The sequence below is a fragment of the Drosophila obscura genome, unplaced genomic scaffold, assembly GCF_018151105.1.
Source record: "Drosophila obscura isolate BZ-5 IFL unplaced genomic scaffold, ASM1815110v1 contig_9, whole genome shotgun sequence".
NCBI classification, from domain to species: Eukaryota; Metazoa; Arthropoda; class Insecta; order Diptera; family Drosophilidae; genus Drosophila; species Drosophila obscura.
The window spans coordinates 3,970,749-4,110,996 of NW_024542883.1; the positions used below are offsets into that span (position 1 = coordinate 3,970,749).

The window sequence follows — 140,248 nt, forward strand, 5'->3', positions numbered from 1 at the left end:
AGATAGACAGCATCGTTTGTGCATCAATTTTACATGAGCAGTCTGCCCGCCCTGATCCCTCCGTCCTGCGCTGGGGCCGGTCTTCGGGTCGGTCCATGTCCGGACACTGCCAACGACCAACGACCAACGACCAACGTCCAACGAGTTGACGCAAATCGAAAATGCCAAATGTTCGCTCGGTTTGTTGCTCCTCCCCGACTTGCGGTATCATTATTTCACTTTTCCGTTGCCATTCCCGTTGCTGCTGTCTTTTATCTGGTTTTGCTGTTTGCCTGTCAACGGCCACAGAGACAACAGCAACAATATCAGAAAAGCCGCATACTGGGAGCGTATAATTTGTGTCCCCTTGGTATGATTTTTGGCTCTGGGTATTCGGCGTTTCGTTTTTGCACCCGCTACACGTTGTTGCCAAGGGTATACAAGAACTGTATTGGAGTAGGTGGAGGTATACCAGTAAAAATAGTATCCCAAAATAATATCCCATCCAATAGGGTATATCCGATGGTATATCGATAGCTATCAACAGCTATTAAGAGCTGTGTTCCATGCTCAGTCCCCGAAACCTGACATGAGACTTCTAGGATTATTACGAAAAAATGTACAGGTAACTAATGTGACAATACAAAAATAAAAAAAAATAAAAGCAGCGAACAAAACATATTCATTATTTATAAATGAATCATCGTGGCGGGTATCCTATAGTCGGAACACTCGATTATAGACATCTTACTTGCTTCTATTTATTCTGGTTGGGTTCTCGGGTTCGTTCGCTCTATTTTAATAAGCCTTCAGGTGCAGCGGCAAATGAGCCATGAATTATTTGCCTCTCACATAAATAATTGTAATTTCGGGTTTCTTTTCGTTTAAAAATAAACCCAAGTTTTTGGCTCGAACTATGTGGTGAAAAATCAAGCATCAGCAGCCCTTGAACGCTTATGTAAGTGGACCTTGGAAAGGTTAAAAGTGCCTGGGATTGGTACTAGATGTTAGGTAAAGCCTCTGAAAAGGAGTAAAGAAAATGTTTTGCTTTGGGCTCTTTTGCAAAGCTCAGTGTTTTTTGGGATGAGCAACCTCCCAGTGTGTATTCTAATGGAGTTAATCCGAGACCCTTATCACCAATCCTGTTATTCGCGTTTCCCCCTCTATTCTCGTTCATATGTATATTCCTACTTTGCATCATCCTCATCAGCATCGTAACATCTTCGTTCCCTTAAACCGCCAATGGCTGAGATAAATCATGGAAAACCAATTCCCTATTTCGTGGAATGGTAAGAGGACTCTCAGCTTTAAGCCCAGCGCCGAAGCCACTCCGAATCCTGCCAAAGAATTAGGGTAATCGCTGCTCGGGGTATCACTATGGCCCCTCCCGTGCCCACCTCCATCTTCCCAGTGACCTGACAGAATGTCTGACAGTTCTAACCCGATTCTGTGTGCTCTGATTTGGACGACCTTATCGACTAAAAGTTTGTCCTTCCTTCCCTTCGGTTGACATTTTCAGCAGGAATATTTTTGTTTTGTTCTTTCCGTTTCAGCTGCTGGCAGACCTGAAGAAAAAACCACAGAAAATGCAGAGCAAGGGAACTGGCTGAGGCGGCTTCTTATACACGCAGAGAAAACTTAGTTGGGCAAAGAGTGTGAAAGGTGTTTTAATCTCCCTCCTCTCTCTGGGTAACTCGAGGTAAACCGTGTGTCATCTCAACCTCATCTTACCCTAACTATGTATTATCCCTTTTTACTCAGTTACATCTAAGCAACATGCGATTGGATACCATCCTTGGTGTTCAGTTTTCAATCAAATATCATCCGTCGGCGTCTATTTAATTTCTTCCCTATATTTTCTTTCAGTGTCGATTCAATTTTATCAGTCGTTAGGCCAACGCTTTCGCTTTTTTAGGTTCTTCTCTTTGAACATTTTTGTTGGTGCTTTTGCTTTTGTTTTGTAGTAAAAAGTAACAGAAATCTGACAACATTTTTCTGCGTTTTGTGTTTTGTTTTCAGAAGCGTTGAATAAAAAGAAAATAAATAAAAATAAGACACACTCACATACACAGCCATACACAGATACATACGAATACATATGTACTTGCGTATTAATATAAATAAAGAAAAGACAAAAGTAAAAGAGCCGCAGCGACGCAACCGCTCCGTCCTCCCTCTCCAGAATAGATTTCCAGTTCTCTGTCCCACCCTTACCCCCATTCACTTTTCCCGCCTGTTTGTCTGGCCAGTCTTCTGCGCTGCTCTGGCTCTCTGTCGGCGTTGGTGCTCTGGCCTTTATTGTTTTCTGTTTTCCACGACCACCAGCCTCTCCACACCCGTCTGGCTACCTTCTTTTTTATGAATGAATCTGAATTTCGCCAGCGGCATTCGATAAAAGGAAAAAAGAAAAGCAAACATAAAAATCAAAAACAAATAGAAAAGCAACAACAGCCCCAAGAAGAAGACAGAAATGAAGACGCGTGAAATGTGAAAATGGAAAATCATTTATACGCAAAAAACACAACGAGAGTGAAAGAGAGAGCGAGTCCGGGTGACCGAGAAAAAGAAACATTAACACGTCAAATCGCCCGCGCGACTTGACGCCCCCAACCCTCCCACCAGTGGTGTCCTTTCTCATAGTTTTCGTCTAGCAACCTTTTCCAAATGGCAGGACAGGAGTTTCCCAGAGAGGGAAATAAGAGTTGGAAGTGGCAAGAGGAGAAACATTATACCACCTATGACAACAGTTTCCAACTTCTAAACCACAAAATATGTCTAAGGGAACTAACAGCTTTTCGGGGACAGCATCTGGTATGCCTCTTGACATTTAATTGATTGTTTAAAAACTTAATCTTATCTCGTACATAGCTTGGTACATGAAGTGTTCGATACATTATATGACTTCTATCTCCTCTCATTATCTGTAACTGTCTGTAACGGGGAGTAGCTTTTTTTTAACGCTAAGACACAGTTGCTAGTTATATTAAGTTTTTCTATATTGCTGATCGCAGATGGCCGTTACCTTGTTTGTAAGTAGGCTATAGTTTCCTAGAGGTAGTGCATAGGGTTTGAAGAGAAAATGATTACAACTCAACTTAGTTCACTCAACTCACGATTGGTGGTACTTCGAGCCAGATTCATTATTGATGTGGTGAATGGAAGTCACATCCACACTACATATATTTCTGATGACCTTTTTACGAGTACTCCCACACTAAACATGGTTAAATATATGGTTGAACTCTTTCCAAATTATTATTCAGAGTTCTTTGCACTAACTACTATCTATGTACATATGTATGTATATATACTCATACTACTTCTAACTAGTTCGAAGTTGAGGTTCGAGGTTCGAGGTTGAGAACGAACGTGTTCGAACGTATTTTTCGGCAGAGAAGCTTTTTTCGCTCAATTTCAATTTCAGTCGTTGCTCATACGCAACGTTGGCCGAGTGAAAAGTGGAAAATACAGCTTTTTCCCGTTTTCCATTGGCGGCTTGAGTTTCGTCATTTGTTGTTGCTTTCGGGGCGCGTGTGCTTGGAAAATATGGTGCGTGGTTTCAAAAATAGTGAAGAAAAATATAAACGATTGCCTGCAAACAAAAAATAAAAAAAATGTAAATAATCTTTCAGAGAGTATCTTGAAGGAGTGATTGTGCTATTTGTTGAGTATTAAATACATTAAACAACACTAAAACCTAGAACAAACATATCGCTATCGCTGAAGAGATCCCAAACATTTAGGAGTCTGGTTTGTGTCCGCACTCAAGCGCTTTAATGGCCCAGCCGAGAAAATATTTACAATTTTTCAACGTAAGCATTTCGAATGTTTTGTGTATTGAGATCTGTATATTCTGTAAGCTATGTAAAAACAATATGTTGAAGTTCATAAATTGTTGGTCCATTTATTGTCTGCATTTTGATTTGTTTGTGGAACATTTCGACATGTTAACAATCGTTTTGCTTGGGACCTGAGAAATGTGTTGGAGGAAATTGGAATTTAGAATATTTGTCATGATAAGTTTCCACTTATCTCATGGCACCAAAGGCCGTTCCGTTATCAATATCAGTAAAGCATAATTTAACTTATCTAACTGCAGCTGACTTTTAGTGAAGCCGTGCGTAAGGCCACCGTTTGGCATTACTTCGAAGTTAAAATAAATATTACCTTTTCGAGCACTTTTCAGTTGCTGGCAGCAGGAACAAGTCCGCTTTTGTTTTGTCCAACAATTTTTCAGAGGGGTCAATTCATTTCATTGTAGCTTCTGTCTTTTAGCTATGTTTAATATTTCCGAAAGATTGCATCCGATACTTTGTCGACTAAAGCTGGGAGATTGCATTGACGCAGAGCCGTACTACGGGTAATTATGTATATACATACATATATGTATGTGTGAGTAGTTTTCCTCCTACTAAAATAAATTTGGTAAAAAAAATTGTTAGAAGTTCAATTGCCGTATAAAAAAACAAACAAAGGAAGAGTAAATATTTAAACACACAGATAAAATAAAAAAAGACAGGGATGATAAGTTACTAAAAGAAAGTTTCTTTCATACATTTTATTATTGCTTCTTTGCTAAACACAAGTCTTCCATATGAAGTTTATAGACAGAGAGAGCTGCAGAAGGTCTGGAATGGATAAATTACGAATCAACCAATACGGTTGCGTAACATGCAATTCGCATTGCAAAATGCTTCTATTATTTTGCATTTCTCATAAATACTCGTAGCTTTGAATAATTGAAAAAAAACTTCAATCTTATGGAAATTTTCGGACAATTGGGGATTATGTAAGATAACCTTTCTGAAACCTTTTATCCAGTCCGTGCCCTCCGATTGCCATACATAAACAATTACTTAGATTTTCAGCAGAAATTATTCGCTTATCCGTACACATAAACGAGTATGTATGTATATACATTTTACATACCTCGAGAACATTCAGGGTTCAATTGAGCTTGGACCCACCTCACAAATCCCCACTCATTCCCGGATTCCACTTCGCATTTGGACTGCCAGATCTCGATTCCATTTGTCAATCGCTTTCAATTACATTTAATTTACGCTCAATGATTTGCAGGCATTTTCCATTCGGTCAACTAAGACCTGCCCCTCATGCTGCGGCTTTCCTGCGGTTTTCCCTCACTTTTTCGTGGTCCCTTCTTCGGCTGCTTGTTTGTTTTCTCCTGAGCTCCTGAGTTTTGGCCACTGTTTAAAGTTTTCTTGCTGCTTTCGCTTCAGTCCCGTCCCAGTTATATGGGCTAATTAAAGCCAAACGTCGCATTAAATTTTGCTGTGCCATAAAAGCGGAAAGAGCAGAGGAGCCACCATTTTTTATTTATTTAGTTTAAAGTTCAGGCAAGGCATAAAAATGTCTGTTGATGATGACAAGCACACTTGAAAGAGATTTATGGCCCCGATTCATTGCTGGACTAAAGAAGACGTCTCGCAAATGAACTTTGATTGAGTGAGGGGACGCAATAGGTGGGAGGAGGTATTATGTCCTCTCAGGATGCCGAATAATTGGCCGCTGCACGTGTTCAACTGTCTTTTCTGTGTATCTTTTCTGTACTTTTCCTGTACTCTTCCCCGCCGCTTTCCTCTCTTCTCATCTGCTTCCGATTCTCATCTGCAAATGGCACTAATGTCAGCCTGATGAGTATTAATTGAGTACAGACGCACACAGGGACAGGCATAGGCACACTCCCTCGCACCCACACCTACCCACGGATCTACAGCTTTGGGGGCTATAAATCTAACCGGCACCCCCACAGAAACACATGGCTAAGTCCCCGCCGATGTCACCCTCGCCGAAACAGACTCACACTTGGAAACGGACACACACACAGCCATAGACACAGACGCAGGCACGGCATGCGGCAAGCGGAATACGGCTGGTCCCATGCCGAAAACTTGTGCCTGTCGTCTTTTGAATGCACTGTGAAAAGTGAGGGGACAGATTAGAGGTACAATTCGCGATTATTCACATTTTTGGGGTGAGAGTTAGGTGCATTGAGACCACATGGATATTTTCCGCCGCACAGTGGGACGTCAGCCGAACAGAGGAGGCAAAAGTCAGTGAGAAATTTGGATAATATGGAAATAGTACGCTACTAATGGAGAATTTTCAAGACCATTCAATAATCCAAACTACCTACATACTCGTATAAGAGCATTCAGAGATAATAAGTGTGTAAAATTGTATTCAACTTTTATTCACACTTAAAAATAAACTATGAAACGTATGATTCTGATTTGGGTACACTTTATTAAGTCTCTTCATGGTTATAAATACTCAATCGATAATCAATACTCCAGATTGATTTAAGTGACGTAACACCGAAAAACGGCCAAAATAGGGCTGTCCATGCAAACAGGTGTACACATCCTTAGGCTGAGTCAATTAAATCGCTTTTGAAAACAAACCCCACCGCATCGCAGAATGAGCTTCTAAATTAAGGTAAAGGAATATTAATAACACATATTTTAAATAAATATAGGGTATATTCAAGAATGTATTAAAGTCAAGTTGAAAATTAATTCAAAAATTTGAATGCATCCATATATGTATAGTATTTTATCCATTAGACACGTGAGATCCCATTTGCCATTAATATTCCAATTTTTGTTTATTCAAACGTTCTTTGTTGATCCACAAAAATAAAAAGGTATCATTTTACATATGCAAATATGCAGAAGCTATTGTAAAGCTTCTAGACATCGTAGCACCATGGCCGATTATCCCACTGTGCGCCGTTTACCTGATTACTTGCTCCACTCGTACCATCCTATCGCTACTAGGCCAGATACATCTGGTACCCTATAAATCGTCCTGGATCAATCACCCACAATAATACCTCTAAAGTTGCTTACTGCCTTCAATCTGATGCCTACATAAAGTTCCGCTGTAATTCAAGATAAAGATAGTGTACAGATTAAGCAGCCCGAAACTATACAAAGCTGTTCGGGCAAAAGAACTACACGAGATGAAGTAACAAGATTGCGCTAACATTTGATAAGTGTTTCCTTTTCGCCTCCTTTTGATCGGGGCTCTAATTTACAACAACTGCGAGTGAAAAGCAGAAAAAAAGAGCTGACTCTGAGTAACATCCGTGAGGTTATAGTTGCCATTTTGGTGAGTTGCTAGCCCAGCTTTGGCAGTCAGAAACCAAAATGAATTTGAGCTGCAAATTGAAGTGGATGCAAACTTTGACAAGAACATGAAAAAGAAGCCCTTTTATCCATCGGCTTGCTTTGGTTTCATTTCAATTTTCCGAGAATTTCTCCCCATGCATTCCCCTGCCTTAGGGCCTGACGTCTGATGGTTTCGTGACTTGTGTTGACCATGTGAGCTCTTTGTGTGCCTCCGCGGGAGGTGCGCAGTGTATGGGGGGTTGCCCGTCCTGTTCCTCCATCAGACACGGGGCCTGGGGCAATCCCCAGATCCCACCCTCCCTCAATATCACTTGGGTCTAGACAATTATTGCAACCGAGACGCACCTACACATAGGCCCCCTGGCTTTGTTATCGCCATGTGCCCTGCTCGCACATGTGTCTCGAATATTAGTGGCAGTAACTGTGTTTAAACAGTTGGCGTCAAAATTATAATTAAAACGTGCATCAAAGTCATACACGGCCGCACAGCATGTCACAATTTGTTGTTGCTGCGGCCTCTACCACGCCTATTGTTGTTACTGCTTACAAAACATTTTTGATTTATCGGCAAAGTCAGCTATCATCCATGCCTCTGCCTCTGCCTCCGCCCCTGTCCCTGGCTGCTAAGGGGCAGGGCACTTGACGGCGCGTCCTTGTAACTTAATTGAATTTTTATTGCCAAGTTTGCATAATGTGAGCCGTATCGGGTCCGGAGAGTGTTTGGGGAAAGGCATCTACGCGGGCATCCTCCGTTATTGCTGCTCGTCGGTCTGATGCGGCGTATACGTAATCAACGAGAATTGCGCATACGCAGCGTCAGCTCAAAAAATAAACCCATTAAGCGGCGATAAGTAACTGCAGCAGAATTGCACCGCAAATGCAGTGGCAGGCACAGGGGTGCCATGGAAGGAACAGTCGCCGCCTGACAGGGCACATAATAATCGGCTAACGAACGAACTAACTCTTTCTATTTCTGCTGCAGCTAAAGTCCTGCAGTCCTGATTTTGCGATAAGCCTAGGCACGGCTCTGTGGTTTTATTTTCTGTGGTCGCCCCTTCTGCACTCATGCAGCCGGGTGTCATGGTGGTCGAGGGGTGATTTGGGCGGCAATGACATGTGTGCTTGGTGACATTTGTGTGGGAATGAGAAGGCTTAGGTGATCGATAATTAATTATCCCTCTCTAAATTTAGCCAAACTAAGCCAAATAACAAAGCGGTCAATTAATATCGCTCCTTAAGAGGTATTTTGAGTATTTTGTTCACCTTTAAAATGTTTCCTAGGTTTTCTGGGCTTTATATTTGCATAAAAAATTTTTTGATTGAGTAAAATCCAATATGATATTTAGAATTGCTTATTTCTTTCCCTATTTTTATGCTTAAATAATGCTACACACCATTAAGTTCCGGGAGGAGGAGTTCAAGACCAAGCTTAAGCTACTCAAGCGGCTCTGCATGTGCTTCAGTCAGTCAGTCAGTCGGTGGGTCAGTCTGTCCGTCAGTTAGCTAATCTATCAGTCAGTTTGGTATATGTCAGCTGCCCTGTCGCTCAGTGGCCCCCCGAGTGCCCTTTGCTAAAAAGTTGCATGCGTCAAGCTGATTTTTCATTCATTGCAGCTTGGGGCATTCTGTTTTTGCTGTTTTTGCTTTTTTTTGCTGTTGTCGCTGCCTTCCCTCTTGACTTGTGACGCGGACACGCGAACGGGTTCAGCGGGCGGCTGCAGGCACCCACGGACGCTCTTCCACTCCACCCTCAGCCATGTGTCAAAGTTCATTAGGAATTGTATCTGTGCAATATGTATAAATTCAAATATATTTCGTTTCACTTTGCCCTAGCTGCTCCGATTTTCGCCTCTGTGATATTTGAGATTGAAAATAAAACAAGACACAAAATATAAATTGAATTTCCTGAACATAAAATGCAATTCTGCACTGAAAGGGATCAGAGGTCTGCCTCAATGACAGAGATTACTGTACGAGTATTGTGTTGTATTGTGATTTGATTTATGGGTGCTCCTCTTTGTTTTTTTTGTTCAGACCAACGTTATATTCTATTTTCCAATTGAGAGATTTATGGCCAGGGGGCCAATGCTTGTTATTTGTCTGTTGGAATATGTAATGGCTGCACGGATGGCCGTTTGAACTATTACCGATGCGATAGGTGATTGGTTTCCTGCCTCCAGGTATGATGGATTGCAGTAGAGTTAAGATTGCCGTTCAGATTTCTATGCTTCGGTTCAGAGTGAATTGACAAATATTATTGGTAATTAAGTAATGCTTGAGCAATCATTTTTGACCAACGTCGAAAGCAAGTCAAAGATTTAACTTTGAGACTTTTCTTCAGAGTCTACCATATAGTAAGTATTTGTGTATTCGTATAGAAATGGGGTTAACTTTAAAGGTGAATGGATTAATATCAATAATATCAGTTTTTTCCAGTGCACCACATTTAAAGGGGCAGTCAAATCAGAGACAATTTCATTCAAATTACCCCCTCCACAAATCAAAATCTGCAACGATAATATTTCAATTGCAATTATCATGTTCGATTACCGTCATATTATCGCTGATAGCTGACGCGATTTTCTAAAAATACGTCCCATTGCCTCATAAATATATTATCGTCACCAGAAAATGTATTACATTTCCAGCGTTAGAGCCAAAAAGTGTCTAGATTAGAGGCCTTCTCATGGTACTACGTAGACATTGTGAAACGGCACTGAAAATCAAGATAAGCTTGGCAGTCGGCCACCGGGTCAATCAGTAATCACTGAGGGAGATTGATTTGGAAACATATTTTCAGTCACATTAGCAGTTTGTGCCTCTCTGGCGGTCTATTGGGTATATGAAGCTGGCGTTAACCTCCATCCCAATGTCTAGCCAGTCAGCTGACCCGTCTTTACCTCTACGCCTATCCCTATCCCTATCCCCACTGCCCTTGGCACAGAGTGTGCTCCACTCCCCGTTTTTAGCTGTGCGTGAAGGCACTGAGGCGTGCGTGCGCCTTTCCACCTGAGTGATGAAAGCATTTAGGCAGACCAGACTCCTTCAATTCCCTCTGCCGGCCAGGCCCCTGCTGTGCCACCCTTTCCCCTGCCTCCAGTTGATTCGGCAAAGGACCACTTATACGGCACGCAGAGGAAGCTCCGACATCGACATTGGCATCCTTTGGGCCCCTCACCTCAGGAGTACTTAACCAGAGACAGTCAGAGCGATGCCTGTTATTCGTACTGTCCGGTAGCAACTGGTTGATACCTCGTAGGTTCTTTTAAAATTATTTCATTGAGTTTCCATCAGCTATAATGTGTCCTTTGAATATGTTGGCATTTAAATTCAAACGAGTGAGCCATTTCCGTTGCGTGGTAGTTTATCCCCAAAGCTATTTGCTATGAAGACTTAGTTGTGCTTGGCTGGAGCTCAAGAGCTCTAGCTCTCTTGGACTTTACAAATTGGCTTATCTCTCTTTGGCCCTTTTGAGGGGTAGTTACATTCCCACTCCGAGTCATACTATGTGCATTCTACATCCCGTGGATCGGGTATTTTTTGCCGCTGAATGGGGAAACCATGCTAAACTTTAACCAGAATCCCAGCGTCGGTAGAGCATTGACACACGTCAGAATTTTGCCTTGTGGCTGGGTTGCAGGGCAGGGGTTGCCCCTTTTCTCCTGCCCTGCCCTTGCCACGAATCGTGGCGCTGGGTGGCTGACTATTTATAGACTTGGCAGAGTGTCCGTGTGTACCATGTTGCCACGTACACCCATGTCCCTTCTTCCTTCATCCATCCTGTCCGCCTCTGTCCGCCTCTGTCCGCCTCTGTCCGCCTCTGTCCGTGCCTCTGCCCCAGACATTTGACTGAGTTGCTAGTTGAAGCGAGAGTTGTCTCCATGACACACACACACAAACACACAACACATATCGTGTACATGCAGTACTGTTCTGTACTGTACCCACAGATATGTTTATACATATATATGTACATTGTGCATATGTACATGTATGTATACAAACTACACGACTATGAGTCGATGTTTGTATGCATGTTTATGGCGCAAACTATTTGCCTGTTTATTTATTGATGCGTCCATTTGTTATTGTTGCCTTAGGGGCGTGAAAGGGGGAAGGAGAAAGCAGGGGATGAGGAAATGCGGAAAAATTTGATTTTCCATTTCTTTTAATTTTTGCAAAAGAATATTTAAACGTGGCATCTAGATGCCCCCTAATTGGCTCTGCCCTTTGTGTGTTCCTCCCGGCTTTGAGCCCGCAAAGTGGATTAGACGGGAGCTTCGTTTCACTTTCTCATTTATTTTCTTTATCTTTTGCTTCTGCTAACCCTGATGACCCCGGGTTGTCCTTTTCGGCTGCAATGTTCGTCCAGGCGTTGTCCTGTTATTTTTAAATTACGGCGGCTGCCAAAAATGTTTGTCGTTTCTCCGATGATTAAGAGCCCTGCAATGACTCTCGTAAAGTATTTCGTCTTAGTGATGCCCGAAATCAGGGAGTATCCCTAAATGACCCCCAAGTGGACACACCCCCACCCACTTTCCAGAGTGGTCAGTTTCTTGAGTAGATAATACAATTTAGCTGAACCTCTCTGGGGGAACCCAGCTCTCGAGTGGCCCCATGGCTTCGTTCCACCCCATTTTGGCAAGCTGGCGACTTCCAGCTATTTCCACAAAATGTTTTACATATTTGCGATTTTTGCATCCTCCGTCTCTGTGTATGCAGCAAAATTATTTCATATGGTTCGGGCGGGGAGGGGGCTCTTGGCATAAAATGTAAATTTTCCTGTGGTACGTGGCTTAAATTGCTATCACAATTTCAGAATAACTCGCAAATGCCAGAAACCAAAAGGATCAGAAATGCTGTTTGGGCTTAGGAACGGAATTCTGTATGCTGGAAATATCATACTATGTACATACTCGCAGATGTGTCAATATAAGCGGGCATCTCGTGACTATGAAGATTTCCCACTGGATTCCCATGGGAATCATTTACATAAGAGAGATTTAATATCCAAATAAGAATTGTAAAACGAATGTACATCCAAGTGGGAATATATACATATATACACTCATTTATCGTAAGGCATATATTATAAGAGATATTGAGTGGATAACACACAAATTTAAGCGCAATATTTTGGGAATCGGAAGGATGATTGTGATATTTCCTATAGGAAGAGAAAATGTGATCTCCCCTATTTTTTAAATATAAGTACAACTGGCCCTCGCTGCACAGCCCTACACGGTTATAAATTTTCTCCCTTCCCCCTTTTAACACGCTCCAAACCTCGTTATTACACGATTGCGAAATAGAGAAATTAATTTTTTTTTGTCAATTATGAGTTAGTGTCTGGATGGAAATCCTACATTTGAGCTGAACTTTTTTTCGACTGTGAACCAAAAAAATGTTTCGGAGCCTTCAAAAGTGTTAAGAAATTATGGTTTTTTAAATTTTATTTTAATTTTTAGAATCTGCTATTTTATAATGATTTTCGTACATAGCTTATCTGTTCGAGTCAGTATATAAATTTGGAACTTATGATTTGTAGAATTTTAAAATTTTTTTTACATTCGATTGCATCTGATTATACTCCAATGTAGATTCTAATCTGACAGGGCGGAGGGGCTCAGCGCGCTGGGGGTGGGGGAAGCAACTGAAAATTAATTTATTTATTCTGGCTATAATAATGATCCGATCTGATTCAGACAGACGGACGGACAGACAGGCATGGCTATATCGACTCGGCTATTGATGCTGTTTCCTTCTCTGCGATACACACATCCACTTTTACCACAAATCTAATATCTAATATACCCCTTAACTCTTTTTGAGAGCGGGTATAAAAACAGCAAAAAATATAGTTTGGAACGTTGCTGGCCCAACGGCCAAAATGGGATCAAAGCAAACGAAACGGACTTGTAATTTTTATTATACCGATCAATACCTTTTGATTCGCTCATGAAAATGCGACTTAAGTTTAAGAGAGAGGAAAAAATACTTTAATCTCACAAAGAAGCTTTAAAAGCCACTAAACAATCTAAAATTAATGCTTTTTTTGATAGCCCGCAATAGCCAGTTAGTTCTTTTAGTCCATCCACAATCTACATACCTCTGTCAAGAGTCCTTTTCCGAATATCCAGAAACATGCAGAAACCAACAAATCAATAAACCATTACATACAGTTTCTTCCCAGTCGCCAACCAAACAGTCCATTTCCTTGACGCGTTGGTTGCTTTTTGTCAACTCATCTCATTCTCCGGGGTTAGCTCGTCGTTACTTATTGCTTGGTATAATCGCGTTTGCTGCAGCGCAGTGCAGCGTATCGGGGAATTCCCCTTCACGTTTTTGTGAATGCCATCAGCTGTCGGATCATTCACCTCGATTCCCGATTCTCGCACGCAGCCCCCACACTATTCTTACCACCACCCAATGCCTCCCCAGCGTCAAATAATATTTTTGCAGAGCCGCAGGAGAACTAAGGAACTACGGCAGTGTTAAGTGAGTGACAGGCAATAAAAATTGGAGGCGACACTTGGCCCGACCACTTCCGGCCCGGCTCGGCCAGACCGGAATTGTTCCTGGGCAGAGAGGGGCTGGGAGTGGGACAGTGGAATTTGAGGGGCCCAGGGCTATGCAAATAATTTAATTAATATTTTATTTCAGACTGCATCCCGTTCTGCGTCCACAGCCAACCGACCCCAGTGCACTCGTCAGAAGCGGAAGAAAATTGGATTTTTATTTACATTTTTGCACTTACTTGAACCCGCCTGAGGACGGGACGAGGCAGGGCAGCGATTCTGAATGGGAATGGGCATTGAATTGAGAAGAAATGCCCAATAAAAATAAATGCGAGCGTAAATTAAATCTGAGCAGTCGTGCATGTGTAATCTTTATACATATAGAACTCGTCTGTGGATAGGCAGATGCGCTAACGTTGGCTTGCAGTCAAAAATCAAGAAATCACATGAAAAAAGTTGACTCGGAATCAACTTACGCCTGTAAACAGTAAACAAATCACCAAAAACACACACACACACAAACACAATTTGCAGAATACAGGCATACGAATATATATTACAGGAGGAGGGAAATAGAAGAACGCATACATATGTACATACATACTCGCATATAGACAGTTCAGACAGTTAGTTGGTCATAAATCGATGGGGATTATGTGCGCTAATAAAATTTAAAGACTCTAGGAAGGAGAATATATGTACATAGCGAATGAATGAGGAAGCGTTCGAAAGTTTTTGACGATTACGCATACGCCGCGTATGCAGCAGGCAATCATTGCGTGGTGTAGAGCGAGCAGAGATTATGATTAATGTATGCTGAAACGAGTCTTTACTCACCGTGGAACTTATCATGGTAATGAGCGATTGCATTTACCATGAGAAATTCATATTCTAAGAATGCAGCGTCAATAACCTCAAATTGATTCGAAATGAGTTGCGGCCCAGTAACTGCTTGAATCGTATATTGGCCTTTAAATAAGCTGTGAGTGGCACTCAAGCATAGTTGGCGTTCCTGCTCGCCATCCAATATGTGCCAATGATCAATCAATCATGGCTGTCGTCGCATCGAAAAATTGGGCTTGGTTTATCGATATTTTGCCAATAAAGATGATTTTGGAGACTCTATTAAACCATTTGTATGTCTAGCAAATCACTCTATGCTACCTCGTGGCTATGCCCACCAAATAATTAATATTATTTCTAAAGCCACCAATTGGAGGAGCCTTTCCGAATTTAGCAGTCAATTTGTTAACTTAGTTTGAACTAGAATTATTTAATTCCTTGATTGTGACATGATCAGACATCTCTAAATTGAATTTATTAAAGGCCCTCCTTGTACACCATGTACAAGCACCGCCCCATCTTGGTAGTGTATTAGATTATCGTTGATGGAAAAAGTTTCCTCTTAGCCGCAGTCAGCCATAATTAAATTTGACTTCATTATCTCGCCAGCGACTCTGGAATAACTCTTTTTCACAGTTGGCTCTTTATCATGCGAGCGAGTATGAGTACCAGCAACAGCACCCGTCTGTCTTGATGTGTTCCCAGAAGTCATGTGTGTATCTGTCTGTTGACACTTCGGGCCCCAAGGTCAGAGTCGAAAAAATAATCATAAAAAACCCGCAGAGAGAAACATAAAAAGAAAAGCCGAGCAAATTGCTGTGACAGTAGATTGCAATAAATAATAAATTATAGGGTTAATGCGAGCAATGAGCGCGAAGAGCGTCGAGCATTCATCAGAAGAACGAGGACATACATACGCACTCGTATATCCTGTATGGCGTTGCGTGCTCCCGCAGCGTTCACGAGGGACCAGAGGGGGAGAGAGATGGAGCGAGACGAACACGCACGTCAGTCTTGCTTTCTCCTTGGGTTTTTGCTTCCTTACCCCAGTATTTCCGACGCCTTACGGCAGGGGGTGTGCGAGTGGCTGGCAGAAAACCTTTTCACTTTGTTCTTGCATTTTTTTGGACGGCATCGTCGACAACATTTCCCAGGTGCCACAATGCAAGAAAAGTTTCTCGAGTGATTGAATCGAATCGAATTGGATGAACTTGCCAGGGAAAAACTTTAATTTTCCAATGATTGAGCCAACCGCCGACTGTGCCCGCCCCCGACTCTTGTCGGTATCCCACTTGCAAATGAATTTTGGTCTGTAGCTGCCCAGGTTCAGGTCGTGTCTTCGCCCAGCTAATCGTTCGACGAGTGTTTCTCAGACCAGGGTCAGAGACCAGGAGAGGAAACGATGCAAACATTGTCGGCTTTTATTGTCGTAGCTGCAAGGCAGGCTTTAAAGTTGGTCCAAAGTTTTCGCTGTAAACTTTTGCTGGAGGCAGAGCTGCGGGTTTCGGGACACGTTTTCCAGAGCAGAGCCCACTCAATATTCATGTTTCCCCATTTCGGCGAATGCAAATTCACATTCTTCAGCCGGGCATTAGGCATGGAAAAGTTTCATTGGCCCCCAATAAGGGTCTGGGCGGGGCCGTCGTTAAAAGTAGTTCGAGAAGCTGGCGAAGTTCCCCAAAGTTGTTAATGTTTGATAAGGAGTTGCTGTGGGAGGTCGACCAGACTGTGTTGGGATGGTGGAAACTGAGAGTGTGATTCCACGAAGGGTCTTGTTTGATTAGGACATTCATTACGTTCTCCCTTTGAGCGCTGATAAGTAAGTACAGTTGGTACTTCATCAAACCGGAGAACTGCCTTGGGGCTGCATCATATACATAGTACCAGCACTGACAATATTTCGCTGCTTTGATATGCTGCATAAAATTAAATAGCACTCTGGAATACATTTTGGCAGCAGGATGATTTGGTTATTTTCTGGTTCGTTGGCGCCACTTTGATCTTTTTTTGACTTTGATGTTTATTTTTCGTTCAATTTTTAATAATGTTGTTTATTTTTTAATTCTGCTAGTGAATCTGTTCCATTCCATTCAACTCTGCACAAAGTGAGATTTCGTTTCTATCCAACGAAGCTTTAAATAGAGATACTTATCTATTCCTTATGTCCGTTTATTATTCATCGTATTCAACAGTGTTTAGTTTTGATACATTATTAAAATATGCACACGCTCTTATCGTAATGAGCCCAATAGCACAGCTTATCTGTACAGGTGTCAGCTGTCAATGCACGGATAACATTTGGGAGCACACTTGTTTGCTGTGACAACTGGATTATTACGAGTGCGAATATTCAAATACTACAACACGAGTACATACGGGTATTAGAGAAAACGAGAAGGAACGTGTGAGTCGCTTCTAAAGACGCGACTCTACTTATACCCGTACTCAGTCAGCATTTACATATTTGAGCATATGATTTTTTTAAAATTTTAGAATTAAAAAAAAAAATTTTATATTTTACAATTTTTTTCTACATCTGTTATCTACATCTGCATATATTATGTATATTATACATCTAACATGTAGATTATACATGTACCATTTAGATTCTACATCTCCTCCGCTAGCGGTTGCTCGCGCACTGAACGCGGCAGAGTGTGCGAGCGAGAAAGAAAATGAGTTGCGATGTTTTGGGCAGGAGGGGGCAGGGGAAGCAACTGAAAATAAATTTCTTCATTCTGGCTATAATTATGATCCGATCTAATTCAGATTCAGCAATCTCATAGATATGGGCATTTTCTACGATACTGCACTTTCAGTTTTATCGTAGCTTTAAAAATGTGCCTGCCACAGATTTTCGTCTTTTGTGGGGCGGAAGCCAAATTTGGTTGCCCTAGCTCTTATAGTCTCTGAGATCCAGCCGACAAACAAGGACGGACGGACGGACAGATAGACAGACAGACAGACATGGCTCTATCGACTCGGCTATTGATGCTGATCAAGAATATATATACTTTATGGTGTCGGAAACGTTTCCTTCTCTGCGTTACACACATCCACTTTTACCACAAATCTAATATACCCCTTAACTCTTTTTTGAGTACGGGTATAAAAATAAAATAAAACTCGATGCGAGCCCTTCATCCGAGATCTTCTCTGCTAAGGCCACTTTAGGTTTCCAAATCTTTTTAGCGGAGCAAATCAAAACTGTAGATGTACATATTTCAAAATGATTGAACGGTTGATATTACAAATTTCTATAAACTAAAAGCCTTCTTTGGGAATTGACAATACCTGGTATTTTTATGCAGATTCTTTGCTCTCTGCGAAAACAGATACGAGTGCCAAAAAATGCTTGCCCACAACGAATGATGCATGTACGAGTATTCGGATGAACTTTAATTACTCAGCCGCACTACGCACAGGGCTGCCCAGAACAGGTGTCAGTGGTCCATGGTCCACCCACGGCATTCCCAGGGGTCTACGAAAGTACAGAAAAACAAGCCTTTAATCAGAACTGAACACCCTCTTATCACCGATAGACTCCATATGCTGTTCGTATTGTAAGCGATTGCTGGGTTGGTTGGAAATGCGCTGGCGGGCTTTAGCTGGAAAACCGCCCATCTGAATACGAGTATGTGTCTGTTTGTGTGTTTCTGCTTTCACGTCAGCACAATTAACATTTTTATGAGCTGTAAAATTTCTTAATTTTGATGAATTTATACGGCAAGCAACAAAAACCAAAATATACAGCCTGAAAATGTGCAACAATCAAAACAATAAAGGCCAAGGAATATACGAGTACACGCACGAGGGAATATTCTCTTGATTTATTTACAAATAAGTACATACATATCTACATACATACATACATATCTATCTATATACATGTTTTAGATGTTTTTGGTTAGTTCTCAGATGCTACCGAATGACTTGATGCCTGCTTTTGTTGAGTGTTTAAATAATTTGCTCTATCCAAAAATACTCTTTCTCTATCTCGCTTTATAAAAAAGGCCGAGTCCTCGGTTGGAGTACAGTTTTGATTAGCCGAAAAATTCAAATGAGTTTTAGAGGTTCGGAAGATTCCTTAGAGTTTACTGTGCGTACTGAAAAAATACATTAAATAACCATTGTATGTACAACAGAATGGCTATTTAATGGTATAGAAAATATATTACACTTCGAGGTGCTAGACTAAGCTAAGCTTCTGGGGACGCGATTCTACTTATACCCGTACTCAGACAGTAATACATTTAAAGCTTAAGATTGTTTAGAATTTTAGAATTAAAAAAAAAAAGTTTACGATTTAAATTTTGCTACATCTGTTATCTACATCTACAATGTATATTATACATCTCCTCCGCTAGAGGGAGCTCGCGTACATAACGAGGCAGAGTGAGCGAGCGAGAAAGAGAATGATTAGCGGGTCTCTTTCTGTAGGAGGCGGGGGAAGCAACTGAAAATTAATTTCTTCATTCTGGCTATAATTATGATCCGATCTTATTCAGATTCGGCAGTCTGGTAGATATGGTCATTCTCTACGATCCTGCGCTTTCAGTTTTATCGTACCTTTAAAAATGTGCGGGGCGAGATTTTGACGCTCAACAAGTCCGTCCGGACGAACGGACGGACGGACGGAGAGACATGGCTATATCGACTTGGCTATTGATGCTGATCAAGAATATATATACTTAATGGGGTCGGAAACATTTCCTTCTCTGCGTTACACACATCCACTTTTAGCACAAATCTAATATACCCCTTAACTCTTTTTTAGTACTGGTATAAAAACAGCTGATCTTAGAGCAAAATATTAGATTAGTTCTAAAAACACCTTCAAAGTGTTGACATTTGGTTTTTAATTGATTTATAAAACTTAAAGATGGATACAATCGAGATAAGTACCAGCATCATTAATCGAAGAGGGATCATTATGCATTTTCATTTCAACAGGGTATAGAATTGTCGATACCGATTTCTCAATGCCAGCATAAATGTTCAAAGACGTCTTGTCTATAAAAAATGTAGCCAAAGATTTTGCGTAGTGTTTTGTGGGGGTTTGCCGCTCGGTATAATATGTTTTATTTTATGGTCGGATAATTTGCATTTTGAATGCCATTAAAAATTCATAATTGGAAAATAATGGGCCCGAAAGAAGACGAAGCGAAGTAGAAAATTCGAGATTCGTTTCGGCCAGACGAGAAAACTTTGGAGAAGACTTTTACTAATTCTGTTGTCCCCCCGTTCGCTCTGCTCTTTTCCAGAAATGAAACAAATCCGGAAACAACTGAAACTGAAAGACAAGCAAGCCGAACCTGAAGTAAAATGTCAGCAACCCTAGTACAAAAGTTGTCAACAAAAACTCAACTCAATTCCCAGGCCCAACAGCAACCAAGCCGGAAAACGGAGCAGACACCTGAGGTGGAAGTGGAACATCTGGCAACCATATCGCTACTGCTGCAATACGATATAGACAATACGCTGAATGCGTTCAAGCAGCACCGAAGGATGACGCTGGACGGAAGAGGAATGGGAGGACCCGGACCTCTGGCTCGGGAAGCAGTCAACAACAACCCAGAAAAAGACGTTAATCTGAATATGACTTCGGCTGGGCAAAGGGACCTCAGTAGCCCGATGGCCGAGCTGGAGGTTGAGCAAATTGGACTGGGCAAAGCGGGAGCCGCCGGTCAGGGGTTCATGCCGCCCACGCCTCCAGCCACCCCCAATATGCAAAACACGGCCCAGAAGCGCTGGAAGATTCTGGCTAAGGTCCTGCGTAAGGACTCCGAGGAGACTGTGTCCTCCTCCAGCGACGAGTTCAGCGAGGAGCAGACGGCATCGGTGAGGCGCTTCAAAAGCTTCGACCTGCTGCGGCAGGACAGCTTTGAGGACCACGTGAGCCTCAAGTGCCTGGGTACAACGGAGAACTGGTACAAGTACCGCATGCTGCTGGACAACGACGTTGAGTACTCGGTCAACATCCACCACATGGAGCGACAGCTGACCGCCAGCGATCTTATGGGCTTTAACAACACGGGCAACATCTGCGTTTGGCCCTCGGAGGAAGCCCTCACGGCCCTGGTGCTGTCTGAGGTGGACGCGTACCGCGGCAAGTGGATTCTGGAGCTGGGCGGCGGTTTCACCTCCTTGGCCGGCCTCATGCTCGCCAAGTACGCTAAGCCTTATGCCGTGCACCTGACCGACGGCAACGAGATTTCGGTGGACAACGTTCGAAAGACGGTCTGCCTGAACGAGCTGAGCTGCTACACCAAGTGCTCGGTCCTCAAGTGGCAGGAGTGCTCGGCTCGGGCGCAGGCGGAGCATGCCAAGTTCGACTTCATTCTGTGCGCCGACTGCCTGTTCTTCGACGAGGCTCGGTCGGCGCTGGTGGACACCATCTGGTATTACCTGGCGCCCCAGGGAGTGGCCCTGATCATGGCCCCGAGTCGCGGTCGCACTCTCAGCGTGTTCCAGGACGAGTGCGTTGCCCGGGGCTTTACGGTGGAGTTGGCCACGCGGTACAACGAGACCATCTGGCAGCGACACCTCCAGCTCAAGGCCGACTCCGCCCTGTACGACGAGGATCTGCACTATCCGCTGCTGCTCCGCTTGTGCAAGACGCACAGCTAGAGAATCGGAGGGCACGACCGTGTGCGTCCGGAGCGACTGGAAGTAGGTGCAATTAAATTTAGTCAATGTTTTAGTTGATAGCAAGAAAATTCCAGTTTACACCTTAAACAAAAATGGGGCCGATGCAGAGCAAATTCCGCGGAGGCCTCGCCGAACAAATAGAAATTCCTCCCACACTGAAACAAAAATGTAGAATATGGACTAGGCTGGTCCCTCAAATCGCTAAGAAAGAAAAGAGTTCACCGAAATTTTGTAGTTTTTTTCAATTGAACAATTTCACCATTTCCTTTTGATTCGGCTTTCTTAAAAATGTATTCCATTCCCCTAAGCTGCCACGCAGGGTTGCCGAATAACGCACCTAAAAGTGAGGTAGCTCTATCAATTAGAACGCAACTTATCCTTACTTAAGCAGCACATAATACACATAATAGATACACCCCAAGTGCGACCATAGTCAAGACCGTGCGGACTTCTTGGTTTCCGGAATTTTGACTTCATTACATCATTTTGGCGGTCGTCGTTACGCGTCTTATTATTATATTTTCATTGATGCGACCTTATACGTATGTAAATGCCGTGCAGTATTGCCATCCCCATTTTCTGTACAAATTTAGTTTTGATGTCCATTTGGATTTGATTTCGTTAGAAAGTCGTTTCATTGCCAGGTTTATTCAGTCAGTGTACTCCCTATAGAACAGCTGACCCAACGAACCCAAGGCGAATCTAAATCCGTTTTAGGAAGCCCAGAATATTATGTAAGTGAAAACTCATCAGAGCTGTTGTAATTATTTTGTTAGATACTCGTATGATCCTAGCAGAAACCGATAATTATTTGAATTACGAGTATGTTAATGTTTAGTTTTAATTAAATGATATACCTGGTCACCTGCTGTTTGAGTGCTCTGTAAGGACCAGCCTAATGGTCATCCGTAGCATGTAGCTCACTGTTAAGTTATGCAAGAAAAGATTCCTTTGGTACATACATATATAAATTTAATTTTCTCCGATTCCACCAGTTTTGCGACTGTTATTTTTGTTTATTTTTTTACAAATACTCGTCATGCACATATGTAGTATGTATGTTTATTAAAAGCACACACCCGCACAAGTATTATTTCGTTATATAATGTATACGCTGAACATACATATGTATGAACCCTTGGGCTGCTTTTGGGGACCAGGAGAGATCAAACCAAACGAGAAAGATTGTGAATCCCCGAAACCAAATAAGAAACGTGGCCAGCGCTCGACCAATTAACTAATAGTTAACTAAACTAGTGTATTGTAATTATATAGAGCATGTGTTAATGGTTACAGTATGACGATGAGATAAATACAGTATCAATAAAAGACACATATGTTTGTGCACTGTTTCTTTGTGCCAGACAGAAGCCGAGGCACGGGAATCCGAATGGATATGAAAATGGGTACGTATATGTATGTATATCCATACATGGAAGAAACTCAAGTGTCATTGCAATGATGTCAATGGTAATTATCGTGGGGTGAATGAGCAAACATATTGTCAAAGTTATTAGCAAGGCGTTCATTAAAAAGACGGGGCCCGGGTGAGGGAACGATGGAAGCCGGAGACAATCGGGCGATTTTTTATGGCTACTGCCACAGTGGATGGGCAATTACTTTAATTGTGCCCTGACCGAGCCAGGACTACGTCAGCAGTGCTCCTTCCCAAATGACAGAATGATTTTCGATACCCAGCAGTCGAAGGATTGCTCAGTTAATGGATCTGATTCGCCATGACATTTATGTCAATTTTCCACTTTTCCCACTAAGTGGGATTTGAGTAGCATTCCCAAATAACTTTCTGTTCCCCTCACAGAGTAGTCTTAAAAATAAGAGTAAGTAATGACGTTTTTCTGCATCGATTAACGAAAAAATAATTAACCAAGACCAAATCCTCGTGAAGATGGAGACGCCGCCCCGCAAGTCGCGCAAGTTGTCTTCGGAGAACGTGCAGGGCATCAGCTCCCCGATTCGCATTCCGGCGTCACCGATGATGAAGACACTGGGCTTTGGAAGCGGGGTGAAGGTCTACCGCCTGGACCGCTCTCCACGACGTGGCCAGATCCGGTCGCCATGGGCGGTCAAGAGAATCACACAAGATGCTCTGGAGAAGAAGGACTTGGTCTTCAACAAGCGGATCTTGCACGAGGCAGAAATCTTAAGAAAACTGAAGCACCCAAACATTGTCGGATTCTGTGGGCTTGTCACTTCGGCCGAAGGCCTGAACACCCTGGTTCTGGAGATATGCGGAAGCTCGCTGGGCTCCATGCTGGACGACCGGCATGAGGAGGATCTGGGGCCGCTACCCGCCGAATACACCATCAAAGTGATCACGGACGTCGCCCGGGCCCTGGACTTTCTACACACCGAGGCCCGGGTGCTCCACGGCGACATTAAATCCTTTAATGTACTCATCAATGGCGAGTTCGAGAACTGCAAGCTCTGTGACTTTGGTGTGGCCCTCCCCCTGGACGAGCATGGCCAGGTGCACCTGCACAAGGATGGCAGTCCACTCTACGAGGGAACGGATCTGTGGTCGGCTCCGGAGGTTATTAAGCATTCGAAGATCTTGGACAGCAAGGCTGACATCTTCAGCTTTGGCCTTGTCATCTACGAGACGCTGGCCCTGGTGCCACCGCACACCCTGGAAATGGATTGCGGCGATAACAAGGAGAACCTGACAGATAGCGATTTAATAGAAGATCTTTCCGATTTTACGGAGAGCAGCCTCCTTCTGCCTTACGGAATGCGGCCCGCACTCCCAGTGGCATTCCAGGTGAGCGAGGAGCATGACAGCATCGTCGCTATGTTCTTCCTGTGCACGAATACCTCGCTGGAGGATCGTCCTGATGCGCGTACCATTCTGCAGAGCTTCGAAAAAGGGGCAATAAAGCCCACTGTCCACGACTAGACTCGAGTTTCCTTATACTGGCGTTTAATGATTATAAAATACATAAAAAAAATAAATACATATGTGGAAAATCCATTCCTACATATAATAAGTACATAATAAAATGTGATCGACAGCTACATCAGATATAAGTATGTGTATTTCATAGTTCCTTGATCTGATTGGTGTTGGTTGTTTGGGTTTTATGCAAACAATTTAAATTAGCGACTTAATTTTCTTGTTCCTCTTACTCGTAAATGTACGAGCTAATAAACGGAATAACAAAAATAAAACATTCGTTTCAATATGGATTATTATTATTATTTATTAATAGCTTGAGTTTGAGTTAAATTTGCAAGCAAATAAAATCTCCACATTATATTTCGGTAGTATACTTTTTTATACAGCTAGCTCAGCCAGAAAATTGTATTCTGTCATTTAAATGATCAGTTTAAAATGTAAACTACTAAGAACAAGTAAGTTTAGTTCTAATATCGTTTTGAATTCGGGTTTGAACTCATCCAAGAGCTCGTTGTCCTCCACTTTGAAACCCGCCATATCCGCTCCAATTGTCTTTGCTGATTTCGGGGATCATATAGGGGCTCTTTTGTTTAGATTAACGTAGTTTCGACATTGGAATATAGAATAAAAGGAAAATATACGAGTATGCGTCGAATATTTTAGTTCAAATGAAACTATTTAAAATCTGTAATACCAATGAATATCAAATTGAATTGAAATTAAAATAATAATTCATCTTTTGTGCTTTGCTTTTGCTTTCTTTTCTTTGGCGCATTGTATTTTTCCAGGGCATTGCCCATGTCGATTTCGCATAGACACACTTCTTCGCCTCCCCGCTTCCACTCGTACTGAGCAGCTGACAAAAAATCAAAAATGAAAATAAAAATAAATCTGATAAGCGAAAATTACAAAGTAAACTCAACTCAACAGCACGACGAACGCACACAGAGTTGCCTTTTTGGCTGCACGGGGGTGAGTGTGTCCTTTGCGTGTGTTGCTGTATGTATGTGCGTCATTAACGAGGTCATTGGTAAGTAAGCTTGTTTGATGTGCTCTAGACATGTAATCCAGGCGGCGGGTGAGCGGGCGGTGAGCGGACGGTGAGCGGAGGGCAAGTCAAACAAACGCTGCGTGGAAGCGTAGCAGCGTGGCAGGAAGGAGGCAGTAGAAAGGAGGCGGGAATACAGGAGGCGGTGGCGGAGGGGGAGGCTAGAAGCTGGCGACAAGGAACGTTGCGCACACTCCTCGTGTGTCACTCGCTGGCATGTTAATTCTGTCTCCACGCGGCACGGTCCCGTCCTTGCTCCCCGTTACACTGCTAATGACATGAGCCCGAGCCGCAACCATTCTAAGCGCCAGTACGGACTGCCAGGGGTATGCAAATCAGGACACTTAGTGGACGCAATGATGGCCGCCACTCAATTATGCGCAGCGCAGAGAACGGCTTTCGTTGCCTTCTTTCAGGCACCCAGTAAAAAGCCACTGAAAGAGCGCTTTCAATTTTGGGCCCTACGTCTACAGCCACGGCTCGCCGTGCGGTGTGCTTAACTGATTTGCCGGAAACACACAATTCAATTGCAGTCCTTTTTTGGGTCGTTTTCGGGGTATTAAACCTCTGGGAAACAATCCAAAGAGTTTTACGGGGCCAACAGGTGTTCCAATTGCTCGGGACTGGCCACCTTCGTGTCGGAGGTATTTTTAGTTTGGAAAGCTTCATTAAATTTTTAATTAGCTAAATTAGTGGAATGTGCTGCTGAGTGCGCACGTATGTCGAGGGACTTTTTATGGATCTGGGACTGGGCGCCCCTGGCCCTGGCCCTGGCTGACGGAACTCGAATGTATAAGGATACTACAGATACTACAGTACTAGTACTAGGTAAGGGTACGCGACTCATTTCATTATTGATGTCCGGTAAGTGTACTGGGGAACGGAGTGACGTTGCAGGTGTCCCCATATGGACAACAATACCACGACGAAATATTTAACTAACGCTGGCCTTGACATGCCGAAAATAAATGTACTCGTAGGTCTGGCTTTATGTCACACCCACACCGCAAATATCTAATTAACATTTGAATAGGTGGCCAGGGAAAAGGCACATTATATATTTATATATTATAAATTACTATGCGTGTCACTGGGTTAATGCCTTTTTAGGAACGGAAGTAGATGGAAATTAGGCGATATAAAATGGTTTGCTTGAACAAAGGGCAAGTGTCCGTTTAGCATGCCCTTTGGCTGGAAACAAATTATCCCTGAGCTATCCCTAATGAAAACTAAACTATGAACATATATTTTGAAACTTTGACTTCTGTACTCATAAATTAGGGATTTTGATAGGGCTGAATAGGACTATTTGCCTTTTCTCTCTACATTGATCTTTACAGCTCAAAAATTATCTATTGCTTATCTTGGAAAATACTAATATAACGGCATATAAAGAGCCTGCCCACTATGAGCAATCATAACTGCCAGAGAATCGGCCGCAGGATGCAGTTATTATTGCAACGATACTCATTTCAACAACTATCTTTATCGTTCCACTACGCCTCTTTCCTACGGATCCACAAAATAGCTGCTCAAGAAGCTAAATAAATACTACCTACTTCTAGGCGGCTTCAGGTATCAACGATATTTTCTGTCTCTTTCTATGCAAACTCAGCTTAAAGTACGCTGATTACACATTTTTGTTTCGTTGACTTTACGCATAATTAAACAATAACCTGTTGGGACTTCAATATACTTTCTTCGATGATTGTACATATGTATATATTTGGATAATTGTAATTTTTAAATATATGTGCAGTGTTTGTAGAAATTATTTTTGCCGCTGTTTGAACCACTTCCCAAAGTGTCTTCCCAAAATGTGTCTCTGTGTGTAATCAATATTTTCTGCTACAGAATTCAGCAACGGTTTCCGATTATGCAATGAGTGCAAATAGTCGTAATAATTGATAGATTGTCGCGTATTGACTTCTCTCATTTCTTTGTTCACTCATTTTTTTGTGATGGAGAAACTTTTTGTGCGAATTTATAATTGATTTCGTTCGATTCGAAGCGCGGCTCGGAGGCAGCGATGAGCGAAATATTTATGTATTTATGAAAATGCTAGCGGGGGCGAAATGCTGCCGCCCCGCTTTAGAAAACCGTTGGAAACTATAGAAAACTAATAACAATAATATTGTTGATTAAGCATTAATCAAAGCCAGGGGTGGAGCGAGGGAGCGATGGAGTGAGTGGATCGGGGAACGGCAGAGAAAGAAAATACAAAAAAAAAAACAGAAGACAATGGGCAATGGGGCAATGGGCATAAACCTGTCGGAGAAGAGGGAAAGTGGTTCTCTCTTTCTCTTGCTCGGAATCTATCTCCATGTTGCTTCTTCGGGTGATGTGATGCCTGATTAAAAAACAGCCGAAATAACGGTTTCAACAATGCTAAATTTATTGGAGGCTTGCTTGGGATAGGCCTTAATTACGAAAGAGCTTCGCCCAATATGGATTCCCAACTTAGCCCTTGGACAAAACGTAAACAAACAAAAAACAACAGAAAAAGCACTGAAAGAGACATTTTACACACTGGCCATCCGTCCATCAGATGATAAGCTACAGCTGATAAGGCCCCACCCCCCCCAACATTTCATTAAGCCTTTAAAGCACAGCATAAAGTGGTGTGGGGGAAACACCACTGAGAGCGAGTGCTGAGCGAGCTTTTTCTCTTGCTGCAAAAGCTCTGGCGCTTGGTCGGGTCGGTCGGCCTTGCCATCGTGTGTTCGTGGGTTCGGGTAGGAACAGCTGATCGGGCTTGGTTGGTCAGGTTTTGGGCTCCCGCTGCAGTCAGCTCAGTCGCAGACGAAGAAGAGTGTTGGCATCGCGCGGTTTATGCCACAGACGACGCGGAAGAGTAACTATCATCGCAGCTGAAGATTCCTCCTAATTCGTGCCGTGACAAATGGGATTTACTGGGAAACCATAGTGGAATAAAGCCAGCAGCAACGGTTCTTCCACATAAAAAGAAAAAGAACCAGAAAGTGTACTTAAAGCAAGAAGTGTGGGGTCAATTTGCGGGGACCAAGCCGATGAGAATACAGCCAAAACTGCCAATTGGTGGGCCAAGCTACGCTCAACTGATAGATAAATCTCCATAAATCAAAATATCAAATAACCATCAGCCACAAGACAAACTGTGCCTCGAGCCGGTGGACCCACCAGCGACACTTGCATTTTCCCCTCGTATAGTCGCCCAGCAGCTCCCGACTGACACACATTTGATGAGAACAAACAGCAAACTGAAATAAATCAACAAAAATAATGTCAACGAAATCAATACAAGGCGGCAGCTGCAGCATGTTGTCGCTGGTAGCTTTGTCGCTGATGTTGCTGCTGCTGCTGTTGCCGGCGTTGCTGGCAGCATCCCCAGGCCCCAAGCAGCGCGCCCGAATAGCGAAGAGTCCCAGCGACAACAATGCATCGATGGTCGAGGCCACGTCAAAGGCAGCATCCACAGCATCCACAGGAGGGAAAACATCCGAAGGCACAAGAAGCGGGAACCGTGGCAACAATGCCAAAGCTGGTAGCAAGTATGGTGAGTCCTATAAGCAGAGGAGTATAACTACATGGTGCATATATATATACATACATATATATGTATGTATGTACATGCATAACGACCCAAAGACAGAGCCAGACCCAGCCAGGGCCCAGTTGCAGTTCGACTCGACTTGAAGCGTTCTTTGTTTTGGTTTCCTTTCTGCCTCTGTCAGAGTCGGAGTCAAAGTCGGAGTCGGAGCAAGAGTAGGACGGAGTAGGAGACTGCCTAATTGCATTTGGTCACGATCTGTGCTGCCCGACGTATGCAGTTCTTTTTTCTGCTGCTGCTGCTGCTTTTGTACCTATTTATGTATGTTCCTGAAAGTATTTTCCCTAGCCGTCGAGGGCCTGCCCTTGGCAGTGAAATTGTTTCACGCTCCGGCATCTAAAGACTTAGACAACGAACTTGTCCGGCAGCTAATTTCTGCTGCTGTCCCTGTCTGTCCCTGCCCTGTCCCTGCCCTGTCCCTGTCCCTGCTCGGTCCTGTCCCCCATTTAGTGCCAATCAAGCGGGCAAGTGGGCAAGCGGTAAATGTGCAAACATTTCCTCCCGGCCAGTCTTGAAAGGGGAACGAAGACAGAGCCGCGTTCGCGGTTGCAGCCCCGCCCCACAATCGCTGAAGAACCGCCTCAGTATCATCGCAGAACCGCAAAGCGGAAATTGCATTGGGAAATCAGGATTTTCAAGAGAGCAAAAGTGCCATTAGGCCAGAGCAAAATCTTAGCAATCGGTTGGGAGCACACACACACATATTATGCTAATCAAATTAACCAAGGCGGGGCCAGACCCCCAATTACATCACGGTCAATGACAGATCAAGATGGATCTGGACTGGACAGATTGCGGCAATTTGTCGTTCAATGGAAGTTCAAGGGAACGTCCAGAGAGGCGGGCTCTGGGACTGGCGGAGACATGAATGAATGAAGCTTCGTCTTGGGGTGACTTTTCTTTCATTTCCCTCCAATCGCTTACATAACAGGCAATGACGGCTGCAAATGGATATCCGAATCGAGTGCAGTGTCATCGATAGACTTCCCAAGACCTCATCTGGCGGAGAAACGTCCATTAATCAAAACGATTTATTTACTGATGCCGCAATTGCAGTCTGCACCTCTTGTCATCCTCCGTGGCATTTTCTAATCAGTGTTCGGCGAAGCCAGCACACAGATCTGCTGCAGAGGCATCTCTCTAGCCCCGATGTCAGAATTTGTGCCATGGCAGAATTTTCACTTTTCCCTGTTCTCTGTGTGAAATTCGCCTAAAAACACTGCTGCAGCAATCTACAAAAATCGGTGTCAATGGTTCCAACATGGGAAAAGCAGCCTGCAACAGGCAGGCACAAGCAGCAACTTGCAGCAACTTGCAGCCGCCACAGCCACAGCCACACAGCCACATCTTGAGATGCCTGGCTGCGGCAAATGGCATTTCTAATTGCGGATTATGCAAGGTTCTGCTTAGGAAGAGAGGCGCCAGACTCTGGCACATTGCTGGCTTGTGAAATTGTTTGGAAATCGGGGCTAAGTGGACAAGCAATATACCAGATTGCCCATGTTTGGCATTTCATGACCTTATCCTTCCTGTATAATATATTATTTTACGGCTTATCTATTACCTTGGTCATAGTGCAGGCCATTCTTTAATATTATACTGTTCCGGACTCTAAATTAGAGTCCTAATTAATCTGTAAATATAAACTCAAGGCGAACAGAATACCAAAGTCTCCGATTCGTCGGCTACAGATGTGCAGATCAGTGGTCGCAACTAGCCGCCATTTGTCTCACTTTGAGCGCACGTTCCTGCCACAATTGCCTCCATCCATCGCAGTCCCATTGCCTGCCCAGCCTCATCTTCAATCTAGTTTTTACTCCGCCATAGCTGCTGGCTCCCCCTGGCTAATTCACGTCACACTTCCAGTCTGATCCCCCATCACTGGGCGGAGGGAAAAGTGCAGAGCCCCCTGCTCCGGCATCAGCACTTCAGTGTGCTCAGAGATCTTCTCTTCGCTGGCTGGGAACAACCACTTAGTGGCGCAATGGGATGCCCGAGAGCTTCAAAAACGAAACGACCGAATGAAATAAAAACTAATCCAAGAGCGTGTCTGGGGCTCTGCCTGGAAACGAGTTCTTTGCCCCCACTCTGCGCTGGCTGGCAGTTGATTTGCATGCAAGAGGCGACTTGAACTGCAACTGCCACTGCCACTGCCACGAATCTGCTGCTGTGGCTCTAACCCCATTTCCCTATGCCTCTGCCTCTGCCCATGCCTATGCCCGTGCTCACTTTGGTAACCTTCAACAGAGATACGCGGCGTTGCCGGTGAACCACATTACAAATCGGTGAATCTGACCTGGGAAGTGGAGTTCGTGCCGTCGGACGCTGACACAGATACGAGTGGAGACGAAGTCGGAGCCACCGGGTCCCCAGTGAATGTGACAAATATGAGCATCGATGTGGAACCGCCCAAGGCATTCCAGATCTTCTACTGCGAGATGCAGAACTACGGCCCGCAGCGGTGCCGCGTCAAGACGGTGAACGGCACTGCCGCTGAAGTGGCGCAGGAGCCCGCTGGAGACCCCGTAGGGTAAGTGGATTCGCTTCCCCATGGGGAAGAACCCTACCTGACTGAGTTCTGCTTGCTCTCTCCCCAGATTCCAAGTCCAGCACTTCGCCGCTGCCGTGGATAACCTGAGGATGGCCACTAAGTACAGCTTCCATGTCCGCCCTGCGACCCAGAGGCGTCTGCAGGCGGGTGGTGCTCGCAGGCCGAACGCACGCGCCGAGCTCCACGATGAGAACGAGATCGAAAGTACCGGCTCTGGGCACCTGCCCGGCCAGAGCATCATCATTCCCACGAAGGGCTGTAAGTAGACTGGAACTCCTCTGCGCACAGCCCATTCAAGCCAATACTTTTCGCCTAGTCTCTGCCCATGCCACGCAATGCCTGCCGCATGCCTCGGAGATTGAGGTGGAGACGGGCCCCTACTTCGGGGGACGCATCGTTGTGGACGGCGGCAACTGCGGCGTGAAAGGGGACGCCAGCGATGCCGCCGACAAGTACACCATGCGGATCGACCACAAGAAGTGCGGAAGCATGGTCAAGCCGGAGACGAACACGGTGGAGACCTTCATCACTGTGCAGGAGAACCTGGGCATCTTCACGCATAGCACGAGGCGGTAACTTGAACCCCACCCCCAGAAACCCTAGAAGCTACTCAGATCTTGTACCAAAATCCCCTCTCCCACCAGCTTTGTGGTGGTCTGCAGCTACCAGTCGGGCATGCAGACCGTGCGGGCCAGCTTTACTGTGCCCGGCAAGAGCGGAGTGGCCGCCGCCTACGAGCCCAACGATCCCTTCGAGCCCGACGACGACCAGCGCCTGGGCAGGGAGCTGCGACAGATGCGCTACGTCAACAAGAGCGAGCTGGTGCTCAGGGAGTCCGAGTCTGAGCCCGAGTCCGTGGAGCAGGAGGCTCTGGTAGAGGAGGCACAACCCCAAGCCCAAGCAATGGAGGAGTCGAGCCTGCCGGCAGTCCACAGCCACAACAGCAGCAACAGTCGCCAGCAGGGACGCGCCCTGAGCCTAGCCAGCCTCAAAGAGGTGAACAGTCTGGCAGAGGAGCCCGCTCAGGGTCAGACTCTGGAGCAGATGGACACCATGTACGCCAAACTGGTTGTGGACCAGACGCCGGAGCTCGCCGCCAGATCGCGACACGCCCAACGCGAGGCTGGCCCAGACGATGGCGATGGCGATGGCGATGACGAGGAGGGTGAGTAGCTTGTCAGCGACAATCGTGATTCGTGATACCCATTACCCCCCCCCGGGTGCCTCTCCTCTCCCGCCCCTTCTCTCTTTCAGCAGTGTTCGCCCCCACACTGCGTTACATAAGCTCGAATCTGAGCAGCGTGCTGGTAACTGTTTCCATATCTGTGATAATCATCAGCATTTGCCTCGTTCTGCTGCAGCGCCAGCGCCAGCGCCTGCGTCCCAAGACCCCAGCAGGCCACCGCTCGTCCACGTCATCGATGGTCCCCCACCTGCCGCACAAGACGCTGCCCCGCGCCTTGCAGCAGCAGCAGTATCAGTGCACCTTGTAGGTGTCCCTCCTCCCATCCCCACAGCCACTCTCTTCCAGCTGGCTATGCCCACTCGTCCTGCTGAATGCCCCAGACGCCATTTAGCTGCAGATGACTGCGCATAGCCCGGGCCACAATCACAGAGGCTCCAAGTTCAGCTTCAGCTCCAGCTTAAACTCCAACGGTACCAGCGTGATCAGCATCGCATCCCAATATTTACATAATTGTAAGTCCGTCCTCGTCCTTGTCTCTGTCTCTGTCTCTGTCTCTGCCCAAGCTTTAACTTGAACTGTGCAATTCTGAATGATTACTGGGAGTTCGATAGTTCCAGCTGACTTTCCTCTAGAGCGAGATTAGCACGTAGACTCTAGCTGTACGTATTTTGTATAAATTATTTATGATGTCGAGAAAATAAATGCGAGTATTTGTATCTGTAACTACTATAAATGGTGTGGCTGTTGTCATTTCGAAGGGATTTCCTGGGTGGGCACCCAGGGAGGGTAATGCTATTTTATTTGCGGGCCTACAGACACATCGCTCCTCCACTTATAACTTGTATCTTATGGAAATCTTTTCTTTAACATTTAAAAATTAAATGCAAATGAGTCAAATTTGAGATGAAAGCTGTTTTAAAATCGGCTGTCTCCGACAGCTATGTAACTGGATCTCGTGACCCACAACGAATGGCCACCAATAGGTCAGCTCCCAAATAGGAAGCACTCAACCTCTTGCTTCCTTCCTCACCAGCTTGGCTTCAGCTCTCCACATCATCATCATCAACAGCAGCAGAAGCAGCAGCAGCAGAAGCAGCAGCAGATCGAATCGCATCATAACTGGCAGACCATCATTTGAGAAATAGGTTTTTAATGATTCTATCGGGAGTATAGCCGTACTGCGAACGCCGAATGTTCGTTCTGTCTTGGCACACACAAAGAATTACGAAATTGTGTTAAGACGTTGACTCGGCGGACAGCGATTTGCATGAAAGTGGCACAAAGAGTTGTCAAAGCGACTTCCACCTCTTGGCGGTTGAAACCTCGCCGGGGGTTCTGGCTCTCGAACGGAAGCCGGCAGATAAAACAGAATAACCGACAGAAGACATAAAACTTAACTTCAACTGCAGTTCGGGGGTCTCGTTATTGTTGTCGGTTGCCCAATATGGAGAGCTAGAGCCAGAGTCTCGGAGTCCGAGCTGGGGTCCGACTCCAGTGGGACGTGCCTGCGGTGAAGCCCCAGCGAAAGGCGTTCTGAAAACTTTCTGATTGAAGTGCCTGAGACTGGGAGCCCCAGAGCTTGGAGCTGTGGAGCTGTGGAGCTGTGGAGCTGGGAGCTTGGGCTAGCTTGGAAAAGGGGAAGTGCTCAATGGAGTTTTGCATAGAAAAGCCATTAGGCCGGATTTCTTCATCATCATCATCATCATCATCATCATCATCAGATACAAAAGGTTTGTCTAGCTTTGGCTTTTGTTTGTTTGTTGCTGGAGTATTATTAGAACACAAAAACCAAGTAAGCGTTAAGATCGCGAAAACATAAACCAAAAAATAAATAAACTTTCTCATCTGCAAGCCAGACCAAGACCAAGACCAAGACAAAGGCCACGTCCAAGTCTAAGCCCAAGCCCAAGCCTTCACCTTCACCCACTGCAGCAGAATAAGATGTGGCAGCAGCAGCAGCAGCACCACCACCAGTGGATCAAATTTCACCCACAGTTGCGTTTTGACGTTGATTAGCATGTGGCATACATAAATCTCGTGGATTGGGCTTCCGTTTCCCTTTTCTGACGCACTCCAGATGCCAGGCGGGAGATTGTTTAGGCGAGCATAACGCGCTGCACTTATTACGAGTACGCCGCCAGCTGGGAGACTTGGACCCCTGCATAATGAGGCCAACGATCTTGGCCAAGAAGCCAGCCAAACAGCTTAATGAGCCACCAACCACCAACCAACAAGCAGCCGCAGCCGCAGCTCTGGCCTGGAGCTCTGCTGCTGGTGCTCTGCTGCTGCTGCTGCTGTCTTGTACGAGTATTAGAATGCGAGCGACTGACGAAGACGAAAGTAAAATGCTTTGTGAAAGTTTCCATTGCTTTGCTTCCATCTGGCTTGCCAAAAACCAAACTCATAGCCGTGCACATCAAGATCATTTTTCTTCTGGCCGGGATAATTAACGTTCATCAGCCTCACAATTGAAAATGATCAAACGATCAGTGCCTGAGAACGCGGCTGGAGAGCGTTTTGCTCGGTGGAACCCTCCGTCCCATCCCCATCCCCATCCGCATTTTACATCTAATTATTTACGATTTGAACCTCGGATAGAGATTTGTGTCAGATCTGCCAGATCTGGGGTGCATCTGGGTGAGGAAAGTTCTTGTGGCAAATTGCAGCCAAATGTCTTCCGCCCCGCTGCCCCTCGCATGGGCTCCAGGCAACTGGGTTATCTTTTGGGCAATCGTGATCTGGCAGAACCTCGAAAATGGAACAGCACTCAGCAACAGCCGCTCATTGTTTCATTGTATCAAACCATCATCAGCGGACGTTTTGTTTTGTTTTGTTTTGTTTTGGCTTTAGCTTTGGTTTGGTTTTGTTTTTTATTTTTTTGTTCCGATTCTGGGCTAATGGCAGTCGCACTTTTAATGATTATTATTATTTATGTTGCGGGATTTCAACTAGTCACGGGGGGGAAATGGAAAAGGCAAGAAGGGGGGAGAAACTAAAAGATTGGTGTCATATTGGGGAATACTCCGGCGTGGGGTTCCATGGAGATAATTTCACAACACATAAGAAATCTCTTTGAAGAAGAAAAAATCATTTAATGGAAGTGGTGGAGCAGTGCTTAGCATTGTCTGGGTTGAACCCCAACCAAGTTCAGTGGAAACGCCTTGGAATGGTTCTTAGAGTCTGCAAAAACTGTTCTACCGAAACTGGTATCTACTTAACTGGCTGATGCTTGAGATGACATCACCAGCAAAATACCCTTCTAATGTGAAAATGAAAGACATTTTCCATGTACAGTACTTACTACAGACGTCAGACAGCCTGGCATGACAATAACCATTACGCACCGACTATATAAAGCGTAACTACGGAGAACTACGCGTTCATGGACCTGGACACAGCTGGGAAAATAATTTAGCGTAAATAAAAACCTGCCATTCGGTTAATTTTATTTTCCACCTCTCAGCAATTCCCCTCACGCGCTCCAGGGAGAATCGGAGAATAACAAGTGGAACTGCCCCAGGCCCAGCCTGGCCCAGGCTGAAACCACAAGTTCGTCGGCTTGGCTTGGCTTGGCTTGTGCCTGGGTATGGGTATGGGTCTGCTCTAATGTATGCGCCTGCACCTGCTCTGGCTCTTGGCATTGGTATTGGAATTAATGGTGGTAGTGGTGTGTGTAATGGTCTCTCCCGGACTGCTCTGCCTTTCTGGTGATTTCCTGCATCGCTGCATGCAAGTTATGTCTCTATCAAGTTTAGTATTTGTATCTGACGCCGAGCAGAATTCGCTGTTCTCTGGCGACTTGATGTATGGCCGTAGTTGAAGCGCAACGCTTGCCACAACAAGTACTACAAGTACAAGTACAAGTACAGCAACAGCAGAACTATCCGCAACTGCAGCAACTGTGGCAACAACTACTGTAACCGTAACCAGCCCAGTCCCAGTCCCATTCCCAAAACGCGTCTCTCATTCTCGGTGTTGCAATGCGTCGCGCGCGTAACTCTTTTATAGCCATATCACATCCAAGAGCCCCGCGCAGGCTAGTATTCGTATTACAGGGTATGCTGTTAGGTATGTCCAGCTGTGGGGTTAATGATTTTTGTTAAATGAGCAACAAAATAGAGAGAAGAGATCTTTGTGCTTTGATCAAAGCAAATATAATAAATAATATTTAAAAATGATCTGTTTATCATGCTGGATATACTCGCTTATAGATTTGATTTCAGAATATAGCACAACATATCTGTATGCATCATGACATTCATTTATTTGATGGGAAACACTTGGCATATAGTAAATAAACAATTATAATACTTGCTGGTATTATTTCGTTAATTTATTTGTGAACAGTGGATTTTATAAGGACACTTTGCAGTCGATCAGCCTTTGTTCCATCCGCACTGGTTCTCCGCTAAGTTTCAGTTTTGGCTGTCGCACATTGTTGAGCACACTTTAAAGTCTCTTTCTCGTTCTCGCCCGTTTTCCTGTGTGTGGCTTTGGGCATCCCAAGACACACCGACCGATCCCATCCCAGTCCATTCCGGCCAAGTCCATCCCACAGCCATTCCATTTGTGCTCGGAGCTCATAACTGTTCTTGACGCGCTTACCTTTGAAATTAGTTGGCCTGGCCAATGCCAATGTGCGTTTCGGGCCAGGCCGAGTGACAACAGCAACGGCAAGCAGCAGCAGCAGCAGCAAGCGAGACCGACTAGCCACGCCTCCGCCGCCCCTGCTAATCAGCTGCGTATTTCAATTTACCGTTGCCAAAAAATGGAAAGAAAAACCCGAAAAGAACAGAACAGAACAGAAATAGTTGTAGAAGTTGCCTAGAGCGGAGAGTTGCTAAGACAGGGCTTCAGAAGAGCTTCAGCATCAGCATCAGCACTGGAATGGCCAAAGTGCGAAAAGTTCTCCCGAGGTACTCGTACTTTAGTTAATTCTAATTGTTATGTGACACCCGTTAGTTTCAGCATTTTATTGCCGTCGCTCCGCCCCCGAGTCGTGCAAATTGTGGGAGATCTTTGTGCCATTTCGCGTACCTACCCGACGACGGGCCGCTGGCCACATTAAGTCATTTTCCCATTGAGGCTGCTCCAGATTCCCACACAATTGCTCTGCTTGTTCCGACTCCGACTCCGAATCCGACTTCTACTTTGTATTCGTGCTTCCCTTCGCTTCTCCCTGATTCATTTATTTATTTATTTGGTCGGGTCTTACTAATTTTTATTTGCTTGGCTTGCAATTTCCAGCTCTTCGCCGCAGCCGACCCCGCAACATAATTGCTAAAAAAAGTAAAGAAAACAAAACGGAATTGGGCTCAGGGCGAAAGTGTAGTACGAGTATTCCGCCTTAAATGGGTTTGTGCCATTAAATTGGTTCGCTGATGAATCTCATTTGGGACTTTTGTAGTTTTCGGAGTCAACGATTTCTATAAAGCGCGGAGGTATGCCCACAGTTAATGGGTGCTCCGTGAGAGCTATCGAAAGAAAGATAATCGCCGAAAGCTGCACAATTAACAGTGCTTATGTCGAGCAGATCAAACCGGACTATCCATAGATACGAGTATGATTGACTCCAGGAGTATATTTATACTCGTATATTGAGTGCAGTACCGAGTTAAATCCGAGTTAACGTTTTTGTGACTCTCCTCAGAGGGAAGCGTTATCCAAGAACCAGAATTTCCTTTAACTACCCAATTATGTAAGTTCCTCTCTCACCATTTAGTTGAATATTTAACCAAACCAATTTTAACTTTCCCAAGCTTCACATTTCTGGGAATTTTCACTTTGGATTCCCAAGAGGGGAGAAGTTGATCTGGACCCTTCTCCTACAGTTCAGTGCCCCACTCAAGCTCTCATTTCACTATCAAATCTCTAAGCCGTATCCAGCTGTGTCCGATTTTAGAGAGCCGAAGCCCCTTTAGCCACTTCCATGAAAATAAATGATAAAGGCAGGGGAAAACAGAGACATCATCAGAAGGCAGACAATGCAACTTAATTCTACATCTCGCATTAATCAAAACGCACACAGATGTAAATATGTATGTATGTATGTATGTATGTAGGTGCAACATAATTATATGATTAATAAGCTCCATTGTGAGTGTACGCGAGTGAGTTGGGTGAGCATGAAAATGAAAGTGGTGTCGATGGAGCGGGGATATACTCGTACTCGTACTCGTACTCGTAAAGTGGAGTGTTGGCAAAGAGGGGGGAAGGCAAAGCGATGATCGCAGAGCATGCGGATTGCAATTTGCCGTTGCACTTTTCGAATTTTCTTCTACATCCCGCAATACAGAGGCCAGGCCCCGTTATGGCAACCCAGGGAGTTTCCATTGTTTGCTTTTAATTTTCGACGTGCGATCGCAGAGAAGAGTAGCGGAGGGAAGTGCCATTAAACACGAGCAAATTGCATCTCGATCACTCATCTAGCGGTTCGAAGCATCCACATGCTCGTACACACTCTTGTTATTAGCACTGTCCAACCAAAACGAGTATTACAATTCGGTAAGACGTATTTAATACTAAGCACAATCCCCTCCAATGGGAGGTTGAATACTATAAATGTGGTCGAAGGGTGCATCAATTAAATGAATTTAATCATGAGTCATGAATTTAACTGAATGAATGAATGAATCATCTGCCAGTTGTCGGAGTTGACTTACTTTATTCAACAGTATGGACAATCAATAGCCCATCTGCAGGGACATATCGGGACATCCCATCTACGGCTATTTGATCTTTGTCTTGCTGCGCAGTGTTAATATTTGGCCTGCTGAAAGTTGGTGTCAACTGAGCTTTCGTTGGACGTTAATAACTCAGGTCTAAGTATAATACCCGGCGCTTTGTCGTCTCTAATGCATGCATATGCATGCTTTGAATGTAATTAGGGTCACCTGAGAGCAGACAGAGATGGAGCAGCGCTCGGCTACCATCTGGGTGGTTTGACTCCGGGCCAAAAGTTCCGTCAACTGGCAGCTGACAAATGTCACAGCGGAGCAGCCTCGTAAACGGGGTAAACCTTTTTTAATAGTCGTACCCTTTAAATACATACATACGAATGTATGTTGCAGCAGCCAGGGGAGAGTAAATCCAGATCCAGCACTGAGCTGGTTCAATCAGATGTCAGAAAAACTTTGCATGGCCCGTGAATTGGGTTAGAAGCATCGCGTTGCACTGGCCTGGATGGCATGGATGGCATGCATGGAATTAAGTTATCGATGCCAGATGGGGCTGCGAATGTGCTGAAACCGTGCTAATGCTAAGGAGGGTATCGATGATGGGTCTTTCTGTCTTCACTTTGGTCTGCGCCGCTACTCACGATCCCCGAGATGACGAGCTGTCGCTGCGATGGCCAATGTGGGTCGCCAATGGAGCGTTGATTTGCCGCGGATAATGTATTTCCAGGCTACTTCTGGCAACTGTCATACGTGTATAGCTCTTAACTTGAACCATACTCGTAAGCATTGGCTGTGGTTTTGCTTACGAGCTTCCGAGGAATGAGGCAAATGGCAGAGCCCACAACAATCTGATCCACTGCCCAATCAATCTGACAAAATGGACCAAGCTACTCAGTAGTGGCTCATCGCACTGCCAGAGGCTTGGGATCAGGCTCGCCGAGCAAGCGGCTCTGTATACGTATAATTAAATGCTTGCTAAGTAAAAACTATAATCAAAACATACTTTGATTCCTTCGCATTGACCAGTAGGTTGGACAAGGCAAAGAGTAAATTAAATGGTAGCAAAGTAAAATTATAAATAATAATATAATGCAACATTCTGCTCAAACGATGCTCCTCACTCCTGCAGTGCGTATATTTGAGGGGTTTCGATGATTTACCGATTTACCACAGAAGAAAAGTAATCGAAAGTTATTTAGCAAAAACCTTTCTCCCTGACGGCAGCTTCCGATTCCCACCTTCCAATATAATGAAAGTAAGAGTCACAAAGGGGATCAATTTCAGATTTAAGTGAAATTAAATATTAAAATATTCATATGCAAATTAAAAAAAAACAAACAGAATAGCCGCAATTAATTAATTGTAAATATGGAATCAGATGTCGGCGGGCGACGTTAATAGGGGGAATGGTAATGCGTACGCAAAGAGCGGCATTGATGGGCTCTGCCTGTCTCTGCCTCTGCTATGTCCCACCCATAGCTGTAGCTGTTACTACAGTAGTTAGGGCAAATTAAACAAGCCATAACCCACATCTGGTGTTTTTTTGTACGAGTATGTATGAGTGAGTGTGTGTACATGCATATTCAGTGCGGTTGATTGCGGTTGCAAATTATAATTTCAATTTCGAGCCAGGGTAGGGAAAAGTGGCCCAGCCCCAGATGGAACTGGGATGGCTGGGTGCGCTGACGTGGCTGACATCCATCCCATGGCAGCATTCAAAATCGCCTAACCAGCGAACCATGTGGATTATTCAGAGCGGCAGTGGGCCCATTAAGCCTTTAAGCCATAACCGAAAGTCTGGGACTTAGCGCGATAATTTCAGTCCGCAAGCCAGTTATATTTTCTTTGCCTCGTGGGGGATCTGAGACTGCTATTGAGTGACGGAGTCGACTGAGGACCGATCTGCGGCGGAATTGCTGGGCTTTGGGCTGCTACACGCTGAGAAAAACATGCTATAAAAATAAATAATTAAATTTGTTTCAAGTTTTCAGAAGCAATACGGTTTTGATGTGTGTTTAAGCTGGCCGTAGACTTAAGAATTTCTCATCTGGTAAGAGCGAACCATCAAATGCACCCCTTCGCTCTCTGCGTGTAGGCCTAGGTAATCACCAAGTAAGTACTAATTGCTAATTACTAATAATTTAATAGTTGGAAAATATGAAGCCAGATAGCAGTGCAGCGCTAATGATCGTCATTAAAGCCCAGACCCACGGGGGCCACCATCACCATCTCCATCTCCAACCATTTGGCTAAGCAGCTGCAATAAGTCTTGCTAACAGGCCGAGGGCTGGAGGAGGGTCTGCAAATGCCACTGGGAAGGAAGGGCGGTCTGTGCAGATTGCATGCGAAAACTTCCGCAAGTATTCACATCCGTTGCCGCACGACGCAGCCACAACACAACTCAGCACAACACAGAGGGCAGGGCAAGGCAAGGCGAGTCCAAAGTTTCTTCACGCCCAAGTTCCACGGCCCCAGGAAGTGGAAGTGACACATTCCAAGCCGATCAGCCAGCCAGCCAGCCAGCCAGCCAAACAGACAGACCAACTAGCGCTTGCATTGTTCTCAAATCCTTACTGACATACTGAATTTGTTTCGCCAGCATTGTGTTGGTCTTGTCTAACGCTTGCTGTTCATTTGTCGCCATCTGCCTCAACCGTTGCCGCTGAGTGATTGCAATCTCATTATGTTCGTCAGCAGTCCGACATGGACCTCCACACAGTCAGCAGACAGTAGTCGGAGATGGAGGAAGCAGAGCAGAAAACCTGAAAGCATTCCGAATTATGCAGTAAAATTGTCAAAGAAGCTGCAGCAGGCACACATTGTTTTACACTTGTTAAATCATTGCCATTCTTCTGATTTGGTTTACTTAGTTTCCGTTTCTTTGCTGTTTATAGTATGTGGGTTCCGATTACAATCTGATTACAATCCGCGGCGCTCAGTGACTGTAAGCCTCGTTAGAAGACTGACGCGATGTGGCAATCCCTGACAGTGTCATACGGGTATTTATACGCAGTTACAGTTTATATTTATCCTCGTGTATATTGTTCAGTAAATGTTCTATATATGTATGTATGTATAATATGTAAATACAACTTCTGTTGAGCGTTGTGTCAGAACTCGCTTAATTCGAATACTAATTTATTGGCACATTTTCAGAATTATCTCATTGAGCTTCCATATTTTTAGGCAAGCTAGCATGCATTTAGCCATGAACAAACTCAAAGTGCAGATCAAGCTGGGACTATCTATCATAACTTACACGAGCGGCATAGAGCAACTAATCGGGATCTTTGTATGGATGAGCCAAATCAAATCAAAACTAAACCTAAGCCGATGCCGAGCGCAGGTCGCAGGTCGCCTTGGCACCTTACAATGTTAATGCTGATTAGCTCTAGTCTATAAATAAGTATACATACACATACTCTAGTAGATTGCATTGCTGAAAGAATAGGCACGCACATACATAGGTACGCTAGATATTTTGACAGTAGCTGCTGCCCACTGTTTTCACATGCAGTTGGCGTATTGTCCATTCACAAATAAATATACATTGAATATACATATGTAGGTACACACATATGCATATGTAATTATAATCCATATACGATTCACAAAGTCCATTGGTAGATAGTTGTTTTTTTTTTTGGTACACACTCTCCGACTGCCCAGGGGGATGCAAAATAAAACATTCTTATACATATGTAAGTTTTAAAGCTATGTGGAAGCAGCGGCGGGATTCGTTTCATCGGAGTGGGGGAGGGGAGGTCCGTCCGTCCGTCCGTCGATGGAGGATGTTCCAATCCAAACCAATCCAATCCATATGCTACTTGCATAGTCAACACTTGGGGGTGTTGGCCCCACTGCTCACGCTGCTCGTCTCCAGGTGCTGCATGAGCAGCTGCTGGAGATCGGCGCGCAGGGCCCGCTCCTCGTTGATCTGTAGCTTGATCTGGGACATGTCCTGCTGCATCTGGCGGATGGCGGTCCAGAGCTGTCGCAACGTCGGTGTCATGTCCTCGTTCTCAAGGCCTGCTCGGTTGTGGGATTGGATTTGAATTTCAGGTGGATAAAAGAATAAAGAACAAAATATGTTAGTGTTGTGTGATTGGTTGAGGATCGAGTAATGTGACATGGAAGGAGGGGAGAAGAGTGATACGTTCAAGTGTGTACAACAGATGTCTGTAATGTATATGCATAAATCATAACTGTAGGCTATCACATCACAAAAATTAAGAAAGTGCTTATGAATAATCGTAAATAGTGGTATGTAGTCCGATATTCTGGATCCACAGCTCAAAGCTTGACCCCTGCGTTGCAACAATCGGATCTAGATCCATTCTAACTATAATACATCACATTATAGCATATTCTGTTTTTCTATATACTAAGTGTAAATATTAATGAATAGCACACAGCCACACAGACAAACAAAGGGAGATGCGTCTTGTAAAGGAATTTATTCATAGTTCGCTTCGTTTGTTTGAACCATCTCTCGCCTCTCGACTAACAGCAATTCAATTCAAATACAATACAAACGTATAAACTGATTAATAGTAGATTATACAATAAGGTAGTTCATTTGGTTAGACAACGTTTTCACAAAACACTTACAAATACGCTGGGGTTTCCCTCGTTTAATAATGCACAACAGTAGGTTACTTTGATTTAGTTGCTGGTCTTAGCTATGGCTAAGAGACTTGACTCGGCACAGGGCTCACATCTCTGCGCCTTTGATTACACATTGCACGTTCTGTGATTCGATTTCGATCTCTTGCTGCGTTTCCATACTCTACGAGTATGCTAGGCAGGCAACGAGTACTAATAGTAATACATGTGTATAGCTGGGCACAAACACAAATACGATTACGAGTATACGAGTCGTTTATGGATTATAGTTGTATAAAGTAGTCACGCTATGGCAAAGGATATTCTACTCAAATATAGTACTTATGGATCTATAGCAGAGCGTGTGCCCTTTTCGCATGGCCGTACAAAATATAGGGTGTAAAGCCGAGGACGGATATTTAAAGCCTTTCTGTGCAGCCTCCCCTTTGCGGCGGAACTAAACCGTATCGTTTATAGTTGGGGGAGCCAGAGGCCAGAAGCCAGAAGCCAGAATCCAGGAACCTGCTGCAGTTGCTGTTGCACTTCAAGTGCCTGCTATGCGGGCAAGTACCTTCTTCGCTTACAGCATCAACACAAATGGATAGCATCAAAGAGCTAGTCTCTCTCTCGCTTAGTCTTGTCACGGAGGCAAACGGTTACGCGTTGCACCCAACTACATACTACATACATAGGATACATAGTACAGGTCAATATCAGCTATGGCAAACACACAGACAAACAACTCTACTCGTAAGTAAAAATATAGACACAACAAGGCGGCGCTTATGGCTAGGCTAGGACTGGCAAATAATTTGTACAAACATTTGGTCAAGTGATGAGGAGCCTCCTCTTGTCTCTCACGAATTATTTGTCTGATTTTGTACAAACTAGTTGTCCGGATGCTCAATAAATTACGATCTAAGGTTAAGGCTTTTGGCATTGAAAGCGTTGAGCAGCCAGAAATCAACTAAAAATAATTAAGTATTCTTCAATAATCGCACACAGAGCGCATTCAAAGCAAAGCTGGAGCAGCAGCTGGAGCAGGCGGCGGCAATGCGGGATGCGAATGCTGATGCAGATGATTGATGAGGCTGATGCATGCCCCGACCACACCCAGACAGACTCAGAGATGGTTGATCTTGCGCCACTGCTTCATCACAAAATTACCGCAACACCAGCTGCCCGACTGCCGCTTGGTACCGTCAGAGTTCAGCTCCAGGGACGCCGGACCCGCTCCATTGCGCAGCAGGGAGGCACATCCGTGGTCCCCGCGCTCCACATCGCTGTCGTCCGACCGCTCGGCTCCGGCCAGCTGGGGCGTGCTCCGCTGGAGGGTGCTGGTGCGAAGGGCACCGCCGCAATTCAACAGGTAGCCAGCTCCATAGCCGGCATAGCGGTGGGATGTGGAGGTCTCGAAGGATCTGTTCAGCCGGCGGTCGTAGAGTCCGGGATGGGCAGCGGTTCCATCGGGATTCGGCTTCACAATGGTGGTGGCGCCCGATCTCTGATACGTTTGCTGGGCTACTAGCTTAGGGGCGGGCTTGTTTTTCCTAGGCAACAAGGGCGAAGTGCATACGTTGTCGTAGCCAGAACCGAAGCCGCTCTTGAGGCGGTTCAGGGACTTCCTGGTGGCCCGCTCCTCGGACAGCGCTCGCTGGTAGTCCTTGATCGAGGGCGAACCTCCGCCCGCCCCTGTGATAGAGTAGCGCTGCCCAGGGGCCGCATTCAACGAGGAGGACACCGAACTGGAGTACAGGTTGAAGTTGTTTGGGCTGGCCTCTCTCCAAATGAACGAGGAGTTCAGGCTTCCCGCCGAGTGCTGTCGGTTCTGTTGCTGTTGCTGTTGATGGTGTTGCTGCTGCTGGTGGTGGTGGTGCTGCTGCTGCTGTGCCTGGTTGAGGTAGGTGGCATTGGCTATGAAAGGCAGCTGAGGATTGGAGGTCGAGAAGGTCTTGCTCGTTTTCAGCTTGCCGCCGCGAATGGGCAGGCACGGAGTCCAGGGTTGCAAGACTACAGAGGCGGAGGCAGAGGCGGAGTCGGAGGCATTCAGTTCAGTTCGATTCGGTTCGGTTTGGTTCGGTTGAGGAGTTGTTGGAAAGAGAGAGAGAAAAATGAAGATATTTGAAGAAACGGAAAAACGAAATACCAACAGCGACAACAGGAAGGACGCAGAACCAAAACCCAAAAACTAAACACAAATGAAAAGAACCCAAAAAGGGGGAGCACAATTTACAACGCCAAGGGAGACAACAGCAACATACATACATACATACGTAGAGTGAGGAAAGCATAAGTTGGATGTGGGCTGTGGGATTTAAGATGAGGGATTGTGTATGGAGATGGAGATGGAGAAGGAGAAGGAGGAGGAGACCGAACCAGGAGAGAACCAGATACCGGGTGGGGGGGGATGGCAACAGAACAGAGGGAAGTATGAACTCTAAAACCATTAATGGCAGTTAGTGTGTGTGGGTTCAGTCTCTCCAAAGAATATTAAACCAAAGACCCTAGCTGTACGGATATATAGTAGATAATGTGCGGCTAAGTGATGGAATGGTGGATACTGGAATGGTGTGTTGGGGGTGGGGGGGTTGCTTGAGTGAACAGCGATAGATGTAAATAAATTAAACTAGGTTTTACATAGGTAATGGGATAAAAACAGAAACAGTATTTATTCAATGTGGGAATAAAACAAAATAAATCAAATTCAAGACTGTACAACAGAATATTGCAATACAAAATACAAAATACGAGTATCAGAGATACATGTAACAAAAACGTTGGTTCCTTTTCTCGCGCTTAGCACCAATGGCTGGGCAGTATCTCCCTCCACACAGTAGCTTAAAACGAAACATTAATTGCCAATTCTTCAACTAAAAATTACAAATTAATAATCTCTCTTAAATGTTAGGTTCGATTAACAATTTCTGAGCTTAAAAGTAAACTTTCGCCTAAGCCTAATACAATTATCGCTTCAATTTGGAAAACTCTTCGTGGTTTAGTGGATAAATTTGTTGTTTCTTGGTGGTTAAAAGGGAAATAAATCATGAAATCATAAACGACTAAGCCAGCAAAATGGAAACGATATTTTAAGCCATTTAAGGACATTTAAGTGAGTGTGTATGTGTGTGTGTGTTTGTGTGTGTGTGTGTGATAAGTATAAATAATTAGCAGTTTTATAATTATTTTGAATTTTGCTATATTCAGCAAATGATGTTCAATTCAATTATTTGGGAGTTCATGGCACAACACGGAAATGTTTACAAAGCCTACAGCTGTATGCTACTATATGAGGCACATGTTCGGCGGCCTGCGCCACTTACCCGAGTGTATGGTGTTCCTGGCGCTGTTCTGGTAGGCGGCACAGTAGGCCTCAAAGACGCGCAGCACCAGGGCATCCTCCTCGTAGGTGGGCTGGTTCTTTCGACCGCTGCAGTAGCTGGCAAGGGCGTTGGAGGAACTGCTGCTGCCGCCACCGCCACCGCCGCCACTGCCACCGCCTCCTCCGCTAGCGGCATTCAACAAACTGGGGCGCAGCGGCGGCGTAGGACGCAAACAGCTGATGGTCCAGTTAGCTGAGGATTCGCACACGGGACACATTAGCGAAAAGGGTTATTTGGGATGTGCTGACTGGCTCACCCTTTGTGCTTCCTTTCCTTGCGCTTGGCCCCCCCGTTGCTCCCGCTGCTGCTGCTGCCTGCAGTGCCGCCGGGCTGCCGTCCATGGGTGGCGCTGGTGCTGGGGCTGTCTTGCTGCTTGGTGTCTGGGCTGAACTTGATCTGTGGCCGGCCGCCCCCAGATGACTTGGTAGACTTGGTGGTTGTGGCGGATGCAGAAGATGTGGTGGAGGCTGAGTGTGCGTGTACTGGTTGTAGCTCAGATGGTGGTTGAAGGACTGGCTCCGTTTGTGTTGTGACATCGAGTTGGCGGCTGGGGATCCCTGCAGACTGTTGCCCGCGCTGCTGTTCGCGCTCCCGATGCCTAGCGGAACTGGCTGCGCCTGCTGCCGGCCGCTTGGCTGTGGAGGCAGCAGCAGGCTGTGGCTCGATGGCGGCGACATCTGCAACAAATTAAAAAAAGACCTCATGAATACTCAACGATAAACAGAGGATTCCTCTTGGCGGCTGCAATAACAAGAACAACGTACAGGCGGCAAGCAGTCCTGAGGCTGCAGCGAGCAAAGCGCAGCAAGCAAATCGAATCGAATGCGTTTTCTCTTTTAGAATTTGTGGATCTTTGTGGTGCTGAGCGTTAGATAAATGTTTTGTAATTCGTTTGGCTACAAAGATGGAACCTCAATGCGAAAACAACGCCAAAAAGTAACAAAATTTCTGCAGGGAATTTCTGGACTGATTAGTGGACGAGAAGGATGGCCCCAGACGAGGTTCTCTTCTCCAAACTTCGATCATTCACAGATTTCCATAGAACCGTATGGATTATCCAAGATCCAAGATCCAAAAACCTTCTATGCGAACAAGAAACTCGTTTCGGGCCATACACGGGTTAGTCAAGGATGTGATGATGAGGAAGCATTGGCATTGTGTGGATGCGATCGTAACTTTTGGACGTGCTGCATTTTTGCAAATGGTTTTGCTGGTTCGAGCATTAGGATTTGAGTGTGGAGGACATGAGAGAGCAAAACGAATTTACAAAACAATCAAACGGAACACGTGCACAAACGCCCGCCGACCAGGAGGCCCCACGAGTCTCCATCTCGGACTGAGACGAGTCTCCGGGCGACCTGGAAGGCAACACATTTCGGTTTGCTTGCCTTCTTCGCCCGCCAAAGACACGCGCGCTGCACAAATGGGACAGTCGAGCGAGGAGGAGTAGGCCGGCTCGCTGGCATAGGCCCGGCGAGCGGCGGACAGGCGGGTCGACGTGCAGCTGGTCGCTGCCTCATCCTCGCTGCACAGGGGACAGCCAGAGGAGGCCGAGGCTGTCGTGGTGGTGGTGTTGGTGGTGCTGGTGGTGCTCCCGTTATAGAAGTCCACGCAATTCTGGCACACGGAGCAGTAGAGGGCGCCCTCGCTGTATCCGCTGGCTCCCAGGGAGCAGAAGCAGCTGGAGCACACAGATCCCGAGTCCTTGGAGTCCTTGCTGTCATGCACCGACGGCAGACTCTTGTTGTAGGCGTGAGCTATGCCTCGCACCACCTCCGGCGGCAGCCGCTCCTTCTTCCACCAGTGCGCGTACATCCCAGAGCGAAAGGTGGCGCGTGGTTCCGTGTCCAGCTCCCCCACTGAGCTGGAGCTGATGAGGGGATCATTTGCCGTAGTGGTTTTCGTCCCTTTGGTCTCGTCCATGCTGGAGCTGCAGGGCAACCAAATACTCCTGGCATTCACTTGAATCTGCGGTGAGCTGACCACACAAGCCTCTTCCTGGGGTGCCTTTCGGTTCGTGGGAGTGGTCGGCTCTTCTGCCAGCTCGTCGGCTGGCTCCGCCTCTTCCTGCGTGGCCTCTGGCGTCAGAAACTTCTCCCGGAACATGCCACACACATCAAAGCGCTCGGACTCGCTGCTGTCAGGGACATCCTGGCCAATGGGGGACATTGGAAAATAGGACTCGGGATTGGGGGGGTCCGGCGAGGCTATGGTGCAGCTTCCAGCCATTCCGCTGTCACTGGAGCGCGGACTGGGGCACTGGGAGCTCTCGCAGCAGCGGCACTTCGAGTGCAGGTGGAGATCTGGATCCCGACGAGGCGGGTTCGGCGGCGGAGGTCGGTTGGACATCTGCAGAAACTGATAGCTTATGCAGCGCCTAATGGAGTCCCTGCTGCGCTCTGGGTCGGGCTGGCGCTTTTTGGAGGCGGTCTCAATGCACAGCTCGGTCGTTGAGCTGCTCCGCGCCGCCTGGTTGGATTCTCTTTGAGGGTTGGCTGACGCAGGACTGTCGCTCTTGTGGGAGACCCTCTTGTCCGAGTTGAGGTTGTGACTCTGGAAGGGCAAGGTTTCGCGCTGCAGCTGCAGCGGATTCTCCAGGGAAGCCAGGGCCTCGTCGTAGTTGTAGAGCAGCTCCGCCTGCAGCTTGTCAGGGGCGGTGCGACAGGCGGCGGGAAGATCCAGTGAGCTGGAGTGCACTCCGTCCTCCGGCTGCACCTCTACACTCTGGTTCTGCATCTCCTGCCGATCCCTCCACGTGGGCACATAGACCTCTGTGTTCTTCGACAGATTGAAACGGTTGCCCACGAAAATGCTTGGCATGCTGTGCCGCTCCGTTGGAGAGGCAGGAAGCGGACAACCGGCTGCCTCCTGTTCGCTCTGCCTCTGCACCTGGTTGAGGCTGAGATCATCCGGCATGCTGGCCAGGTTCTCGCACGCAGTAAACGCCCCGCCCAGGCGGGCTCCATACATGGAACTGGCATCGGAGCTCTGCTGCTGAAGGGTGAACGATTTCAGTGGCTCCTCCTCGACACAGCTCGTGATGCTGCCGCCGGCACCCAGCTCCAGGGTGGCCGTGGAAGTGTGAACGCTGGAATTCCGACTCAACGATTTGCGAGCCAGTGCCCGCAGAGCCCTGGATCCAATGATGAGCGACTCCTTTTTCAGCTCGTTCTGGGCCAGAACCTCCTGGGCATCAAGGGAATCCAGCTTGATGAGATTGATGGACGAACAGTGTCTCCTGGACGTCCCTGGACATCCGCCATGGTCCACAAAAGTGCCAGTGGAGTTGCATAGGGAATCGCTCCTCTTGTTCTGGTAAAACTGAACGTATTCGAACGGATCCGAGTCGCAGGAATGAAGGTACTCGTCATCGAACTCGTCATCCTCATAGCTCTCCGAGTCTGTGGGCAACTCAATGGCGTCCTGCCGCTCCAGCTCCGACTGCCCAGACTCCCCCCCGTGTTCATTGAGATCCTTGAGCTTGGCAGCCGCCTTGTGGCAGCGCTTCTTGCGCAGGGCAATGCGCATGAGATCGATGCTCTGGCGAGCCTGTGGATACAGCAGCATCTTGACAATCGCACTCCTCAGTCCTCCGGCCCTAACCAGCTTGGCAAAGTGCGCACTGAGGTTCGCATAGGGCGCCGTGGGCGGATAGTTGCTGGGCGGGAGCGTGGTGCGCACTGGTCGGGCGTTGGCCGCCGCACTGGGCGGGCTGGAGTAGTATGCGCAGAGCGAGAACCGCGTGCAGTAGCCGCGCGAGTCCAGGTGCTCGCTGAGCTGCTCAGTGGCCAAGATAATGGTTCAGAGTGGTACGAAATAAAGAGGTAATCAAGAGCTTTGTTCGGTAATAACTCGTCACTTACGTGCGCCGCATTCAGCTGTCCCATCGAGGAGTTGCTCAGGTTGCTCAGCTGCCGCTTGATGCCCATCGGCAGGCTGGGGTTGTTGGCGTTCAGCAGCTCCACCCACTTGTTGGCCTCGCTGGGTCCCTGGCAGACCGCCACAATGCGATCGATCAGGGGGCTGCTGATCTCGAAGGCGTTCTTGATGGCGTCCGTGTCCTCCAGGCGGTGCACGATGATGCCAGTGAGCGGCAGTTTGCCCTGCGAGATTAACACAGATTAACACAAGGCTCTGAAGCTCGGAGAACAGCGATACCCACCTCGTAGATAAAGGCGCTCATGCGCTGACTGACACTCAGGATGAGCAGCGTCTGGGGGAAGAGCACAAAGTAGCGGTCCCGATGGTCGGCGCCCACAGCCACGCTGCCCATGTGTATGATGTCGCCCAGGGTACTCAGCTCCTGGCCCTGCCAGCCGCGCACTGGCCCTGTCAGAACCTGCAGCTCCAGCTCCTTCTGGCGACGCGTGGCCGAGCAGGTGGCCGCAATGTCCTTGTACACGGCCACACTACGCTGCGTGTCGCCCCGGTCGGGGTGGCTGCTCTCCATGTGCCGCTCCAGCTCCTGCAGCATGGCCGAGTACTTGTCCAGCCGCCGGAAGGGCTTCGAGAGGCCCGTGGTGAGCACCAGTAGGCCTGGAGTGGCCGCCCCCTGACGTTCCATGTACTTCTCCAGGTCGTCCCTGTTAGCAATATCCATAGATTTGTACATTCATATGTATCTATGACAATGTTGACAAATTGGGATCCACTCACTTGTACTTGTCCAATATGACTATGGCTTTGGGATGGGCTGCACAGTAGGCCTGGTGGACCTTCTTCATGAGGGGGGCGCTGGTGAGGAACAGCTTGCCCACGCGGTCGTTGCACTCCTCGATCTGTATGAGCAGCTCCTCATGTGTCCTCACAATCTCCACAAAGTTGCACATCAGCTGGGCGTACTCGTCTTGGTTGAGACTGAAAGGAGAAGCAAGGCGTAAATAAAGGATCACTTTGGGAGGAAGGACGTACATCTGCGTCTGTTGCATGGGCTCCAGGAAGTTCTCGAGCAGACCCTGCAGTTCCGCCACATGGGCACGCTCCGAGTCGAGCAGGTCCTTGAGCACCACCGAGCGATACTCCTGTATCTCCTCCGGAGGACGTATGGTCTCGGCCAGTGGCAGCTGGGCCTTGCACTCGTTCACGTAGTTGCTGGGAAACCAGCCAGTCTTGTCGTTCAGTGTGCCCTCCCACCAGCCGCCGTCCTCGCGCTGGGTGACTGTGATGACATCGCCCTTCTTGAAGCACAGCTCGTCGTTGTTGCTGCCCATGAAGGAGTACTCGGCCTGCACTACCAGTGGATGCTCCATCTTCGGCTCTCTGCTCTTCAAGGTTGGCTCTCTGGGTCTGCACTGGATTGCTTAAGCTGAAACGAGGGGAAAACAGGAGGAGACGGTTCGGTTCAGTTCGGTTTAGTTGCTGAACTTGAAAAATCATCAAAATCAAGCAATTCGTTCAATGAATGGCCATCCATTGACCATCTGTGAGCACTGAGATGTATCCATATAAAAATGTCCACATGTCTGTCTGTCCACAAACTTTTCGCCGGCACCTACGCAGCATTTCAAATTGATTTCATACTCTCATCATCGTGGATCGTTAAGAGATTCCATTGGTTTCAGCGCTATCTAAACATTGAAATGGCCCCAAAAGAAAACATTTCTGAAACATCTGTTGCTTTCGCCGGGAAAAGGCGTGCGCAAGACTCTTGACATTTTTGTAGCGCCTCCCTCCCCTCTCCGCATGGCATGCTGCAAGTGTCTGGAGAACTCGTGCGCGGTACACGACGGCCAAGGTCAGAGCCAAAGCCAAAGCCAGCAGCCAGCAGCCATTGGAAAATTGGAACAAAAGTGGAAGATGTTCTTAACAATAAAATCCCTCACAGAGATTACGAAATCAGAACATTTTTTGGGCCAATAAAAACAATCTGCAGAACGGGAAGCGGAGAACATATAAATCATAAACAGCGACCGTGTCGTGTACGAAAATGTTTACGCGCCCATTCTTTATGGGTTGTTCGAACATTACTTTAAGTGATCAGCATGCGATTTCGGACAAGCAGAATATCGTAAATTGTGAATCGAAGGATTTTTATGGATATCGTAAAACTTAAATGTCAGACGGTTCTCTCCGAGAGGAAGTGGTTTCGCAGGAGAAACAAATACATAATGAAGATTTACTATGCAGGTTTACCTATCTACATATGTATGTATGTATCTACCCGAATAGATGGTCACATAGCCAGCGATAGAAATAATCAAATGTCTTAAGCCTGAAGAGATTGACATTTTTTTTATATGTGTTCCAAGGTTATATTTGCATCATACTCGCAGCTCGTAGCATTTCGAGGGCTGTTTTGTGCTAGTATTGAAGTCTTATAGGCACTGATATTTTCCACATTTTATGTGTATATCCAGATATATTTATAACACACGTGTCGGGTCAGGCAGTCCGATATTGAATCATGAATTTATACCCAATGAGGCTGAGCATTAAGTAATTTTCTATTGTTGTTCGATCGTTGCACTTCCCACTGTACCGAAACATTGTTAGATTCTTACACTAGGCAGCAGTACGAGTATAAGCGCTGTACTTTTCTTTCGTGGTTTATCTCGCCCTTCAAAGCTGCTTTTGCACCGCCATATTCTCTGTCCTTGCAATCGCTCTTCAACTGACATTAACATATTCCATCTATGCAGCTACATACATATGCACGAGTATGTATCGCGAACCCTTTGCAATGCTACGTCTACCTACTTAGCTGAACATACCTCGACTTATTAATTAAATAAATAAATAAATAATTTATGCCCTACTATACTATACCACGAATGATTCATCGCATTTAGAAGCAATTCTATACATTGACAAATAATGTATCTGGAAATTGGAGGTCTCTGACCAAGGGATAGATTATACTATATACAAATTATACATAATTGGATCACTTTGTGTATACTTTCTGTATCAAACATATACATACATAAGTACATAAGTACATATACGTAAATAGATTAATCACATTCTTGTTATTATTCTGCAATGAGTAAACGCAAAAATATGAAAAATATGAAAAACATGTTTATATTTTGCCCAAAATGATATTTTATTTTTTGTCGGCTTGCCTACTAAAAATAAAAAACCGACGAAACTATATATAAATCTTGACGACTCGACTCCCTCCCATATGGCAAATGGGAATGGGAATGCGGCTATATCGAGATATCGAAAGATATCTGAGGGTATGTAAATACATACATACGTTCTCCGAGACTTTCAAACAGTTTGACCAAACGACAAGTTCCATTACAGTTCCCGAGAGAGCCATGGGCCTTCCTTTTGGCGAAAGTTGTCAAGATTAATCAGACGATTTTCCTCGGAATTCTGTCTGAGAATATTTCTCTCAGGCAAGGTCACGTTTTGGTTGCACACACGCATGAAAATGCCTTCAGGTTGTGGCTTTTCGGCCGGCCACTTGGCTACACAACACTCGCACTCTTACGATTATACAGAATTTCAGAGAATACAATATATACTTGTTTAACAATGAATTGTTGTACGAAAATTCGTCGTTTTCCGCCGTTGCCGTTGCTCTCAGACGATGCACCGCACGCGTTCATTGCTTCAGCGAAACTGCTGCGGACCACGAAATACGGAAAACTGGCGACAAATAGCAGCCGAATTTTCACGGTTTTCCCTCCTAGACATCACTCTCACTCTCTGTTTCTCGTTCTATTTCTCTGGTTCTCTCTGTAGTTATAATATAGGATCGCGTAAGAGAAACATACATACATACATACATACATATACGTACATACATACATATGAATGTTTTTCATACAATATATCTGATCTCGGGCGGATAGAGCGCATTTTTTCTTGAAAAATCAACACAGATATGACAATATGGGAACTTGGCCAGGGGACAGTCACAGCCACCTCCACCGCCACAGGCTCCCCAGTCTCCCCATTCGAAATTCCAAAATGGGGATCACTCTATATTTTAATTTTGTTTCATTGAGAAATGTAGACCGTCGTTCCCCGTCGTGCTTCTGTTTTTCGTCTGTTTTTAAAAAACCCATTTAAATATTTCGCGTAGGAATCATGGCATTTGTTCTATGTTTATGGGTTCAGTAATCGATTGAGAGCGTGTGCATACATACCTACATATTGTATATGATATACGGAAGGATTCACCTGTTCCGCTCACTTCGGAAGATGTATGGCTGATAAGCTGATAAGTGGGACGTTGTTATTGCGAGACTCGTAGGACGTGAATCTTTACTCGAATTAAATCTATGTACGAGTCAAATGGGATCACTGTGGATCGTATATGGGGGAGGGGTCTCTATTGACTATGTACTGGATGCACAGATAAACGAAACATAGAATTGGCTGTGCGACTTCCCCTGATGGCAACCCTGAAGCCGCTTAAGTCCGTGGCCGACAATAATCAAATTTCCGTAGGTGGCAGCCGTGGCTGTAGCTGTAGCTGCTGCTATAGCACCTGAATACGTCCCCTAATGATGCAAGTAGAGGACGCATTGGAGAACAGATGCGATGCCGCCTCTCCGACTATCTGTAGCAGGGAGCATGAGGGAGGCAAGAGGCAAGAGACAAGCTGCAACCGCACAAAATTTTAATTAATTCATTAAACTTGCACATGGCGCCGACGCAGCAATGTCATCCAAAGCACAGATACGTGTACGTGTACGAGTATGTGTATGTTGAGCCCACGCTCTCTAAATATAATACCTACGACATGATGGACTCATTCGGATATTAACGATCTGTCACCGAAGGCAGAAGTCAAATGCATGTGTAGCATACATATGTATGTATGTATGCATAGCCGTAGCGGCTTCCGGAAATGCGCAATTCGACGAGGAATCAGTGCGAGAGCAGGGGAATACCTATGAGATCTCACGATGTGTATTTCTGTTGTGCCACAGAGAGCGTAAACAACGCCGAAAGTAGATTTGTTATTTATTTTTTGTTTTTGTTTTCTTTGTTTGTTCTCGCGCAAAGTCATAGAAAGGAAAACAAAGACAAACCAAATTGATGCAGTTCTACAGCCGGCGAGATCTTGTCAGGGCTAGTTTCCCTTCCCTTCCCTCCCCACCCCAAACTTCAATCCATCCATCTGTCCATACACTCGGCGTATCCGCCTTTCGAATCCAATCCCCTTCAATGTGTCAATACTGAGATTTACAACAGGCCTGAGGGGTCCCACTTGAGATGCATTTGGCCCGCGCTTTGGATGTGCAACAGTATATAGACATAATATAATTTGATTGCTCCGCCGTATTTATAGATATCTTCAGTTGGAGTTGCCGCTTGCCAGTGGGAGGATTCGGTTCTCGAAAGAGGTGTGCGTGGGCGAGGGAGTTCATAATTTGATTTGATTGGACTTTGAAGTTCTCTCTTTCAGAGTTTGTACGTCGTATTGCCAATGCCATGGGGAAAATGAGGTCAACAGCAACCGGAACCATGAAGCAGCGCTGTTCTCAGGCATTCCCGAATGAAAATCAAGCGCATGACTTTTTGTTCAAATACAAACTCATATCATTCACGAATCGCTTTCATTAGAGCGCAAAAATAACAATAATAAGGCCGAATGAGAAGAGGGATGATGGTTTCGTTTCGACTGTTTTGTACCCTGAATTCGTAACATGCAATATAATCTTTGGAGTCTGGCAAAGAAAACACAACTCAAACTATTTTTTTCTGAATTATAATTCAGCTGGTATTTTCTTTGAACCTGTCTTGAAACCTCTTTATTGCATGATACACAGTAGAGGGGCGAATGTGCATTTGTTTGAAATTTGCCTTTGACAGAATTTTGGCAACCGTTCAAAATTCGGTCGGGGCGACTGATGGTAATGGTTCTCTCTTGTTCGGGGTTTTGAAGTGTGCCGAACAATTGCCTGCTTCTCCGTCTACGTCTCCTCCTCATCTTGCCGTGCAGGCGACTAGCCTGAGGCGAGGGCACCGCAAGAAGATATATATGTACATACATACATATGTATGTATGCAAGTATTGGGATACCAGGCAGGGGAACAAGCAAACAAACACTGTCCCACCTCTGCTCTTCCACTAAGGAGGGAAAAATAGCTGGGGAGGCACGGATGCTAGAGAGCGGCGGCGCCTGCTATTGACCCAATGGATTATGCAGCATAAATGGCGGGACACTTCAACCTCTGTGACCTGCAACCTCCACGAGACGGCGCACTGGACCCCTGAGCCGGCACTAAATTACACTTGCATGAGGAGGTAGAGAGCGGACCGGGAATGTTACTTCTTCCCGAAGAGTCTCGAGATTGTTTCTTTAGTTGCATGCAGCCCCGCTGACGCATCAACGGGTGGGTGGGGGAATGAGGCTTGCTGTGAAGTGTTCGGTTCTGTTGATGCCACTGAACTCTGGCTGCGGAATAGTCGTAGGAAAACCTGAGTCATCTTTAGGGCGCGCTTCAGGCCAAACTGTCTGGCCCTCTGCATCGACTCACCTTCAACTCTGCTTATTTGTAACAATCATTTGTTGCGTTTTTTGTTGCTGATTCGGATTTCGTTTTGCTTGTCGTTTCGCAGCAAAAATAGAGAATGAGTAATGGGGGCCTTCGGCTTCTCCCACCTTTCTACCACTTTTGTCACTTTTCGCTGGCCCCAGCGCGCTTTTAATTATATACACAATTAGTAATATACTAAATAAAACACACTCTTCGCACTACATTCAAGTATTAAGACAGAAACTGCCCGATATTCAATTTCGAAGAAAACTCCAAACACAAGAGTTCGATGATACGCGCTGATAACGTGCATACATTTGTGGTCGATCTATTAACGTCTACATTATCACTTTCAACTTATTATGTACTTTTTGTGTGCATCATTTACAATAGAGGTGTCAAACCATCGAGGGCACTATCGATAGTATCGATATTTTACTGCTAGCCTCTACTATCCACGGTTTTGCGACTATAATGATAGTATCGAGTTACAGTCGTTGCGCTATTGATATGTTTGGATTGGCTGCTATAAAATACGAAGACACATTTGTAAACAAATCGACTGCCACCAATCCAAACATATCAAAAGCGCAACGACTGTAGCTCGATAATTTCTAATCTAATATAATTTTTACAATGGACAAGTTCCTAAAAGGCTTCAATGGTTTTTGAAAAATTATTTGAGCCCCGGATACTATCACGATAGTATCGATTGTTTTTTTTTCAAAACATTCAAAACAATCGATGGCTCAACTATCAATCGTTTGACAGCTCTAGGCTGCCCAGCTGCAGTCGCCTATCAATATATCGTTTCCATACTACAACAGGTAATCTATATATCGATAGTGCTGCCGATGTATCGCAACGTAAATAGAAATAAAAAACAAAACCGACTATCACAAAAGCTTTTCTATAAATGGACGTAATAGATACTATCACATCTGGATAAATGTCCTTATTGAATCTCCCAAATCGTCCACATCTAAAGTGGGGCCTATCGAAACGCTAAAATGAGCATTGCGCTCAAAATTGAGTTTAGTCGATAGGTCCCATTTATATATCGAATGTCTTTCGACTTCTAGTGCTGGCTAACGACAAGATTCCTCACCCTCCACACACGTGTTTTCCGCACGCACGTTCAAGTTTTATTTGTCCGACAAATATTCACATATATAATGGCCGACGTTGCAGAAACTACCGCCCCCGAGGTTAAGGAGCAGGTCGTGGAGGAGACCAAAGACGAGAAAGTCGCAGCCGAGGAGCCTGAAGCCAAGAACGGCACTACCAAGGAAGAGCCGGTTTCAGTGGCTGACGGAGACTTCTCCAAGCAAGAGCGCGCCGTTATCCGGCAGGTAGAGTATTACTTCGGGGACGCCAACCTGAATCGCGACAAGTTCCTGCGCGAGCAGATATCCAAGAACGAGGATGGGTGGGTGCCCCTCACAGTGCTGGTCACATTCAAGCGCCTGGCCACACTCTCTACCGACTTCGATGAGATCATCGGAGCCCTGAACAAGTCCGACGAGGGCCTGGTCCAGATCAGCGAGGACAAGCAGAAGCTGCGTCGCCACCCCGAGCGTCCCATCCCAGAGCACAACGAGGAGCGGCGCAAGGAGATCCAGGAGCGAACTGCCTACGCCAAGGGCTTCCCCCTGGACACGCTGATGAGCGAGCTGCTCGACTTCTTTGCCTCGTACGAGAAGGTGGTCAACATTACCATGCGCAAGCACTACGACAAGCCCACCAAGTCCTACAAGTTCAAGGGCAGCATTTTCCTCACCTTCGAGACCAAGGAGCAGGCCAAGGCATTTCTGGAGAAGGACAATAAAGTTCTCTACAAGGAGCGCGAGCTTCTCCGCAAGTGGCAGATCGACTACCTAAAGGAAAAGCAGGAGGAATATCAACAGAAGAGCGAAAAGAAACAGAAAAAGAAGGAGGCTAAGGCCGAGCCCGCCATTGAGCTGCCCAAGAACGCCATAGTTGTCTTCGAGGGGGCTCCGGAGACTGTGTCCCGTGAGGAGATACGCGAGGCCTTTGAAAAGGTGAAGGATTTCGACATCGCCTACATTGAGTTCAACAAGGGCGACACCAAGGGTTCGGTGCGCCTCACCGAAGCCGACGCGGCTGAGAAATACATTTCCAAGGTGGAGGAGGGCAAGGTGAGTTGTCTGCTATTTGTATTGAAAGTCTCCCGCTAACTCCAGATTCTTTTCCAGCTCAAGTTTAACGATGAAGTCACCCTGACCCTCCGCAAGGCCACCGAGGATGAGGAAAAGACGTTCCTGGACAAGGCCGTGGAGTTCATGAAGAAGCGCCGCGACTTCAGCCGTAACAAGAACAAGCGCTTCGGCCGCAAGCGCCACGGCGGCAACGACAACCGACAGGGCAAGAAGTCTCGTGCAGAGTAGGACCTGGGCACGCCTCCCTTCGGCCAGCCCGTTCTAGACTTTGCAAACGTGTTACTCCGTAGATCTAGTTGACTTAGCTGTAAGCTCTTAAGTGTACGTACTACTGTACACTGTACGTTTTGCTATAGTTTCCGAAGATAACCGTAGGATAATATACAGAAAGTATCTCTGAAGAGTATGTTTGGTTTGATATCATTATTACGAGATGAACTCTAATTTATTTTACTTAAACTTACAACGATTTCATACTTTGCCCCAAAAAAGGAAGCCACAAATAAAGAAAGAAAGTGAGTCCTGGACCAAACAAGTCCCCTGACCCAGTCAATCCCGAATTGCACACTTGCTCGTACGTATTTTTAATTACATTTTATTTAAGTGTTTCATTGCGTTTTAGTGTATTTCCGTTCTCTTTGTGGTGTTTTTGTTATAAATCAAAGCAAAATAATTCAACTTAAAAGCATTAAAAGTGTAAGATTAACTCTCGTAAATTACAAATACGTTTAAATGCGTTTACAAATAGGGGGCAAAAAAAAATCAAACTTGTTCGTTCACTAGAACTTCAGTATTATGGGGCTACGATAGGTATAGGTATACAATAATTAATGATTTCGTTAGGGTGTTGCTTTGCATCGCAGCTTGTACAATATGAACGGTCGCGTCGCTTAGATGGTAGGCGGAAATTAAAACTATGCGATCAATTAACTAAATAGTATGGGTTGCATTGCAACAAAGACTAAAATTAAATTAGGCTATCAACTCGGAGTTATCTTGCGTTATACATTGACGTTGTAGGTGGACATCAGACTGGGGAACAACGAGAATTTCACAAGGAAACAAGAATTCGATCTGCGCAAGCACAAACATTTCACAACATTATCTTAACAATATCCAAAATCATGTCTTCGAACTGGGGATCATTTCAAAATCATTTCAATCTCTTGATAAATCGAGAGCACAAGCCGGAGATACTATTGCGGGTTACATACGGATCGTACATAGGTACTTACAGGAGCTAGTATGAGCTATGAGTATATACTTAATCAACATTTACGTATAAATTAAACATTTACAAACAACGGCATTGTACTGCGCTAATATAGTGTGGAGTGGTATTGTATGTGGTATTATGTATAGTATAGAGTTAGTTGTCGTTATATGTATGCATGTATGTATATACTCGTATCGTATGTGGTGGGGTGCGCGTGCGCTCAAGCGGATCATCTCTCTGTAGCCGGCAGAAAATGTACAAAGCTTCAGCCAGGAATGTTCGTTCTCTCCTTTGCTTATTCACTAAACTAACACGATTTACAAGGGCAGGAGGGCGTCTCCTCGAGGCTCTATCTTTCAATGTGTACAACAGTCCATATAATCCATAATCCATAAATATGCACGTATGTATGTATGCATGTATCTTCCGCAGTGCGTTAAGTGCGTTCCAGTCCCATAAAACACGTAAAAGGCTCAGTTAATGCCGAGAATATTGAAAATATATCGACTTCAGACAGTTCTGGTGTAGAGTCAGTCATCAAATAAGGTCCGTGGTCCGTCATCGAATAAATTAAGCAATTGGTTTTCGGGTATTCTCGAAGAATATGTCTCTCAGTTGTCGAACTGGCAGATACCATTTCGAAATGGATAGATTCCTACAGTCAGTGTCCTATAGTCTTGAAACGCACTGAAGGGTGTGGATCTGTCTGGGCCAATCGGAGCTTATTTCCAGACTGGCGTCAGATCTAGGGTGAGATTCTGAATGGTGCGGTTCCTCGCAGAGCTGCGCTTCTGCTTTACAGAGCTGGTGATCTCGTTGACGAGGCCTTGGCAGTCGTTGCAGACGGGCACCTGCTCGCCGCGCTGGTTCTCCTTCTGATCCTGGGTCTGGGCCAAATGGCTGCCCGAGGAGAACAAGGCGAATCCCCTCGAGAACCGGGATCTGCAATGGGAAGTTTCGGGATCAGAATTGGTTACAGTTTCTGGCAGGTGCCCAGGTGGGGGCCGCTGCACCACTTACTTCCTCTCGAGGGTGCTGCTGTTGGACAGCGGTCGATATGCTGGGCTGTGCACGGGCAGACTCCGGGGTCCCTCCATGCTCCGCGACATGGCGTTGTTGTAGTGGTGCTTCTGGTGGTGCTGCATCACGCCCGAGGGTCGCATGGCTGACGAGTAGGAGGCGGACATGGACGCCTGGTCGTGCAGGGCCTCCACGGCATGGCCGGGGGCGGCGGATGATGAGGAAGCGCCGGCTCCCGGGCCCACGCTGATGCCGGGAGTGCTCATGTTTGATCTTTGGTGCTTGGGTGAGGATGGTGCACTGCCCACAGTGCTGCGAGTCTGCAAAGGGGGCTCAAGTGAGTGATATGGCAAGGAGAAGGTGAGCTCGCGTGGGGCATACCTTTCTATCTGACTCGGAGCGCAGGAGACGCTCAATCAGGGACTTGGGGAACTGGTCATCCACTATGTTCCCCGTCGACGAGGAGTGCGCCTGGTGGGCGTGGTGAGAGGGTGAGGGGGTGCTCGAGCTGGCCGGACTGGACAGCAGCGATGGTGAGATCAGCACAAGGGGAACGTTCCTGAAGTGCTCCGAGGGAATGCGCATCTGCGACAGAAAGATAAATAATTAGATAATCTGATCAGTCGGCTCTCCGGATTTGTTTGAGAGCCTCACCTTGGTGTAGCACTTGGCGCAGACAGTGCGCTGGCAGAGCTTGCACTGGATACCCCAGGGCCCGAAGAAGGAGAAGCGTGTGCGCAGGCACAGGAAGCAGACGCGACGCTTTTCCAGGCCCTCCAGCTCGGCCTTGGTCATGACAGAACGTATGTGAACGATCTCCGCCAGCGTGACGGACAGGCGATCGTCCCCCCGTTCCATCCAGGTTTGTTTATCCATGAAGGACTTGTTCCATGGGCCAAGCGAGGATGTTGAATGAGCCTCGTCCAGCCTGGGCGGCACCTCCGTCCTCTGCGAGTGCTCACCCGTCGTCAGGGGGCTCTTCCTGGGGGCCTCACAGCTGGCTCCCGACTGACTGCCTGCGTCATCCGATTGACGCGACTCGGGGCGCGTGGCTGGCATCGAGTGCGTCTCCTCCAGGTTGCTCTGGCAGCCCACGATGGTGTGGCGCCGCAGAGAGGCGCGTCGCGACTCGCACTGAGTGGCCAGGTCGTAGGCTGGGGAGTACAGAAAAAGCGAAGGGAATCGTTAGCCGGCGTCCACGTTGCGAATGTGTTATTTCCGCTATGAATGTACAGGAGAGAGGGGAGGAGGTCGAATCAGGCAGAAGAAGGCTTTCGAAATGTTAAATGTGTCATAGGCTGCTTAGGCAGGGGTTGGGTTGGGTTGGGTTGGGTTGGGGTTATGCTGGCGGTGGGAGGCGTGGCATTGGGTGTATGCGTATGCATATGTTTGTAGTGTGTGTGTGTGTGTGTGTACGAGTATGTGAGTTAAGAGGCTGAATGAGCGATGTGATTGGCTCCGTGATGCATCGAATGGAAAGCAAGCGTGAGAGATTTTAGTAGGTTCTTTAAATATTTACATTCCAGGGCATTGTCGAAGAACCTGTGGTACTCGTCCTCCGTAAAGGATGGCTCTGCAGGCGGGGGTGGCTGTGGTTGAGGCTGAGGCTGAGGCTGCTTGCGTGGATCCACTGCAGCGCCAGGAATTATTGTGGCAGCGTTAATTTGTTTTTGTTTTTTTTAAGCGTATTGTGTGGCATTTTGAATTCAGAATTGAAATTACATTATTTCTCATACAGGGCAGCAACCAAAAATCGTTTAGTGAAAGAGAAAGATCTACTCGAGTGCAGAAAATAATAATAATAATAATAATAATTTTAATAAGTGCTAAGGAGCAGCTTGCAGTAGATTCTCTTTTATTTATACGTTTTCTTTTGCTTTTTAATTTTACAAAATATTTCGAGATTTTTCTTTGTATATTTGTGTCTATGTCTGTGTGTGTGTGTTTTGTGTGCGTGTGTGCGTGAGTGCGCTCATCCTTAAGGCTTAAGCTGAACCAACTCCATTTTGTTAGCCCTCGAATCGAATCTGCCCACACCGAACCCCCTTAAAGGTTTCTCCTTTTGCTTGTTACTTAGAATTGTAGTTTTCGTTTTGTTTATCTGGATTTGTTCTTTGTGCGATTGTGGGACGGGGTGGGGGGCGGGTAAATAGTTATAATACTCGTACAACACTTGGTTTGCTGGGGCTGGGGCTGGGGCCTTGTTGCTTCGCACAAAACCATACAAATAATAATTACAATTAGTCGAAAGTAGTTAGCAGTGTGTCACAGTGGGTCACAGTAAAACGATCAAATACCTTTGCAAAATTAGGTTTGTTGTGGGTTGTTGTGGGGGGAAAAGGAAAAATGTAAGAAATAAAAACAAAATAAATTAAAATTATAAAAACTTAAACCATCTTACAAATATTGTACAGTGTGCAGTGCGCGTCACAACTGTAAGGCAATGCATAAGTCGGACTTATAGTTGTGTTACGCACTTCGTGTAAGCTAAAACTAATACCAGAGATAATATACAGCAGATAAGGCCCAAAGTAAAGAGGAAACAAAACCCATTAAACAGAAATAAAGTTTCTTTAAAAGCGGCAGAGAGTAAATTAAAGTTGAGAAGCATTAAAAGGCGATAATAGAATACCCCACATAATTATTGGATGTTGTCCCTTCCCTTAAAAGTGAATCTTTCAGACATTACACACCTACATGCATACATATGTACGTAGCATGTAGGTTCACTCGTTATGTTGTCAATCGGACAAACAGAAATTTATTCTACACTCAAGTCTGACCGAAAAGTGATTGAATTTCAATACATCACTCAAGTTGCCTCTGTACTTTGTGCGCCCAGTGCCCATAAGTAGTGCCCGTAGTACCGATTATAGATTACAGATATTGCACAATAAATAGAACTGGATACTCACTTGTGCGTCTGGGCCGCATCAGCGACGCCGTCGCCTGGCACTCTTGCCGCGCTTGGCTGGGCACCATGTAGCCCCCAAACGGATACGGTGGCATCTTGGGCTGGGAGCAGCGATGCAGCTCGGCGAGATGGGGATGGTGATGCTGATGGTGGTGCTGATGGTGGTGCTGGTGTGTGGCCGCTGTGGAGTGGGAGCTGCTCATGCTGGACTCATCGAAGAAGAGCTCGTCGTCCTATCGGGCGGAGGATGTAAAATTCGGTTAGCAAAACGACCAAAAGGATCATCTGGGGAGACTCAGACTCAGACTCAGAGTCCCCCTTGGACTGACCTGGAGCTGTGAGAAATCCACCTTAATGAGCCGCTGCCTGGAACGTGACAGCGTGGAGTTCGCACTTGGAAGCACTGAAAATGGAAAGATCGTAGAAACAATGAGTCCCAACTCTGGTCCCAAGCGAAAGTGAATGCAGCTGAAGCCATGGGAAAATGGACTGCATGGGCTGGCTGCTGCGCGTGATGGGATTATCTAATGAATATCATGGAGTAATGGCATTTCTGGGTAGCAAGCAGATTCCACCCCACCACTCACTCACTCACTCGGAAACCGGCTCCGCTCTATCCAGCTCATGTCTGCCCTTTCTGTCCACTCATTGCGCAATTAGAGTAGACCTGCCCGGATGGCTGGCTGGATGGCTGGCTCTTCCACTAAAGTTGGAAGTTGTCAGCACAACGCCTCGCACTTTTTGCCGGCCACTTCACAGAGAAACCGTTAAGACCCGGCGCACTTAATGGTTCTACTTATGAAATCACTCCGGAGCGCGGCTTGTGGCTTGTGCAATGCCTGGGAACTTCAGCAGCGGAAAGAGGGGTCGCTTCACTTTTCTACTTGTCGAAGATACACTTTATGACCGGCCCCATAATAGCCGTTTCCGTTGCCGTTGCCCTTTGACCCGAGGCTACTTTCGGGGAAAACGTCACCCAGAATCAGGGTTCAGATCGGAGATACAAATGCAGAACACATTTTCTACAGGTTCAGTGGCACATTTGGTCAACCATTTCCTTCCTGAGTGCGGAAATACGAAGGGTATCCACACTTCTGCACATCTTTCCTCTGCGGAGTGCGGATTGCTTAATGGCTTTAATGACTGGAGCTCAGAGTCGGAGTCGTATCATGACTGCAATTACCACAGCCACTGCAGGCGGTTCAGATTTACTCCTTACACACACACACAATGCCTTGGGGGCATGCCACCCCCTCCCTGAACCCCCTCAGACATACACACACACACACTAAGAAAGGTATAGACGAGGCTGAAATTGAAACCAGGTCAGAGCAGAGCAGAGCAGAGCATTTTCGTGGCCCAAAGCAATATTGGGGCATGGAGCCATCGTTTTCGGGTTACCTTTTGATGGCTTGACGGCCTGCCGTGGCTTGGGTGTCGGCGGATTGGGTACTGCTGCCGACGGGGCTGTTGCGCGCGGCGCGGCGCGAGGCGTTGGCTGGGGCTGGGGCTCCGATTGGCTGTCCCCGTCGGAGCCGCAGTAGAGGGAAGCATCGCTGCCCACGTCCACCACATCAGCGGCGCGCACCACGTGGTGGCTCTTGAACACCGACGCGGCAGTGGAGCGCTTGGCACTGGGCATCCCGGGCTTTGAGTCCATTTGTGCGCTGGGCTGACTCTCGAAGCGACGGTCACGGATTACAGTCTCCACATGTCCGACTGGCCGAGTGGTGGATGGTGCCTGCTGGTGCTTGCTGCTTGCTGCTAGGTGCTTGCTGCTCCACTTCCACGGCACTTCTCGAATCACTTCGGCTCACTCTTGTTGCCTTTTCACTTTTTCGCTCTTTGTGTGCCACACGGTTGCATTCGGGCTATCGATCCGGGGAGTACAACAAATGGGAACCAACCCCACAGGGCTGCCTCCTATGCTTCGCCGAGGGTTGTGTCCGGCTCCCTCCCCAACTGACAGACTGGCTAACTGACAGCCGACTTTCCACTATAACTTTCCGTTAGGCCGTGCCTTTCCTCGAGCCTTGTTTGGTTCTATTAATCATCCAGTTTTTGTTTCCTTTCGCCATCCGCGCCACGCTCCCACCGCTCTCAACATAATATAATCAATGGAGTCCACTGCTCCTCCAACCGACAGCAACAACAGCGAACGAATGAGGCGCAACCGCCAAGCCTCAAAACACGGGAACCCCAAACCAGTTACTGCTACTACTCGCCGTGAGAGTGGTATATCCATAAAAGGTACGTCTATTCCGCTCGCCGGTGGCCTAAATTGTCTGCTGCTCTCTTTACGTCAGATGTGTGCATATTCATAGCATAATACTCATAGCATCCATGCGAAATTCCGAATCCTATTCTTATGAAAAATAATAACCTATGTACATATATCCAATAAATTTTAAGTTTCTAGTTCTAAATATTCGCATGAACGCATGATATAAATTTATTAGGTAGGGAACGTATTCGTAGCGCGCATGCGCAGAGACTTCTCTCTCAGCGAAGAGAGTGGGATGAATGAGAGCTTCAGGCAGAGAGAGAGAGCGTAGTTTGGCTTGGCGCTCATGTGTTGTTTTGGTTAGTGGTGGGGAGGGGGGACTTTTACGTCACTCCTTGGGTGGGTGGTTCGGGTGTTGACGTAGAGGTAGGACGCAGTAGCGGGGACTAAGCAACGGGGGTCTCGGGGCATTGAAATAAAAGTTGCAACAATATTTAAAATGTTTGCAAGCATTATTACAGTGGGTGTTAATTTATATTTTATTTATGTACATTTTTTTTCTAAAGAAATTCTTGACGATCTTTCGTTATCCGAAATTACATACTTTATACTTTATACATCAATTGTAGAAACAAACAAACGCCTAAAAGTAGTGCACACTTTTCTGCTCCCGTGTCCACTTATCCGTAGTTGTATTGTGTATATGTAGCATGCATGTAAATTTCATGTAGGATATATGTATATTATTATTTAAAAAACGAGTAGGAACGTGTGAGTCGCTTCTGGGAACGCGACTCTACTTATACCCGTACTCAGTCAGTATATACATTTTTGAGCTTATAATTTTTTAGAAATTACAAAAAATTGTACATTTTTTTGCTACATCTACATATACTATGTATATTCTACATCTAACATGTAGATTATACATGTACCATTTAGATTCTACATCTCCTCCGCTAGGGGTTGCTCGCGCACTGAACGCGGCAGAGTGTGCGAGCGAGAAAGAGAATCAGTAGCGTCAGCAGCGCTGGAGAAGGAGAGGGAACCAACAGAAAATTCATTTCTTCATTCTGGCTATAATTATGATCCGATCTGATTCAGATTCGGCAATCTGGTAGATATGGTAATTTTCTACGATACTGCGTTTTTAGTTTTATTTATTTATTTAAAAATGTGCCTGCCACAGATTTTCGTTCTTTGTGTGGGCGGAAGGGGGTGGATCGTATTTTTGAAATACATTTATAGCAGTGTGATATCACATGAGTCTGGAAACAAAATTTGGTTTCTCTAGCTTTTATAGTCTCTGAGATCCAGGCGTCAAACAAGACGGACAGACAGACAGACGGACAGACGGACAGACAGACAGACGGACAGACAGACATGGCTATATAGACTCGGCTATTGATGCTGATCAAGAATATATATACATATATACACATATATACACACATCCACTTTTACCACAAATCTAATATACCCCTTAACTCTTTTTTGAGTACGGGTATAAAAACTCAAGGCGACAATCAAGACGGACAGACAGACAGACATGGCTATGTTGAATCGGCTATTGATGATGATTAGGAATATATGTACATATGTATGGTACGTACTTTATACTTATGGAAGGTACTGTCTTTGATTAATGGGTACAATCAAAAAGGACTGAGAAATCGACTAAGAAAGTTCGTAGTATCTGTAACTGGATTCATGTCGAGCAGATGGTAAGAACGTTACTTATTTTATATCCGCATGTTTTAAATGGAAACGAGCAAAAAGGTAATACTAATTGAATGAGGTTCGACCAATACATAGCAAAGAGAAGCGATGCTAGAAAACGATTGTGCTGATTATTCGAATATCTAGGAGATGGATTTCTGTATGAACATTTTTAAATCGATGCTATACGGATGACAATAGCCAAATTTCTGACTTTCTTCTGAATGCACTGGCTCAGAATCATACAAAACTCATAGCTAAAATATCTACTTCGTTCCGTAATGGGCCTAAATGCTGACCAATTGAATAGTTTTTTCGGCAGCCAAAACATACATTTCGGTGAGCAGCTGCACATATCGGAGACAAACAAGATTCCCAGCCAGAGACGGCAGCCAAAGAAAAGCAACAACCTACTGCATCCAACAAGCAACGAGCAACAACGACAAACCAACTGACAAACATACACTGTCTGCGGGGAGGCAGTAGTCGTGCCTGGCTTGGTCGTTGTCGATGCGGTGTCGCTATCTTTGTGTGTCACAGTTTTGCACGCTTCCTTCAGCAGAGCGGATTGTGGACTGTGGACTGTGGATTTCGGATTGGGATTGGGGATTGGGTATTGGAAAAAGTGGCCGTTTTTGATCTATGTTGGCATGCGCGCTGCGCCGAAAGAAAAAGAGACAGATTGGGACGACGGACGGACAATGGAGCTCCCCGGACGACAAGTGCAGTGAAAAGATTTGCGACTCACAAGTTTTCCTATCTCTCTTCTCTCTCTTTCTTTCTTTCTATCTCTCTTGGAGAGGGGAGACATCTGTCTATGTAAGCACATGCGTATGACAACAATTTATGGGCGGCTGGCGTTTAAAATTGGAAATCGGCGATGACAACACACCGGCGAGAGGATGGATGCGAGGACAGACAGACAGACAGACACCCACCAAAGATAAGAGGCGGCATCTATTTTTGGCAGTCACTGTGGAAAAGCACAGGCTTTTCTTTTGCCGGGAAATCTATTGACAGGCGAATTAGTGACGCCCTTTGTTGTCGTCGGTTTATGACTCTCGTCGTTGTCAGGAGAAAATGAATATGGTAAGCAGACATCAGATCGGATATGTATATGCTAGAGTCTTTATAGTTGAGTTGGAATCTTAAGGTGTAGGTGGAGCCAACCAAACCACCAACTACGATAATGGAGAGCTACATATTAATTCCTTGGCCTACTTAATTATGGATTTTGCTTAAGCTTTTTACTCCACCTTGACCTAAAGGTTACACACACTTACGAGAATATACCCGTGTAGAACTAAAGTACTCGTCATGCAAATTACTTTCTATTTCTGTGGACTTACGTCTCTGCCTCAAGGGGGGCGCCTCTGGTGGGGTGATCTGCTTCAGCTCCTTGCCCTGCCGGATGGACTCCATGAGCTGTTCTCTGGGCGAGGGCGTGCACTTCCGGGGCGGGCCCAGTTGGCGCTCGGATGCCTGGGGACGATGCAGTTGGAAAAAGCAAAGAGAACAACAAAAGTAGAGTAACGAATGTGAGCTTTAATGCGAAAATGAAACTGTTAATTTTTATTGGAAGCCACAAAATAAATTTGGTTCCTCCCTACAGTAAAGAAAGTGAAGTGAAAATTTAAACTCGGCAAGAGGCCAGTGGGGAGTTGGACTGGGGATCGGTATTGCTTTTGGGACTGGAATTGGCTGTGGCTGTGGCTGTGGTTGTGGTTGGGGTTGTGGTTGTTCGATTGGGGGCACTACACACCTTCTTCAATGGCGGCCGTGACCTGATGAACTCCAAGATCATGGCATGGGCATCTTTCTTGACGCGCGGCGGTATATCTCCGTTGACCATCACCTTGCGCAACTGATACTTTCTGTAAAGAGAAATTCGGCTGTGATTGGATGTGCTTTGTGCTTGTGCTTTGTGCTTTGTGTGGGAATTTCTGTTTCTCTCCTCTGCTATGTACTTACTTGGCTCGAATGTCCCCCATGAGTATCTCGTAGGGCGTCAGCTCGTATTCGATGGGTGTGCGCTCGAAGTTGCTCTTCTTCAGGCGGACGCCGCGGCGCAGCTCGTCGATCACCTGCACCCAGAAGCGTGCCTGCAAATGGGGAAAGTGTTTGTCTTAGAGACTGTCCAGATACAGGAGTGTATCTATGTGTGTAGATAGAACGGATAGCGAGACATGCAACGCAACTAGGGACATGCTACTCCCCGACTATTTCCACCTACTTGCAGAGCTCTCCATACCTCCACTTCGTTGGGTTCGGGTTGGTTTTGTTTGGTTTGGTATGAATGGAGGACGAAAGATAACCACAAATCAGAGGATAAGTCTAAGTCAACTGTATGCCACTTGCCCCATCCAGAGAGAGAGAGAGAGGGAGAGCACATTTCACTTTTATGCACCCGAGCCCCGCTACGAATATTTTCATTTAATTAGCTAATATAATTGGGGCTGCCGGTGCGGCAGGCCAATGCATGGCTGATTAATGCCAGACCAGACATGCATGCCACTTGCCACTTGCCACATGACAAGCTAACTGTGCGTACAGCATATGAGTAATGTGTGTTGAATGCTGTGCGATGGCAGGAAGACTGCCACTATTTAGCACACAATGGAGGCGACGAGGCTGTGAGGCAGGCAGGGGACGGGCCGACCGACTATACTATGTAACAGCGATTCGCGTTTTCACTTTCCACTGCTGCATTTGCATTGCTCTTCCTGTTCCTGCCCCCACTCGCGCCCAATTGGTGGCAATGCATTTTGAGACAGCTCATTAACCATGCAAAACGGGATCGGATCGGGTGGGGGATCGCGTTGCCCCACAGCTGAGGGCATGGCACCACATTTGGGCCCAAACGCCAGCAAATGTTGCACCCACAAAGATCTGAAAAGCTGAAGATGCCATGCCCCGCCACGCCATGCCCCGCCACGCTTCAATTAATGCAACACAAACAGCGATGATAGACCCGGCCCCCACATTGTGGCGGCAGCTTCCGGAAGAGCTGGCTGTTGCTGTGGGGTTGCATGCATGTACCATGTACAATCCACATACAGGTGCGTACAGTGCAACATTTTGGTAGACTGGATCGGCACATTACCATAGGAACTGGCCCATATCACCGTCACCGTCACCGTCAGCGTCACCCACCTGTCTGGCCATCGTCATGACGGCAGGCAGCAAACCGAAACACAGACAACCGACCCGATGTCTGCCTGGTGCGACATGGTTGATGGGAGCGCCTAAGCAGTGCAAAGCGAGGGGCTAAACGCTAAAAAAAAAGGAAAAAAAGCATTTCGTTTTGGTATCGAAATTACACATACCTGACGTGCCTCAGTTTGGGATATCTGCCCGAACAGAAGCCCCCACGTGATAGCAAACAGAATCAGAAACAAACAGAATGCGAGCAAAAACCGCCATGCGGAATCCAAACAACAAAATAAATGTTAATTTCTCGCAAAGAAGCGAGACAATAAAAACACTTTTTCCACAATCTTTGCTGCGGTTTGTGACATTCTGAAGGCTGCCAGATTCTGGGAAAAACTGATGAAGCGCTGACTAGAGACACACTTCTTGGGTTGGGTTGGGTTGGGCTGGTCTCTCTCCAGAAAAAGCAGTAGCTGGAGAAAAAGCTACCCACAAACAATAGACAATAGACAATAGAAAAAGGCCAATTGAATGGGCAGGCTCAGGGCAGAAGCGGCAGACCCTTATCGAACAGCTAGGAAATGATAAGGGAGCGCTTTTAATCAGCCCAACAATTGCCTGAAATTACGTTTGGCAATGATACGAGTACGAGTACGAGTACGAATACAAGACAACACACACACTCTCGAGTGCAGAATGTGGTTCGAGCCCGATGAGGATGATGATGATGATGATGATGATGGGCCACCTGTCTGGCCAATTAATTGCCAATTGGCAAAGACGACTGCGCCTTCTTTAATCTACGAATGGCTTTCAGCACATGCAAATGCAAAGCGAACTGGCACGAAAAGTCCAAACCAAACAAATATTTATGGTCTATTTATTTAATTACGAATGTGGCGTGAAGACGGTCTTGGACGGTGTCTGGATATGCGCTAAGATATATGTATATATGTGTACACATGTACATATACAGCATAGTATGGATGGATGTGTATGAGCAACTATTACACGCTCGTATGATTTGTCGTTTGGCTCGCACGCAAAGTTTCTTATTTGTTTGGTTTTTGCGGTTTTTTCTGTGCTATCAAACATGCAAACATTGCGAGTGACGTGATCCAAGACCGGGGCCCAGGGCGGAGAAATTATTCAACAAACGGGAGGACCGCTGCCGGTGTCCGGGTACAGGGGAAGATTTTCAGTTGAGGTCGATGTGATTGAAAATTAAAGGAAAGTCTGAATGTTGAACCGAAACTTAGGGATCATTAGTGGTCAGACGATTTCGCATTGTGCGACAAGGGAATTACAAATTAAATTAAAGAAATTATTCCCAAAGAAAGTTTCCTTTGATTGCTGTCATTGGGGTCAAAAGTGAATCCCTCATTGCACTGCTGCAGGTTTTCAGCATCTAAACTGCTACCCAAGTCAAGCTTTTAGTACTGATTACGTGCTATAATCCAAACCCGAAATGGTAGAATTAATTGAGCCTAATATGATTAGCAGTTCATATAAATTGAAAGCTTCTAAGAATTTCTACAAACAGAATAAACCAATTAACACTGGAACTACATTTCATTTGAATTCATTTTTGTCACGAAGAAAACTACTTAAAATCATTCTCTTCGTACGACTAATGAAACAACTCTACACCTTCCCTGCATCAGAGCATTCCGGACCAGAACTTTTATGTTCCAGCTATTCTCTGGAGAGCCATGGACTGGAGAGGTTCAGGTGTCCGATCCAATCCGATAAAACAAACCGAACACACCTCGAACGGTAAAGTGAAGCCACTCTAGTATATGTTTTCACGATGCCCCGAGTAAAAAACAAATTCGCCTTTGCTTTGCGTGTCTGGCCAATTTGCGTGTGGGTCTCAATGGGTTCCGGAGGTCCAACGACGCTGATGGCAAATTCCTGTGACGGCCTCGACATATTCGGCAAAGGTCAAACCAACACACAAATTTATAGACTAGTGTGTGGCCCATTATACCCGTGGTACAAGTATCTCGCAGAAAATATATGGAATGGATGGCGGTGGCGGTGGCGGTGGCGGTGAACTCATTAGGATGATGGTCGAGTGGACGCTGTCGGTCGCCGCGGGCCAATTATTGAAATTAAAAGTGAATTCATTTGGCAATACCTAAGTATGAAATAGTTCACTTTTTCCGCTGAGCCAAACAGGAAAACCCCACCAAAAATTTGCTCACATGTGCGGACATCGCGCGTGATCTCTCAGTCTCTCTGCGATAATGATTATGATGATGGTGGCTAAGGCTTATGGCCGGACTCTGGTCAAAGAGGTGCGCCAGACCAACGAACAGTGATCGTGAGTCGGTGGCCCACTTCAGAGGCCATTAGTGGAGCTGTACGGATTGCATAACAGTCTCGGGGGGTATAGAAAATCTTACCCAGTCGTTGAAGCCCAGCTTCGCCAGTTCTTTCTGTGTGGTCGGAGACGATTCTGAGGCCTTGATCAGCTTCTCGGCACCTGTGGCAGAGAATGGTCCATCGGACTATTAGCACCCTGATTGTCGAATGATTGATCCAAGAGTCAAAGACTCACCATTGTTCAGGACTTGCTGCAGGAACACGCGCAGCTCTATTGTCTCCGTTACCAGGGCTCGGCACACGGCCTTATAGTGATTGTCTGCTAGTGCGGGTTTCTGCAGGTGGTTTCTGCAGGTCTGAAACGAGAATGTGATTAGGTGTGCGATTAAACGGGCGAACAAACGATTTCAAGACGGTTCAATTAGCGGACACCTTCCTTCTGAGTTTCAATGTAGTTCTGTAGCTCTTTGAATTTTGTGACTTTACAAAAGAGTGTGGAGAACAGAACTGGCTATTAATCTTTATAGTTTTACTGGTATTTTACGAGTAATTTGATTAATTTTTAACTAATGATTTTGGAGCTACTACTGTTTTGTAGAACTAACTTTAAAAGGGTAATTGTTTCCTATTCCTGACCTATTGTTCATGGGAACTCTTTAAAATATTTGCATACGTATTTTATCTGCGTTAGTTCCGCAGATATGTACACATATGTATACATATGTACTATATGTATGTAAATACGAGCATGCAGCCATTCTTTGTATAGATAACTTCGTTTCGGTTTCTAGCCAATTTCCTGTCACTTCTCATTAAAACAATACTAAATACAGACAAAGGAAATGCAGAAATATAGAAACAAGAGATAATAAAAAAAGAATTTAAATTAAATTAAAAGCAATAATTTTATCTATAAACAAATGTAAATTTAACTTTTAATAATATTAGTGCAACTTTATAAAATCGCTATCTTTAAGTTTTGGGGGGTTCTGCCATAGTGTTGTACGTACAGGGAAAATTTCCCCACACCACACCGGGGGTTAGAAATATGAAATATAATATGAAATTTTAATATTTTCACTTAGATTTTAATATTTATGCCATTGATTTTTATCCAAGAGTGGTTGTATTAAAATTGAATATTTTTCACTTAAATTTTGATATTAATATAAAAATATTTAAATTTAATATATTTCATATTTAAATTTAATATGTTTCATATTTAAATTTAATATGTTTCATATTCAAATTTAATATGTTTCATATTTAATGTTAATATGCTTCATATTTAAATTAAATATGTTTAATATTTAAATCTAATATGTTTGATATTTATATTTATATTCATTTTTAACTAATTGGTTATTATTTTGCGTACGCAAATTACATTTCAAGTCCTCATGGTGTGAATTGGTTAAAGTTTTCAACTAGAAATAATCGCAACATGAGTAGGACTGCATTGGTTGTGATTATGCCCCTGCGCTAAGATAATTTTACTGTGCATTCAAGGCAGCAGCAGCTGGAACTAGTTGGGAATTCGAGGGACATAAAAAAATAATATAAACATGGGGAAGTAGAACAATTTTGAAATCAAGTCATAATAATATTCAATTTAAATATGAAACATATTAAACTACAAATTTAATATACATATTATAGTTATTTTGAAGTGTTTTGTAATATTATATATGACCGTATTTAAAAAAGCATTTTTAATACATTTATATTTGAATCAAAGTGAATTCTATTAAATTTTACTATGTTTGTATTTAAAAATGGCATTTTAAATTCAAATATGATTGTAGTTATTTTTACTATGCCTTTTTTCTATCAGTGCAGATGCAGATACTCTTCCACTTTTCGCTTGTGTGTTAGAAAAGGCGGACAAGGGGCATGGATTCTGGCAGAAGTTTGCTCACTGTTGCCTGACAGCAATGTGTCAATTCTGTAAAGTGGCTCATTAGAGCTGGAGCGGCCGCTCGGGCACCTCCCCCCGGGGCGCTCGGACAGAACGAATCGGACTTGGACTCAATCAGCAACGGTGTGAGGTTTATCACACGCCCCAATGCCATGGGGCCAGGCGGCCAAGCGGCCAGCGATGATAGCTATCGTCAGCTGGATGCACTTGCGCCCCGGAAAGGGGGAAGGGGGAAAGGGGGAAGGGGGAAAGGGGGAATGAGAAAAATTCCAGCGACGCATTTGTGTGTGAAATCCAGTGCAGCGGAGAGGTTTCAGATTCTAGCCTGATGTGATGGTTTCCTTGTGATTACGAAAGCGCCTGTCTTTATGGTTATTTCGGTTATTTAACATTGCGGCTGCGAGTGCAATCGAGAAGCGATTGGAAATTGTTTTCCAGTCACAGTCAGGTACTCGTAATCCAAGTAGAACCTGGGCCATGCTATGCTTGTTGGCTGCGGTTAGCCGCGATACAGATACAGATACAGATACTTGACTGCAAGACTGCACAGAGCCACATGTATCTCGCGGATACTTTTATTTCTTAGCTCTGCCTCTCTGTCTCCCCTTCTGCCTCTCTGGCTAACTGTAACGCGCGCCAAACAAGTTTTCCCACACGACAGATCGATCCACACAAATACACACACAATATATATACCATATATGTATGTAGCATATAATAGCATATATATAGGATATTTATATGTCAAATGTGCTGGCCAAATGGAGCACTTTGAGCCTGGTCAAAAGGTCAGCCCGTGGCGCACCCCCTCAGACTTATCTGAGTCATGGATTTGCGAGTATTTTTGGCACATCATGACACGATTCGATCTCAAATGTCAGATGCCGAGCAGCACCTAAACTGAAACGGAAACTGAAACCCAAACCCAAACCCAAACCGAAACCGAAACTTACCTCGATTATGTGCTCTAGTTCTTTGGTATCGTTGCGCTCCTCCTCCGCCTCGTCGTCCCAGCGCTTGTCGCCCTCGTCGATGCCCTCGTCGATGCAATCCTCGTCAGTCTCTGCAATAAACACAACAACAGGGTCAATTCGGTTTCTCCCCTCCCTTGGGATATCTTTTCATAGTTCAAGTACACATTTCTGTTTCATTTGTGTTTCATTTCGTTTGATTTCATTTATCAAAGTTTCGTGATTCATGGCAGGAGATCTGGGAGGGAGACCTTCATCTCGCTTTCAGCTGTGCAGCTGTGCGGTTTGATAGAATGGGGTTTCCGCTTGAAGGCTGCTCTTCGATGGGGGAAGGGGCCTTCCAGTACAGAAAGTGACTCAATCCCACAGAATCTTGTGTGAATAACTACATACATATGTATGTATTACATCACTGCGATAAATGAACAAAGAAATGGCAAATCTACACAGTTTTGCATGTGAGAATCGCGTTCTTTCCCGATATACTCGTAGAGCTAAAACCCCAACCGATCGAAGTCTCACCATCTGCTGTCATAAAGTTGAACAGATTCTCGAGCTCCTGCGACATCTGGCACTCCTCATCCTCCGGCAGGTTGTAGTCCAATGCGGTGTACACGATTTCCGCCATCTCGCTGATAATCTGCAGAGTAGAAACCAAGAGGCAAATTTAATGTTAAAATATTGAAGTATCGCTCAAAATACGTAGTAGAGAGAGCAAGGGTTAAGGCCGCCGTTTGAGCTCAACGAGACATCAAAATCTGCATCGTGTAGTGCAGTTAACCCCCCCTCAAGTGCCCGAATAGGGTCTGTCCGAGTGACTGCGGCCTGGGGGCCTAGGGGCCTCGGGGTAGGCGCCTTGACAAACAAGCTGTTCAGGCAGTTCATTAAACTGACACTCTAATTGGAGTTGAAGTTGACGAAGCTTCGTAGAAAAGCGACACACTGCAACAGCAACAGCAACAAATAAACACTAATTGTTGTTGTTAGCAGAGAGCTGGGAAGTTTGAGCCCGATCTGAAGCTAAAGTTCAGGTGCAACAACAGAGAGAGAGAGAGAGGGAGAGAGAGAGTCAGCCAAAACGAAGCAACAGCCAACAGAAAGCAACAACTTCAAACACCCAAACCCAAACCCAAACCCAAACCCAAGTGCAGTGTCAGCTGTAAATGCTTCCCCTGCTACTTGCCCCTGCCCCTGCCCCAGCCATCGGCCGTGTCGATTCACTTTCACTTTGGCGTTGGCGAAAACACTTGCCGAAAAAAGAGCTATACACAGAGTGTTAAGACATAAACTGAAGAAGTCGTTAAATAATAATTCGCAGCTGCCTGCTGCCTGCTGGCTGCTGGCTGACAGTGAACCCGAACCAGCATCAGCTCCATCTCGACGTGGATCGAGGCGACGCCCACACACCTGGCTCGCCCGTTTGGCTCTTTGCGGGGCGTTATGGCATAGCTTCCGATCTCATCCGTCCCCCACCCCTGCGGTGGATCTGCTCTATTCGTGCTGGTCACATGGGTTTTGTTTTTATTATGAAAATTAAATGATAAAACATTGTGACAGCTGTGCATTCGATTCACTTGGGGCCCAGCCAGGCCAGGCCGGGCCGGGCCTTGGGCTGACTGGCATTTCTACTGCCACAGGCAGAGACACAGAAATGAGACGGGATTGGGACTGTAGCTCTAGCCACTGAAGAGGTTGACAACAAATGTCAGTTCTCCGTCGGCCCTTACATCATTTGCAGAAGAATTGCAGTGGCAGTGGCAGTGGCAGTGGCAGTGGCAGTCGCAGTGGCAGTTGCAGGCGTTGAGTAGTGGAGGGGACACGCAGACATAATTAATGGGAAAATTATGGAAGAGGTGCAAGTCAAAAGGGGCACGTTGAATGCAGGAATACACTTTCTTCCGAGCATCCAATCTCACCGATTCGAATGTACATATGGGACAAGTGGAGACGGGGGTTAGCAGAGAACGAACGAAATAATAAGCCAAAGTCCCCACCCCCCAAGTGCACCTGCTAATCAGTGTACCCCATTTGTGTGCATAATTTCTGCAGCCTCATATCAAGCGACTTCTAAGCAGGAACCATCCATCATCGGCATCGACTCTTGAGAAGTTTCCCATGCAATTAGCAGAGGGAACAGCACAACCAGCCGGGATTCGGAATGTGCATTGTTGGTCACATTGTTGCAACCACCAGAGTGTGGAAGGGGGGGGGGCAAAGGCAAAGTGTAATACTCGTAGTAATATGCCAAAGGGGAGCCGCCGCAGTCGTTTCTTGTTTCCCACTTTGCATGTACTCGTACTCGTACTCCTAGTCGTATCCAGTGCAAAAAGTATAGGTTTATGGGGTCTTACATTTGTACATAAATGTAGAGGGTGCGCCCCTGTTCCCAATCCGCCAATTCTCACCAAACTAGTCTCTGGAACTGGCTAATATCAAAGTTGAAAGCTGGCAACATGCAATGCGGCAATTATAAGACAGTTTCCAAAGTTCCATTTCGGCTGGGACCACAGCCACGGAAACAAAGGGTCTCCACCCCCACCCCCAGTCTCCGTCGTAGTCTCAGTCCCAGTCCCAGTCCCAGCCCCAACCCGCCTCTCCATGGGCGCAGGGTTGTCGTCGCCATTTGGTGCTTTGCCGCCTGTCAATCTTGTCAGTTTAACCTTTCGCCTGACCTCCACGCCTGAGGAGTTCCTTTTGGGCGGGTATTCTCATTTCTCTCTCTCTCTCTCTCTGCCTGGCTGGTGCTGCCTTTTTTGGGGCAAGTTGCAAATTACTTTATAGGAAAGGCACAACAAATGCAGGACAGGACCATTGGTGGCAAGTGGCGAGCCAAAGGAGGACTGTCTGCTGAGGTGTAAATATTTGAGTGCACTTTTGCACTTTGGGGCTGGCTGTTCATGGGAGTGTCTGCCTGGCTTTTCCCTCATTTACTCTGGCCAAGTTCGGTGCCAGCTGGGGGAGAGGGGAGAAAGGGCAGTCCAATCGAATTTCCTTCCTCGACAGCCATCCATTATGATGGGATGGTCCATTGTCTCATGGGCATCTGCAGGAATCATAAACTCTCTGTCCGGGCCCTCTCTCTCTCTCTCTCTCTCTCTCTCCCTGTACACGTTCGGACAGGTCTCCTACTGTTTGCCCACTTGACTTGACCATTTCCTAGTCGAAGAAGACGGCAGTCTGTGGCTGTGGCTGTGGCTGTGTTTCTGTCGCTATCAGGATTCACATTTTATGCAATTGTTTCCATAGAAAGAATGCCGTGTATAAATACACTCTACACTCTATACATACATATACATGCATATGTATGTACATGCATATACCCAGTACATGCAGCCTACACACTTGTAGCTCTCGAGTTGGTGCAGTCGGTGCAGAGAGCGGCTAGACTTGGCTCTGGCTCTGGCTCTGACTCTGGCTGCTCCTAGCTCTGGCCTATCTGGCCAGTCGTGATCAATGTTGGCAGCAGTAGCCGCAAAAAATGCGACGCCAATGTAAAGCAGCATAAAACGCTCGCTCGGATCGTTCAGATGGGGTCTGGGAGCCATCTGGCAAGGGGGGTTTGGTCTGGTCGGTTCGGTTCGGTTCGGGGAGGCTACAACGTTGACAAGGCGACGCTGGCGACAACGATTAAAATCTCTGGGGAGACCTGAACACACGGACACATCGACAAGGGGGGGAACATAGGGGAACGGGGTAGGGGTACGGGTACGGGTAAGGGGACACAATGAGAACTGGAAATATTTTTGTAAATTACAATGCAATTTTATGCCACACAAAAGGTTTAGTTTTTGCTTCTTGTTTTTTTTTCTTTTTCTTTCAGTTTTCAGAGTAAAGTTTTTGTTTGTCCATTTCTGTGTCTGTGTCTCTGTTTGTTTTGCTCGCTTTGGTCAACTGCTGGGCCCATTAAGCACTTTACATTGAATGTGGCAAGATCAAAGTGGCTGAAATTTATGACCGCAGATACGAGTACTCGTACAGAGATACTCTCTATGCCTGAGCCTGTGCCTGAGCCTGTGCCTGTGCCCAAGTGCAGGCGCTGACCAGACCTGGGCCAGGCCAGTGGGTTGAAGGAAACAACCGGCAGCTGCCGCTGCTGCTGCTGCTGGAGCTGCTGGAGCTAAGTCTGATGCCGGAGCAGGTTATACAATTTTAGATTTTCCAGTTTCTTTTTTCTCTTCACAGCTTCACAGTTGGCCCGCTCTCCATCGGACTAGTTGGCTGACAGGGGTACAGGCCATGAATGACAGGGGAGGCAGGGGAGCCGATAAAGGAGATGGGAGGAGAGGCCAATGAGTATGCATGTTTGACCCAAATTCAGGCCGAGAGCCCCACAAGAGTGGGTGGGGGGGAAATATGGGAAATACTTGTTTGAATATGAAAGATAGTGCACAGGCGTACACAGCGAAAAAAAGGGAGAAAATATATTATAAACTACCATCTCGGAATATAATAATTAAAATATAAGCCGTGAGTCCATTTAGCAAGGACTAAAGTCAATATCTTGACCCAAGTATAAAGAAAAACTAGCCTATTAGTTGAATAGTATGTAAGTAAAGGGTCAGATGATCAGTCAGCATTACGGTACATTCGGGGCATTAGCTTTCATATTTCAACAATAAATTGTACCTATGTACATATATATGTATGTATGTATGTATGGTCTATGGGCATAGGTTTATTATGTCTGCAGATTGTTATTGATTTGCCGGAGTGAATCTTTTGCTGAGATCTCCCCAACTAATTAAAAATATTACACACAATTATTGGAAAGATTGTTCAAGTAAAACAAATGGTAAACATTAAAGGTTGTTCCATTCCACTTCTGAACTGAAAGATACGAAATACAAAGATTTGTGTCCGCCAGAGCCAGTTTTCCCTAAGCAGTGTTTTCGCTCAGTGCAGCACAGTGCAGTGCAGTGCAGTGCAATATGTCATCCCACAATTATGTTCTCATCTTATCAGGCAAGGTGTCTGCCTAGCGGGGAAAGTGAATGGGAATGGGAATGTGAATACGAATACGAATACGAGCATAGATACATACATACATACATATGGATGTATGTATGTGTGAGCGAGGTGGATGTGCAGGTGAAGGAGTGCTGGGAGTTGGCTGGCTATTGGTGGCGGCTGGCTTAAAATAATATTTGCACATTTTTGCCGGTACGGGACCGCCTGCAATCAGCCCCGACATGATTATCGGGCGGGCCTCCCCACCAGACCCCACCAACCGTTCCATCCCTGTGGCAGCTCCGCTCTCCCCGGTGGAGCCCTCGGTATTCTCTCGTCTTTTGCTGCCTTCGCCTTTGTCACCCGACGACTCGTTTGCCTCGGCCACTATTGTGTTTGTTTCGGCACAGACGTGCGAACTGGGTTAATTTTCTATACACATATAAATATATATAGATACGCATACATATACATATACATATACATAGCTGCGATCTACGCTATAGCTACGATTGTACTGTACGATGTCTTGTGCGAGTAAACATACCTAGGCTAGACTACAGCAGTGTTTCACACGATTCGCGATTCGCGAGTCGCGAGTCGCTATTCGCAACGCGCTTGCCACAGAAGCAAAAAAAGCAACAACTGTGAACAGCAATAATTTCACATTATTCACATTTTCTTTCAATGTTGGCAATAATACAATATCTGCCCGAACTGGCACTATATGTGGTATGAAAATCGATGCAATCGTTTTGCTAAACACAGGAAAGCAGCTCTGCGCGATCGGTTTCCCATGGTGCCCCATGGGAACCAGCCTCTCGTTTGCCAGCTGCCGGCTTACCCATCGATCAATACCGAAGACTGCCTGCCATCAGAACGCCTAATGCAGTTCCGGAAAGTTCAAGATCGGATCAGGCCACCTAGAAAAGCCTCTCTCAAGCACTCTCACACATGGACACGACGAGCACTTAGCGCTCGCACACAAGGAGGCGGCTTAGATGGAGAGATCGGATGGATTGCGATCGAAGCCGAGGCCCTACAGCCAGATACGAGTAGAGCAACAGCCAGATCCGATCAGGCATCGCCATCAAAGTTCCCCAAGCGTCAAAGCAGACCCGACACAACCGACACAACCGACAGACGCATCGATAATAATCGATGAACAAGTTTTGGAGTGGGAGAAGGAGAAGCAGAGATAGAGAGAGAGAGAGGTGAGAGGTGGAACATAATCCCTAGCAGCATTATAACGGAACCCGAAACAAAACGCTAATTGTACACGCCTCTAGAACATGACTCAAACTCAAACTCAAACTCAAATCAAAGAAATAGCATAGCCGAGGGGTCTTAGCCTACAAAATGCTATATATCAATATTTGGGCATCTACGGAGTGGGGAGTGGGGAGTGGTGCCGCCTGATGGGGGACTGATGATGGGGACGGTGAGATAGCACAAAACGCTGGCGTTTAATTGGGTAATTGGCTCAAGTACCGTACGTATTACCACCAGCAGACCAGCAGAGCAGCAGACCAGCAGACCAACAGAGCAGAGGCCCAGCCAAAACAGAAATTGAATGACTCGCGCACTCGCACATGACTGCGGAACCGCATTCGAAGATCGAAGTGAGGAGGAATCAAGCAACAGCCACAGCAACACCAAACACCAAACTCCAACTCCAACTCCGACTGAGCCACAACTCTACAATAATGCCACAAAGGCAATGTGCAAGTGTGTAAGTCGGGCTTATGAATTGGCCAAGTCCGTGTCTGCTCCAGCCTCTAGCCTCCAGCCTCCATCACTTCCATGGCGGACAGAATAGAATGGTCCAAACTCGGGAACAACTCGTGACTGGCGGCAACCAGTTGCTGCCTGCTGACTGCTGCCTGCTGCATGCAGTTTCCCATGACGGTCCAAACTGGACGTCAGCAGCAGCAGCAGCAGCAGCAGCAGCAGTGTATGCAGGTCCCGAAAAATTAGATATATACTCATACAATATATATGCACATATACGAACGTACAGTATATACTATAGGAAAAGTAACTGTTACTCTCCCAAGTGAGCCAGCAACTTGTTTCGCGTCTTCTCTCCATTTTGCTACAAGAGTATTTTACTCTTAAAGCTATCGAAGCTTGGATACCTCTTCATTGGGGAGAATTCCATGGAAGAATAAACAAACACATCTGCAACTTCCCTTCGAAGATATGTACACAAGATCCTGCGGGGGCTTGTGGATTTCTCAGCCCATCCCCGGAAAAGTACCTTAAAATGATTGCTTGTAAGATATACTCTATACTATACTATACACTCTTTTAATCTGTAATTATTACACCTCTTCTTTTTGTGTGAATTAAAATCATATATTGGCAGATAATTGTTAATCTTGAATAAATAAATAAAGCAACTGGCAGCCAGCAGTAAACAGAACTCAACATCAAATAATCATCGAATGCTACTTTCTAATTGTTTTAATACCTATGTAAATTAATTATTGGAGTAGTTAGTTCGGAGAATCTTCCACAGAAACATCTCCATGGTTTCTTTTATCCATCCATCCTTCCCGCTCCATCCATCCAATCGAAAGGGTATCGGGAATAGAAAAGACTGGTTCGCGTTTGGAGTGCTTTTGGGCCTCAAAGTGGCAAAGCAATTGAACAAGCGAGTATCTATGAGTGAGCCTCTCTTTTTCTCTTTCCCCTCTTTCTATCTCCCTCTTTGTCTGTCTGTCTGCCTGTACTGAAGTTGGCTTAGAACTCGGTTTGAGCTCGGGCTGGGAGGCTGCTAGGCCAGCCCCTTGAAGTGATGTTTTAATGAGTCCTTTATCATGTCCATGTGGCATGGCTTGGTACGGCATGGGATGGGTTCGTTTGGGATGGGATTGAATGGCAAGAATTATGGCTTCATTGTGGGCCACGGCACGGCACGGAGACCGATTCCCACAGTTTCGTTTGCATTTATTCTAATTTCGAGTGTGCACACACTTGAGCGTTTCCACAGATTCTCGAATTCGAATTCGAATTTTCCAATTCTCTTGTTTGCCTAACGGTCCCTGGGGGCGGCCAGCGGTGGCAGGCGTCAAATATTGACATGCATTCAATTTCAAATGTTTGCCCGATGTTTGTTTAGGTGCCCAAAAGTTTTCCCCAAACGTGGCCCGGCCATGGCCGCACACAGCGATTTCTAGAGGTGAAGCTCAAGCTGGAGCCTAGAGCTGGAGGTGCTTATGGCGATGGTGGTGGCATAAGCATGGGAATGGGGCATGGGGCATGGGCATGGGCATGGGTACGGCAGTGCATGCAATTAAAGACGTCCATAAATACAATTGCTCCGAAGAATCAGCACCAAGTGCCTGCCCTGGCTCCGTCTGCGACTCCAAAGACAATTCCAGTCCAGCCGCTCCAGCCAGCCATGAAGTTTGCCTCTTTGCCTCTTTGCCTCTGGCTGGCCAGGCCTCAAGCCAAGCGCTTCCCCATTTCCAATCCCATATCGCATATCCCACTCCCATTGCCATTCCATCATCATCATCATCCTCCTGCTCAGAACCGACAACGTTTAGTTGATCGACACTTTTATGTTGACGTCGTGCGCGTTGTCATCGTCATCGTCGTCGGCGTCGGCGTCGTGGCAGTTCTGGTGCTGTGCCTGCCACGCAATTGATTGATTCTATAGAACAATGGGAAATGGTAGAGCGATGCGCCTGCGCATGCGCCTTCGCCATGACTAAGGCGAACAGCCAGCATCGAGTGGCACAGTGGGGCCATGTGACGCTCTGAAGTGCAGAATGTGATGGAAGCCAGTGGCTATCTGGGATCTCCGGTTGATGCCAAGGCAAGAGACAATTACATTTCGATGTTAAAAGTATGGAGATAATAATAACACTCGTCCTACTGTGCCAAGTTCCGTTTATTATAAATGCGTATAAATAGCACAGAGCGTGGCCAGAGCCAGAGCCAGAGTCAGAGCTGGAGTCAGATGGAGAGCCAGAGCCAGAGCCAGAGCCAGCGACAGAGAACCAGAGCCGCGGCCAGGGAACCAGACGAAGCATAAAACAAACGGCGAGGCACTCAACCAAGTCGCCATCCAGAGTGGAGCCGGTGGCAGAGCGAGAGCCAGAGTCAGAGCCATGCGGCTCGGCTGCCATTGTTTTTGGAGCTACTTGTACCAGACAGCCAGCAGTGGCAGCAGTTGTTGCCACTTGCAACGTTTTTTAGATGTTGCTGCTGCTGCTGCTACTGGAGCATAAGGTACCCCCACCCGGACGAACCGAACCCATAAAAGTACAGGCGGGCCAGTTAAATGGAACAGGTAGGCCAGTCAGCCAGCCAGCCAGCCAGCCAGCCAGCCAGCCAGCTGTTCACGCTCTGAAAAAAAGGCTATGACTTATTTCAGCTTTTATTTGCCGCGGTCTTAGTCAGAATGCGATATTGGGGCACCCGAACTTGAGTCAGGTCCCAAAGTGTTTCATTTCAGGCAAAATATTTACAGTAAATAATTGTGCACACTTTCGGGACTCGCTTGAGTATTTGCTCTGGCAGACAGACAGACAGACAGGCAGAACCTTGATCTGCGCCGAGGTTTGCATTGCCTGAGTGCCACCCAATGCTGTGTGCTGTGACTTAACTGAGGGTACATTTCGTATATTTGGCGTATCAATGACCAGATGGTTGCCTCATTCTACGCTCAATTTAAATTAAATTTAAAGTTTGCTGAGCATTACCCAGCCTACACTTTCCTGCCCGGTGTTGGTTGGTGCTGAGTGCTGCGGAGCGCTGCAGAGTGCGAGTGCCATCCGATATCTATGACAATTTAGGCCACGGCTTCTTCATTCCGTACTTATCTACTTCGGAGATATGGAAACTCTTTACACGAGACTCGCAGCCCTGACAGCCAAACGGGGTTTCGTATGAAAATTGTGGCTTCTTATACATATTTTTTGTTTGTTTAAACTTTAAACAACAAGCGATATGTAAGGTCGGACGATACTGCCTGCAGAGGTACTGAGTTTCACAATTAAATGGAATCAATTATATACATAATTTAGTTACATTTATTAACCTCTACTTGAGGCAGGGCAGGAAAGCTTCACGTTCCGCAAAAAAATACTCTGAGCGCCCTTGGGTGGTAGGAATCTCATTGGAAGTTTGTGCCAAACCCAATCGAAATTAAATGAATTATGCCCTGCCCTGCCCTGCCCTGCCCTCAACTCTTTGGCAATTCGCCCCTTAACCCAATTAAAGGAAATTAAAGAGCCTAAGAGCAAAGCTGTCAAACACAGTGAGTATCGTGTGGGAGAAGTAATCCTATTTGGCGGACCTCAGACTTGCCCCAACTTCTGTCGGATCTGTGGGGAAGGGAAGGGTGGCGCGGGGCGGGGCGGGGCGTAGGAGCCGCACCCGAATCTATATTGGAAAACCATAAACCAATTACAGAAATGCCCCTACCATTCGATATACGGCATGCGATTCCCCCCTGTGAACTGTCAAGCGCTTTATTGGTTTTTCCTGCATTGTGAATTTAAGTTCAAGTCGACTCCCCACGAGTGCTACGTACGGGTATTTATGGCAATGCAAGCGCGCAACAAATGGAGCCGCGCCAGCCAAGCCCTTATCCATGACGGTGGAGATGGGGAGTGGGGGGAACTTTTGAAGGTTTTTCTCTCTCTGTGTGTGTCTGTGTGTGTGTGTGTATTTTCCCTATACGCAGTGGAGTGTGGTGAAGCGCATCACAAATTGACTCACCATCCCCGCCGCCCTCCCCCCCACCAATCCGCGATATGGATTACAAATTTCTGGCGACCTTAGTAGGTTGACTTAACCGCAGAAATTTGCCACACACTTCCTAGTCGCAGCTGCCCCCCCAGCTGCCCCCAGATCCATTTGGCTGTCATTCAGTCAGTTAGCCAGTCAGTCAGTCAGTCAACTGCCTCGTGGATCACGAGCCAAGCTCCACGAGCCACGAGCCCGGAAAACCAGGAGGCAGTGCCGCCTGGTGGCACTGAGCTCTTGATGAAGTCTTCTGCGGTTAGTGGGCTGCCAGCTGTAATTTGTATCTATAAACACATCTCTTTTCTACCTCTATCTCTATCTCTGTCTCCGTCTCTAGCCAATACCAATTTCCCGTCCTCGTATGATCATCAATTTTTGTACTTTTGCATAATAACAGCCAGCGATGATGTCTGTATGGCCGTTGTATCACGCTTTGTCATATGATAGGTGCCATAAGTTCCGCATCGCTTTAGTCGGTCCTTTGGGCAATTGCATAACCCCATAGATAGTTACTTAAGGCATCTCTTCCAAAGTACTATCTCTGTCTCTGTCTCTGTCTCTATCTCGTTCCCTCCCTCTCTGTGTCTCTCTGGCATGGGAAAACTATATAAATATATCTATGGCTAGAGCTGGGGACTGAAAACAAAGGTCAAACATGTTTAAAGTGCAGTTCGAGCGGAAAATGTCACTGCACGCGCTGTCACTCTTAACTCTTAAGTCTTTGCCTGCCTTTGGCCGCAACTTTGTCTGTGTCTGTGACTCTGTCTCTGTCTCTGCCTCTGCCTCTCCCCATGCCCCTGCCACGTACCACTACCGCTGGCAATTGTTTTTTCCACTCAATTTCAATTGTTGTTCGCCCGTCTGCCCCCCTCCTGCGGTGCGACTTTAAACAAATGAATATTTTTGCGCACTGCAGTCTCGCACTCTCAACGCCCATATATACATACATATACATATTTTTTGAGGGGGAGGACTGACCTTACAGCCCAAAATCTGCTGCCCCCCTGATAATTTGCGATTGTTGTATAATAATGTCCAATTGGAGCTTGTTTCAGCCGATGATGGGCGAGTGCTGATGGACCTCTTCACTCAGATGATCACATTTGTGGATGGGGGATGGGGAATGGGGAATGGCGATGGCGATGGCGTTGACTGCACTAATTGGTGATCATCTGTAATGGGCATTCTGTTGGTGTATTGGCGAAATCGCTGAAGACCCGTAGTCGGCACGGTCGTATCTCTTGAGGATAGGAAAAGTTAAGCTGCACTATACAGGGGATATACATATGTAGGTACATGGGTTGTGCAGCTATGACAAAGGTGCCTGTAACTCAAATTTTAGATCTTCCAAGTGCAGAAAGGAACTTCATCTGTAATGCAGATAATTGGCTGTCTTTAGCAATTCCTTCCGGGTCGGAATTCACATAGAAAATCTATATTTCTGTCGAGACCCCGACCCGGCCCCGAATTTGATGAGTGGTGTCTTGTACGTAAATTAAAAGAATTTTAAGGTTACCCCCAGGTCGACATCGACATTCAGAATGCATTGGGGAAGTTCACATGGAGCGAACACAATGGAAGTGCCTCATACTCGTAGGGGGGGCAGCCACACCAAGCAGGGGGGAGCAGGCAGAGAGAACGTACATAAGGAACGAGCGACCTCCATTGAGTGGCAGCAAAACATGCATATTTCTCACACACACACCCATTACATGGAAACAATCGCGGCAACACTTAATTGAAAACGGCATCTGGCAAGGGGAACAGCCACTGCCACTGCCGCCGCCACCTCATCCACATGCACATCCCCATCTGTTGTGGTGCATCCCCATCCCGTCCAACTAAAAGATACATTAAAAATCATCAAATGTTCAGGCGTAGAGAAACTTCGCGCTTCCATGTTACGATCTTCTGGGCCCAAAATGCAGTTGGTAGTGCTGTTGCTGTTGCTGCTGCTGCTGCTGCTGTTGTTGCTGCTGCTGCAGATGCTCGTTGTTTTAATTACCTTACCACCGATTCAAGCCTGCCCCCAAACCCGGCAACAACAGCGCTACTAACGATCATCATGTGAACTCTCCTCCGAAGCGGAGCGCCTGCGCATTTCCTCCGCTGTTTTGCTTTGGCCTGAGCTTGGGAACCCAACACAAAACACAAAACAGAAAACAGAAAACCCTCGAGTGCATTCTTCGTGGGCTTTTCTGAAAACACTTTCGCATCTCCGGTTAGTGGCGGCGGTGGTGGCGGCAGCAGCGGCGGGGGAGAACTGAAGAGTTTTCTGGGCATGTTGAACATCTGCTAAAATCGCCATAAAGCCGTTGTGCGGCTCTTGGGCCGCCAACACTTTCACACATTAAGCTAGGCTAGGGGTCTCTTCGTCGTAGTCAGTCGTAGATGTTGTGGTGGTTGTACCTCATTCTGCTTTATGGCCTGTTAAATTTGATGCGAGCCCCGACCAAGGAGGGGATTCCTTGGGATGATTGAAAACCCGAGTGGAGTACGCCAGCGTATGAATAAAGAAAACCAATCATAGGGATCTCTCTGGGTTCCCCACATACACAAACACATGAAACACATGAATAAAACTAACATTATGTCCGATATTCTGACGATCGGATGCCGGACCGCTACTTTCTTTGGAGCTCGAAATGGAAAATGGAAATTGGAAAACTCCATTCTCCCAATGGGAGCCAAAGATGTAAAAGAAAACATTACCAAGAGAAAGAAAACTACATTTGCAACGTCTCTTATTCCGCCTTCCTACTGTTAGATATTTAAATACGAGAATCGACTGCAAATTGAAGATCTGAACGATTCTTCTCGTAACCAATATCTAGATGCCTTCTGGGTGAGTTCTGATTAGCCGAGCCGTCTCATTCTGGCATGATTATGGATCAACTGCACATATTAAATCACGCGAAAGTTTCAGTATTTTTCTTTCGATTTTTGGTAGAATATTTCTTTCAATCCTGGTTTGTTGGTCCTATAGTATTGGACTATTCTACATTGGATATTACTGGCTTTTCAATTCATCTAAAAATCAACCATTTAAATGGGTTGTTCGAAAGGAACGGGGCCGTTCGCTTATGGGAGATTTTTTGACAACAAATCAACGCCTGAGTATAATATAAAATGGTTAAAGCCATAGAACTATATGGGAACTGAAGTTTGGTCTTTGATTTTACGTACCAGAAGATCCACCTGATGGGAATGCCTAATGACGGACACTTAGCCGTTCTTTTCCGCTTTGATCTGCCCTGCGTTCTTTTATTCGAAATCCCATTTCACGAGACCGAAATTCCCCTTTCTATTATCATAAATCATTAGAACTTAATTAAAACTCGAACCGGAACCGCAGCAAGACCAAACATGACCATAGGCACATAGACAATCCGTTCGCTCGGAATGAACTCATTTGAGCGAGCTTTACGAGTCATAATTCTAATCTGTAATCTTTAATCTGTGGGCACTTAAAAGTCCCCATCCCCGTTGACTGTTACCGTCCGCAGAGACACGTGAAAGATTTCAAAACTGTTAACGGACGGGGCGGCGGTAAAACAGAAAAAATAAACAAATAAATACGAGCACATGTCCAGGGCATAGGAGGAAGAAAGAGCGGTCCAGTACCAGACCATGGCAATATCACTCACCTTTCGATGCGAGACGACGAGCGGCGTGTGGTGCTGATGATGGTGGTGATGATTGTTGTTGTCAAAGGCTGTGGAGTAGACGAAAATGAAGTGGGATTTTGATTACAGCATTTGTAAATTTGTAAATTTGTAAATGAATAATAATACGCCATAAATATGGCTATAATCCGGGGATTCGGTTACAGTTTACAGTTGGCGGGAAATCATTTGCGAAACCATAAACGAGTCAATCGCAATTAAGCAGAGCGCAGAGAGCCAAGCAACACACACAAATTGTTCACCTTTCCAATTGCATTTTAAAATATGCAAAAATTTCGAAACCCCCTCCCCACCCCACCGCTGCCGTCGTACCGTACCGTACGAGTGATCTATTTTTTCCTGGCCCGGCCTGAAACTTCCGCACTCTCTGGCCAAGCCCCGGCAGCGGGCGCTGCAAAAGAGCAAAAGAGCGGATAAAAAACACAACAGAAACCGTAGCTGAAATGCTCGTAACAAAACCTGGAACGGGTTCAGCAATCATAAACTTGTTGTGCAGACGGACAGGACAGATCAGATCGGGACACGACGGGACAGAGACGCTGGCAGGTGACGCTGACCAACAGCATTTCAACGGAAAATTGTCAATGAACAACCCACCAAGCCAACCGACCCGCCCGAGCAATTGTATTATAACTTATATCTCTATTTCTGAACACTCCGATACAGATACAGATACAGATACAGAGACAGACATACATATGTACATACATACATACGTACGTTCGTAGGCATATCCATAACGCGCTTTGGCATTTTGTTAAACAATTAAATGCAATTTAACAATAGCAACAACAACTTTGAAAATAGTTGACTCAGCCCCGGGCCAAGGTGCTTTCAGGCTGGGTTTCAGTTTGATTTGCTGACCGGCCGGCTTTTGATTACAAACTGCCCCGCGACAAAGACCAGTCCCGCGCCACTCCCCGCCGACGAACTGGCCGGTTCGTGGCAACATGCTCGTATTGTATCACGGCCCAGCAATTCCATTTTGTGGTTTATTAAGCGTGACTCGTGGACAACAGTTCCAGCAGGTACCCAGACAACAATTGGAAGCCGACAATAAATACATCAAAAGTGGAGTAAAATATTGCCAGTTATTGGATCTCAATCTGATTTGCTTAGAGTTTGTGGAATAAAATTCATGGGACAGGAAAAAACACATTTCCCACTCTAGAAAATATCCACAGATATTTTATAATTCCCCCGAAGATCCCCAAAATACAGTCCCACATCCATCCTGTGGGAGAAGTAGAGTTACACAATCGGAGGGGCACATAGTGCTGTGATTCATTCAGCAGTCCCGTGAATTACCGACTGATCTTGGCCCCTTTGGGCCCATTGTGTTGGTTCCGCATTAAACTTTTGAACCTTAAAAGCAGGTTGAATGGAGTCTGATGCTTGGTCTGCGGGTCAGACAACCAGAACACAGTTTTCGGAACCAAAAAAAAAAAAAACATCGCGCAAAGTAAGAGATGAGCTCAAAGGCACAGCATGATATCATTGTGATGTTTTATTGTCTCCGGCTGGCTTGTCCATCACTTTCGCAGGAAATGAGGCAAGCGCAGGCTTCGGAAGAGCCAACTCTAGGGACGGGCCGGGCCAGGCCAGGCCAGGCAGGTTCAGCCGAAAATTCCACCATGGAGGAGACTTTTGGCAGATGGGCATGGAACATGCCGCGACTTATAATTAAATAATAAATTTGAATGCTCGAAAGCAGGCAGAAAGGCAGCCAGCCAGGCGGTTCCACTTAATAATTAATTGACATTTAGCAAAGAATTTCAAATGTATGGCAGGCTGTCGAAATTCGCACAATTTGAGTTTTATTAATGCTTGATTTATGGGACAGGCGAGACGCTCTTTCCCCTTTTCGGGTACCCACTCAAGGCTCGAGGGCCTGGACACATGTGCTACTGATTGACTTTCGAGCGTTACAATTTGAATTCTTATCCAGAGAGCATCCAAGTCCGAGAGCGAGCGAATCGGATTAGACCCAAGCGCCGACATGTGTGAACGATTGTGAACGGGCTAAAGCCGCAGATCTTATATGGCGACAGGCTCGAGACCCTCGTGAGATAGATCACCTCAGATCTGGTTATTCATATGAGACTAGATGGAAGGAGATAATCCGCGACAATAAATATTTGACTGAAGGGAAATGGTCCGGTGATCGTTGCTCAATTCTACCTGACTTGTGAAGAGATTGAGAAATGCAGAAATACTTCAGATATACCTAATAAATATATCTAGGGGTTTATCTGGTGTTAAGAAATATTCTGGCTGTAAATCAGATAAAAGAATGGTTTTACCCATTCGAAAATCTTTTATAAAATTCATTAATCTACCGGATGAAATTATTTGACATTTAAAAACCGTTGTAGAAATGCTCTTAGCACCGCAGCCGGTGAAAGAAGTGATTGCTGAGCCAATACTTAAGTTGATGACTGTAGTTCTTATGTATCTGTATGTATGTATTATTATTAATATCTAAGGTTAGACCTTTCTTCAGTTCTAAGTGATACCTAAGTAATCAGAGACCTAGAAAAACAGTGATCACCGAGTTGAGATTGAATGAAATTGTGTTGCCTCAACGAGAGTCTGTTTTATTTTATTCTGGGTCAGCCTTTTGCTGGGGCTCCGCATGTTTTTGCAATACCAGTAAAAATGAAAAAATAAAATCAAATTTTGTTATCTGGCGATGAATCATCGGACGACCAGTGCGTCAATTTCCAGTCGCTTAATTGGTGATCCAACACTCGACCCAAGAGTGCCTCCAAGAGAGAGAGAGAGGATTCTACACGTATACCAGCACACGACTGAGTATCTGTGTCTGTACTTTGTTCGGTGAAAAACATAAAAAGAAATTGATTAACTCGTTCTGATAAGATTAGATTGCTTGAAAACGGCTCAAACCGCTCAGTGCGGACCATTCGCTTCGCCTCGAAAGTCTTTCCACGGGACAGAGAGAATTGCATTTCCGATTGGAAATATTGCGAATAATAGGAATGGGAATGGGAATGGGAATAGGAAAAGCTGTCTCAGGGTCAGACAATGGACTCAGACTTTCCTTTAGTCAAATCCAATTTATAATAATAAAGCCGAGCCACTTGGGCTAACTGACTTTCAATTGTTTGCTCTTCCTGCCCCTGCCTGCCCCTGCCCCACAACAATCTTCCACCTACAGTCGCTCCCCATCATCCCGCATCCACCACCCGCCTCCTCCCCTTCATCAGGTTCAATAGAAAAGTATCAACTCTTTTTTTCGTAATAAAGTTTTATAAATGTGGCTGGTGGTTGAGGTGGCTGCTGTGGCGCTTTGGCGCTGTGGTGCTGTGGTGCTGCTGGAGTGCATGCCTCTGACGGTTGACCAAGTGGCCTCATGGCAATTTACTTTCTAATGTCAGGAGAAAAGTCATGTGCATGTCAACAGCAAAAACATGAGGCAGAGACGAAGCTTTTCTTGGATATTTTATTTAATATTTGCACTTTTTATTTATGATTTAACGAAATTTATAGAAAATACGATATCTATACAGATTTCTATGGTCTATAGCGCAGATAACCTTTTTCATTAATTAATTAAACAAAGCTAGAGAGAGGTGGAGACGTGGAGAGACCCGATGAGGCGTCGACATTCAACAAATCGCAATCTTCGCTTGCGTTTCCCACATTTTTGGGAGCGTTGATGGAGTGGAGTGGAGTGGAGTGGAGAGTGGAATGGAATGGAATGTTTGTGCGGTGGCATGCGTCTGGGGACTGTAATTTGCGTTACAACATCTTTAAGATATTTATCCATCAAATGCGGGCCATGGGCTGTGTTGATGAGTGCCCAAAGTCCTCTGATTTTATTTTTTCTGTTCGGTTACAATTAGCTGCATGCCGCCTCTTCCCCTTCAAATTATAAACCAATTAATATTCGTGAATGAATAATGAACAGGGAAGTGATAGATAGTCCGCAATTAACTTAATTACTGGCGTTTTGGCTTTCGGAGCGATTACTAAACCAATTTACAGATGATCGAGCGGAACAGAGTTGTGTAATTTTACACAATTTATTGTGGGCCTAGAACGGAACGAGCGAACGCTAATTGGGGGGGAATTACATATTCTCACCATACACGTACATACATATGTAACCCTGAACTGTTGAATGCTTTGCTTTGACTTCGATATCGGTGTCGGTATCGGTAACGGGGAACTGGCTCTTTGAATTTGGGGCATCAAAAACCACCCTTATCACCGAAAATTGAGCGGAGCAGCGATGTTTTTGCAATTCGCAGGCATTCTCTTATGCAGAGCAATGGGACATTATTTATTTATATTTACAAAAGAATCATCATATTATCGATTCGCCTTCCGCTTAACATCTCCATGTGTACATCCATCATCAAACCAATCTGAGCAACGATAATCGTTTCATCTGGCAAGTTCCCAGGCATCGTATGATTTAACATCATAAAGAGAGTTTGGTTCGATTGTCTGGACACAATCCTCTGAATGGCATTCCGAAATATGACAGAAACCACAGAGCCGATCGATGCCCATTCTTCAATTATCGAACACTCGGATGGTGGTTGCATAAGGCAGACTACGAGTATACCCCCCAGATGTGGGTTGTGGACACAAAAGGTTCCCCCGAATAAAGGCCTGGGCTGGAGCGCTTTAAATGTCACTCTTGCTTTCATCTTTTGTTGATGGAGCGCCTGCCCTGCTCCCGAAGCAGAGAAAGAGAAAAATTATAAATGTTTATGGCCTCCGATTCGGAATTAAAGCAGACAAATAGACGAACAAATTTGTAAAATATGCAGACTATGCAAATTTGCCAGCAAATTAAAATAGTTTCAAACTGAACCACAACCAAAGCCAAAGCCAAAACCAAAACCAAAGTCAGTGCCAGACAAACAGCCACCGAAGATACTAAGGCCTCCTCCTCGGCTTTATATATATGTATGTGTATGTGTATCTGTAACTCTGGCGGTGCGCATGCGCATACAGCATACTGCTCGTCAACAGGTTGAATTGTTGTTTATGGCGATATTGCTGGTGTTGTTTTTCACTCGCGCCGCGCCGGCTTTGAGAAATGTGAAAGATGAAAGCGTAAATGCTGATTAAAGATTGTTTCTTTCTATATGCATGTATTTATATGTACATATGTATGTATGTATGTATGTATGTATGTATGTATGCCGCATATATAAATTTATATTGTAATTTTAGCATCGTGTGGCAGTATGTAAAGTGAAAGAGCCAGCAGCAGCCTCCCCAGTCACTGTGCCACAGTCACAGTCAGATTCAGAGTCAGTCAATCAGACGGTCGGTTAGTCGGTTAGTTGATAACAGCGATACGGGGAGAGACAGCACCCGCTGTCTGCTGTCTGCTGTCTGCTGTCTAATTTCACAGTCATCAAGTCGAGTCAGCTCCAGCGAGAAAGCGAGAGTCTCGATTACAGTTTAGTCTCGCCTGCGCAGTCATCGCGGCTCCATGCAAATCTCCATGCAAATCAAGGTGAATTACCCCCAACCGAAGCAATCCACCCAAAGTAAATGTGTCAAAAGAAATAAGATCGCTGCATCCACGGAGATGGTGGCTCTTCGAATGGGTCTATTATATAGTTGACCGATTTTGAAGGTTGCCTTATTAGGCCTGTAATTAATTATTACCTCATTATGTTATCATTTAGCGATCCATACACTCCCCTAAGATGGACACACCTGAGATTATATTCATCCAAATCCATCTGCTCCTCGCTCTGGTGGGAATCCAGAGATTAACGCACCTTTTTGAGCATTTTCCAGAGGGAAGTGTGAACCACTCAATGTAGTTTAAGTGGCTGCCTGCCATTCGACGCAAATTTATTTCGAGTCAATAGCCTGGTCTAGCACACATTCAAGTCGATTTTTGAGCAAATAGTGTATATATGTATATATGTATGTATGTATAACCGATAAGATAAGAATACGAAAAGCAACTCTTTCGATGGCGCATTTCTAGTTTATGGCTTTGGGCATTTGCTTCTTCGATTGCGTTTAATTGCATCAAAATTTATTTATAATTCAAAGCGTACGAGCTCGAATAAATATGGAAAACTGCGGACCTTGGCCGGGCATCTATCAGCTGGAGGTGGTGTGGTGGTGGTTTTCAGGGACACTCGAATCCGTTAAACCCGAACGTGGGTCCACTTGTCGGCAGAGACCCCACACACTGCCACACATTGTGGCACTGGCAAGTGTCATCGGAACAAGAGATGAAGCGAAAAGCAACAGTTTGGATTATCGTTTGATTTATGGGACGGACCAACGGACGCACTTTCAAAACAAATGTCTGACAGAGTCCGGAGTCCGACCTACGATACAACGTTTAAAAATTTCATTTAAAAATGCAGTCCGTCGCCACACGAGAATTTCGTAACAGACGACAGATGCAAACTGCACAGGTGGACAAGTTTATAGGAGAGGCCCAAAAAAACCATAAAATACAACAAAAACCGAACTACTTTTGGGTCTTTTCCGCACGAGTATGTGGAACGGGGGGAATGGGATGGGACTGGGACTGGGATTGGGTTCAGGTTCGTGCTTATGTCATTTGCTGTCATTATGGAAATATTATTATATTAATTTGACCCCAAAACTGGAGCACCACCAACAATAGGCAGCAATTATATTTGGGTCTACGTCTACCATATGTATGATGTGTCAAAAACAGAAAAGCTCGTGGCAATCGCTTCGGGTGGGGTCCCTAAGTTAAATGAAATGCATCCAGTGTGGGCATTCTTCGGCTGTCTAATCTGAAGCGAACATAATACGACCACAAATAACACCACAAATTCCAAATAAATCCAACCACAAAATGTTGCAAAATCGAAATGTTTTCGGCTGGAAAAATGTGCACGGGCATGGGCTGCCACCTGGAGATGGTCAAGTGGGTCCCAGGTATCAGCATGTGTTCGGTGAAGTAAGTGGAATAAGGAATATGATACTATAAATGGATAATGGAAGAGTCTTCAATCTGGGATAGGAGAATTCCAAGAAACGAATCGAGCATAGTCAAACCATAAGCTGCAATGGATCCATTTATTGTTTAAAGTCAGATTAAAATCAGTGTGCAAGAGTTGATTTTTAAGCTGCGTTATTCAAGATGAAATGGAAAACAAACTCTGGGATTGTTTAATAATTAAGTGTTGCAATGTCATTGTTTTATTTTGTCAGGGATTTCCCATCTCTCCCCCTTTGGTAACTCTTCATATTATCCAGTAGTAAATAGTCAGAGACAAGAGCTACGAGGACTGAGCGCTGCGCTGGTTTACCTTAAGAAAAACTAACAAAAACTGATACAATTTTTTGTACAATTAGTTTCGTTATAACTTTGTTTGGGTTTTCTAGTTTCTAGTTTTCTGGGCACTGTTTTGTGGCTGTGACTTTTGTACCATTATTTAGGTGTAATTATTTAAACATTAAACCAGTCCAGTGACTGCGATGAATTCTGCTCTGCTGTTGTTATTTTGTCAGTTTTTTCACCGGTCATTTCCATTACAGAGAAAACAAGAAAGTCATAGACCAAACTATGAAATGAAACATCATCACCCATCGGAGCAGTCAGTCAGCCAGTCAGTCGGCCAGTCAGTCCGAACCCGAAAGTACGGGTACTCGTAATGCGGTGGAATGATTGTTTCTGGCTGAATCTTTGCCGCTTTCTTCGGAGATTGCTGGGGGATTTCTTTGATTACTTTACTCCCGGGAGAAATTTTTTCACAGCGGAAGAACAGAATTAAAGGTGATTTGTTGGGGGGGGTAAGAATAAACTCAACGAAACAATAATCAACAGCTGACACAGAGAGAGAGAGAGAGAGATAAGTGTAAGGAAAATGGAAAATTGGAGAATGAGAGAACCTACCACAACATTTTCCTCGATTCGGTTGAACTGCGCATGACACCTGACCTTGGGTAAGCGGGACACTTGTTTTCCACAGAAACAGACTTTCACTGCGAGCATTTCCCGCATTTTCCTGCAAGCCTGGTCGAAATCGTAATGGCGAGTTTGTGTGTTGACAGATTCAAGCGCCAATTTGGCAAAGAATTCATGGAACCACCGGCAAGGCGAACGTCCCTCTCGACGGACGACCTCTTCCAGCGTCGGCTGCGCGCCTAATCGAGGCGCCATAGGGCGCGGCGACCTGACGGCGCCGCCGACGCTCCCGTCACCGCGGCACCATCTCCCACGCCATTTGATAGTCGTGTTCGTGGTCTGTATGGTCTAGTCTGGGCCTGGGCCTGGGCTGGGCTCCACACAGCACAGCACAATCAATGATTCGTTGCGCCGGGCGATGCGGTTGTCAGAAGCTGATAGACCGCGATTCCGAACTGAACTCAAAGACGGGCCCAAAACAAACCCAAACCAAAATCGAAGACAAAAATGGTCGGCAAGTTTAAAGCTTTGGAATTTAACCTGCCAAACGATTCCCTCGAGTTTTCAACGCTGATTTTCACACGTTTTAATCGCTTTGAACTTGCTCGGATAACACCACCGAAACAGAAACAGAGACAGAATACCAAAGATACAAAGCCCAAAGCCCATTAGAAGGTGCCATCGGATGGCCCCTGTAATAACTTGTTTGAGCAGACTAATTGCCGCTGCTGGGTCTGGGTCTGGGGTCTGTCTGTCGGTCGGTCGGTCGGGTAAAGGTAACCCCTTTGATATGTTTTACGCTTACGAGCGAGTATCTAATGGGTTTGATTTTAGCTTCTAAATTGGTGGCAATCAAGGTGTTCTTTCCTTCTCTGTTTGCCCCGAAGAAAGTTTTGAAGATTCGTTCAAAGATTTCAATATTATCGCATCGTTGATGCCTTCTGATGGAAATTCGATTCGATTGTAACTTAATACAGCATATGTACAGTGTACACTGCCCAACAGCGTTAGCAAGTGCCTTGGCAGTTCTTTCAACTCGCAGATGAACAATTTAATTAATATTTCCATCCAACTTCCTGCATCTGAGACGAGTGTGTGCATGCCCTTAAGAATAAATAGCCGTCGCTGGCTAATTGCCTATACTCGTACTCGTCTGTAAGAAGCCACAGTAAGTTGGCCTTGTCGATGCGGACATATGGCTATAAACAGACTTGGTCTAGCCATATAAAGAGAAAGAGAGAGAGAGAGAGCACTGATGGTTGGAAATGCAGTAGAATGCAGAGCCATTCCGAGACCCAAAAATCTCCGAGTCTCATGGAAGAGTCGTCTGATGTCTGATCTGTAATGTGTGATGTGTAAGGGGGGGCCACCCGTGAGAGAACGAACGGGCCGGATCCCATTGCAACCCCGCAGACACACGCAGACACACGCAGACACAGACAGATACATTTTCCAATTAACGTGGCTTATCTAAAAGTCAATAGCTTGCCAGCCTGTATTTTGACAGTCTCAGTCCCCAGCATCGAATGATTAAACAATTAGCTGGGAGGCTCAGGCTCAGACTCAGGCCACGGCCCAGACACGTTCTCCCAAAAAGATCTGAACAGATCTGGGGACAGATCTGAAGATCCCTCATCAATTACAGAAAAATGAAGGAGAAAAATAGAGAAACAAATACCAAGCTGTGATGAGAAGGCAAAGCACCAACACCGGCCACAAAAGAAAGTGAAAAACAGCCATCTACAATATGGCTAGATAGATGGGTATAGGTATGGGTATGGGACCTTCTTCATGGGAGTCGCCGTTTACACTTTCCCAAGACAACACCAACACGCAATCAGACGGAGAAGCGGACTGGAGAAAAACCTCAATCAAAGCGGGCTGCATAACTTAAATGCAGAGGTCATCATCGGCTCCGTTGTGTGGGTTGTTTGTTTGGAAAGCGGCGATGCCAATGCTAGGCGATGCCTGATGCCCAGATGCCCAGATGCCCAGATGGATGGCACACGGAAACGCACATCAGAGTTACTGTCCGAAAATAAAAGACCCAGAAAAAGAAACAAGCTAACTGTAGCTTATTAAGTGAAAATGAAAGCGTTTGCTGCACAGAGAGAGGGACGGAGACGGAGACAGAGCCATGACCAACGAGGACCACTCTAACCGGTTCCCTGGGCAAAAACTAATCCCAAGCCGAGTTTTCATCACTGTCACACAATGTGCGCAAGTACTTTGGCGCTGACCTCTAACCTCTGGCGGAGCAGTTGCAAAGGAAAAGCAAATCTTGATTGGCAACATCTTAGAACAGAGAAAACGCAGAAGTGTTCTCCCATTCTTAAATAAATTCATACATATATTCTATTCGTTAAAATAATTTGTAATATTCGTAAAAGAATTTCCCCTGCCCTGCTCAGTGTTTTCCTTTAATGTTTAATGTACCATTTAAGCCCAATACGGATCATCTGGATGATTCTATATGAACTCACACACTCGTACACATACATATGTATAAATACAGATCAGATAAGCAATAGAATTTGTATAGGAATCATCCGAGCGGAATACATGAAAATACATGAATAAAAAAAAACCCATTTACTTGTTGCTCTCTAATGTGTCTCTGAAATATTCCAAACTTCCAAACGCGAATTTGCGAGTTCCCTGTGGCAAGCTGTTGTGTCTTTTACATCACGTTACATCACATCACCCACCCCAGGAACTATTTCGCCCATTCCGTGTGGCACATTCACATTCACTTACCTCTATCAATGGCTGCATTGCTGTCCACGCTGCTGGTGGCGCTGTCATCCATTTGCGGCTGCTTCTGCTCCCGCTGCTGCTGCTGCTGCTGCTGGGAGTCCTCCTGCTCCTGGGATTCCAGCTCGAGCTCTGGCAGCCGATCCGCGCCAGAGAAGTGCACAGTGCCATCGCGGTGGAAGTGCAGCTCGAAGCGGGTGGGAATGTCGGCCTCGTAGTCCCCGCCGGACTTGTGGGCCTGGGCAGCCACCTTGTAGTAGAGGGAGGCGAACTGGTAGATGAGGGCCCAGGCCTGGTCCTCGGAGAGCGGGGCCTTGAATGAGTCCAGTATGTTGTTCAGGGTGACGCACTGATCCGGACACGAGCACTGGTGGAAGGCTTGCCGAAGCAGCTGGCGACTGCCGCCAGGCATCGGAGCGCCCAGCCCCAGCCCCAGCCCCAGTGCCAGGCTTCCGTTTCCATTTTGGTTTTTGGCAGCTCCTCTGGAGTGCGCGTGTGAGATGGTGTGAGTGTGGGTATGGGACTGCTGGGCATCGCCGTTGGCACTGTCCGGCGAGGTGGAGAGGAAGCCCTCCTCGGCCTCCAAGAACTTGGCCTTGGGCGCAGCCATGGCCTTGGACTCGGATGCACTCTGCGTCGCGTCGGCGTGCACGTCCATGTGGTGCTCCGTCATGGCTCGCTCGGGCTCGCTTGCCTATCCAGACTCTGGTTCGGATGCAACGGTCCAAGTCTCTCCTGCACCCCTCCACATATAAGGAGATTGCTGTGCTCTGGGTTAGGCCCGGAATGTCTGCGGCTCCACTCGCTGGCAGGGGTCGAAGCTCGCGATTATCCTATCCTACTATTGTTCGGGGTAGAACTGAACAGATATGGGAGCACAGAAATTGATTTTCTCCCAAAGACAAGTAACACACACAAATATTACGGCTACGGGTACATATGTGTATGTTTTGTCAAATCAGACACAGAACACTTAGTATTTTAGATTACGAGTAACACAAAAAGGAATACTAGACGCAAAACGAAAAGCAGGGCGCAGAGCACAGAGCAGAGAGCACAGAGCACAGAATTATGCTTGCTGGCTGTCGTCACGTTTTTATGCACTTTGCACACAGTTTCCGTTATGTTTGCCTATTGCTCTGTGGCGGCACTTTTCTTTTGCTTTGCTTTGCTTTGCTTTGCTCTTGCTTATTTGAATCGCTTTGCTTCTCCTGTTTCGAATTTCACAACACTGAGCTGAGTATTATTCTTTGAATGTTTTATTTTTTATTTTTTGTCAGCTGCTGTAGCTAAACAAAGTCACGCGCACTAATTTTTGTTTACTTTCTTTTAATCAGTGGTACACTCTGAATTTCATATCAAGTGCATTTTTAAATTGTATATTAATCGCTGTCGTCTACCGCTGCCGTGTCCGCTCGGTTCAGAGAAAAATTTGAAACAAGCGCGCCAGCAGAAGCACAAGCACAAACAGAGCCAAAAACCAAAGACTCTACTCTGGTTCGTTCGGTTCAGAGAGGCAGAGAGAGAGAGAGAGAAGAGATAGGGAAAGAGAAAACATGTTTCCAATTCAACAAATGTCCGCTCAGCTGTTCGCTCTCTCACTCTCTCTCTCTCTTTGACTAATTATTTCTCTCTCTCTCTCTGTGTCTGTGTCTCTCTCCTTGCATTTCTATTTTGATTCCGGTTTTCGTTGTGTTTGCGCTTCGTTCGGCTGATAAGAGCTTTTGGCTGTCTTTGCTTTTGCTTTTGCCTTTGCCTTTCCATTCTGTTTCTGTTGGGGCCTTAATATTTCGATTCGCCAATTCCGAGAGCGATTCGTGTTAAGGTCAGGTGGGAGCTACTCTCCGGGCCACTGTCGCATTAAGATAAGGTTGTAAAAACTCTTTGGGGCTGGCGGAAATGGCCGGGTTATTAAGAGTCTGGGTAATTAGATTCGAGTTGGTGCTTGTAGTTGATTACATTTGGTTTACTTTTAGGGCTTATTAAGAAAGACATTGAGGTGCTTAGTTAATTTGATCAAATTTGTATGTATCCGTCCGACATGGTGGCCCTGTGAAAAGGCTGCAGGAGATCAAGCGATTGTGTTCTTGTCCGAAGCGTGATCTTGTCATGATTATAATCATTAATAATTATTAAACAATTTATTGTATTTTATTATTATGGACAACCATATGGGACATTCGTACTCATTGCAAGTGGTAGAAAGGTCAAAATAAGACCGATTTTCAAAATTATTTTTCCCGTATAGCAAACGGATTCTGGGAAACTTTTCGTTTTCGAGATATTTGCAAAAAAACAAGGCATTCGCACGGGACGAAAACAGAAGTGGTTTACGCGGTGATCAATTAAAAATTAAATTTCAGCGAATATTAAGGTAATATGTATGTACATATGTATATTGATTGAAATTTCAGATAAATGTTATGCATTGATGTCTCTTTTCAATTGATTTAGTTTTACGTAAATATGATTCGTAGTTTTTTGTTTTTTTTTTTTAATTAACTTATGCCTTTGTCGCACGGGACAGGACAAGAATTCCTAGGTTAATAACAGTTAAAAATATACAGGCTAGCAGAGATTGAACCATTTTTCTTGTACATATCTGATGTGTCCTGTCAAATTAGGAATACATAATGTGTGCCAATGGAACAAATCGCACCGTATGTGCCATACAGCAGCCAAAGACACGGTACAAAATTGTCATTTCATGGGGAGCACAATTGACATATGTTCCTACAGAGGATCCAATCATAATCCAACCACTATGTCTTATAGAAACAATTAAATTCCGCTATTTGCCATTGTTCACCCAATAATAAGTTTTCTTTTAGAATGGAAATAAGTTGGGCCTAGTTGGGCCTAGTTGGGCCAAGTCCGTCCCACCCATCATCGCTTCAAGGTCCTCGGTGACATTGGAAAACCGCGCAACATCAACATCCAGCATCATTTGTAAGGGATCTCAGTCGCAGTTTTACGAGATAATAAGCCCCATAAGTACGGCTCACGCCGACGTCCAAGTTATGATATATGAGCCGTAAATTGAAACTTTATATCAATGCCGACTTGTTTGTTGGGGGAAAGATTTGCATACAGTATTATTACAGCATCACCATCAGCAGCGGGTATCGGGAACCAGGCATCTGCGGTAAACTTTAACGACTTGTTTTTGCCCGTTAATAAAAAATAAAACACAAACAAAATACATTTCTCTCCGTACGTGCATTTTATTAATTGGCAGCAACTGCAGCCGAAGAGTCCGCGTCCAGGGCCCACGTAATCATCGAATAGCCATAAAAAGTGTGTCCTCTACTAGGTAGCACCGCGCAGCTGGCCAGCCATGGCATGGCCGATGGCCGATGGCGATGGCGATGACGACACCAGCATCATGCAGAAGCCGTTGGGACACCATCGACAATCACCATCCAAAGATACATATGGCAATTGTCTCGTTTTATGTGCCAATCGCTAATGAATTAATTAGCCAGCCACCATTGCATTGGCCTTTCATTTCTATAAAAAATTAATGCTCCGCCAAACGGGCACCTGGTCAAGTTCCGAACGGAGTTCAACAGCCGCCACCGCCACCGCCGAACTTCAACCCACAACCACCACCGACCAATCACCATTGCTATTGCTGTCTTTGTTCTTGAACAATATGGGAACTTGACTTCCACTTCCATGATTCATTCATTCATAATTCCAACAGGCCAGAGGCAAGCGAAATGCATGCCAAAGACAAGGCTCCGCACACAATGGGAATAGATGTTCTCGAAGTTATGATGGCCCGTAAACTGGAGCAAGTATTGGGAATAGATGAATATATTTCACGTGTAATCGATATGCATAGATTTCGCTATTCACATTTCCAAGGGTTTTCCTTTTTCCAGAATTGAGATACATTTGTCAGCTGTCAGCATTCAGGCTTAATAGTTGCATAGCATCACAAAGCAAACAAAACTATAAGTTCTATAACATTGCTTACTTTTTCGACCGACTTCTGTAGAAGTAATTCGATAGTCGGGTAATTCTCGCACCTTCCCGGTTTGTTGACGGCTGTTCTATCTGGGCGGTTCAACCAAGCATGACATTTTTGGTCAATTACATACACACGAGTATATCGCGCGGGTGGCACTTGGCCCGGCTCCAGTCGTTGTCCAAGCCAGACCCTGCTCCAAGCCCGCGATTCGCTTCGAGAGTGGGGTGTGGGCGTGGGTCCGTGCATTGTGTGTCGTGCAACGGCGTGGCGTCTCGTCTCCCTCCACTCGAGCCGGAAACGTGCATCCGTTTTGGATAGGGCTCGATCTCCACCCCGTTAAATGCAGGCTTCTAGCCAGATTCTACAGCATGAAACGCGCACGAAACTAAAGTTTCCGAATCTGTGCCAAACGCAAGTAAGCCGAGTCAGCCGAGTCAGTCGAGCAGCCGAGGTCTATCCAAATTTGGCTACAGATTGCGTACGATTGCCTCATTCTGCTGCAACGGCGTCTAGTTGTTGTTGCTGCTGCTGTAGCTGTTGCTGCAGAGGATGCAACGCTTCGCTGCGTCTGACACTTTGCTCAAAAATTGCATAAAGTACGTTTCGAGGAAGCCGCAGTCATCAAATGGCAAAATAGAAAATGGATAATAATGGATATCTGCTGTTGCGGCTGTCGCCCTTTTTGAGGGTTGCTTCACTGTGTAATAAACGGAACGTACCCTGGAATTAAAATTAAATATCGGTCGCATCAACTGTAATGTATTGTTTTGATTAGCAAATACAATCCTGGCTGGCTATCGAACAATTGTCGCAGTGGAGCCGCCCCCCCTGGCAGATGTTCTCAGCAGGCTAAAACTGTTCCTAAACAATAGCCAGAATAGCTTGGCCTCCATCTCCATCTCGTACACATGTGAGAGTAATTAAATGTCTTCTAGCCCCCAGTTGCATTCTTCCGAAGTGGTTATTGTTGTCACAGCTACCGCGTAGCGTTCATTAAAGAAAATGATCAAAACCTGCCAGTCAGTCAGCCGTTCCCCCAACCCCTCAGAGTAGAGTCGGTGACGGAGACGAAGTTTGAGTTGGAGCCGCCTCCCAGCCTACCTGCCTACCTGCTCAGGGCTGATCTTAACTCACGTGTGGAAATCATGGCAGCTAATGTGCATTATATTTCTTTCCTCTCCGCTATTGTTGTTGTTGTTGTTGTTGCTATTAGCGTTGTTATTTCTGTGTCCCTGCATTCATTTGCTCCGTCCCTCCGTCCCTCCGACCAGGCAACAATTGTGTAATATTCTGTCGGCATTTGTGTGCCCCCCAGTTGGGGCTGCTCTAAAAACGTGATGCAATTAGGCCTCATAGGAGGCGTAGCGCAGCCCCGCGATGCAGTCGGGCATGTGGGTTCAAGATCGGACAAAGACAGCAGAATCTGGGGGAAAAAAAGTGTGAAAAGGGAGCCCAGAGTTATGATTATCGTACGTGTTCTTCTAGTTCTCCACATCGGGTAATCAATTTTTTCATGTCTTCATTATTATTTTTTTTTATTTTCGAGTGTGAGAGTTTTGTGCATGATTTAATAATGGGTTCCGGACCTGCGTACACTCGTCCGTACAGCCATCTATCTGCAGGAGACGAGGCATGAGAATGTTCAGAATTAGGTTTCTTAATTTGTACATTAATATGACCCATAAGAAAACTCTGAATATAAAAAATAGACTAGCCCCCCGATGCAGAGATGCATGGATCTAAAATAAAAGGAAACAATCCAAATAGCATTGTATCCACCAAGAGGGGAATGGATATGACTCAAAGATGAGTTTTTCATTCGGGAACTTTCCCTCATTCCCGTGGCGTTCATGGAGCGGAGCCCGCCCTCTATTACCATAAGCATCTGTAATTGAGACCCAATTCCGCTGTTGGTGCTATCTTGACACCCATTGCTCATCACATCACACTTTTCGTGTGCCACATGTGGCACATTGACCCAAGTGCCAAATACCAGACCAGCTAACCCAGAAACCGCAGCCGAGCGCAGTAAGCGATATTTTCTATTTCCATTGGGGAATGGCAAACTCCACTTCAATTACTACAATACGCATTATTTTTGTTGGGTATAAAACATTTTTTAGCGGCTTAAGTGTATCGGCCCATTCGGCCCGGGTCTGCCAAGGGAACGGAGACAGGAGACGAAGATGAAGATGAAGAGAAAAGGCCGTGCTCAAGTAGACGTGACAAGAGACAAAGGCAGGCCCGGAGAGAATCTTTTCGTGGATCGCCATGCAGCCATGGCGCGATTTGGCATGCCCAGGGAAAGCAGCGGAGAATTACACACATACTCGTAGTACATAGTGGTACTAATGGTAGGAATGGAAATCGCGGAAATCGCACACAACAAATCGCAGAACGATTCCTAGCAGCGCTCCAATTTGTGTTCACGTAATTATTTCAGGTAACTCCGAGACGCGCAAGACCCATTTAAACGGTAGGGCAACGTATTAAAACTAAGTGCCACTTAAGCCAGCCTGCCCAAAAGCTTTTTACTTAGTTCCAGAACTTGCGCAAAAAGCCCTGACAGACAAAGAGATTGTCTCTCCAGCCTAGCTTCGACTGCCTCCGATGCCTGCCTCGGAATGGGGCACATTTAGTCCGAGTACTCGTACTCGTACTTCGTCGTTCGTAGTTCGTAGTTTGTAGTGTTCGTTGATCATTTTGCCTGCCCTGCCTCCTATGTGCAATGCAATTTCTAAAACGTGATTCGTGCAGAGACAAAATGCCACACTCCCCTCCCCATCCTCCTCCTCCTCCTCTTGGGCAGTGCCAGAAGAGCCCATTAATATAATTTGTGTCTGGAGTTATTTTTCCTCAGACTTGCAGTCTGCGAGTTCCGATCCGAGCCTCGTCCTAAACGATTATGAGCTCCGAGTTGAAGGCGACTGATGTTGGGAAAACATGCCACAGTTTTCCATATCGCATTGTTGTTCGGCTGACGGGGTCAGAGTCCCCCAAAGCACCTCCCTCCCATATAGATCAAATGGAACCGCTGATCGTGTCGTCGTCGTCGTCGTCATCTACGGCGATCGATGGCTCTTTTCGCGGCCTCATGGTGTGTGTGTGTGTGGTGTGTGGGCTTTCCTCTTATTTTATTTACAGAATTGTCTACGCTTTTTATTGGATGGCGCTCTATTTTTATTAGCGCGCAACCGAAATGACTTTTTCATGGGAACAAATGGCCCAATAGCGCCGGGGGTTGGCGTGTTGACAGCCCGATAAATTCGAGTTAGATGATGGGGTGGGAGGTTTCTTTTCGGAAGTGGAAAATTGAAGTTGCTAAAAATGGTCAACGGGCAGGGAACACAAGTCAGGGCAACAAACAGCAGTGGGCGGCTATAATTGGGGATATCGGAGCACAAATTGTTGTCTCGAACTGATGATTCAATTGAGATCTTTTGATAAACTGTTCCCCCTATTGTAGTATTTGTATTCAGCAATACTGATACTTCGTATCGTGCATGCGTATTTAACTCTGGCTGACATTGGATCGATATCCGTAGACAACAGCCTAAAACATTATTTTCTTATATTTTATTCTTTCTTTTTTTTCCAATTAATGCCCAACAGATCTTTACAATTGATCATCGATTTATTTTAGTTTTTTGTGTAATTTGGAACTTAATGATACGAGATATATACCAACTACTCGTATATATGTATTTATTATTATTTATTTGATGATTATTCCGAAGTGACTTTTTAAAAAAAAATGTTCATACTGATCCTGAACAGATATAGAGCTGCTTCTGTCCAGAATCTTTCTACATTGGCGGCTCCACATGCTGCTCATCCCAGTGGCCATTAGCATTAACAAAAACACAGCCGCAGGACCCAGTCAAGCAGCACACAGGGGCCGACAACAGGTTGGCGACACTTTTTTTATTATTTAGCTGCAATATTCAGAGAAAACTTAAAGTCTGCGGTCTGGGGCGGGAATGGAGGCGACAAATCAGCGCGGATCGGGCCACGATCTGCGGTCATACAGTCATAAACTAAGTGACCACCTGGATGCGGGCGGGGCGGGGCGGTCGGCTACCATAAAACAAACTCTTTATGGTTCGGTTGCCGACGACTATGACTGCGACATCGACATCGACATCAGCGTCGGAATACGATAATGAAGATCTTGCCACAATGTTCTCACTTTCCGGGCAAGGAATAAAGTCGCTTGGCATCTAATGATGGGAACCAACCGTTTTGCAGCGACTTGGAAAGCGATGGACCACACAAAAAGAGTCACATCAGCAGCAGCAGCAGCAGCAGCAGCCAGAGAAAGATGGAAAGAGAGAGTGAGAACAGACCAGATCGGTCCTGCTCTGCTCTGCATTGCTCTGTTGGGTACTTGGATCGGCTCCACCGACTGCAACCTGAGCGCACTTTCATTTTCAGCTCCCGCCGCATAATTAATTGCGACCGAAAGTGGACAACGATTTTTCGTGGTAGCAGAAAGTAAAATGTGGCCCCGAGCTGCTCCGCGCTCCTCCGCAGGAACAACGAACCTGTCGACCAGCAAACCGGATCGGATCAATGGGAGCCCGGGCAACTTTCTTCTTGCGGCTTCTGACACACTAAACTGACGCAACGCAACGTGTGGCAAGTGCAACAAGTGCAGATCAGAGCAACGCAGCCTGCACCGCCAACGTGCAACGTGCCACTGCAACGCCCACAAGCCCCAGCACCAGCCCCAGCCCCAGCCCGGTAGACGATCTACCACGCGGACACCGCAGGAAGGCAGCTTCCTTTCCAGAAAGAAATGCATTTCAATGGAGGGCATAAATAAAAATTAAGCATGTTTATAGGTGATTGGGGGGCGAGGGAGACGGTGCCAGCTGGGAACATGCCTCCTCATTCACACGACTCAGATGGTGAGCATACCCTGTGAGGTTGCCCTGGAGCCCGGGCATGTTGGCTCCTTCCAAAGAGCAGACACGATCCAAAAGCCCACTGGCCAAGTAAATAGTTTTCCAACCAGTAGAGCAACCTTTTTTTGAGTGATGGATCCGATGCGTTTGATAGTTAAATCTACATAGAGGTTCAAGGTGAATCCCATTGGAAAAATATAGTCAAGCAAAGTTTGATCTGTTGTTAATAAATTTCTAAAAGCAGTCAGAGGGCGCCACATAGTCGTCGACCCACGCTCGATGGGATCCGACTGGCTGCCAGGAGTGCTGGAGTCGCCGAACCCAAACCCGATCGACAGTCCACTGCCTGACAGAACCAGTTTAATGGCACATGAAATTTCACCAAAAAATCTGTGAATCTCCAAGTCTAGCTCGGGGAGGCGCATGGGAGACACGGGGACACATGGAGGGAGGCGTGGCCAGTTGATTTGCTTAAAAAGAAATTCACTTTCCTTCGACGGTTTTTACTTTTTCAAACTTTGTGTGCGACTCTTTTTGTCTTTCGTTATTTTGCCTGCCTTGCCCCAAGTCTCTCCATCCCATCCCATTCCATCCCATCGCATCCCATGGGCCTGCAAGGCGAAGAAGGTCACGCCGTGTTGTAGATCATGAGGATCGGATCCGACAAGGCCCAGACCACGGGAGGCTGCTGACTGCTGCCCGCTGGATACTGAATGGTGGATACTGAATGGTGGATGGTGGATGGTCGCTTGGTCAAAGTCGCAGGCTAAGGCTAAGGCTGAGCTAAGTCTGAGCTGTGGCGGTGGCTGGGACTAACAAACACAACAAAGCAAAATCCACAATTGAATGCAATGTCTTGCATTGGCAATGAGCGCAGAAATACTTTTAATGAAAGTTGGCACTTTGCTTTTTGGGTTTTCTGACTTGCTTTGGGGGTTTCGTTTCGTGTCGTTTTGTTTTGTTTTGTTTCGTTTAGTTTTGTTGGTTTTTCATTTTTTGATTTGTGGCAGGCAACCGTGGAAAATAGACTCGTGGCAGGCAGGCAGGCGGGCAGGCAGGCAGGCTGTAAAGCGTTTTGCAAGTAGCTCGCTTGTCGGAGGTGTTTGCAGAGGCTAATTGGATGCGGACAATGGATGGTTTATTGTCGTCACTGGGGAAGATCCTTAATTGGTAAGAGGCCCCCATTGCGGATCTGCGAAGATTACAAAGTAAAGTAAAGTAAAGTAAAGTATCCGAAGTTTTGGATAATTTGATAATAAAATGTAGCTTCAGGCAGTGCCGGTTTTCTATGCCGCTGAAGCAAACGGACAAAACTGTCTATATAGCGTTCAATTTATAACATATATTTTTGGCTCTCGGCTTTGACGATAGAAAGGATAGTAAGGATATTAAAAATGCATAGTATTATAGATCACATTTTTCGAAAATGAAGTAGTATTACATTTGAGAGAGAGAAAGCCAGTCAGCCAAACGGAAAGTTCCCCGGCTATTTTCCCAGTCAAGAATATATGTACATACAAATGTAAATACTGGTACATACTTCAGGGAAACATTAAAGCACAGTACACCACCATTGATTATGCACTGGATCAACGTTGTTTTGTTGTTAATTCATCAGTAGAAGAACCTTACATTTTTGTGAAAATAGATTGGAATTATTTACACCTACAGCTCTCTAATATCTGTGATCCGTAGTACATAGTTCCTTATGGTAGCATTTTGGGCTATTTTAAAATTAAAGATCTGTTTAGTTGCTTTTGAGCTTTAATAACATCGCTTTTAATTACACGCTGTTGCCGAGCGCTGACTGCAGTTTGTACATTGTAAATGGTAAATGTTGCATGTAGTTTGTGTGTGTTGTGGTGGGTGGAGGGTGTGGATAGATTAACGTGTGCGTTGGTCCCAGTAAAAGAGTCCCTCAGAAGTCACCGTTTAAAAGTTTACAACGTGTGGATGGACACTGTTTTGTGTCCAAAGTGTCTTCATCTGTGTGCTCGTGTTTAGTGTTTTTCTTCTTTCTTTTCGTCCTTCTGTGGCGGCGGATCCTCCTCAGAGGGCGGGGCCTCCTCCTTTTCCTCTTCCTCGATGCCATTGTGCAGCTTGGACCAACGGGGAACTTGGAAGAGAGCCCAGAAGGGAATCACCATCATGACCAGCAATGAGCCACCGCCCATGATCAGCTTCTGTCCGGCCGACAGTGGGAATCGTGGTGGACCAGCAATGGGGGCATGGTGACGCACTTGTGTCACGGTGACGGGCCCCTTCTGTTTCAGTAGCAGAAGTTTCCGCATCAAAGTTGAACTCATGGCGAACGCTGTGCGAGAAGCCATGAAGCACAGAAAAAATATGGAAAATTTGGGAAAAAACTTACACAGCTGTTCACTCGTGTCTGAAAAAATGAAATTGAGCCTATAATTCGGCTTGACAGCTGAACTGACTGATTACAGCAGAGTCAGGAGTCAGGCCTACTGCGACTTGAGAGTTGAGGCAACCAGGAAACAGTTTGACAGGGTTCAAATGCTAATGAAAATGGTGCCTGCACTCGCTTTTAATTCAGTTTTAGTTGCGCTGCGTCTGAGACAAAGCATTCGAAAAATTATGGTAACTCCATAGGCAATCGGCTGCCCGGGCTGGAATTATTCACAGCCACCAAGTGAATTTACAATTCACATTTAATTTAATGCACAAATTTGAATTTGCTTTCCCGCCCAACAGTAGCGGTGCTGGAAAGCGGCTTGCAGTCAGCTGTTGGCTCAGTATCGATAGTTTTGCAAACTTTAGACAGAAATATCGATAGTGCTAGTGGGGGTATTCCTCCCCGTCTTCTTAGTAAATTGAATGTTATTATTTGCAATGAAATCAATAAACACAAAAATTTTAATGTATTACCAGCGTTGTATGCTGTTTTTGCTGCTAATTGTCAATTGTCTTAATTGATTTGTTCGACAACGACATCTATCGACATGGAACAAAATTTCATCGATAGGGAGCCAGGTCACCTCTAATAAATATCTGTTTCAAACCAAAACAAACAAATATCTGAGAAAATGCATGATAAGTCCACAGGAGACGTCGGCTACGAGCGCCAGCAAGGGTGAGTAAGTCGGCAAACACCCCAAGAGCATTTACTGAATACAAATATCACTTTTGCAGTGGCCCCCAAGCCGACAGTCATCAAGCGCGCATTACGCAGATTGAAGAGTTCATTAACGAAGTCCTGAAACGTGACCTCAGGGAACTGGAGGACTGGATCGGGCAATACAACCAGGAGATCATGGAGTATGTCCAGCTAAAGAACACACTGCAGACATTCGACGCCCACCTGCCTGAGGGATACAAGACCCAAGTGAACATTGGCAGCAACGTGTTCATGCAGGCGCGCGTCACGCAGATGGACAAGATCCTGGTGAACGTGGGCAAGGACGTGTTCCTGGAGATGAGCAGGGCGGAGGCGGAGAGCTTCAGCGATGTGCGCATCAAGATACTCACCAAGGAGGCGGATGTCCTACGCGATGAGAGCATAAAGAAGCGGACGCAGATCAAGATGTCTCTGCTGGCGATAGGCGAGCGGGCGAAGCTGATGCAGCAGGAGGTGCGTCAGTGAGCAGCGTTTGTCGGGTAGGGTGGGGGAAATAGTAGTTTTACACCAGCACAAAGCTTACTTCATTTCGATTACACTTGGACAGGTAATTTACAATATACGCAAAATTTAATGTACACGATGTTGGCCGAATGGTAGATGGGATTTAACTAAATTGAAATGGAATGTGGATTCGGGTGCTGTTCCTACAATGGGCTATCCGAGGATTGTGTTGCTTTGACAGGGATGGACTTTCTTGACTTCAATGAGCTGCCGCTTTGCCCAAGCTCGACTGATTTTGGGGCACTGAGTGGTCATTGAGCCTTTGGGAGTGGACGGCAAGGCGCTGCGATGTCCGTGCCAGGATGCGCATTCGGGTGGCCATGTGCTGTATTTTTCCATGGGAAGAAATTAGTTAGTGTCATGTCGGCCAGGGGATTGATTCGGGCACTCACTTCGTCGCCAATCTGTGGGGCCACGCGGGCACAGTCCGGCCGCGGCGACAAGGTTTGAGGGGACGTGGATGTGGTACGGTGGACGGCCTGCTTGACCCTTTGTATCTCGTTCTCCAATAGGGAATAGTCCTGGTGCAGGGTCCTGTACTCATGGACCAACGTCTGGTTCTCCTCCATGAGCAGCTTGATGTGCTCCTCTGCCCGCTTCTCGCACCGCCGCCTTGCCTCGTCCGACCTAATCTGTGCATCCTTCCACTGGCGGAACGAGCTGATGATCTGCTCCTGCTTTTGGATTACGTCCGCCTGCTGCCTGTCAGTCCACACGGAATCTGCTCTTAGATTAATGCACATCCATCCAGACGTCATACTTACTTCAGCTTGCCCCTCATCTGCTTGCATTCGCTCTCGAACTCCCGAATCTGCTGGTTCATTTCGATGTTGGCCACCTTCAGCTGCTCGACGTCCTCGCGGTGCTTTTGCTGCCCCTGGTTCACGTGATCCTGCAAGTTTTGAATAACCCGCCGCGAATTGGTCAGCTCCTTTTGGCTGATCTTCAGCTGGTCGCAGAGCGCCCGCTCGCGTCCTGCGGCTTTGGCCTCCTTCTCTTTTAGCGCCGAGATCTCCTCCCGCAACAGATTGCGCTGGGAAAGACAGCTTGTTAGTGGATAGTTGGGGATATTTCAGATGGAGTTTCAGAATCGACTTCCTACCTCTGTTGTGATATCTTCCAGCTTGTTCTCCCCCTTACAGACAGACTCTTCAAGGCTCTGCTGGCGCTTTTTGGACTTCTTCAGCTCCTTGCACTGCTCCTCGTAGGTCCCCTCGAGCTTTTCGAGCTGCTTGCAGAGTTCCTCGCGCAGTTCTTCACGGGTCTTGAGCAAGGAGGCCATCTGGCGCAACTTGTGTTGCTGTGCACCTGCGATGGAAGGTAAGGGAAGAGAAGGGAAGGGATTAATTCTCTCGACCATCTTTCTCTTCATCGAAACTGACTGTGTGTCTGCCTGAGGGTGTAAATCTCCTCCTTGAGTCCTTGGTTCTCGCTGAAATCGGAGTAGCTCTTTATCATGTCGTGCAGCTCGATAACTTGGGCATCGCGATCTGCTAGCTTTTCCTGCAGGCTGCTTATCTGGCAGGACAAACGCTGGTTCTGGGGTGGAAATGGGGGCACAGATTAAAGAAAGTGAAGGGTTTAACAATGCAGTCAATGCAGTCTGGGGCTTTTGTGTCTGGTGTTTTGGTTTGTGTGTGATTGAGGCCAACTTGTATCTCTAGTTCGTTGTTGATCCGGGGCGGTTCATCGAGCTCCGAGTACTGCTCTGATTCGGGGTGCTGTTGCTGTTGCTGCTGCTGCTGCTGCTCCACTTGCTCGGTCAGCTCCTCAAGGTCCCGCTTGAACTCATCGATAATGCTCAGATAGTTGTCCCGCGTGGCCTGCAAGATCTCCGATTGGGTTTGGCAGTGGAGTAGGGTGTGCTCAAGCTCCTGTCGATGGGGACAGTCCGCAGCCTCGTCGGTCTGGAGTACATGATAGGGGGAAATGGAGAGTGGGACACTGGCTCTCTGCTAGGCTGGGGGCTTACCATGGCAATGCTCAGAATGCTCTCAGAGATCTGTAACGTGTTTCTTGTTGCTGTTTACTTTAAATTGTTTTCGGAGCCGTGTGAGTGGTGCACCTTTCGTGTGGTGTTAGAGTCATTCATGTTGCACAGACCCAAGAATACATATATCCGAGACGAATTTTGCCTTCATTACCGTTTCATTTCATTTCAATAATATTGCTATTAAAACTTTGTCACGAAAATAAAACCAAATCGAATTGATTGACTCTGCCTCCGCTCCTCCCTCCACCATCCGCCCTCTACACTCAGCCCACTCACACTCCCTCGCACAAGGTGGCAAGGTTTCGGGTTTCAAAGTTCTGTTTCTTTGGCACTTCGGCAACACGAGTCAAACAGTGCAAACAATTAAGGGGGCGCGGGAGTCGGAGACCCCCTCGAAGGTTGTCTGTAGTTTTATAGACATTATTATATTTATTCCGCCCCTAGCCTCGCCTGCCATGGCCCGACTGTTTGACACGATTTGAAAATAAAGCTACCACGGCTGCCAGGGTTTTACATACGAGTACGTATACGTATATTATCGCTGAACTGAGACGTCAGTCAGTCAGTCAGTCCGTCTGCTGGATTGGATTGGATTGGATTGGCGCAGGGGAAGCGTGGCTACGCGTACTTAAAACACTTTTAAAGGCACATTATGATGGAGTAGGAGGCGAGGGAGTAACCGTAGCGAGCGATCGGAGTCCTGCTGAATATGCTAGATAAAGGAATGTGAAAATCGATTAAGACAAATGGCGTGGCTTGGCTTGGCCTGGGGGCAATGAATTGTTATGATTTGTTGAGGCCCTCCGAAGCTTCATAGCAGAGGGTTCCGTTCCGTTCCAGTTGCAGTTCCCCCCCTCCCCTATGTACCCATCAAAAGTTATCCCATCCTATTCAACACCTTTCACTGCCTCAGGTTGCACATTTACAGTTTTCCCACCCCCTGCCCGAGCCGGACTGGGTTGGTTGCACTTCCCGCCACTCGAAAACAATTTACACTTTGGGCCAACTTATTCCGACGTATCGCCTGCGCGGCTGTCAAAAATGAATGAGCGAAAAACTTTTGGGCTAATTGCACACCCTCCCCGTTGCCACCAGACCAGGTTGAAACACTTCGCGGCATTCGTTTTCGCGCGCTTTGCCACCTGGACTACAACTTAACGTGAGGTGAGTGGGTGGGTGTCGAAGGCGAAGGCAAAGGCGAAGGCGAGTTCAACTAATTAAGGCTCGTAAATTGTCTGTTTTACGTGTTTGTTTAGCAGCGCGGGCTTATAATGTTCACGGAGCGGAGTCCCGTGCCGTCCGTGGATTTGTTTCACCCGAATAAACAGCAACCAACGACGGATGACGGGATTCTGATATGGACTGCGCTTCCAAGTGCCGACGGCTCCTCGACTGTTTCCGGAGCTGTCTGTATTTGGCCCTAGCTGACTATGATAGAGATGATCACGTGAAGGGGTGCTCACCGATAGATCATCGCCTTTGTCTCTTAATCTTAATCTTAATCTTTGAAGGTCTTCGAGAATCGCTAAATGCGGATGCAGGGATCTTCGCCATTAGGAGGTTCGAAAACATTCCAGGACTAGTTCATATATGTATGTATGTACATTTGTTTGGTTTCTGACTCTGAAATGGAACAATTTTTGCTGTGGATTCAGTGTGGAGCCGTGAGGCTCGTGCTCCCGGGCGTCACGAGCACCTCTAGTATTCCCTCCACTCATCGATACGGATATCACAGTTCGCCTGCCTCGCGTGTCGATTGTGGGGTAAATAAATAACACGAAACGAAACCTATTTCCGATTCCCCAGTGGGACGCGGAACCGGAGAAGGAAGGAGGAAGGAGGAAAGTTCCAGATGAACTTACAGTGGAGTTTCCTCAATAAACACATTCGCAAGCGATTTGTATTTGTCGCATGTAGACAGCAACGCGGGGGGCCGTGAAATGAAATCTTTTACTTTTGGCTCGTACAAACTATATGGGTAAATAAATCAGACGACTCGAATGGGAAATACATTGTTGTCATATTCCAGACTGGATACAAACATAAGTACCAGGGAGGAGGTGCATATACATCGGTGCACATAAGGTTTCTGGCTGTAACTCTAACTCGAACGGGAATGTCATTTGCCACATAGGACATTTCCAAGTGTGCCGAGGGAGTTGCATGTACTTTTGGCCTCAGAGGCGTCGCCTGTCTCAAAATAGTTCAGGTTGCAGTGATAGCCTGATAAAGCTTTTGTTTCCTTCCCTTCCTCCTCGCCATTTCGTCACGATCCCCAATAGAGCGACAGATTTATGTACACGTATAAACATGCCTTACTTATGGTATATATATTTTACAAGTCAATCCCTCTGCTTTTTGGCGGGAAGAACCGTTTCCTCGACAAATAAATACACTTGGAACTTTTTCTTTAACTCGGCGTGCAACGAAAACTGTAAACTCAACTTAACCAATCTTAATTTATCTAGGCTTAAGTAAATTGTTTCGATGGGTCAACAAGGGACCCAGTTACTTGGAATTTCTGGTCTTTGTTGCTGGCTTCGTCGAAGCTTTCGATGTGGGTTTCGATGATTGTTTCGACTTTGTTATACGAGTAGCTGCAGGTTTGTCTTTGACGGGCCCTGTTGTATGGGGTGGAGTTTTTGTGTCGCTTTGCTGCATTTGATATGACATGTTAATAATAATAAATGGCTTTTGTTTGGCAGTCGAGGCCATGTGATACTCACAGTTTTCAACAGCTGCTGCTCCTCCAAGGCGATGTCGTCCTTTTTTTTGACATATAATTCATTAATGACATCACAGAATGGGTTGTCCGTTGAGCTTGCTTCATATATCCATTTGTACGTGAAGTCTGAAAAGCCCTGAATAAAAGCAAAGCGTTTTTATGGTTTTATTCAGCACACGAAGAATGTTCTGTGAAGCAATAATATATTTAACATGGTCACTCAAAAAACCCGAAAATCTCCCAGTACTCGTGGAGTTTCTAAAACTCGGACTAAGCTTGAAATCTGCGATAGACTCCTTTATAAGTAGTATATTTTGTCTGTCAAGGTCTTGCTTCGAGACTGTATATGAGTACATACATATAAGTGGCGTATATTTTGTGTGTATTTCAATGGGAAGGTCCACACAGACCCAAAAACGCATTGTAAGTAAAAGAATTTCCATATAATAAATTATTTAAACAATTGACATATCATTTTCATTAAATTTGAAAACTGTTAACTGCTATTAACCTAGGAAATTTCTGTCCTATGCGACATGTCCCGTGCGAATTTTAAAAGCCTTTTTATACAAAACATTGTAAAATAAGTCACTCCTGAGGCAATATTCACTTTTCGCTAAATCGGCGTTTGAATTTTTGACCGCAAAACCAATTCTGTTCTTGTGCCCTGAGAATATCTTTGGATCTTTCAATTATATTGAAAAAAAATTGAAAATTGCACAAATCAACCGAAGCACCAATTATTGGGCTAATTAAGGGCTGTATACTCGTGGTAAGTAAATATTATCGTCAAAATAAATACCAATTTTATATTGCATTTTTACTTTAAATGTGTACGAATGATCCGTGCGATATTTTTGCGGAAATCCCCACACATATGTAAATTTATGTGATGTAGATATATCATATTGTTACCCAATCAACTCACCATCTCGACAAATTTATCGGCTATACCTTTGAGAATTTCTGTGCTCCTAGTGGTTATTGTACTTTCCGATTTAAGCCGGGAGATTAAATCTGAAATGTTGAAAGAAGTCAATCTATAGGGAGGCAAAGCCGTTGATAAAAGATCAAAAATACTCACCGTTGTTTTCGGATATCAGACGTAGGTAATTGCCGTGCATTTCCGTGGTGGCATTGTTGAAGGTCTGCAGGTGACGTCGCAAAGACTCCAGGGACGTTCCGTCCGGATCCGGAAAAACTAAACTCATCGGAGTGGTGTAGGGATCAGAGCCGGGCTTATTCGCGTCGTACCGAAGCGCCCTCAGATGGTTTCGAACATTTTCAAGGTTCCGCGTGGCTTCAACGAGTTCTTTGCTCTAAAAAAATGGTGGAACTCAGAAACAAAGGAGCAATAGTAGGGACAAATAGTGGGATATCGCTTACAAACTTCTCGAAAAAGGCGTAAAGACGATTCCGGCAGGCCTCCATGGACTGGAATTCATGCCTGCTGTGCAGCTCCAGCAGTTCGTTCAGTTCCGCATCAAGTATCTTCAGAATTTTGCTTTCCTGCTTATCTTTCACCGAGAGATTATCCAGAATGCAGGAAGCAACCATATCTCCGACCTTCTTCACATCATCCTTCGGCATCTCGAAGAACGGCGCAGGCTGTGGCACATTCGCAAGGCACTCCGTGATCTCCTGCAGCTGGTTACAAGCAATTGGCAACAGTGCATTAATTGACTTCATTTTGTGTTCTTTCTACTCTTGTGTTGATCGGTTGTGTATTATTGTATTGTATATTATATATTTTTTGTTTTATATTGTGTATTGTATTTTATTGTTTGTTATATTCAGGAGTCACATGAATTTTTCTACGTATCAAACAAAACAAATTGACTTAAAACCGAAATGAAGGCTGATCAAAGTTGTCGATCAAGTCGATTAGTTGATAAGAAAATGTGCGAGTCTATAAATAAAATAATATTTATGTATGCAAATACATGCATGTTTCCTACAGTCAGTCCCAGTCGCAGTCCCAGTCCCAGTCACTGTCACTGTCCCTGTCCCTGCAGGGACATGGGATCACCCTCCCTTCCACTTACCCGCTGATTAAGCTGGGCAATGCATTGGTCCTTCAGGATGAGCTTTTGCCTGGCCGTCTGGACCACCTCGTCGAGGGCACAGAGCTGGGACTTAAGATGGCAGGCCTCATCGTGCTTGGAGGCCATTTCGTTTACCAGCGATTTCATGCATTCCGCCATCTGTAAGAAGGAAATGTTCAAAGGGACGAGTGAACCAGAAACAAACAGAAATCATAGCGCAACAGAAATCTTAAATTTATTAAGGCAATTTCATGAACAGCATCGGTAGTAACTCGAATAGGGTATCTTCAATGGGGTGGTGGGGGACTGGACGAGGCATTGCGGCAGCACTGGACGCATTCGCCATCGCTCTATGGGGGAGTACACACCGATTGAGTGAAGCGACTTGATCGCTGACCTGCTCTATATCTTACCTTTTCGCTCTCGCTCTCCGGATGACGCTGCTCGCGGGTTATGCCCAGCAGCTGGTTAACAGTCAGGGTCTCCAGTTCAATATTTTTCGTGTCCCAAACGTCCCGGTGATAGGCATTCTGCAAGAGCTTTATGATTGCGCAGAGGTCCTTGCGCAGCTTTCGGTTGTCTTCCAGCGTCTGCTGTTGCTCCCCATTGACCGACTGGACGCATGCCTTGACCTTTTCGTTTGCCTCGTCCTCAAGTGCCGACAAGTTGGTAAACATGACGCTGTTGACGTGCAGTAGGAAGTCCACCCACTCTTGGAAAGTGACCAGACGCAGCTGGAGTGGGAGGTACTGCAAGAGAGATTGGGTGTTAGCCGTTAGCCGTTAGACGTTGAGTGGAAGGCTTCCATTTTTTAGCCTCTCAATGGTGGTCTCAATACCTTTTGTCCGCCCTGAGTGTCATGGCTGTCGATCTCTCTCAGCCGATTGAGGAACATCTGGTTCAGCTCGAGATTTATCCGGGTGGCTTCGCCGTTTCCCACAGGCAGTTTTTCCAGCAGACGGTGATAGTGCTCCGTGGCTATGGGCTCAGTGATGCCATTACACTTGGAATGGGTGTTGTTTTCTTCATCGAAGAGGCTACTGCTGCATTGCTTCAAGTCATCGCACAGTTTTCTGTCATTCCCTGTGTTCTTCTGTGGAGCCTCTTGGCTTTGCTGAGCTAGCAGATGCTGCTGAACATCTAGCGATTGCGCAGCCGGCTGCTGCCCCGAGGTCGTGGCCGTCTCCGGACTGGAAAGTCCCATAGACTCTGCGTCCAAGACGAATCCTCGTTTGTCGCTCATGTTTCGACGATATTGCGATTACGATATCCGCGTTCGTTTCAAGTAACATTCAAAATTTTATATTCTGGCCTAGTTCTACTCTCTGAATGGAATCCGGAGAAGTGTGTATGTGCCAGGTGCTGTTTTCCAGTTTCGAGATCAAACGTTCACTTCGAAAGGGGAATCTCAAGGCACTGCTGATGGGCGAGATTCAGGTGCAGTTTTCCGCTCCTAAGGTCAGCTCTACGCGCACACACGATTCCACACGCACGCAAATCAGCACAGAGAATCGCGAAACGAAACGAAACGCAACGCTAAGAAAAAGCTCTGCTCTGCTCTGAAAATAATACTACTTTAGTATCCGATTCGCCAGAGCGCCGCCCAGACGAACCTTGGCAGCGACGTCAGCGGCAACGCGGCTGCGTTGCGTTCATATCTTTTGTTTGCGGTCTTCTGACGTAGCAAGTAGTTTTGTTTATTTGCGAGTGTATTTATCTGGTTCTGGTTTTCCTTTTTCTGCCGCTGTGCTTTGCTGTGCTGTGCTGTGCTTTGCGACGATTATTTCATGCCCCGCACACGCGTTCGCCACACAGGTATATTTCAGGTAGACTGATTGAGTCCGCACACTGAGCGCGTCTCAGTGTGGGGCAAGGTGTATTTACGCAGGGTGATCCATTTCCACGAAGGTCTCCTACGAAACTTGCCTACTCGTATATGGCTTGATCACGGACCTAAACCCCGATCTTCGCTGACAAATATTTCTCAAGCGAGGTACACACTTTATATATTAAAACGAGCAAGGGGAAACAAAGAACACTCAAAATAATATGGAGTAGCAAACGCAATTTAAAGTTTAGAGCGCAGCACCTTACATAGATATGCCTTGTGTGAGCGACTCCCGCTCTTTCTAGCTCCTCAGCTTATCAGCGCGTCGGATCGATTCGGATCATCGCCCGAACAACACCACTCGGTATTTACCCAAAAACTTAGAAAAGCAAACTTTCTGTTTCGGGCCCCAGTGTATCGGGGGGAAAATGCAAATCATTGATATTTACCAAAATTGCGGTTGCCGCTCGGTGGTTTACGGCTTTTGTGGTGGTGTTACTTCTCTATGGCTACATCTTCCTATAACCAATTTATTTGTGAAGTCATTTGGATGGCTATTTGCCTTTGGGTAAGCCTATTTGCACGGTAGTGGTGGAAAAAATGAGCAAATACTTATTTAACTAGAATATGGACTTACATTTGTTGCACAACCGCTGATAGAACAAATGGAGGTGAGCTATGTGTGGTATGTACTGGCTTGTACTATGTACTGATAAAATATCATAGGAGAACTCTAAAGATACCATAACATATTTTGATCTTTCAAAACCTTGGAAATACCACATACATACTCGGAATTAACATAAACTTTCAAAACTTTTGTAGAACGATTTAATGGTTTATTCCAGGTACTATTGTATGATTTGAAGCCGATCCGATACTATCCTACTAGCCGCATCTTACACCTTCGGATGTGATGCCTCTTCTGCTTTGATCCCAACGGTATATAATCATACAACCCTCTAATAATACATGAAGACACTCAAGTTTGTGATGTTGGGTGCGAAGATCTTAGGATTTAAAAAAGCCATAACCGCTATCCTTAGACCAATCTGGGCTTTTATTCCTAGTCAAAGATAGACAACAAATGTTAAATGTTAACGCTCATACACGTTTAATTTATATATATTTTTCATGAGTAAGAAGAACAAAAATGTATGTACAGATTTAAGATCGCGTTTGTTTGTTCGGTGTTCACTTGTTTTTCGTATTTATCCCATTCAAAATGCATCATCCTTTGCGTCCTACTTAATTCAAATCTTCTGCATTACACAAGTTTTGCATATGTGAATACTTTGAATATATCCATATACATATGCATGTATCAACTAATAGATAAAACAACTTTCATACAGATTATCATAATCACTTCTCTTCATAAAATACATTTGCTTTGGGCATTCGTTAGGCATTCAAAACATAGAGATGGGTACAGGGTATATGTATCTTTAAAATATTTTCATTCTGTTCACATGAATCTCAAAATGTTGTTTGAATATATTTGCAAGGGGATTTTGCTTTGGGCAGACATAGAAATGTACATCAAACGCTCACTATAATTAATAATTCATTTATAAATTTATTACTTTAGCTATATTTATAATTATTAATATTACTTTTCTTTCCTTAGAGTGCTTCTCTTGCATATCCTTTTGTTATTTCTTTGCTTAAAATTAGGCCTTGCATTATGCATTACATCCTTATGTTGCTTTGCCTACGGTACGATCTTGTGGGTTGATGCGTCTATGTAGGAGTGCGTGAGGGTGCAGTGTATGTAGGTTCGGGCTTATTGCTATACATCGTGTGTTATCCGCGAAAGAAAATGACCAAAAACAATGCTTTAGAATATCAAGAAATATATTAGGGTTAATAGTTAGGTTTCTGAGAGACTTGCCATCCTCAAAAGCAATGGTAAACTGTTCAATTTTGAATGTCACAGGCATACAAAATGTTTCAAAGATAACTGTTGGTATGGGGGTGGGGGCTGGAAGTCACGTAATCCTTGGTCAAAAATAGTATTACAGCTGTGATTTGGGTGCCTGCCTGTTTGCTCTCCTGTTGGCCGAAATGGTTGCAATCTAATGATGAGTATGATCTGGATCCTGCCTGTACCGGCCTAAGCCAAGTAAATGTAGACCTTTCGGTCCTCTGGTGATCGCTGTAGGTATTCACGTTCGATGAGACCTTCAATGCGCTTCTTGATGAACACTGGCGAGGGCAAGAACCGTGACTTCAGCTGCGTCGTCACATCCGAAACGAGCAAATTGTGCTAAAACCATTCAAGACACTCCCGTTAGCATATGTACATATTTAAAAAATACAACAGCTTATATATACTCACAGCCATTCGCTTGCGCGCCTTCATAATGCGTACAATGGCTGCTTCAATTTCGTGCTTCCGGTCCTCGTCCACTTTGCCGCGCGTCTCCTTGCGCTCTGGCTCTGATTCGCCCTTGGCGGCCACTGTTTGTATCTTCACTCTGCAAAGTAGTTCGGAATCAAAGAAATTAGTCCCCGTACCCTGTTTAGATTGATTCCAGCCTTCAGCTTACCTGTGAAACTTTGATACAAAGGCATCATTCACATAAAACTCATCTGAGGGCTCAATTTCCTTCGTTTTCGTTTTGGAATTTCGCACAAGCAAACGCTGCGCTGGCTTGCCCATTGACAGCGATTGGAGAGCTCTCACCAGCTCTCGTCCGGGTATGTCTGTCTCTTGTTGGATATCGTCGTAGGTGAGGACATCGCGATTGTTGAACAGTAGCAAAACACACATCTGCAGGGATACAAAAAGTTAATAATGGCAAAAGCACGCGATTTATATGTTCACTGAATCTTACCTGGTAGGTGGACACTTGCAGAATATGCTTGCGCGTTGTCGTGGGCACAGTGCACCCGGTTGAACTAGAGCTGGGTGCATCTTTGTCCTTGTCGCTGTCGGCAGCTTTGCGGCCATAGAACACGGCATTGATGTAGGAGGTTCCTGAGTTGAATATGGGGTTACAAATGTGTAGTGGATGACCATCGCGTTAAGGCTTACCCATTTGCGGTTGTAACGTAAGCTGGCGTCCAGAGTGCTTGTTTAGATAAAAGCTCTTGAATATCTCAAAGGCTTCGCGGGGCGCTACAGGTATGTTGCAGTTGGGCGTCGCTGTCTGTTTGAGATCGTATGAGATTTACGGCATGAGACGTGAGACAAAAGACACTTACCTGAGTGGGCCAGAATCCAGTGGTTAGTATGCGTACCGTCAGCTCGACACCCACCAAGGACAAGTTATTGTTAATTACATAGTTCTTGAACTCATCCATTATCGTGTTGGAGACGGACATATCCTTGAACATACCCTCGAGCTTTGAGGTAAATTGACAGCCGCATTCAGTCTGCAAGAGGGGAAACACATATGTGCATTCATGAATGTAAAAATAAGAATTGGTTAGTGGTTAGAGGACGCCAACCTTTAGTTTGGATATCATGTTCTTTTCGAAATCATCTGAGACTGATTTATTGAGCAGCAATCGCTTGGCCAGATGTGTCTTGTAATAGCGCTCGAAGACATCCTTCTCCAGGAGGAATCGGAACAGCACCATTGTCTTGTCCAAAATGGATTCGATCTCCTGCTCGCTCATCTGTAGTGGGATGGGGGGCGGCCATTAGTCTGAACAGAGATTTTAGACTGCTTTGAATACTCACTCCCTTGCCGCCCTTTTTCAGTTTGTCGTCGATGAATAGCGACAAATATTCGGGGGACTTGTTGTTCAAGTTAAGGAAATGCTCGAAATCAGATGAGATCACCTTTTTGAAAATGCGATCGTTGCTAAATGAGTGCACCAGAAACTGATCGAAACGATCTTTGAGATCCAGGAGGTTTTGCACAAAAGTTATGGGATTTGTGTTGCCATTTTCCTCCTCCTTGACCAGCATGCGTCCCTGTTCGCGCAAATATGCAGACATCGTGTCGGCTATCACCTTGAGACCCTCCTCCTTCAAGCGTGAAAACAGTTTGTATGTGCAAGCCAGGTCCTCGGTCTTTGAGTTCTTGATCATGTACACCACGCCAGAGTTCTCCATTTCAACGATCGGCCTCATGTGCTTCTTGATCAGCTCCTCCTCCACCACTCTCACGATACGTGGCTCCGTGTCCTTGTCCAGATAAAGAGCAGCCCGCGACGACTCTTCGGTGATGCGTGCCTCAACTTTCTTGATGTAAACGCCAGCGTTGTTCTCGGCAAGAAAGTTTTGTGATTCAAATTTGTAGAAGGCTGCCGATTGCGCCAGGAAGGGCTTCTCAAAGTCCTCCTCGTAGACAGTGCGCGAGTTGATTCCCAGCGTAATAAGCATCGTGCAGGCATTCTTAATGGCCAAATGGTTGATTGCCTCGCCATGCCGCTCTTCCATTACCATGCCCAGCAGCTTCTCGCGCAGAGCCTTCTGTATCTCCGAATGGCGAACCACCTGAAATGAGGAGATTAAGCGAACATATTTAGGACACGGCCACAAGACACATTTTGAAGTTGATGTAGGTGCTCACTTGATCTCTGAATAGAATCAATCCCAGATTATATACATTGTCCACTTCCCGCTGCTGCACGTAAACCCTGTCCATATACATGAGAATGTCGCGTATCATCACCATGGAGGTCTGGTGGTCTGTCCAGGCTTGGTTTAGCTTGGGTAGGAAATTGCTGTGTAGGCTCTCCAGCACCTCTTGCCGCACCTTAAGTTCGAGGTGCTCGGAGACGACTTCTCTGAGGCCATAGTACAGTCGATTGCCGTGCTTGTGGAGCACCATGTTGTAGGCATTTCGATACAGCTGCTCGAAAGACAGGCCCGAGTTGTTCTTCTTCTGTATCTCCTGGATGGCATTCTTTAGGCTGGCCCAAATGGTCTCCACATATTTTTCGTCCATTGAGGCCTGAAAAATAGATAGCGGGAGTCGATTAGATTTGACTTTCCTGTGAGTGCTTTCGCTGCTACTGAGATATAGGCTAACATTGAAGGCTCTTCGCTTGTACTCGGGCAGCCAGAGCGGATACTTTTGTCCGATTTCCTTCAACCGCGACACTCCTGCACTCTCGTGGGGCGAAACAGGTGCTGCCTGAGAAGATCGGTTGGATCTGGCGCTGTTTTGAAGGCCTGGCTGTAGAAAATGCACTGACTGAGGCTGCGGGGCAGCTATACTTCCGGGAACGTTTAGACTATGATTGTTGTTGGGGACACGAGTGTGACGGTGCCCTACAATGGAGCGATGAGATCGGGAAGCTGCCCCATTTTCTGCACTGCCGCCGCCTCCGCCTTCTCCAATGGTCACTTGAGGGAAGTTATTGGAGCCAGCAGCAATGCGGCTGTGGTAATGGCCGTGAATGTTTAGATTGTTCAGAGGTTCCGGCGGCTGCAGTCGGGGATCTCGTCTGTGCATTGGTGGCAGTCGCGAGCTGTAGCGCCAACGGGTCCCGTGGTGCTCGCCAGCAATGTTGTCCCGTTCCAAGTCCTGCTCGTGCGGCTCCTGCCGCTGTGGTTGGACGCCTCGTTGCTCCTCGCCCAACGCCAACGACGACCGACGGTTCTGTTGGCCCGCTGGTGCCGTGCGTGAGCGGCTTCTATCTGTCGACCTAATGATGACGGCTTCTTCAACATTCACCAAACCAAATTGTCTATCGAGCCGCGCAGAGTTCTTTTCTAGCCTTTCACCCGGTTCTCCTCATGCACAATCTTGCTGTGCGTCTAGTACGAACTAAATTTTTCGTATAAACTACGATGGGTTTTTTGTTCTAATTTTTGCCTGACAGAATTTCGAACGGAATTGTTAGCAGGTGTAGGGTGTGAGGTGTTAGTGTTGTGATTACTGGGGGGAGTCTGGATAGTCCAGGCAGCAACGGACTGCTGGGGTTGTGCCAGTTGGGGAAAAGTACTATCTTATCGAAAAATTGTGTCTGCTCATGCAAAACCAATCACCGTGTGGGCGGGTAGGTCTCAAACAAGAAGTTCCGCGAATATACTCGCCCGGAATTAGCGTTTCGGTTCCGTTTTGACTTACCGGAAAGGCGCGTATGCGCATTTTCCCCTCCTTTTTTGGAGGATTTCCCCTTAGATTCATGATTTGTAGGCGACGACACTGCTCCTCCACTTTTTCTGTAGTCCGGTCTCTGGAGCAGGTGAGCTGCTGCAGAAGCTCTGTACGCTCGGCGCTCGCCCAATCAACGGATGCGGGGGCGGGCGGGCGTTGGCAGATGCGGCGATACAGGCGGCTTTTATCCAGACGTCAATCTCGTAAATCGTTGGACAATCTTCGGTACTTCTATGGGCAAAACGAAATCTCAAGTTAATATCTGCGGTTTCCAAGGGTTATATATTTAGCGATTCAGGGTATGTACTATAAAGACAGCTGAGGAAGCCCCCAAGAGCTGGTATCGACCGGACGGGTGCGAGATGTGTCTACCATGAGTTCACTTCTACATTCCGCCCAAAATGTTAGGGTGTCACTATTCAAATGTGCATGGGAGCGTCTATTTAGAGAGCCAGCGGATTCGCAATGCCTTGCCCTCGCGGATGCTCGCATCCCGCAATGAAATCCCAGCCCAGCCCGTCGACCCAAAGCGGATCGGCATCAGCGGCTGCAGCTGCACTTCCTTTGTTGCAGCATATCGATGTATCCACTATCCCCCATATATCCCTTGTCTTGTGTCTTGTGGATCTCTCCACGAACAGCGGCAGAAGGCGGAATGAAGCGAAACGAAGAAGAAACAGAAAAACTCACACGGCGACAAATAATTGTTATGTATGTGCGTGCGATGCAGGCAGCTGAAAATGGAGGTCCACCAATGGCACTCGTGGTTCAAGCATAAAACCAAATTTTAAACAAAACACTATATGCAAACGAAAGTCCTTTTGAATTTTCACTAACTTTCCTGCTGTTTTCTATAGTTTTTTTTTCTATTTCACTTTGTCATGGAAAATACTGGCCGAGTGTGTGTCAGAGCGTAAGAGTGCTGTTTCTCTCTCCAACAGTGTTCGTGCGTGTGTGTGTGTGTTGTGTGTGTGTGCAAGTGTGTTGTACCTCTGCTTTCTCAGCGGCGTTCCTTTTTATGTTCTGTTCCCTCAAGTAAATCTGTTCTCGAATTGTTTCACCTTTTCACACCGACAACAAAAGTTGACCACGAAATTAAAAAATTTTGTTGCAATTGCTTTGCACATTTACGTTGTTTATCAGTGTGACCGCGGACTTACTGATAAAATATACCGCTTGACCCTTAAAAATATACCGAAATATAAAGTGACCGCACAAAAATATTTTCTGAAAATGTGAATACCAGACGTCTCGTCTCTAACGTGTTTTGTCATCGCTGACAAATCCACAGCAGCGACCTTTTTAATGCATGCAACAAGATTGTTAGTTCAGAAAGTGGCCGATGATAAGTATGCATTTCATGTCAATTACATGTATTCGACATGATTTTGAAATGTAATGTTTAGCAGTAAAACAAAAAAAATTATATCTTCTTAATTACCCAAAAAAAATATATTTCCAAATTTCTAAAATAAATAAAAGGTCTGCGTCATAAAAATGTTGTCATAGTATTACCATAGGGCTTAATAGTTTGATACGATTCTAAGAAAGATAATTAATAATAAATAATGTAAAGAATTTGTACTTGCTAAAAAAGTTTTTATACGAATCATAGCTGAAATATTTCCATAATTAAAGTTTCAGCTTTACCTGGAGAGCCAGCAAGTGAAAGCTCCGCTTAACAACTAATTACCCTGCGGCAAGGTCTCCCGACAGAATAATATTTTAATTATGACAACTTGAACTGCTGTAACGACTGTTGTAAGTGGATATCCAGGACCGGCTGCCGCATGTGGCTTTCTTAATTGGCCAGGCGCACTGCCTGGCAGGGCTTTGCTGATAAGCAAATTGGTAAAAATTTACAACGAAATTGTGAGTTTAATTTGTAAATAAATTCTTCGACCTCCTCCAAGCTCCAAGCTTCCAGCCCAAGGCCCAAGGCCCGTGCCATGCGCACTTTCACCGCGCCGCAGTGTTGGCAGCCTGTTGCTGTCAGCCTGGCTGTCGGTGTGGCAGGCTATTGTGGTGCATTCGCTGTACCTTTTGCTTCATTTGGCGCATTTGCCGTACGTTGTGCGTCGAAATTAATTAGTCGCACTTCATGTTCGTGCCCGCCGCTGCGTAGGTGTTCGTCTACCCTACGGGGGAGTGGTCCAAGTGTATGCCATCAATTTATGCGTACAATAGTTATTATATTGCGATGCGCCTGGCATTAATTACAAGTCAGGTACTTCAACATGAATGTTGCCGCACCGCGGGTGCAACAGAAAACAAAAACTACAAAAACTACAAAAACTACTCCTAAGCAGCGAATACGAGTATGTGAGTGGAGTGGCTGTGTCTCTAACAGTGGTCTCCAGCGATAATCGTGCACCATCGCTACCACTCATATTCACACCAGGCGCACTCGCGGCAACAAGGACAATAAATCATCTTACAAGCATCGAGTGCAGACAAATTCCCTGAAATTTGAATAAAAATCAAAATAAATGCACACAAAACACGAGTCCGGGAGTCGGGGCCGTAAAAGGCATTCATTGCCTGAAAGGCAGCCGCATCAATATGGAGCACAGCAACAACAACAGCAACAACCACAGCCACTGCCACTGCTCCTCGATGTCGGCATTATGAATAACTTTTAAATTTGAATGTGAAATAAACGCTTTGTCTAAGCGGGCTACCGTTAGCAACGTGCTGCTTGGGATTACCTCTTGCCTCTGCTGCAGTTGTTGCCAATGATTTATGCAGCAATATTTGATGAAATATAGTACAAAAGGCGCACAGCAGCAACAGCAGCAAAAGCAGCAACAACAAAGATAAATTGCCGCACGCTAAATTGTAAACTATATAAGGTTTAAATGCAAAGTGTGTTGCATGCTTGTGTTGCACACTGAATGTTTACATAACGTCCGGCAACGAAAACCGCCACAAATCGTTATCCTGCACTGCCTTCAAAGCACAGAGCTGTGAGCAGAAGCACCTTCGCTGCTCGTTTAATAGCACTTCAGAGCACCATAAGGTATTGTAAACTAAAGTAAAGTCCTCATAGGTAAACCATTTTGAACGGACCCACCGGGAATCCCCCGGATCTGAATTTTTACTGAATCTAAGGAACAATCAATCTGCTAACTTTGGAGTCACAGCTTGCTGGTCTCCGTGCGCACCGGGCCGGTCAGTGCAATGCATTCGATCTCCACAAGGGCGTCCATCGGCAGCTTGGCCACCTGGAAACAGCTGCGGGCCGGAAAGTCCTTATTGAACACTACAGAGATAGATAAGCAAGCATAATGAGAATAATAGTCGTAAAAGTTTACACCAGAGAATAAACACACATATGCATGTACATATAGTCGCTGATAGTCGCCGATAAGCCGCTACGATTGCCTTATCAAGCGACATCGACCTAAAGCCAGAGACCACACTGCACTCACCCCGCTTGTACACCTCGTTGACCGCACCAAAGTCGTTCAGGTCTTTGAGGAAGACTGTGTTCTTGATCACCTTATCCACGCCGGAGTCGGATGCCTCCAGTATGGCCTGCAGATTCTCCAGCGCCTTCTCTGCCTGCTCCGTGGGGCCGCCAGGGACCAGTTTCATCGAGTCCTTGTCCAGGCCGAGGCAGCCAGACACGTAGACTGTGCGATCGGCCACCACTGCTTGGCTAACAAATAAATAAATATAATTATCGATTGATCGGGGCACAGGGCACTCGGAGCTGTCTATCTCCGTGCTCACTTGTAGGGCGCCACCGGCTTGGCGGCGTTCACGGTGCTGATCAGCTTCCTCACAATTGTCGACATTTTAGTTAGTGATTAGTGATTTAAAAGCAGTGTGCAGAACCTCAAGCTGAGTTGTGGAGTGATGGAGCCGCTTGCCGCTCGCCGCTACGTTTGTTTTTTCCAGCAGAAATGGAATGTTATCAGCACTCAGCACTTGCGCTTGGGGAGAGTGAAAAAGAGAACGCAATGCTCAATTTTGCTCTGCTTTGCTCAAATTTTCGAGCAGGTGTCGAGCAGCAGAGTTCAGGTAAAAATTATGTAAAAATAATGTAAAAATCTAAATCATTTGAAACAAATAACATCACAATTCGGGATCAAGAAATAATAGTTTACAATTTTTGGACAAAGGCAGTATTTTACAGTGGCGCAGCCACTAGCGTTCGACGGTCAAAGTTGTCAAAATTCTCGTCACTGTTACTAACTACACCTGTTTAGTTTTACATGTAAAATATAATTAAAATAGAAAACAAATTTCCACCCCACCATGGAAAAAAAAACATTAAAAGTAAATAAGAACCGATTTCCAATTTATTGAAATTTAGCTGATTTAACTAATTGACATATCATGTCATCAACTTAAACATAAGAAATAAAAAATACAAGAACAAATATTTTTGATTTCGATTGTTGTAACTTGTTGGGTGAATAATAGGACTAACTACTGTAATTACTGTTCGTATACAAATAAATTTTAATAAATATTCTATTCCACATTTTCAATACACTTGATGTTCGCCGACCAGTCCAGAGTCCGTCCAGTGTGCCGCCATGTACCACGGAGGAGAACAAGTATACCCTGCCGATCCGCAGCCCGATGTCCTTCCATGGACTAATGGACTCGTACTAATACTTGTGCGTATGGTGTAATAACTTAATTAACATTTTTGCTTGGGATTATTAATTCGCGATCAGGAAATTTGGGTCGCACTCGCTTTCTCTAGCAGAAGTGCAGCCAATATTTGATTTAACGCCATGAAAAATGCATGCCATGTCACTGTGCCACGCCCCCATACACCGCCCCGACTAATTATTTATTATTTGGAAATTGCTGTCTGTCAGCCGCTGTCAGGCAGAGGCAGAGGGCAAAAAGAAAGCCCTGCGAGAGTTCCCGTTTCAGAATATTTACGCATCCCAGAAAATACCAAAAGCACAAGCAAAAGCACCAAAAATACGCTGTAATTATATATTATGTACGAGTAGTACGAGTATGTGGAAGAGGATCTCAATATGCTGCAAAGGGTCTTAATCCCAGCGAACTGAAACCTCGAACCTGGATTGGGTGCAGCCTCATGTGGCAGGCAGTCTGCGCTGCAGCGTAGGTGCAACGCAGAGTAAAGAGAACACGCCCTGGAAACGCCGCCGAAAGATTGATTGCAGACGCTTTGTTGTTGTTGAGGCTGGTGGTGCCGGCCAACCCACGAAGATGCCCCGAAATGTTGAAAAAAATTCGCTGCCTCTGCCCGGAGCATTTTAATGTCGCATTTGAGTGCATTAATTACTTTATATGATCCACTTTATGAGCATAAAATATGCACGTCCCCGGATCGGAAAAAACCAATTTTACAGGGGAGACTTGAGACTTGACTGAGGTCTCGCACTCGGAGCAAAAAGGCTTCGTGGGTGTTGCAACGGCTGCCGACTTCGACTTCGACTTTGACTCAGACAAAATCAACATTGATATTAATTAGCTGGAGACGACGAATATTGATTTATATGTACATATATATATACTCGTGTGTATGTAATCTACCTTATTTAATGATGGCCCCTGGCCTTTACAAACAATTTTACATTAAATGCTTTAATAAATAAAGCTCTAAATAAGCCAAGCAGAAACGAGAAGATGCCATATAATTACCCACAAATAACAAATTGCCTCTGAGTTCCAGCAAATGGCAAGGTGTGCATTAAGAAAGGGCCGGCCCGGGCCGGACCAGAGCCGAACCCGAAGCAGGGCCCTCAAGAATCCCAGGAAAGATCCCAGAACAAGTTGCTGGCTGTTCGATATTTATGGCACTTGTTGAAGGAGTAGCACCAGCCCCAAGCCCCCAGAGCCTCCGAGATCATGTCCGTACCCATACGATTTACGACAGGTGCGGATTCGGTCCCTGCAGGGCACGGCCCAGCTAGCGGGCCGAACAGTCAAAAATAACATCTAAAATCGCTCAATTTCCCGATGATTTCGAATGATTTCCATTAGTCTATGATACCTTGTTGAAAAATCATAACCCGCACCTGATTACATCCGTTGCGAGATGATACAAAACTTTCCCTTTCGACTTGACATACTCCTGGGGATGGCTCCCCATCATTTTGTGTCTGCAATTTTTTATTGGCTCAAATAACTTCATTTGTTTAAAGCTTTATTGGAGCGCCGCCGGGTCCAGAGCGGACGCGGACGCTGACGATGACGATGGAGCCGATGCTGGGGCCGAAGCTGAAGCTGAGGCTGAGACTTTGGCCGGGGACAGGTCTCTCCATGGCGCAAATTACAACAATTTCTCAGCCAGAGCCAGAGTCAGCTACCGTCACCGCCACCGCCACCGCCACTTGCTGGTCTGGTTATTGGATACTCTATAATTTGCATGTGATTTTTATGACTCGCTCGATTTCCATGCTAAATTATTTGATTTTAATTTGCTGCGTAATTGCTGGGTTGCCACCATGAAAAGAGCCAGAAGCTGGCCAGGAGCGCAGCCTGGTAGCCACGTTGTCTAGGCCCACCTCTTGCCCATTAGCCGCCAGATTTATGTTTATGGCGCTATTGACGCGACTAATCCCGACGCGATGTCGGACCCCTCGACGCAAGGCTCAATTTGCTGGAAATAGAATGCAAGTCATTTATCCAAAGGGGGTGGAACACCTCCCCGAATCCCAAGGACGACTCGTTGTCTCCGCTGCATGAGGCAGTTACGTTTGCAATGATTCTAATGCTCCCATTGTAGAAATTGATGATGAGATGCCATTTACATATGTGTATGTATATATGTACATATGTTGAAACCAATAAAAAAGAAAGCTTTACGGGTGTGGCCTATCATGAACAGAATGTTTTTTTTTTTGCACTATCTCAAGAGGGCGCCAAGCATTTTGAGTCGGAAAAATAGAAGGAGATCGCGGATTAATGCACTTGCTAGAAATATAGAAGTTATATATATACATATTTATATATATTTGTCTCTATTAAAGAACATTATTTAAATCAATTTTGACAGACTTTTCATTTTTACATGCACCTAAAGCATTTTAATTGTTTATTTTGCAGCCCATTCGCTACCTTCTCGGCACTTTTCCTTTCTTTTTTCGAGTTCAACCATTCCAACCACTCATATTGACATCGCCCACACTCGGATCTGGCAGGGCAGCGCTCGAGTGGCTTTAATTGCCGCCGCTGCATCTGCACAGGATGGTAGGGCGGGGAAGTATCGAGCCGCAGGTAGAGTTGACATGCAACTGCCAAAACGATGCACAGCCACATTTTCCATTCGCGCAAGTGAAAATTGCACTTTAGTGCGCTTTCTGCTGTTTCCTCGTTAATTTGCAATGCAAAATAGTTGCACGATCCCGATCCAGATCCCGGCTTGCCGGCCGCAGTCGCACTCGCAGTCGCAGTCGTAGGCACACGCCCTAAACGCCACAAATGAAAACTAATGATTTTCACTTTATAACGCTGTGGCAGGGAACCAGGGGATGGGAGAGGAGGGGCTCACGCAAAAGTTGCCGCACGGAAGCGAATGGGATTGCAAGTTTGGAGCAGCTCTGGGCTTGCATGGAAAATTTGAAACCTAATCGCTGGCAATTAATTTGGTCCAAATGCAGTGAAAAGCGTTCCAAAACGGGGGTCGGGCTGAGGCTGAGGCTGGGCCTGGGTATGGGTCTGGCGCCCCCACAGTTGCAGCTGCTGCGCCGCAGCCGCACCACCCGCTGTGCATCGAGGTGGGTCAGTCGCATGTCCACCTGTATTGACTGGGAGCAGCGGCAGCCAACCGGACCCCATCGTAGCGGCATCTGTGTGGTCCACTGGCTCCCGAGTCTCTCCCGAGCCTTTCGATGACAAACGAACATTCAGTATCCAGCATTCAACATTCAGCATTCAACATTCAACATGGAACGTGCAACGTTCAATGTTCAACGTTCGACATTTGGCAAGTGGCCGACCGCTCAACGTCGCAGTCGGCGGGCAGGAAAATTGAAAAATTAACAAGTATGAAATGTGCAATTAAAGTGGGCTAGTCCCGTCCCCCACATTACCCAGTGGTAATTTGAGCCAGTCACCAGCCAGTTGTCTGCTGCATGCTGGCTGTTGCCTGCTGCCTGCTGCATGCTGCATGCTCCCTACTCCCTGCCTCATCCTAGCCAAGTGAGGATGACAACCACATGGACAACGCTGTCTACACCTGATCTGGAGGAGGCGCATTATTAATCCCATTTTAATTGCATCCCACTTGGGATGTTGGGATGGATGCCCCTGGCCGCAGGACCGCACTGGTGGCTCCTGCTTAGGTACTTGTTGTGGCACTTGGCGCTGCCGACTCCACGCCGATCCCCCCGATTCCCCGCTGATTAATGTGCGCCAATTGTGAAATAAATGTTTTGCTGCTGCGTCCAGCCTCGGATCGGTGCCGGGGGTTTCTCTCCCCACTCTCTAATTGAATTATTGGCAGGGGCGAATTGGCGGCAGACACATATTCATAAAGGTACGAGTACATATGGCTGGGCGGGGCAGAGGCCTTATTGATCGTTGTTTGCTCAGGGGCGGAGAGCCAGCAGGAGAGATCAAATCAAGGGGTGGCCCCACGAGACGCGTGCGAGATATTAAATCTCTAAAAGATTGTATATTGCGGAAAAATACATACCAGCATTTTGGAGATATTTCTGAGAGGTCAACGGGTGTTCGAAATCTGCTTGAAATTATTAATGGGTTAGCTCTCAGCTTTCAGCACTTGCAGGGGAACTGGGCTTCAGATTAGAAATGTTTCTCAAATGAAAGTGGAATTAAGCGATCACATAGAAAGCATCTAAAAAGAGCTGAGTCGATATAGCCAAGTCTCGTCTGTCTGACCTTCCATCTCCTGCAGGCATCAGTCGGAACCGCAAACATCGGACCACTATATAATATATCTGCTATATATTAAATTCAGTTGCATCGTTGTCTTTAAGTATCTTCAGTTTGGAAGCTGCTACTTGAAGCGTGTTATTGTGGCTGGCTGTTATTGCTTTCAGTGTGTCTGGAGCCCGTGGGTGTCTGTCAGCTATTCCGATGACTCCATTATGGCTGATTAGTTTTCATAGAACCAATGCGAGCAGTGGCCAACCATTCAGATTGCATCATGCGACCCAATTCGATCATATTTTCGGGCAAACATTGACTTATTGCGGCTCTTACAAGTACGAGTACGAGACAAGTATTTGCTGGATTTTTACCCATTTTGCCGTTTTGCCTTTGGCCTCGACATGATCTCTGCAGGTAAAGTGGCACACTCGGCATGGACTCGGCTGGGCAATGAAATTGGCAATGCAGCAAATTGGCCAGCAACAATGGCCAGCCAGTCAGGCAGTCAGGCAGCCAGGCAGTCAGGCAGCCTGAAAACAAAGTACAACGAGGTCAATCCAGGGCGATGTCGATGGCGATGGGTACGTAGTACGTACCCAGAGTCGCGCCTCATGGCCATGCTCCCTCTAATGTCAACATATAATGCTCCGGGGCAGGGGCATGTTGGCCTACATAGGAAGAAGCCACAGCAACACAACGGCATGGTCTGGTCTGGTCTGGTCTGGTCTGGTTGGAGGTGGTGTCACTGGCTAACCACCAGTGAAGCCAGTCCCAGTCCCAGACCCAGACAAGCACTGTGCATTTGGTTCTCTTCTCGATTTGGTGGCTGGCCAAAATGCTGCAAACTTGACCATAAACATAACAATTGAATGGGTCGCGGCTGAGGGACAGAACAAATGCATATTCCCGATGAATGCGGATATTTAGGGCGTCGCCGGAGTGGTTGATGTGTATGTCCTCACCCCCACCTGGCCCCACCTGATGCTCCACTGATAGCAGACAGCCAGAAATAAAGGAAACTTCTACGCTCCGAAACTCCAAAGGCGACAGGCCATCTCAGTCTCTCTGCCCCCCCTCTCTCTCTCTCTCTCTCTGCATCTCGCGCTCTGTCTCTGTGGCTGTCTCCGGCTTCTTGTAGCTGTCATTGAGTGCAGGAAAAGAAAACGACGGAAAAAATTCATTAAATTGAAAAAAGGGTACCAAGTGCAAAAGGTTACAGGTAGAGTAAGCAGCCAAAAAAAATAAACAAAATAAAAGAGCCACAAACAAAGCGTCGAATCGAACCGAAATGAAATAACCTGGAAATGTAAGTCCACATTGTATGGCTTTTCTATGCCCTTACCAAATACTAACGCCACAGGGGCAAATGGAAAGTATAAATGGGGATTTTGTTATATATTTTAGCTTAATTAGAAAAGGTTTCAATTGACAATGTTGGGCTCAGACACTATCTAATTTTAGTATTAATGATTGGTATTCAAATATAAGCTATAATAATAATAAATAAAAGCGAATTAGCTTATGGATCAATAGAAATGCGAGTAAATTCATGAAAAATAAATATAATGCTATTTCCACAAATATTCGTACAAGGCTAGCACCCTGATGCAAAGTGGCCAACCACCTGGGAGCCAGAACCAGTGTCCCTTCCTCAAAAGGGTACAACTTGGTACAACTTGGCCAAAGCAGCAGAAACAGACTCAAACAGCCGCAAATAAATCTGACAAGAGTTTGCAGCCGCAGCTTTGACTTTAGAATGCCCCGATGTCCGATGTCCGATGATGAAGTGATTTTAAGGGGCCAGGGCGGGGTCCGAGGCTTGGCAGGGATATGGATGTGTCGCGGGGAGGGGGGGGAGGGCAGGGGTTTGAAGGGGCTGCTGCAACTTGAGGCCGGTGAAGCGACTCCAATGCGCACGCGCTGGCTGCCACTTAACGAGCGGAGGCTGCGAGGAAAGAAAGCGCAGCCACTGCCACTGCCGTTGCCGTTGCCGTTGCCCCTGCTGC

The 140,248-nt window shown here is 45.9% G+C and overlaps 11 protein-coding genes across 28 annotated transcripts; 5 read left to right on the forward strand and 6 right to left on the reverse strand.

Annotated features, from left to right (window-relative positions):
- The first annotated feature begins 3,415 nt into the window (after positions 1–3,415).
- LOC111078016 (calmodulin-lysine N-methyltransferase) lies at positions 3,416–21,359 on the forward strand. The gene is made up of 2 exons (XM_022372549.2): positions 3,416–3,791; positions 19,759–21,359. Exon 2 carries the CDS (start codon positions 19,820–19,822, stop codon positions 21,122–21,124), a length of 1,305 nt encoding a protein of 434 aa, XP_022228241.2. The 5' UTR covers positions 3,416–3,791; positions 19,759–19,819; the 3' UTR covers positions 21,125–21,359.
- A 1,514-nt stretch (positions 21,360–22,873) lies between these two features.
- On the forward strand, positions 22,874–24,102 carry LOC111078017 (lymphokine-activated killer T-cell-originated protein kinase-like). Its single transcript, XM_041595966.1, has 2 exons — positions 22,874–22,983; positions 23,052–24,102. Exon 2 carries the CDS (start codon positions 23,052–23,054, stop codon positions 24,057–24,059), a length of 1,008 nt encoding a protein of 335 aa, XP_041451900.1. The 5' UTR covers positions 22,874–22,983; the 3' UTR covers positions 24,060–24,102.
- A 3,812-nt stretch (positions 24,103–27,914) lies between these two features.
- On the forward strand, positions 27,915–32,885 carry LOC111080565. 2 transcript variants are annotated; one of them, XM_022376258.2, is made up of 6 exons: positions 27,915–28,642; positions 30,944–31,226; positions 31,294–31,505; positions 31,564–31,819; positions 31,892–32,412; positions 32,502–32,885. In XM_022376258.2, the coding sequence occupies exons 1-6, from the start codon at positions 28,369–28,371 to the stop codon at positions 32,738–32,740; spliced, it is 1,785 nt and encodes a 594-aa protein (XP_022231950.2). In that variant the 5' UTR covers positions 27,915–28,368; the 3' UTR covers positions 32,741–32,885. The 2 variants fall into 2 exon arrangements, with proteins under 2 accessions (XP_022231950.2, XP_041451872.1); XM_041595938.1 differs by lacking the exons at positions 27,915–28,642; positions 30,944–31,226 and having other exon boundaries at positions 31,299–31,505; positions 32,505–32,885.
- A 9,792-nt stretch (positions 32,886–42,677) lies between these two features.
- On the reverse strand, positions 42,678–57,956 carry LOC111080563 (rho guanine nucleotide exchange factor 7). 8 transcript variants are annotated; one of them, XM_022376253.2, is made up of 9 exons: positions 57,542–57,946; positions 52,007–52,400; positions 51,752–51,952; positions 51,258–51,678; positions 50,959–51,198; positions 47,352–47,772; positions 47,036–47,287; positions 44,883–45,725; positions 42,678–43,139 (listed from the first exon to the last, which is right to left on the reverse strand). In XM_022376253.2, exons 2-9 carry the CDS (start codon positions 52,342–52,344, stop codon positions 42,946–42,948), a joined length of 2,910 nt encoding a protein of 969 aa, XP_022231945.2. In that variant the 5' UTR covers positions 52,345–52,400; positions 57,542–57,946; the 3' UTR covers positions 42,678–42,945. The 8 variants fall into 8 exon arrangements, with proteins under 8 accessions (XP_022231945.2, XP_022231947.1, XP_022231946.2 ...); XM_022376255.2 differs by lacking the exon at positions 44,883–45,725 and having other exon boundaries at positions 57,542–57,942; XM_022376254.2 differs by lacking the exon at positions 42,678–43,139 and having other exon boundaries at positions 43,190–45,725.
- A 668-nt stretch (positions 57,957–58,624) lies between these two features.
- Positions 58,625–60,286, forward strand: LOC111080562 (la protein homolog). The gene is made up of 2 exons (XM_022376248.2): positions 58,625–59,700; positions 59,758–60,286. The coding sequence occupies exons 1-2, from the start codon at positions 58,717–58,719 to the stop codon at positions 59,947–59,949; spliced, it is 1,176 nt and encodes a 391-aa protein (XP_022231940.1). The 5' UTR covers positions 58,625–58,716; the 3' UTR covers positions 59,950–60,286.
- A 16-nt stretch (positions 60,287–60,302) lies between these two features.
- On the reverse strand, positions 60,303–103,650 carry LOC111080561 (protein spire). Of its 4 annotated transcripts, XM_022376243.2 has the most exons (16): positions 102,232–103,650; positions 91,539–91,606; positions 77,704–77,821; positions 77,164–77,273; positions 74,528–74,648; positions 74,373–74,452; positions 70,786–70,916; positions 70,577–70,688; positions 70,164–70,296; positions 65,201–65,274; positions 64,873–65,104; positions 63,477–63,587; positions 62,612–63,111; positions 62,339–62,542; positions 61,958–62,277; positions 60,303–61,879 (listed from the first exon to the last, which is right to left on the reverse strand). In XM_022376243.2, the coding sequence occupies exons 1-16, from the start codon at positions 102,899–102,901 to the stop codon at positions 61,660–61,662; spliced, it is 3,204 nt and encodes a 1,067-aa protein (XP_022231935.2). In that variant the 5' UTR covers positions 102,902–103,650; the 3' UTR covers positions 60,303–61,659. The 4 variants fall into 4 exon arrangements, with proteins under 4 accessions (XP_022231935.2, XP_022231936.2, XP_022231938.2 ...); XM_022376244.2 differs by lacking the exon at positions 63,477–63,587 and having other exon boundaries at positions 102,232–103,649; XM_022376247.2 differs by lacking the exons at positions 60,303–61,879; positions 61,958–62,277; positions 62,339–62,542; positions 62,612–63,111; positions 63,477–63,587 and adding an exon at positions 63,847–64,254 and having other exon boundaries at positions 102,232–103,643.
- A 9,195-nt stretch (positions 103,651–112,845) lies between these two features.
- LOC111081063 lies at positions 112,846–113,591 on the reverse strand. Its single transcript, XM_022376990.2, has 2 exons — positions 113,483–113,591; positions 112,846–113,425 (listed from the first exon to the last, which is right to left on the reverse strand). Exon 2 carries the CDS (start codon positions 113,415–113,417, stop codon positions 113,112–113,114), a length of 306 nt encoding a protein of 101 aa, XP_022232682.2. The 5' UTR covers positions 113,418–113,425; positions 113,483–113,591; the 3' UTR covers positions 112,846–113,111.
- A 500-nt stretch (positions 113,592–114,091) lies between these two features.
- Positions 114,092–114,848, forward strand: LOC111081062 (protein UXT). Its single transcript, XM_022376989.2, has 2 exons — positions 114,092–114,205; positions 114,265–114,848. The coding sequence occupies exons 1-2, from the start codon at positions 114,159–114,161 to the stop codon at positions 114,713–114,715; spliced, it is 498 nt and encodes a 165-aa protein (XP_022232681.1). The 5' UTR covers positions 114,092–114,158; the 3' UTR covers positions 114,716–114,848.
- LOC111081060 (interaptin) lies at positions 114,743–123,325 on the reverse strand. 4 transcript variants are annotated; one of them, XM_022376986.2, is made up of 12 exons: positions 122,356–123,324; positions 121,931–122,266; positions 121,518–121,676; positions 120,859–121,119; positions 120,557–120,791; positions 120,401–120,489; positions 119,474–119,608; positions 116,137–116,293; positions 115,857–116,062; positions 115,519–115,787; positions 115,147–115,456; positions 114,752–115,079 (listed from the first exon to the last, which is right to left on the reverse strand). In XM_022376986.2, the coding sequence occupies exons 1-12, from the start codon at positions 122,758–122,760 to the stop codon at positions 114,954–114,956; spliced, it is 2,688 nt and encodes an 895-aa protein (XP_022232678.2). In that variant the 5' UTR covers positions 122,761–123,324; the 3' UTR covers positions 114,752–114,953. The 4 variants fall into 4 exon arrangements, with proteins under 4 accessions (XP_022232680.1, XP_022232678.2, XP_022232679.2 ...); XM_022376987.2 differs by lacking the exon at positions 114,752–115,079 and having other exon boundaries at positions 115,364–115,475; positions 122,356–123,325; XM_041595942.1 differs by lacking the exons at positions 114,752–115,079; positions 115,147–115,456; positions 115,519–115,787; positions 115,857–116,062; positions 116,137–116,293 and adding an exon at positions 119,054–119,402.
- A 1,863-nt stretch (positions 123,326–125,188) lies between these two features.
- Positions 125,189–130,559, reverse strand: LOC111079105 (cullin-3-A). Of its 4 annotated transcripts, none has more exons than XM_022376981.2 (11): positions 130,401–130,559; positions 129,381–129,641; positions 127,875–128,258; positions 127,037–127,798; positions 126,802–126,972; positions 126,556–126,726; positions 126,386–126,500; positions 126,186–126,328; positions 125,898–126,121; positions 125,687–125,825; positions 125,189–125,614 (listed from the first exon to the last, which is right to left on the reverse strand). In XM_022376981.2, the coding sequence occupies exons 2-11, from the start codon at positions 129,438–129,440 to the stop codon at positions 125,462–125,464; spliced, it is 2,322 nt and encodes a 773-aa protein (XP_022232673.1). In that variant the 5' UTR covers positions 129,441–129,641; positions 130,401–130,559; the 3' UTR covers positions 125,189–125,461. The 4 variants fall into 4 exon arrangements, with proteins under 4 accessions (XP_022232673.1, XP_022232676.1, XP_022232674.1 ...); XM_022376984.2 differs by lacking the exon at positions 130,401–130,559 and adding an exon at positions 130,101–130,307 and having other exon boundaries at positions 129,381–129,638; XM_022376982.2 differs by lacking the exon at positions 130,401–130,559 and adding an exon at positions 130,101–130,307.
- A 1,903-nt stretch (positions 130,560–132,462) lies between these two features.
- On the reverse strand, positions 132,463–133,308 carry LOC111081059 (rutC family protein UK114). Its single transcript, XM_022376985.2, has 3 exons — positions 133,146–133,308; positions 132,842–133,071; positions 132,463–132,672 (listed from the first exon to the last, which is right to left on the reverse strand). Exons 1-3 carry the CDS (start codon positions 133,208–133,210, stop codon positions 132,548–132,550), a joined length of 420 nt encoding a protein of 139 aa, XP_022232677.2. The 5' UTR covers positions 133,211–133,308; the 3' UTR covers positions 132,463–132,547.
- Positions 133,309–140,248: the final 6,940 nt, after the last annotated feature.

Excerpts from the sequence above, each read along its gene's own strand:
- LOC111081059 (XM_022376985.2), bottom strand. The coding sequence starts at position 133,210 with ATGTCGACAATTGTGAGGAAGCTGATCAGCACCGTGAACGCCGCCAAG. Across the intron at positions 133,072-133,145 it reads AAGCCGGTGGCGCCCTACAA|CCAAGCAGTGGTGGCCGATC; the intron begins GTGAGCACGGAG and ends TTTATTTGTTAG. Across the intron at positions 132,673-132,841 it reads CAACGAGGTGTACAAGCGGG|TGTTCAATAAGGACTTTCCG; the intron begins GTGAGTGCAGTG and ends CTATCTCTGTAG.
- LOC111080561 (XM_022376243.2), bottom strand. The coding sequence starts at position 102,901 with ATGACGGAGCACCACATGGACGTGCACGCCGACGCGACGCAGAGTGCA. Across the intron at positions 70,689-70,785 it reads ATGGGGGACATTCGAGCCAA|AAAGTATCAGTTGCGCAAGG; the intron begins GTAAGTACATAG and ends TTCTCTTTACAG. Across the intron at positions 63,112-63,476 it reads CTTCGACAATGCCCTGGAAT|CCTACGACCTGGCCACTCAG; the intron begins GTAAATATTTAA and ends TGTACTCCCCAG.
- LOC111081063 (XM_022376990.2), bottom strand. The coding sequence starts at position 113,417 with ATGAGTTCAACTTTGATGCGGAAACTTCTGCTACTGAAACAGAAGGGG.
- LOC111078016 (XM_022372549.2), top strand. The coding sequence starts at position 19,820 with ATGTCAGCAACCCTAGTACAAAAGTTGTCAACAAAAACTCAACTCAAT.
- LOC111080562 (XM_022376248.2), top strand. The coding sequence starts at position 58,717 with ATGGCCGACGTTGCAGAAACTACCGCCCCCGAGGTTAAGGAGCAGGTC. Across the intron at positions 59,701-59,757 it reads CCAAGGTGGAGGAGGGCAAG|CTCAAGTTTAACGATGAAGT; the intron begins GTGAGTTGTCTG and ends ATTCTTTTCCAG.
- LOC111081062 (XM_022376989.2), top strand. The coding sequence starts at position 114,159 with ATGCATGATAAGTCCACAGGAGACGTCGGCTACGAGCGCCAGCAAGG. Across the intron at positions 114,206-114,264 it reads GGCTACGAGCGCCAGCAAGG|TGGCCCCCAAGCCGACAGTC; the intron begins GTGAGTAAGTCG and ends TCACTTTTGCAG.
- LOC111080565 (XM_022376258.2), top strand. The coding sequence starts at position 28,369 with ATGTCAACGAAATCAATACAAGGCGGCAGCTGCAGCATGTTGTCGCTG. Across the intron at positions 31,227-31,293 it reads CCCGCTGGAGACCCCGTAGG|ATTCCAAGTCCAGCACTTCG; the intron begins GTAAGTGGATTC and ends CTCTCTCCCCAG. Across the intron at positions 31,506-31,563 it reads CATCATTCCCACGAAGGGCT|TCTCTGCCCATGCCACGCAA; the intron begins GTAAGTAGACTG and ends CTTTTCGCCTAG.
- LOC111079105 (XM_022376980.2), bottom strand. The coding sequence starts at position 128,762 with ATGCACAGACGAGATCCCCGACTGCAGCCGCCGGAACCTCTGAACAAT. Across the intron at positions 126,727-126,801 it reads ACATGATATCCAAACTAAAG|ACTGAATGCGGCTGTCAATT; the intron begins GTTGGCGTCCTC and ends CCCCTCTTGCAG. Across the intron at positions 126,501-126,555 it reads CTGGATTCTGGCCCACTCAG|ACAGCGACGCCCAACTGCAA; the intron begins GTAAGTGTCTTT and ends GATCTCAAACAG.
- LOC111080563 (XM_022376257.2), bottom strand. The coding sequence starts at position 52,344 with ATGGAGCATCCACTGGTAGTGCAGGCCGAGTACTCCTTCATGGGCAGC. Across the intron at positions 51,953-52,006 it reads CCCATGCAACAGACGCAGAT|TCTCAACCAAGACGAGTACG; the intron begins GTACGTCCTTCC and ends TTCTCCTTTCAG. Across the intron at positions 51,199-51,257 it reads TGAGCGCCTTTATCTACGAG|GGCAAACTGCCGCTCACTGG; the intron begins GTGGGTATCGCT and ends TTAATCTCGCAG.
- LOC111081060 (XM_022376986.2), bottom strand. The coding sequence starts at position 122,760 with ATGAGCGACAAACGAGGATTCGTCTTGGACGCAGAGTCTATGGGACTT. Across the intron at positions 120,490-120,556 it reads TCTGATATCCGAAAACAACG|ATTTAATCTCCCGGCTTAAA; the intron begins GTGAGTATTTTT and ends TCAACATTTCAG. Across the intron at positions 116,294-119,473 it reads AGCAGCAGCTGTTGAAAACT|AACCAGCGTTTGTCCTGCCA; the intron begins GTGAGTATCACA and ends TTTCCACCCCAG.
- LOC111078017 (XM_041595966.1), top strand. The coding sequence starts at position 23,052 with ATGGAGACGCCGCCCCGCAAGTCGCGCAAGTTGTCTTCGGAGAACGTG.